The 125,873-nt window shown below is 38.4% G+C and overlaps 3 protein-coding genes across 4 annotated transcripts; 2 read left to right on the forward strand and 1 right to left on the reverse strand.

The window, feature by feature from the left end:
- The first annotated feature begins 13,642 nt into the window (after window positions 1–13,642).
- Window positions 13,643–22,391, forward strand: GORASP1 (golgi reassembly stacking protein 1). Its single transcript, XM_050970662.1, has 9 exons — window positions 13,643–13,815; window positions 15,694–15,774; window positions 16,787–16,990; window positions 17,662–17,748; window positions 18,073–18,203; window positions 18,755–18,896; window positions 19,388–19,532; window positions 19,827–19,982; window positions 20,252–22,391. Exons 1-9 carry the CDS (start codon window positions 13,753–13,755, stop codon window positions 20,533–20,535), a joined length of 1,293 nt encoding a protein of 430 aa, XP_050826619.1. The 5' UTR covers window positions 13,643–13,752; the 3' UTR covers window positions 20,536–22,391.
- A 3,119-nt stretch (window positions 22,392–25,510) lies between these two features.
- On the reverse strand, window positions 25,511–51,308 carry WDR48 (WD repeat domain 48). Of its 2 annotated transcripts, none has more exons than XM_009085786.4 (19): window positions 51,188–51,308; window positions 43,127–43,267; window positions 42,723–42,801; window positions 42,360–42,442; window positions 42,115–42,244; window positions 40,240–40,328; window positions 39,257–39,358; window positions 38,708–38,932; window positions 37,267–37,341; window positions 36,861–36,963; window positions 36,493–36,590; window positions 34,787–34,894; window positions 34,330–34,426; window positions 33,729–33,824; window positions 31,582–31,687; window positions 30,104–30,191; window positions 29,471–29,547; window positions 28,537–28,729; window positions 25,511–27,529 (listed from the first exon to the last, which is right to left on the reverse strand). In XM_009085786.4, exons 1-19 carry the CDS (start codon window positions 51,233–51,235, stop codon window positions 27,434–27,436), a joined length of 2,034 nt encoding a protein of 677 aa, XP_009084034.1. In that variant the 5' UTR covers window positions 51,236–51,308; the 3' UTR covers window positions 25,511–27,433. The 2 variants fall into 2 exon arrangements, with proteins under 2 accessions (XP_009084034.1, XP_018764708.1); XM_018909163.3 differs by having other exon boundaries at window positions 33,729–33,848.
- A 16,556-nt stretch (window positions 51,309–67,864) lies between these two features.
- On the forward strand, window positions 67,865–100,403 carry LOC103813057 (sodium channel protein type 5 subunit alpha-like). Its single transcript, XM_030239074.2, has 25 exons — window positions 67,865–68,137; window positions 69,536–69,654; window positions 70,163–70,252; window positions 71,329–71,457; window positions 73,491–73,582; window positions 74,408–74,648; window positions 75,890–76,034; window positions 77,236–77,430; window positions 78,507–78,698; window positions 82,263–82,365; window positions 82,745–82,974; window positions 83,097–83,249; window positions 83,560–83,913; window positions 84,660–85,112; window positions 86,886–87,000; window positions 87,696–87,850; window positions 90,555–90,735; window positions 92,155–92,183; window positions 92,362–92,448; window positions 92,597–92,851; window positions 93,765–93,818; window positions 94,712–94,853; window positions 96,798–96,898; window positions 97,687–97,951; window positions 99,259–100,403. The coding sequence occupies exons 1-25, from the start codon at window positions 67,865–67,867 to the stop codon at window positions 100,401–100,403; spliced, it is 5,298 nt and encodes a 1,765-aa protein (XP_030094934.1).
- The last annotated feature ends 25,470 nt before the right edge of the window (window positions 100,404–125,873 follow it).

A 125,873-nucleotide genomic window follows, 5' to 3' on the forward strand; every position in this document is an offset into this window, starting at 1 on the left:
CTGCTCTGGGGTGCCCTGAGCCCCAGGGCAGCACTGACTCTGACCCTCATTCATGGAGAAAGTTTCCCAGACTTCAAGATAGACTGGAATCCACAAAAGTGTGAAATAGATTATAGAGAGCAGTGCAGGTGTGTCACTGGGTGAGAAATTGAGGGTTTGGGGTTTTTAGGATGTTGTGGATGGAAGCAAGATGGAGGGCACAGGGTGTCATCCTGGGTTTCTTCTTCCTTCTTCTCCATGGGTTTGGGTGGCATTTTGTAATTGGGCAGAAAAGTCTGCACTGGGGGCTCTGTGGGATCAGTTATTGGGTTAAAAGGGAAATAATCCAGGTGTCAGTTCTTCATTGGATAGTTTAGTCTTAAAAGACCTTGGAACAAGAGATTGTGGCCATTTTGTGCCTTCTGATGAAAAGCTGCTGAACTCATGGCTGTGAGGCTGTTTTACTGATGAGAAATAATAAACACTTGAGTCCCAACATGAACTACTGTCCCAAGTGCCTTCAGTCCAGACCCAGAGAAACCAACAACTGGAACCACCACACTGCACCAGAGCCCAAGGCTTGGCACTTCCTTCTGCTGCCTCTGGTGAAACTGTTTGCACAGTTCCTGGTGTGGTTTTGCCCCATGTCAGCCACCACAGTCACAGACAATACTTGGTCACATTTTAGAGCATAATATGGGCCAGGAATGATTCCAGTGGGCAACTGGATTGCCCACACTCTTGTTTAGAGATAAAAGAGTTTAACCACATGGACATGAGATGTGTGTTGCCAGCTGGGCTCAGGAATAAATAATGGGTGCCACCCATTTGGTTACTAATAGACTCAGAGTGATTTATTCATCAGCTGAAACCCAGTTCAGATGCCTCTTTGTAAGCCCGATGCTGATGCAAATTGTTGCAATTAATCTTTTCACCCTCAAGTGTGTGATGAGCAATATCACATTAAAAATAAATCTGGATGCTGCAAAGCAGTTGAGCAACAGAGTTCTCTACTCATGGTCATGGTTCTGACCCATGGTAAACAACATAATTCAACCTGACTGAGACCAGAAGATAGTAAACCAATATCCTAATGAGGATTTTCAATGGCAAACTTTAATAACAGTGTTTGAATGACTGTGTTCAAGTTCCTCAAACCCTGAGTGGTTTCCCAGCCTCCTCTCTTCTTAAATAGTAGCAAACAGCTATTAGGAACTCTGCCCTTGAAATATTTTTTAGGTGGGTTTTGGTATTTTAGGGTAAGATGTTCACCTGCAGCAGTGGCAGGTCCTGACTGAAATCTCCTTCCTGCACTGAGAAATCCAAGGAAAAGGATTGCAGAACTAAGCTGTGCAACTCCAGGGTAGGATGCTGAACACATTTGGGTTTGGGGTGACAGAGCTGACAGCTTTGCACTGAACACGTGCTGATGCACAAAGGTGGGAATGGAAAGGAAAGAGAAAATGGCTTTGACACCTGGAACACAAACTCAAAATGCCTGTTTTGGTGTTAAAGGCCATGCCAAGGTCCTCAAGCACAGAGCACAGGGTACTGTCAGTACTGCCAGCTGCTGAAAGGTTTGTACTGTTCTTGAAGAGCTCACAGTGACTGAAGCAAAGAGAACATTGTGAATTTAAAGAGCCGAGGACACAGTGTTCTCTCCCTGGAGAGTAACATGATAACTCCTTGGAAGTGGTGAACCAAATTAATTCTCTTCAAAGGGTCAGAACTTGCTTCAAGCACTGAAAAAGGACTGGACAAATCAGTTCTGTACTTGACACCTAAATGAAAATGCACAGGAAAACTTCAGGATAGCAGCCAACCTCCCTTATGGACAGCCCTGCACGTACAGATGTTGGATTTGATAGAGACAAAGCTTGGGAATGGAGCCTTATCCCAAACAATGGAAGGAGTGGTTAACTTCACCAGAACTGAAAAATTACTTCCAGAAGTTATAAACAATCTGTCAGAGAAGTTGTGGTCCTGTTCCACATGAAGAGCCAAAGCCCCAGAGGATCTGGACAAATCTGAAGCACACTGTTCATAGCTCTCTGTCCTTTCCAGCTTTCCCAAATTATCCCAGAGCTTGATTAGATTGTTCATGTGCCTATTTGGAAAAAACAGAGGCTGACCAATCTTCTCAACATGAAGTTTCCACATTTATCTATATAAAGCACCATTAAATAGAAAAGTTGTTTTACAAAAAAAAAAAAAAAAGAGAATTTGGAAATATTTGCAGTAAGCATAGGTCTGCACATAAATTTATAAACAATAACTGCATGGTTTTCTTTCAGATAGATGTTTAACTTTTTATACTATATTGCTGAATGTACAGGTTTTCTCACACATATGCCATCCTTCACATGCATTTATAGCTTCACAGTTCTTACAGTTTTACAGATCATGTGCTTGACAGTTCTGATGCACAGATTAATGGAAAATCAACTCTTAAAAAAGAGACAAATCAGGCACTGAGCATATAAACCCTGCCAAGGAAGAAGTCAGCCTGGGAGGAAAATTAGTTTGTTTACTTTTCCCCAAGTACCACAACTCTTCCATCGAATCATGACAGCTTAAGTACCTTGTTTCTGATTATATGCTCAGACAAGGAGTGCTTCTGCAATTAATGAAGTACTTCTGTCAGGCACTAAATAAATTTAAACTCTGTCAATGGCATGTGTTGCTGGAAAGCTGCCAATCCAAATCTCTCCTTGGGACACAGATGCCTGCATTTCTCCAAACTTCTCCCTGAAATCTCTAAGCTGATGCTCCCACTCTCACCCTGAAATCACAGCACACCCCTGAGCTCTGCTAAGTGCACAAAGCCCCCTTTGTTTTTTATGAAAAACTCATTAAAAAAAGAGATTTTATGGGTCGTGCCAGGTGTTAACTGAGCTGTTTAACACCATCCACAAAGAGACACCTGCATGGCTGTGATGGTGACAAACAAATTCCAGCTCTGTGTTAAAAAAGAACAGCGTTTCCTTTAATGACTGGGAGGAGCAATCCCTTGGAGCAGCTGGGGAGGATAATTCATTTATCAGAGGACATTAGGGCACTGGCTCGTGGCTCTCCATTTCCAGGTACTGCCAAAGCTCACAAGTGATGATCAGCTGTGCTGGGGGTGATGTTACAGGCACGGCTGAGCTGCTCCAACAGCTTGTTGCTGCAAAAAGAAGTGACTTGTTATCACTCCACTCCTGGCAAGAAATCCCTCACTTGCCTTGAGCTCTGGAACCTTTCCTCTCATGGGGTGAAAGGATTTGATTCACTAAGCCAGGGAAAATGGATTCCTATTTTTGCTGGTTGTTTTTGAAAGCTGAATCAGGTGCAGAATTAGAGGCAGGTGGGACCCTGTGGTGAGAATTAAGGCTGGAGGAGGAGCAGGACCTCCCCATTACAGCACAGCAACTGCTTGAGGGGCTTTTTAGTGGCACATCAATGTTTACAGAAGTAAAAAAGATGTCCATCTAAATAATGAACATTTTGCTGTGTTTTTCATCCAGTGCTGCCAGTCCCATGCAGGATAAAAGATCTGTGCCATCCACTCTCACACAAATCCCAGCCTGTAGGGAGCTACCCTGGGCAAACATGAGGAAATCACTAAAGATGGGAACAGATTCCAGTGACAATCTGGGTTACAAACTGAGCCTTAGAGCCATCACACAAACTGCACAGAGGTGTTGCTCTGAAAATCCCAAATCCACTAACATTCCCTCACGTGCCTTACCAGCAGTAGAGTCCTTTGAAGTAGTTATAGCCAGATTCCCAAATTTATTTTTTTTTCTTTAACATTCCAAAGAATTAAAAAAAAAAAAAAAAAAAAAAAAACAATCGTTTCTAGTTTCATTAAGGTTGCTACTTCTCAGAAAATTTAATATTTCCAGGGCTGAAGGGTTACCTAAAAATTATAAGGCGTTAAAGTACATTTTATCACTACCTTACGGTATATCAGATCTGGAAAAACTTAAATATTGACTTAAATAATTCAGACTTAATTTTGTTTTGTTTTGTGTCTGTAACAAATCAGATAGAGCAATACTGCTTTTCTCTTGGGAAAAGAGTAAGGTTTTTAATAGAAATAATGGCAGAGCCACAGAGCCAAGAGGAATTCAGATGGGGCTGACATCTCCAGCTTCTAGAAGTGGAAAGCTCTTCCAAAACTGTCAAATCTATTAATTCTCCATGTCACACTACAGAAATGCCTGTGAAATCCTGGATTTTACCCAGAAGGGGAAAATTTTCTAGGTAAAATTAAGAAAATGGAGTTTTCATATTTTCATAAGTTGTTTTTTTAAAACTTGGATTGGAAATCTGACTAAAATCACAATCTCCAAGCTTATTTAATGATATATATTTATGATTTTATACAACATTCTGGTAAAGGTTTCTTGCCTGTTCATATTTCTGTTTCTTAAATGTGAGATCTCTCCTCATCTAGAATACAAAAACTTGTGAAAATAAAAGGAAATCAACAAATAAAAAGCTCTACCCATTGATTGGCATTAAACAATATTCCAAATTTGCTTATTTTAAATACTAACATAATAGATAGTAAAAGAATTAATATTACCATCCCAAAAAGTGTATAGGACATTTGCCCTTTTCAGGAAGAATTCCAAACCCATCCTTAGGTGTCACACTGTAATGGATGGATGGAGCAGTGCCACCACTTTGGTGACAATGACCTGCCAAACTCAAACATTTCTTCTCTCTTTAGATGTGTGTATTGAGTGAATATTTTTTCTTTCTTGCAGAGACAGTTGTTAGGGGATACAGATCTCTCGTTTTCATAATTTAATTTCTTTACTCCTTTTCTATGACTTCCTCTGGAAAAAAATTAGTGATGCCAACCTATTTCATGGAGCAATTTCCTTCTTGGTGCTTTTATGTAAAAACAGTGTGCTGGTGTGTAGACTGGAGAAACAGTTATTGAACCTTGACAATCAATCACCCAAATTAAAAATAAGCCAACTTCCTTATTGTCTGAGAAAATAAGAAGTAATTAAAAATGAAGTATTTAGATAACAATTGTAATAAGTATCAAGAGCCTCTTATTTTCTCTCTTCTGAGTTCTATCATAAAAGACAGAAACAGAGCAGATCAATTTTTTTCCAAAGCAATTTCAATCTAGTTTTATAATTAAATCAAAGATAGATTTCCCCATTAGCACAACTATTGCAGTATCTGAATAATTATGAATAATCAGCCAAGGGTATTTTTTACTGATTTTCCTTGTGCATCATTAATTATCTGAAGTGACAGGCCTAACATAATTTCTATCATGAATAAACAAGTAGAGGAAACACAGAGGAAGTCAAGTACAAATAACAAGGAGATGGCCTCTCTTTGAAAATCAGAGCAATCCTGCAAAATGTTAATGGCTGTTCTATTTAAATGAAGCTGCAAGACATTAAAGCTTGTGATATGTTGCATATCATTAATTCTCAGTAAAAGTGTAGATGGAATTCATACTTAATTCAATGCAATTTTCTGCCAGTTAATGGCCCTGAGAATCAAACATTCACAAATGTAAATGGGAGTTTTTCCATACCAATACTTTATGGGCTTTAAGAACTGGCTTTTACTGTGAGTAGAAAGCTATACCTGAGCAATTTTCCCTTTTCTTGAGTGTGACCTGATTTTTATATTTGTAATATGATGCTCTCTTCTGATGATTTATTGTATTACATGTGAAGTTTAAAATATTTTTCAGTTTGATACATTTTATTTAATGGATAAATAAGCACAAATATTGCTAATGTGGCTGGATTTCCTTTTAAATTCCTTTTTTTTTTGTGTTCCTTTTTGGCTGTTATTCCATTTCAATGCCAGAAATACCAGTTAAAAATGCCCCTATGATAATTCCATGGTTTTGAAAAAAATGAATCAATATTTCCTTTTTTATATTTTTGAGTCTGTGACACCAAAAGAACAATTTGTCTCACCTTATATAGTGAGACACTGATTGAGATGTTTAAAAATACTTTCTTTACTATCTCTTGGAGCAGGGATTGATGCATCCTTATAGCTTTCAGCAGTTTGGACACAGTCCTGGTGCTGATGGTGCTGGACATCAATCAGTGCTGCCAAATTCTGCTGGGAAGAAATTGGTCCTGGCTGCTTTGAAGGGTCAGGGTTCTGTGTCCTCTGCTGTGTTTCAAAACCTGCAGCAATGATGAAAAGTCCAAGAAAATTAAGAAACAACCACAACAATTCCTGAAAGTTTTTCAGAGCAGTTTCATTTGTGTCTGTGTGAAGGAGAGGGCACTTTGAAATCTCCTTTTCCTGGTCCAAACCAGAGCATTCAATTCAACAATTGGCTGGAAACTCCACCATCACTCCCAAAGCTCTGAAGTGACTTATCCCAAAATCCCAGTAATCCCAGTGCGCTGATGGCTGCATTGCTGACTGCTGCCAACCCAGGAGATGCTGAGCAGCTCCTGCATCCATCCTAAATGCTGGAACATTTCCAAGGGCTCTGTTTGCACAGGAAATATCTTTGCCTACCAACTCAAGCAGCTCTGATAGCACCAGAACAGTGGCACAGTGAAGGAGACAAAAGAATAAGCTGGGGAGTCTCTGCAAGGCTTTGCCATAAGAAAAATCAGATGTTAAACTCACATAATGCTCTATACAACTGTAATGAATAGAGCTGCACTGCGTTTGGAAGCACCACAACTTCCTTTACCATCAACATCTTATTTCTATGAAATGGAAATTCTCTTTTGTGAATACAAGAGGGAGCTTGAAATACACTGGAACAACAAAATCCACAAAACTGGACATGGCTGAACTCTTGCCGCTGCCTGGCAACTCTTAAATGTAGAATTATCTTTCTTCATGCTTCTCCAAGGTTAAAAGATTCAATGCTTTACAAGTTCTGAAGAGGTGGTATTGTTAACGAGGTGATATTGTTAACAAGGTGATGATAATTTAAATTCTTTATGTATGATGCATATATGAAAATGCTGTCTAATCACTGTTAGAATTCCCATTTATGAGCATCCTGTGCATGCCTTCCAAGAGGTATAAATAAATCTGACTGAGGATTGTGACAGATTTATTAATATTTACCAGTGAAGTGGATAATTCCATCAGATACATAATTGTTCAAGACAAAATTCACTTGTTCACATAATGAAGGTCCTGCAAATCATCTGCACAAGTGGAAGATGAAATGAATCTCCATAAGAAAATGCAGTTTAAACAGGTTTGAGCTATGAGGTGCTCTTCCTTTTAATTTTGCATAATGACTTTCTGTAAACATTATTGTTCTTTGTAATGTTGAGTTCTTACTCCCAATTATTTTGACCACAATATTGTTTAGGGTCAACTTATTTCATAATCCTAAAATTTATTATAGGTCTATTACTGCATAAATATTTTGCATTGATAATGAAGGAAGAACTAATATTCTATTAATACTTTTCATAATTCTTACCTAATGAAACTCATACACAGAATTTTCTCTGTATTGCAAGCTTACTTCTGAATCTTACCGATTTTAGACACTCAATATTTGAAAACAATAATCCTTTGAGATTTTGAATGTTATTCCTTTATAATTTCTATTGAGTTCTACAGTGAAACAGTTCTGAAAGAAGCCAAAATCTTTTTACTACACAATCCTTCTGCCACTTTGAAAAATTACTTGTACAACGGGCTTGAGAAATCTTTAATAACAGCTGCAGTCAAGAATGGCCTGTTTCTCTCCACTGACTGAAAAAAGAAACCTACAACTAGCTCAGCTGCAGTTTTTTATCCTGTATCTACAGATCTAAATGTAGAGCAGTCAGCACACATTTCACATTCACATAGGAACCTTTAGAAAAGTCTGATATTGCAGGCAAGCTGTAAGTGCTAAGCACACAAAGAGCTTTGAAAAATAAGCATTTAAAGTGTACCGTTCTCTGCAGGATCTGCCAGCTCTATGTGACATTGTTTTAGTTCCACTGCCATGAATGATAAATGACATTTCTTTCAAAATTCAATATCTGCAGAAGTAAAGACCTGATGTAGATATCATTGTGTGGAAATGCTACAGCACTGCAGTATTTGTAGTGGGTTAAAGCCCTGTAACAGCCATAATTTATTTCTGATTTCCTACCAGTTGTTATGGTTTTAACCTTGCATTACCAATTACCTGGTTTTTATCATGGACTGATTTTATTATAAGAGGAAAATCTTCTGTGGGCAAACTGTTTTGGAGAATGCTTAAAATATTAATCTTGGCTATTTGTTACCAATAATACAATCCTATTTTCACTGTCTAAAACACAATTAACAGAATAAAATTTTAAAAAAAATTTAAAAAGTTTTTACTGAGAAATTTAGCAAAAATTGTCAGCAACCAGTTAAGGATTTACCAGTTTTTATGACATGGATGTGCCACCTTTGTTCAGTGTCATGCTCCTGTTTTCAGAAACTTTTTAAGGTGCTAAAACTTGAGCTTTTAAATGCAGACTGTTTCCTGTACAAGAAAACCAATGAGGAAAGAAAAACAAACAAACAAACAAAAACCCACAGGGAGAAGAGGCTGAAAAAATCTTAAAGTCCTTGTACCTTTTTGTCACTCGGTCAGGATTTGCCTCTTAGTGGAACACTCAGTAAAACCTGTTCAGAAAGCTCTTTAATTCCAGCTTCCTTGCCTGTGGCACATAATTAAATCAAAGTAATTCCAAAGTTGCAACCAAATGTAAGTAGACACAATGAAACAGTGCTACCCCCAACCACAATTTCATTTTCTCCCTGTAGAAACAAATAAACTTTCTTCCCTGTCTGAAAAAGTTTTGGAATAGCATAGAAATATTCACTAAAAACACCAAAAACCAATTAATTATCCCAGATTTTAAAGTAAACAAGAAATGTAATCTAGATAATGATAAACTAAGGTACAGTATACATTAGTTTTTGCATATTTATACTTATTCATATTTGACTAAAAGTCCAATGATCTCATTTTACTTTTTAAATAGTGAGCCCTTCTGCCTTGCTATGGGTGAAACACCATTGATTCACTCCCTCTCAAGATCCAGGAGACATTTTCAGCCTTCTGTCAAGTCCTTCATCATTTTTATCCATTAGCTATAAAAACATTCTTGCATAATATAATGAATTAGTCCCCACATTCTTCCTGTTTCTTTGCTTTTCCAGCTCTAAACCATCCTCAAAATCTAAAAAGTAAAATATTGAAATTCTAAAGACTGAACCAAAAATGTGCTAAATGTGTACAATTTTGAAAAGTGATGTAACTGCAACAAGACTCAAACAAAGAAAATCCTCCTAATGCTTGAAACACACATGGAGGGCTTCTCAGATTGTGGTGCTGAAAGGAAAATTGTTCATCATTTACCAGACTGGAAAGTAAAGCAGCAAGTTTTCTCCTTTAAAAAGTATATTTTTAAAAAATTAAATATTTTTGCAAAAAAAGTCACACTGAATATACAACATATATATTCATTTACATATTATATATATAATTCTCTACTGGCAGATCTTTGTTTTCCTAAAATTTATTACCTCTAATGGAATAAATAACTTTCTTCTCTAGTGTCTGAAACACTCTTGTGCAGATGTTCCAGAAACATCCATGCAACCATTTAAAATAAATCCTTAGTGCAGCACAGAATCATCCTCGAGGGAGCCACATGAAAATAAAACTTGATTTCTCTCTGTGAGAAGACACAATGTGTCACTACAAATCCTGCTATGCAATGCTGCTCTTTAATAATTTATTGGAGTCTGGCTATTGCCCTGGCTAAGCTGACAAATTTAATATGGAAGTGCTGCTCAAGTGTTGAATAAACATGAGCTAAAGTATTTTTCCAGACAAACAAAACTGCTGCAAAAGAGTGGCACGGGGCAGATTAGGTTTTTCCAGTAATTTAGTGAGAGCAGCACTATTTTTGGTCCTAGTTTCTTTAGTAAATTAGATAAAATACTACTTAAAACATGCCTACATGTACCAAATCACCCCTAGATTTCTTTGGTCCTACACCTCCTCATTTAACCTGCATAGGTGGAAGAAACACTGGGCTAACGGATCATCAAATTTCAGACTGCTGGAACTTGTGACAAGCAAAATGTAAAAGCAGAAGTTAAAAAAAAAAAAAAAAAAAAACCAAACCAGACCACCTTGTCCATATTTTTACACCTTTTGTAATCTCAGTGTGTGTATCTCTTTCCAGGCTTTTAGATTAGGAGGAAAACAAGTGTTTGGGTCTTTTGATAACACTTTGAATGATCTTTCAGTGATCATTCACTCCCATAATCTATCTTCTAGCAACTCATGGATATAAAAATAACTCAAAGCATTGCTGCTTAGTTTCCTTAAAAAATCCTTTGATAAAGCTTTGATGAGTGTTTTTGAAAGCCAAGCCAGCAGCGTGCTCCTTTCTGTGTATTTCCAGATGTGTGAGAGGGTATTCCTTTATCAGAGCCATGTAGGCTCTTCCTGTGGCATTCATATTCTCTGAAAAGTCCCTTTTCCCTGAATTTTAATCCTGGGAAGCTGAGAAGCCTCAGAGAAAAGTAAAACAATTCTTATCTCATTTGCTTCTCCTGTGCTGTGCTCATGTGGAATGTGTTTGGAGATTGTTCACCCACAGGTGATTGTTCCATTGCATTCTGCTGGGAGTTGTTTTCACTCTTTGGCCAATCAGGGCCAAGCTGTGTCAGGACTCTGAAGAGTCATGAGTTTTCATTATTACCTTTTTAGCATTCGTAAATATCCTTTCCGTATTCTTTAGTATAGTTTAGTATAGTATTCTTTAATATAATACAGTATTATACAGTAACAAATTAGCCTTCTGAGAACATGGAGTCAGATTCATCATTCCTGCCTTCATCTGGGCAATCCCTGAAAATACAATATCTTCCCAAGAATATAATACTCAGGTACCCAGTAAAAATATTATTATTGGAGTTTCTCTTACTTTATTAAGGCTTGCAGGCCTCTCCTTCAGAACTCTGCTAGATTTCCTTGTGTCTTAGGTTAGAAATGGCTATGTGTATTCTGTTCCTATCTGATGGGGCAGTTATCTCCTGTTCATGGGGCAGTTTTTCTTTATCTCTCCCACAGCCCATCCTCCCTCCAGGAGGTCTCTGCTGTCCATGGCCACTGAGTATCCCTGCAGGGCTCATCAAATTCCACCATCCCATGGGGAGATGCTGCGCCCAGGGGAGGAGCCAAGCATTCCTACCTGGATCCAATCTGCCCTGGGAACAGCCCAGCAGCCTTTGCCCACTGCATTCCCAGAGGAGCAGCTTTCTGCTGCCCTGCATTCCCAGAGGGAGAGCAGGCCCATCTCCAGCAGCCCTGGAGCTGCAGAGGAAAACTCCCCCCTTGTGCAGGATCCCTGCTCCAGCAGAGCCACAGCTGGCACTGCAGGAGGGCTGAGCCCCCCTGGGATGGGACTGTGCCACCACCCTGAGCCCCCTGGGATGGGACTGTGCCACCACCCTGAGCCCCCCTGGGATGGGACTGTGCCACCACCCTGACACACAGGGGGACAGGTCATGGTCTGACTCTGGCAATTTGGTGTTTTGTATTACTGAATTGATTTTTTTCTTCTTCCCTAATAAAGAACTGTTATTCCTATTCCCATATCTTTGTTTGCTAGCCCCTTAATTCCAAAATTATAATAATTGAGAGGGAGGGGGTTTACATTTTCCATTTCAGGGGAGGCTCCTGCCTTCCTTAGCAGACACCTGTCTGTTCAAACCAAGACACCTTGTTAAAAATTTGGATGCTTAGAACTTCCCAGCCTCCTGCAGCCAAAGTGCTTGAAGCAAGCAGTACAAAACCTCTGCTTGTGGTATGCCAGCTCATTCCCCTGCTCCTCCAGAAAGATGGGGTAAGTACCACCTATTCCTGAAAATTCCTGCTTATTTTCTCTCTTCATGGGCTCTTTTAACTCCACCTTATCACAAGACAATGCAAAGAAAGGTTGGGGATGGGAACCTCCTCACTGCCTTCTGTGATAAACACAAATGCAAACAATTCCTCTAGATTTCCTTTCTTTTTTATTTATTTTCTTTTTTTAATTTTTGTTTTTATTTTGTTGTGGTCTTTTATTTCCTAAGTACTAATTTAATACTGGAATCAGACTCTCTCCTCTGGCATCTACTTTTGGTAAGTCTGACAAAATGTTTTCCATTTCTATTGTTTGTAAAAATACAATTACACGGCCAATACTGCAGCTCCTCACTGGCTCACCTGTTACAAAAGACACTGAAAAAAAGCAGTTTAATACAACATACAGCTATGAGATAAGGTTCCCAAATATACACAGCAAAAAAATCAGATAAATCTTTGGCATATTTTTTTTTTTCTGAATACTTTTATTTCCCATCTGCTCAATGAATGTGATGCACAGATCTGCAGTCACAGCTTAGAGACAACTCCAGGGAAAAGTTACTTAAAAAGGCTCTTGAGAATATCCTGTGCTTTCTTTGGATAAATATGAACCAAAGTGTGTGGATTTTCAAGCAGAAATAGCTCCTGAAGTGACATGGAATGTAAGAATTTCATATGGAACTAAAGGCACAGAATTGAAAAAGCAGCTTTTTTTTTCCCCCCTTTTTTATTTTCTATTTTTATGCATCACACTTCGAAACACAGAGTTTATGTGGATGGATCCTTTGAAAAATGAGATCTTGGAGGTGACAGCAGTACTACCAAGGAGTTTTAATGGAATCAGTACTTTTATACTGAAATGAAAATGTTCATGAAGGAAATACAACTAACATTTTAACGAGATTAATGAATTAACACTTCCAATTAATTCTGCTACTTTGAAAATTTTCAGAATTTTCCATTCAGGTGTTAAAGGCCGATTTAGAAGGATCCATCCTAAGTGGAACACAGTGGAGCAGACATGAAATTTCAGGAGGTCATAAATACCACCTAAAAAACCTCTTAAATAGAAATACCTACCTTTAGAAATACCACAAACTACCACTTGTAAAACAGCAACATTGGACTATTGATTTAATAGTATTAATTAATGCTAGAAGCTCAGCTGGTAGAATCACTGTTCTTGAGCACAATTCTCCACCGACAGAGAGGAACAGAAACACAATATTGGTAAAAAATTAGCAGTAATATCTTTTTGGATTATACTAACAAGGGGATGATTTTTAAAGGCTGTTAGAATGAGAGCAGTTGTGGGCGAGTTTGGGTTTTTTTTTTCACAGTCTTAAGCTGAGCCAGGGGAGGTTTAGGTTGGACATCAGAAGGAATTTCTTCACAGAGAGGTTTGAGGAGAGATTGGAAGGGGCTGCCCAGGGAGGTGGTGGAGCCACTGTGCCTGGAGGTACTTGAGGGAAGATTAAAGTGCCATGGGCTGTTCCCACGGGGATGTTCGTTCATAGGCTGGATTTGGTGATCTCAGACTTTTTTCCCAACCTAAGAAATTCCGTAATTCAGCGATTTTGTGATTCTGGGACTCCGCCATTGACCCCAACCCTCAGGCCTGGCCCCGGCCCTCAGCACAGATCCCGCCCCTCAACATTAGCCACGCCCACTCTCCGCCCCCCACAGCAACGCCTCGCTTCTCCGGCCCCCGTCGCTAGGGGGCGTTCCCCACCGGTCACGCGCCAGGGCGCGGAGTCGAGCCGAGCTCCCGCATCGCTCCGCCGTGTGCCGGCGCTGCGCTCGGCGCTCGGCTGCTCGGGCCTGCAGGAGCGGCGTGAGGGCGATGCCGGGGGCCGCGGCCGCCTAGGGCCGGCTCCGCTCGGGTCCGGCGGAGCGGTGCCGGGGCGGCCGCCATGGGGCTGGGCTCCAGCTCCGAAGGCCCTGGCGGCGGCGCCGAGGGCTTCCACGTGCACGGGGTGAGGCGGCCTCGGGGAGACGGAGGGAGGAAGGTTGGGAGGGCCGCGAGGGGCGGCGGGCGCTGGGGCAGCTCCGGCGGGGTCGCGCCGCCGCATCTCGCCCGTGGTGGCCGGGCCGCCCCGGCTCCCAGCTGTTGGCTCCTTCCCGGAGCTGCCACGCCGGCAGGGGCGGGGCGGCCGCGCCGCTCCCGGTACCTGCGGGGGCCCGTCCCGGCGGCTGCAGCGAGCTCGGGGCCGCGACCTGGTGGGACTTGGGCCCCGAGCAGCCTGTGGGAGCCTGTGGGGCTGCTCTCGGGGAACTTGGAGTAGTTCAAGAGTAGAACAACTCTTCTTCCCTCCCTGTTCCCCTCCTTTTCTCCCGGCTCCCCTCCATCTCTCTCAGTTGTTTCTCAGCGCTCTTCTCCTCTCCCTGTTCTTCTCTCCCTATTCCCCTTCTTCCCTCCTTTCTCTGCTCCCTTCTCTGTGGATCCCCACAGCATCAGTCAGGGGGTTAATTCCCCCTCCAGCGGTGTTTTCCCCCGTGGCTGCCTCTCCCAGATGCAAGTTTGTTGTAACTCCTCTCTTAAGCAGATTGTCTGCACGTACAGAGGTGTAAATGCATATCTGGATGTTTAAGGATGAGCAGATAACGGCTGTTTGCATGAGTTTCGTTTCTTTTAGTGGTTATTTTTTCTCCCTGGAATAGGAATGGGAGCGTGGCTGCCACGTGCTGTTTCGACTTCATCTGCATTCTGTTTCTCAGCATCAGTATAAAGCTGCCTGTTTGCTTTTGATGCAGTTCAGGGCTGTGATGAAAGTTAATACTTCGACTCCAGCTGTGGTTACAGTGCTCAGTCTTGACTGTTTAAAAATAAAACATGATTTTTATTCTTATTTTTGCTTTAGAAGCTTTTACTGAAGTAACTATGCTATTAAATATATCTTTTTTAACTTTTATGGACAGTTCTGCCAGTGAAAGCCCCAATACTAATACAACTTTATATATTAAAAAAAGTAAATACAGATATATAGCATTTTGGTAACATCATAGCAAATATAAGATGTAACTTTCCTAGCAATGAACTTCTCAGTTAGGATGATGCCCGGGGTTTAATTTTAAATTGGGAGGTGGCCATCAGGAGTCAAATATATCTCAGGCTGAAGGCTGCTGAGGTAACAAAAAATGAAGTCAAGAGCAAACTATTAGTAGGTTTGCAGTGATTCCTTAACAGCATCTTGCTTTGTCAGTGCACCTTAAAGTGGGTGGGATTTAATGTAATTGCAGACTTTTGGAGGGGTTTTTCCTGGTATGAATGTGTTTTATGAGTACTCTCTCTAGTGATGGCATCCCTTCTATGACAGCTTTGGTTCTAATGAAACTGAGATGTCCCAACTCTTATTTCTTAGGAATCTTTTGTAAGTGATGGCAGTTTCTTGACCAGAACTTGTGGGCAGATGTGTGCTTGTGTCAATATTCCTGTTCCAGTGGGCTGGAAATGGGGGAATGCAGCTGTCCCTTGTGTTCATGGAAAAATGGCTCTGATGCAAGCGGAGACTCTCACTGTGCTCAGTCTGTTAGAACCACAGGAGACAATCCTGCAGCAGCACGTTGAAAACCAGACCTTTCTGCAAAGCATTCAGTATTTAATAATTCCAGGCTGTGAACTCTGAACCACAACATGGAGTTCAAAACCTGCTTTTTACAGCTTGATTTGGATATCTGTTCATAGTTATATAAAAGTAAGAGCCCAGTTATGGGCTGCTGCTTGAGGGTGGTCATTTGGTGCCTTATCTCTGGCTCAGCTCAAAAGTAAATATTGAATCAAGTGTAAAGATTAACACTTTCCCTTATGTAACTGGAGGTCAGTGTAGAATAACAATAAAATCTGTCTTCTGCAGGTTCAGGAGAACTCCCCAGCCCAACAAGGAGGACTGGAACCTTTCTTTGATTTCATCATTGCCATAGGACACACGAGGCTTGTAAGTCTCAGATGATTTCAGTGGTTTTGTTTTCCTCCCTGCATGAACTGTGGGCCCTGTAGTGATGATGAAAGGTAAAAGCCAGAACTGTCACAAGCAGAGAAACTTTTCACATTGGACATTAAAAGTAAAGTAAAACTTGCAGGTGTTCATAGTCTCTTTGGCTAGACCCAAGTTTGAAGGAAAGGTTCTGTTTATGCCTTTACTCACCTTAACTTCTTAGCAGGTTAACACAATGTTTTTGTTATTGCTCATTTGTACATATTTTCTACCACAAGGTGAATACTGAACTGGTGAGTCAATAGTCAAAGCTCAACATTTGTTTAAACAAACTTGTTTCAACGTTTGATAAAACATGGGAAAGAATCAGTGTGTCTACTTACACTTCTGAGACTAAGAACACAGTTCCTGTGTGTTATGAGAGAACAGTTGAGTTTTGGTTTGATGGGGTTTTTTTGGGTTTTGTTAGTTTACTTAAAAGGCTCAGAGCTTTGCCTTGTATGCTCCCCTGTAACCACATTAAGCTGAATTCCTTAAGTTTGTCTTGGCTTTATGAGAGGAGATGTCTTTTTTTGGAAGTGATCATTGTCAGGGCAGATTTTGGGGGAAGATCTTCTAACATGACAGAAATAAAGGTATTATTTCACAGTCAGTGTGCAGTGACTTTGAAGGGCTGTTGAAGAGGATGGGGCTCAGAGACATGAAGTGAAATGTTGCTGCTCATTGTTAGACTACAGTTGGCATCTGGTAACTGCTGGTATTATTTAATAGCAGTTGTGAAGGACAGGAATGCCAGTGATGAAATGGAATAACAGGAAGTACTTATGTAAAGGGATGTGTGTTGACTGTACTGACTGCCTTCTAGTAAAAGAAGATGGAACTGGAAATTGCTGGGATTGTTTGTGAACCACAGAGCCTAAACTCTGATAGTTTTGGCTCTTTGCATTCAGATTCTGCCACAGATGTTACAGCTGTGACTGGAAATAATGTTAATCCTGCATCTGCTTTTCAGAACAAGGAGAACAATATGTTGAAAGACCTGCTGAAGGCAAATGCTGAGAAAGCAGTGAAGCTGGAGGTGTACAACATCAAAACAATGAAAATCCGAGAGGTGGAGGTGATCCCAAGTAACATGTGGGGAGGACAAGGCCTCCTTGGGGCCAGCGTGAGGTTCTGCAGCTTCCAGGGAGCCAATGAGCACGTCTGGCACGTTCTGGTGAGCAGCAGTGCTTGGCTGGCTCCGTATTGTCTGTGTAACCTTGTTTTACAGTGTGATGTTTAGCAGTAATGCACAGTACAGTGATGCAGCCACACAGAGGAAGGGAACACATTCTTGAAGGTTTGTCTGAGCTATTTGAGTAGGGACAAGGAGTGGGTGGCTGTCAGGATTCCCAGTGACAAAAATAACTCAATCCCAAGCAGACCAAACAATATAGGTGGGAAAGGGTTTTTTCCTTTTAAGTTGAAGAATCAATGGCAAAAGTAAAAAGATTCTGGCCTGATTGGTATCTCTGTGTTGGCTAAACTTCACTGAAGTAACATTAATGTTACAAAAAGCACCACAAATTTATTTTAAAATTAAGAGGAAGAGCTGAAATAGTAAAACTGAATAGGAAAGAATGTTTATGTTTCTGGTTGTTTAAGTAAATGCAATTTCTCAGCATCTTCAGAGGATGTAATTTTAAATTGGTAAGATTTTCTTACTCATCATGTTCTACATCTTTCTTACTCAGCATGTTTTACAGGATGTCACAGGTAGATGTAGACTATTTGAGAACTTTTTTACCCCATTAACAAATTGTTCTTTCCCTCCTTGCTCTGGAGTTCTTTTTGATCTTGCTAGTTTATCCTGCTGATGTGCAGATGACTCATGTCATTTTTTCACAGGACGTGGAGCCTTCGTCCCCTGCAGCTCTGGCTGGTCTCCAGCCTTACACTGACTATGTTGTTGGATCTGATCAGATTCTGCAGGAGGTAGGGGGCACGTTCCTTCCAGCAGGCAGTCATTGTCTTTGTCTTTGTGCCTGCCAAGTGTTCATTGTTTTGTATAATTCTCATCAAACACATGGGGGTGGCATTGAGGGATTTTGGAAGGTTGATGTTTATGATAGAACCTTTATTGTTAAAGGCAAATAGTCTGACAATAAAAAGAATTTGCCACTAAAGATCAAACTACATTGGTGACTTTTCTATTTCTGAGTGTTTAGTATCTCACACTGAGTAAATAACTATGTAAAATGTTGACTTGCACATACGGGTTTATTAACTACTACTTTTTATCTTTTTTTTTTTTCCTAGTCAGAGGATTTCTTTTCCCTGATTGAATCCCACGAGGGGAAGCCTCTGAAGCTGATGGTTTATAACACTGAGGCAGATTCCATCCGAGAGGTAGTTGTGACTCCCAATGGAGCTTGGGGTGGAGAAGGAAGGTACTGATCTCTCTTGATGACAGTTTTTACACTTGCTGTAAATGAGCTCCTATTAGGAGTTATTATTACAATAACTATCAGTTATTGCTGTTTCCAAGTTAAGCCTTGTTTCCTCACACTTGTCACCCAAAACTGTTAATCTTTACGTTAAAAAAAAACAGCTTAGAACTAGGAACTGGGTACATTCAGGATCTAATCCTGCTCAAGTTGAATCAAATGGGAGAACTCCTGTCTTCAGTTCCCCATTAGCAGATTCATTATCTGCATTCTCATAGTCAAAACATTCAGCTAAAGCAAGAACAAAACCCACATCAGGTCAGATTAAATACTTTGTAAAGATATAAAATAATTCACTGAAAGCTAAGCTGTGCATGTCTCAAAGTTGATTGCAGAGTGTTCCTTGAGTACTCTTAAGTGGAAATTCTTGTAGGTAGGTATTTCCTGCTATAGGTAAAAGACATGAACTATTCTTGTTTGAAAAAGTCAAAATTTAAAATACTAGCTTTGTTAAGCTAATATTTTTGTGTCTTGATTTTCTTTCTCCTGTACAGTTTAGGATGTGGTATTGGATATGGCTATTTGCACAGAATTCCGACACAGTCCACAACATCAAAGAAAAAGCCAGAAAGCAAATCACCTTCACCCTCACCAGGAGCTGGAACTCCTCTGCCATCCACTAATGGTTACACAGAGGTAGGAAAAAAAATAAATTCCAATCTCTGCCATGTTCTGTGGAGTTTCAAAATTTTCTGCCGTTTGGGAAGTGGTAATACAGAATGTTTGAGTACAGCATTCAATTTTGTTGAATGAAATGGAGTTGGGTGAAGGGGAGAGCTGACGCTGCTGAGCAGGTGGCAGAGCACCAGTGTCAGCTGATATAAATTCTTGCCAGATATTTTCTCCCTATTTTCAAGTCTTGCATCCTACAGCTGTGCCAGTCAATGAGGATCATGTTAAAACACCATCTTCACTAGGAGAAAAACAGATACACCTCCAGAAACCAAGTTCTGAGAACAGACAGGCTTTAAAAGGCTAAGCTGAAACATGTCCTGAGTGGTGTTTGTTTTTCAGTTTCAGCATCAGAGCTTCTCTCTGAACTGCTGCATGTGGAGACAGGCAGGATGCTTTCATGGAAAAACTTTTGATGTAAAACAATGTTTTTACTTCTTGCTGTCTTATTCCAGACTCCATTGTTGGCACCTACCTCTCAGAATGACAGCTCTGAAGCAGTAATGAACTTGGATCATTCCACAGAGCAGGAAATGAGTGGTTACTCACCAGAAAGCTCCCTTTCTCCTCCTCCCCCTCTCCAGAGAGTTATGGATCCAGGTATGTTTTCTTGGGTGCTTTTTTTCACCAACTCTTTAGAGTACATCTAAATAAATTTATGAGGTCTTAAACAAGCTAGAGATTTAAATTCAGAACTGTGAGCACTGGTGGTGGTCTTCCTTGAGGTTTCTGACTTCCCTGGATTTCAGAGCTGTAGAATTTGGGTACCAGGTAAGTTAAATTTATTTGCATTTAGTATGAAGGGGACTTCACTGACTTCAGTCTGGATAGAACATGTAATTTTGAATCTAGAATTTTGTGTTGCATCTAACTAATACTTGCTTTCTCCTTCAGGATTTCTAGATATGTCTGGAATTTCAGTTTCTGAGTTCACAAGCTTAACGGAAGCATCCAACCTGTCCTCATCTGCCTCCTTCAACATGCCAGCAGCAGGGGCTTCTGTAGGCTCTGAAACATTACTGCCAAAGAGTGAAGTCTCTGCTTATTTTGGTAAGTGCAGTCAAGATTTCCTTTGGGTCTTGTTTCTGGAATGGCACCAACTCATGCTCACTTAACATCATCACAGTTTTTGGAAACAGGCAGATTTTAATAAAAATCAGCAAAAATGGGATGGAAAAAGTAGCAGAAATCAGGTTTATAAAAGGAAAAATCTAATGTACTTTTCCTTAAGCTTATAGCATGTGGGCCTCTTTCTTTAAATGACAATGCTGAGGCACTGTCTATTAGCCTGATCTGTTTTGTTTTTTACAATTTCCCAGAAAATGCCTCAGCTTTGGACCCTGAAGGTTTAACCCCGTATCCTGTAGGATCAGGCAAGCAGCCCACTCTGGATGACCTCCTGCCTTCAATTCCATCTTTACCTTCTCTTGATCTTCCTCATGACATTTCTTCAAAAACAACACTAGGAACTGATGCTGATAACCAGGAGTCCAAGGTGCTTGTGAACAGCATGGAGAGCTCATTACCCACTGCTCCAGAGACACCAGAGCATGAAGTAGCAAGTGAGCAGAAAGGAGAAGCAGCTGCACAAGATCCTGAGTGAAATGGACCCTGCTGCTGTTTACAGACTGCTGAATGCTGCACTGCTACAGCATGGATTATTTTTCTGATCTTGAAAGAATTACAGTTACTCTATTTTGTTAGTGTAGACAATACTAGAAAAGAAATCACATGAAGTACCTATCCTGTTGTCTTTCCAATCACTGTTTAATGGATTGATCTATGTTCAGAATTCGAATGCTGTCCGAAATCACCCAATCAATAGAGAAATTGATGCAGAAACAAGTTGGACACTGGCAGAATGTCAAGTTCATGAATTCACATTTGCCTACAAGTGCTCCTGAATGTATTTACAAAGGCACTGTGTCTGAACAGTGACATTTAGTGATGATTTTTATCAGAATGTTTGATGGCATTAAAAAAAATTTATAGTTTTGATTTGTTAGAAAGCTTTTCTAATGGTACAGTATGGTTAGACTGTTCTTGTGACTTGCAGGGCATTTCTTAACACTAAGATACTTTCACTTACTACTCTAGTACTCTTACTAGACTCTTTTTCTTGGTTTAATTCTCTTCTCTGCAACAGTCATTTGTGTACCTTCTTTATCCCTACTTGGGCAGGAAAGAAATCCAGTGGGCTTTGAAATTGCAGCCTCAAATGGGACAAAGCCACGGTGGTGGGTCCTGTCATTCACTTCTGCTGGAGTGGACCAGGTGCTGGCCGTGCAGTTAAATAAACAGTGAGGGGGGAGGGAATGATGGTGGTTACTTGAAATAAATTGAAGATGATTTTAAAGTAGGGGTGATGAATCTTTTTAGTGAAGATTGAATGTCTTGGCTCCTGTAGTGACCAAGAAATAGCTTTCCTTTGTGCTTTTCTATTTACTCATTATTATTTTTATACAAAGTGTTTTAAGTTTAAAACAGGGCTGTTGTACAGCACCAGCAATTGGTTTTTGTAGCCTTTTTTTGTTTGCATTTGTCTCCAAATCGCTTCTGAATGTAACAGCAAGCATGACATAAACAAGGCAAGACATGGATAGTTTTATAATCCTCAGGATTTATCATGGAATTTCAAAGCTGCTGATAGGCAATAATAGAGCTACTGCAGTGAAAACCTTTGTAAATGAAGAGAATGGGGTACAAGGCTGGTGTGTGTTTAGGCTATAAACTAATGTACACTTATTTAGCACAATATTGCCTGACTTCCTTGGCCCTGCCCTGTCTCCTGCTCTGTTAAGTAAGTCACAGCTGACTGGGCTGAAATCTGGTACTGATGCAGGGGGGATTCTGGGTCCCACAGCTTTGCCTGTTACAGCCCAGCTTCAGCTAAAGGGTGCAGGCAAAGTCACAGCACACGAGGGCTTCAGATGAGTCCACCTTACAAAAAAAAATCAGTCCTTGATCTGTTGTTAGTCTGAAATACTGCAAGCACAGTAGTTCTGAACAGGATTGTCCAAGTATCTGTTGCTTTAAAGAATGTATTAAGCTCTAACTAAAGGCAGTAGAATTGACAGTGGATTCTAGTCTGCTAAAGGGTCTGTTAATTGTGGGCCAGTTTTATTTCCTATGTTGCTAAAATAAATTTCCTATTTTGTTCCCCCAGCTGACTGTTACAAGGGTGAACAGCCAAACACTAACAATTAATTTAACTTTAACTATTCCTAGGTTTGTTTGATCTTGGAGCCTGATGCCTGAGGACACCTAGGTGGTATTTTATTAATGTTGTTTATTTAGGACTGTTTCTAGTCCTTGACTTTTCTCAAAAATGGCCATAAGATGGTAATAGCTTATTTAAGTGACTCTGTACCATAAACACCTTTTAGAAATCTAAGAGCAGGGAATGTCAAAACTCATGCTAGATTTCAAATGTCACCATAATAAATGGGTTAAACTTAATTCAGTCTCTGTCCAGCCTCTGTGTGTTATGTTAACTGGCTCTGGAAAGGGGGTTGGAAAAGCAGGGAATTAAACCTTGAGCCAGAGAATGTTGTGTTCTCCAAACCTGAAACCTGATCATTCAAATGCTAAATGAGGTGAAGAGTTGGACCTCCTCATCAAATTTCTTTTCTCTTGGATATTCCCTCACAGCTGCAGCCCAGAAAATGGAGAGTACTCCTGTTTGTGGGTGCAAAGTAAGAAAAATGACTGGAATTTTAATTTCAAAATAAAAGAGAATGGGAGAAGCACCTGAGGGTGGCTGGATTCAGAGCCAATACCAAACAGCCACTGAGCCTGCTGCTGTCCCAAAGATCTGTTTCCAGGTAAGCAGGAGCTGGATGTGACCTTTCTCCCACTCTGTAAACTTTGAGAGCTCTCTAAACCTGACAGCAGCAGGTCTTCAGCAGACACAAGAAGGATTATCTGGGCAGCATCAGGAGAAGGGTAGAACAAAGGTAGGAGGAGAAGGAGGTCACCTCAGATGTTACAGCAGCAGGGTGGTTTGTATGGCCAGACACAACAGGATGAGCTGCCAGACCTGAGCTGCTCCCTAAAATTACCAGCTGAGCCTGAGGACACAGGCCTGGCAGACATTAAACCCACAGAGGCTCCCAGCAGCTCAAGCATTAAAGTGAGGATTAGGCAAAGCCCATCTCCCCTGAGCCCTGCTCCTGCCAATGCCACAGCACCCAGGCTGATGGGGCTGAGCCAGCAGGAGCCCTCTGAGCCACTGGACCTCCTCCCACCCAGGTACTCAAACCTCTCCTCAGCAAAGGCCACAGAAAGCTGGCCAAGCCCTGCCCCAGCTGAGGCTAACTTGACCATGGGAACTTCGCATACAGCATAACCCTGTACTAGGAATGATTGGAAACCCCCAAGATCATGATGAGGAAATAGAGATAAACATGCAAATCCATATTAACAGCAATATGGATGCTGAACTTGGAACGAGTGAATGTGGGATGTATTTATTGTCTTTAAGTTGAACACCTACTAGTAGAACTATTATAACACCAAATTCAGGCATTGATGATTTAATTTTCCCTCTTAAACTTTCACAGCAGGCCTGACAATCTACTGAACCTCCTGCTGGACTGCTCCAGGCTCTGTGCAGAGGCTGCTCAGCCACACCTGGCTGAACTTCCCCGAGCTGTAACTCAGAAATGCTGCAGGAAAATGGATGTCTGCAATGCTGAGCAGAGATCACACCACTCACACATACTGGTGGGCTCATGTATTCACATGCATTCTCCATCTTTCCCCAAAACGGGGCAAGGATTTTCACCTCCAAGCAGTAACACAAGAAAAGGCTCTTAAGAGAAAGCAGCTACAGGTTACTCATTGCATGTTCCATTTCCTGGGCACTGCCCACACAACTTCCTTCTTGGCTTTTGCCTTAAGCAAACACTAACTGGCATTACTTCTGCTGCAGCAGAATTTCAACTGTTTGCCTAAAGTTACATTTCTAAGCTACAATATGTAATTATTACATATGTAACATGTAATTAATATGCAGAGTCCCCCCAAAAAGACATTTAGAATAGTGCCACAATATCCTCAGAGAGAGATCAGACATGTCCCACCCAGGCTCTAGACAGCACCTCTGCTCTGCATGGTGTTTGCACAGCTCTGTGCAGAAAAACTCCACTGTACAGGAGTACAGGGAGCTCTTTCAACCAACCACTTTCCTGTTAAGTGTGTGTGTACTCCCATCAGCTCTGTTATCCAGCTGGGAAATGACTCTGTTGAGGAGCCAGCACCATATCCACAGTGTAAGATCATGTGCTTAAAGATTCATTCTAAATATTAAGTTCAATAAATTTCTAGGGATAAAGTTTGAATCAAACGGGACCTCTGAAAGGAAAAATCATACCTTGATGTACTGTCTCTATAACAATAACTGCCCTGCCAGTCCCTGGCTGCCCCTCTCCTGGGGAATGCATGGACAATCCAACTAATAAATCCCAAGACCAAGAGGCAGAACTACACTAAGGTCCCTTCCAACCCAAACCATTTATGATTCTGTAATAAAGCTCATCCAATTCCAACGCCCTGACATGGGCAGGGACACCTTCCACTAGAACAGGATGCTCAGAGATCATGGATGCTCAGAGCCCCATCCAGCTTGGCCTAGAACACTTCCAGGGAAGGGGAGTCCACAACCTTTCTGCCTAGAGCTTATTTTGAATATTCTTTCAGTGTTTCTTAAAGTTACTGGTAAATCCTTCAAGTGTTCTTCTCATCCTAAAATGATACACTTCAGCTACAAGCTCTGAGCCAAGTTCTCCTGTTCTCAGCCCCACCCCATCTAAATGCTTTTCTGGGAGACAGGCTGCACTACTAAACACTAGATTTACAACTCCTTCCCATTATGAACTTGGAAATTAAGTAACTTCTGCAAATCTGCAGCCTTCTCTATGATTCTGTCAATCCTAAACTCTCTGCTCACAATGTTCCCAGGGGCTGTGACTCTCATATAATGCTCTCCTCCTTCTGCCTTCAGGACTCTTACAGACAGCACAACTCCAGAAAAGGTGACAGAATTTAAAAGGTAGTAGCACAAAAAACCCTTCTCACTGTACACATCATGTAAGTCTGAGCTGGGAATCTGGGAGCACATTTGGGCACTGTATTAAACTACTGTGTGCTCTGAGAGAGCAGCTCAGCTGACAATTTCCACAGCAAAAGCTCTGAGCATTCTGCCCTGGCATTTTCAACATCAGGAAATGCAGTTTGGTTTCCCATGTGTCTCTTACAACCTTTCCACGCCCAGACAGCTCAGCAGCAACTGGCACAGGTCACTTGTCAGCACAAAATATTTTCATAGCACAAAAGCAGCACTGCCCATGTGACATTCTCCCCTCAACAGGACTCAGAGCTCACATCTGAAGGTCTGCTCACCTCAGAAATTCTTACATCCAACCACAATTACAAGATTATCTTAGCAGAATCCTGTGAAGGCATTGCCATTTCTTCAGCCATTGCATTATTTGAGTCTTCAAAGCACTCTGAAGCCCTTTGTTAAATTCAAGCTCCAAAATTGAACAATTTATCTAGTACACAAAACAACTTGAAAATATTTTAACTAAAGCCTTTTATTCTATACAACTGTGAAACATCATTTACCCTTCTGGCATTGCAGACTCTTCCATTAATCTTTCCTGTTACTGTGTTTTGGGATGGTTAGAAAGAAAAAACAGAAGGAAAGTTACAACCTTGGGCTGATTTCAAACAAAAAATTACTGTGAGCAACTCCAATGTATACAATAGGACAGGAAGACAAGCAGGAAACAAAACATAACCCAAACAGTGCCTATTGGAACAGACAAAGACCCTTGCTAGTAATAAATACAAGTCAGGACAGATTACCAATAAAAGTTACAGTTCTGTTTAACCATTTAATTCACAAACAGCACTAAAAATGTGCAGGTAAAGCACAATTGTGTTGAACTAAGCATACACAGAAATGGGGATAGAAAACTGAACCTGATTCTCAAAAGATGGGAAAAGACATGCTAGCTTACTTCTGAACCATGGTTTTGTCTAAGCAATGAACTTGTTTTGCTGGGTTTAAAGTGCAGAAGGGAATGACTATTTTGACTATATTTTGACTATTTTTTCAAATAAAACATGATGAAAAATACTTTACTTTTTGTCTGACCAATACAATCCCAGTAATATAATTTATTGGGACTTTCCTTAGGCCTCAACCTAAATCTTGATCACAAGATACAGGAAGGGCTAGAGCATGTGTCTCCTGAAGAAACTCCAATAATATACTGCCCCTTGAAGGCACTTGTGCTTCTGCTTCAGACAAGAGTAATTTTTAAACCATTTCTCTACGAGGATTTGTAATTTGCTCAATTCTGGCTACAAATGGTTTTCTGGGATATCCCCACATTTTCCTCACAAAAAGCTGAAAGGCCCTTACCCTCCCTCCCCCCAATAAGTTAAATTTCTATAAAAGATTACCATGAGCCTATGACAGTCACAGATTTTTAGAAATAGCAGTGAAAACAAGATCTGCATAAATCTCTAACAAAAGAACAATTGCATATAAAACCTCAGAAAAGAAGAATCATTATTTTTATCTCATGAATATGAAATCTGCTGAGAAGTTTTTAAAGTTTAACATTAAACATATGAAGTTATAATCAGAATGGTTTGAAGTTTTAACAAAATGTCACATACTTTTAGAGCACAGTTACCAAAAATTAGACTCATGTGTCTTTAGAACACCTAGGACGGTGCAGGAAGAAGTTATATATATTTAGAAAAAAAAAACCTCTAAGTTGCTGCAAAGCACGTTCACTCTATTATGATGCACAGCATCACTGGACTCACATTGCTCTGATAATTTTCTAGTGTTCTTATCTTGCATGTCAACAGCTTTCTAAAGCAATTAAAACAATTCTCATATTAACCCTTGGTTTGCAATTAAATGGGCCCATTCATTCAAGTATGCAATACCTATTTTCTGGTGTTTTCTTTTCCAAATTTCTTTTAGTGGTAGAAATGCTGAAGTAACCTTTGAGAAATCATTGCTGGAACTTTATGAATGGAATGTACTAAAAATACCTCGTGTGCAGTTCTTCATTACATTGTGAACAGTGACTAATACGGCCAAACCTGTTTGATACCGAGCACGAGCAGATGAGGGGATTATGTTCTGGAAAAAAACCAAAAGCAAAAAGGAAGAAGCAAAAGTCTGCACTGGGTTATCATCCACTCTCTGTACACCTCACACAACACAAACCACTCAGGGACCTCCCATCTCATTGACTGAGACTAGGACAGACTTTAGTTTAAGTCATATAGATTTTTTTTTTTCCTCTATATTACAGGTCTATTAGTCACTTCAATTAAATGTTTACTTCCCATCCATACTGAGGCATTAGAAGTCTCATCTACCTTAGGGGTTCAGGGCTGCTCTAGAACTACTCTTGGAACCAGCACAGCAAGGTCAAGTCAGAAATGACTGCTCTGGGTCCGCGCTGCCCTCACGTCGATTTCTGGCGGTAGTGAAGCGTCAGGTCCCCACCACTCTTCCAGATGAAGTGCTTGACAGTTCGAAGGTCCATGTTGGGGTCCAAAACCTACACAGCAAAAAGGCAGCTTTTACTTCACAACTCTGCTAGGCTGGCAGAAATTAAAAAAAACCAAGCAAACAAAACTGAAAACTGATATCAAGATGAACCATGCTGTCACCATCGTATTTTCTGAAAAATCCCTTCACCAGGATTTCTTCTCCTGGGAAGCTGAGAAGCCTCAGAGAAAAATGAAAACAATTATCTGATCTGCTTGTCCTCTGTTTTGCTGCTTTGGAATGTGGTTTGGACATTGTTTAGCAACTGGTCATTGTTTGATTGGTTTCATGTGAATTGTTTTTACTTAATGACCAATCACAGTCAGATGTGTTGGGACTCTGGAGAGAGCCATGGGTTTTTCATTAGTATCTTGTTAAGCCTTCTGTAAGTATCCTTTCTGTATTCTTTAGTATAGTTTTAGTATAGCATTCTTTAATATATTATTATATCATAAAATAATAAATTACCCCTCTAAGAACATGGAGTCAGATTCACCATTCCTTCCTGCCACAGGGCAGCCCAGAAATTACCACACACCATGCAAAAACTCAGATTTTTTTAGTTAGCAACTGAGCCCGATGCATTACTGAAAGATTTTAGAAGAGTAACCTGTAACTTCAGATTACAACCACATCATCAGTGCCTAATCTCCATTACACTTATTAGGCAATTTATGGTTTTGGACCAATTTTGAAAACTGCCAAAAGAGCAGAACTCAAAACATCCAAGAAATGTTAAAAATACAACTCTGTGGAACTGTATTAAGGCCATTTGTTGACTACAACTAAGTAACCCTGTAGGGCCCCATGTCAGACCAAATTAAACAGGTTTATTATGAAAATTCCTTCATCTGCTTATCTGCAACTGTCAGAAACTAGTGTCAGCACTAACTTAACATGAAAACATTTACTTAGTTTTTAAGGTAACAGATAATCTATAGCATACTTCAAGCTCAGAACTCAAAAATTCACAATCAATTCACTGCTAGAGCCTGGTTTTGATCACAGGGAACTTACCTGGTCCTGGCACAGAAGTTCAATCTTCTCTTCTGCTAGCACAGCAATGTCCTCCTCCTTTTCTTGTTCTCCTGCTTTTTCATTGTTGGAGGAGCTCGTTGTCTGAGACTCATTGTCCAGGTTGATGATTTTCTCATACACATGTTCCATCACCTTTCTCACCTGAAGCATGTCACTGGCTGACAGCCGGTCTCTACAGGAGTTAGAGAACTTTGTCAGGAAAAAACTTGAGAAACAAAATGCATTTCTTACCTTCACAACACCTTCCTTAGCTGTAGCAAACTATGCAACTAGACAGAGGTCATCTTTATATTGTCTAGTAGTAAATTATCAGGATCATCCAGAATGCCATGATCATAACAGCAATTTAGCCAGAGTCACACAGCAAAAAACTCAAAAGCAGTTGAGATATTCAAAAGACCAGATAAAAATTTACATTGATTTCCAACCAACCCAGCTCCCAGTTACAGCTCATGTGACTGGCAAATTAGTTTGCATTCCCTACTTGTCCCTTTTCCTTTCAAAATGCAATTATTCATCTCTATTGGGAACAGGAAACAAAGCTGTGGTTCTGAAGAGAGTAATAATCTATAAATTCATCTGTTTTCTGATTAAATACCACAAAACACAAAGTCCCATTTCAGTAGGTAGTTCTTAGACATTTCTTAGCATAAATATGTACAACTGCCTGTGGAACCTAAATCCACAGTTCTTTTAAATGTTCTGATATAACTTAGTGCTTTAGAGCAATGCTGCTAAATGACTAAGAACTTCTACAAATCCATCAAGCACAAAACAATTCTCTGGAAAAATCAGTGAATTGGTTTGGTGGTTTTTTTGCTGTTTGGTTTGTTTTTTTTTTTTCCTTGAGCTTGAAGTTTTTTTTTCTGCAATTTGGATATTCAATGTTGATAGTCATATTTGCATTACTTACTTTTTTAGAGTTTTTGCCCCTGATGATGAATGAGGCTGGAGGTAGAAGGGAATCTTATTGAACTTGGGCATATTTTTCTAGAAGGAAACAAGTTTCAGAAGTGTTAATTTAGGATGAACCATTATCAGCTCCTATTTGCAGCAGCTGCTATGTGAAGCATATTCAGCTCCTAATTATCAAAGCTCATGAGAGATTCCTAATCAACATCCCCACCACAGCTAACTTCCAAATTACTCATACTCCTGAGACACTTCAATTTAGATGATGCACAGATCTTCTAGCTTTTGAATATAAATTATCATTTATTTCAAAGGCAATTAGATAGTATCAAAAGACAGCAGCAATATGAAGTGTACTCTCTATTCCTGAGTCACTAGGAAAGGATACCAATTATGCACAGAACTTTGAATTCTTTATCTGAGTTTGTCAAAAAAAATTGAACAAAAATTACTTTAACGAGACACATCAAAAAATGATGCATCTCAAAGGGTCTTGATTACAGACCTTGAGACCACTTATTTTAAATACAAACAAAGCAAAAATGCAAAATATCATTTCAGATACTGCAAAGTTAATTGTAGTACATATTTTAAAAAAACTAAAAGAAGCCAAACTTATACACCCAATACTTACATCCACAGTGATGTCAATTACCCATTGTGGCACTGTTTCATTAAGAAGCATGGATTCAGTTTCACCACCTGAATCCCGACATAGCAACCTGAGACACAAAGAAATAACCTTTATTGTAACAACAATTATTGCCACTGCATTAAAAAGCTTTCAGGAGAGGTTCTGCCCTTTTAATGGGCAGAGAGCCTGAACTCTGTTAGGATCATGAACTTACTGGGGAAGAGATTATTTTCTGTAAAGAGCAGAAGGAGCTGTAGGAAGACAGATCCCAGAAACAGAGAGTAGGATCTCAGGAGACAACAGCTTTGACACAGAAAATATATAAAAGCACTTTGCTCTGGATTGTGTTATGTTTGTGTGTTGAAGTACAAAACTGTCAGGAGAAGGGGAGAGGCACCTGGCACAAAGCAATTCTTTCCTCTTGAGAAAAATGAGCTTTGCAATTAAAGCATCTGCTAAGCCCTCACTTGAAGGAAAGAATAAAACCAATTTTAGGAAATGTACATATGCAACGATGCAAAAAAGCCACGTTTCATTTTATAAATTGCAATGAGGTGTTTTGTTAGAGTCCTGCAAGCCACCTTTTAGGTCCCATAAACATGGCTTGCTCCCTCTAATGGGGTCTTTCCAGTGCACTCTTGAGGAGCAGGAGCAGCTACATAAGAGGGAAGACCCACCAGAACAGAATGCAGGCAAATATTAAGCCCCAGGTACAACATAAATCCATTGATACTGTAGGAAAAAAAGTCAGTTTTCCAAGCTGAAAATGGTTTCCCTGTTTCACTGACCAAAAGTTACATCATTTTGGGGCCTGTTCAGCTTGGAAAATTGACACAAACAAAACTAACACATCAAACATGCCCAATACCTTAAATTTAAAATGCACTATGTCAGTAAATAACAAAGAACTCAGTGTTTGCAAGCTCAGAACTTATTTTGCAGCACTGTTAAACTGTCTCTGATGTATCACACATCACAGTTGGGTTTTTCAATGTAGAACAAGAAGAAATAGAAGGGTAACCAGTACACATGTTGCAATACAGAAGCTGTGTTCCTGCCTGCCAGAGATTCTACTGGATTTATCAACTAACTTTGGGAGCAGAAGCCAATTCTCTAGTGAGCAGCAGCTCCTGAATAATTCATCCTCAGAGATCAGCACAACACAAGAATCTAAAGTAGCACAATTTCATTCTAAAACACAGTTTAATTTATCAGTTTGCAGAAAGAGGGCACCCAAAAATATCACACACAACTAAGGACTGAACACAACTATTACTGCTTTAAAACCCCACACCTTGCTGATGCTCAAACTCACATTCTCAGTTAAACAATGCCAAATCATCATCAACAGCTGCTTATTTTGCCTGTCAAGGGCATGTCTTAAATAACAGAGCCAAAGAACATTTCTGATAACATTCCTGCTTGCACTAAGAAAGGGATTGCTCAGCTATTGGACTTGTGTTTGTAAGTTTTTATACCTGAACAAAGTGCGTCCTCCAGCCTCACCAAAAATAACTGGTGTATGTGGTGGCACTTGGAAGTATCCATTTCCCTTCTGGACTCTGTTCTCCTGCTCCCCATTCACTGTTAGAAAAAAACCACATAAAAAAGAAGTGAGACTGCACTGGGCCTTAAAACTGGGCACACATTCCACTTACAGCAGATACATTTTGTAAATTAATAAGATCATGAGCCTCATGAAAACCAAGACAATCCCCATTTCCAAGATACAGCAAGTATATTAAAAAAACACTAGAGAGTAACAAGATCAATACAGGTTTGTGGCAGGCCTATTTCAAAAGCCTGTGAAGAAAGGAAAGAGTCCAGGAGTCAAAACCCAATAATGAGATTTTTTCCTCATTTCTTTTGTCAAACTGAACAATAGTAAAATTAGGAATCAACTAAAGAGACTCTGCTAAGACAAGACTGTTTTTCCCTCTAGTGTGACAGAACAGAACTCTGAAGGGCTGTTTGCACTGCTCTTCTACCTGGATTTGCCAAATGTCAAAACAATGTACTAGGAAAGCTCAGATTGACAGTGCCTTGAACTTCCTGTGTTATAAATTCAATTTATTATAGCTAATTACAGCAGTATGGTTCTTCAAAGACTGAAAAACTTGATTCCATATCAGGTGGATAGCACAAGATTAAAGAAAAATCAGCATTACTTATACACCTCTTGAACAGTGCAGCTTCTAATCAGTAGGTATCTTGAAACAATGTAGCAGAATTTGGATGCCTGACTGGCACTTGGGAAAAATCATCTCCATTACATTGTAGCACCTCATTACTGTATTTGAAGAGATGTTCAAGCAACATGAAGAAATTTAAATTGCACAGACTGATGAGATGAATGATTCCCCAGCTTTCTAACCAGAAACATTTGTAGGCAAAGAAAGGTCAGAAACTGTAACAAGCAAAGAAAGAAATAAAGAAAATCTGTATTGGAAGGGGTAAACATGATACTGAAGTTACAGCAAGTGAAAAATCCTATAGTTTGAAAGATATTTTCATAACACTTCTCCGAACAATTGAGAGGAACAGCACTGCACATCATTTGTGTTTATTTAAATTTGTACCTCTACATAAATGCCAGTGTCCAACAGGTACTCTTCACCTTCTCAAGTCACTGCTCATTTTCTAATTTTTTTTCTTTTGGAAGGGCAATGAAAATATTCTGTTGTGAGTACTTCAAATATTTCACTAATCCACAACTCTACACAGGAATAAGCAGTGTAGCATCAATGATCCAGCACCACAGAAGCCTGAGTGTGACACTTCTCAAACCTTGTCTGGCTCTAAGCTGCAAACTGCCAATACACAACAGTCTGAGAATCAGCAGCTGGATCCAGAAGAGTCTGCCAAGAGCTCTAAACCTCCTTGGAGGCCAGTTTTGAAAGAAGAAAGCAACTAATTCTTGGCAGAGTCTTGTCACAAAGCAGAGATATGCTGAATGTGCAGTTTTCTTAATTGCATCATCTATCTATAGAAAGTAATTTCCTAATCACCAAAAATGAGACTTCAGTTAACTCTGACCTGGGTTGAATTGAGTTCCAACTCAGGAGGTAGAGTCTCTTATTTTGTCAAATTCAGCCTCTACCTTGCATTTCACATGGCTTTTATCTAAGGCCTGGTTAGACTTGGCATTGTCTTAAACACCACTTTAAGGAGTTTTCTATGGAGCTACTTCATGTATTATTACACTGAATATATTTTTCCCAATCAAGCTTTTATTTTGTTCACAATACCTAGAAGAGAAGTGGAATTATGTCAAGAGAATACTTGCTAATGTTGGATAACTGAATAATTGCTATTTACTGTCATTATCTAGCATTTCTTTCCCAAGTCAAGCCTCAGTTTGCCAGTAATTATTTTTCATCATGTTTCTGTAACTTCAGAATCATTTATTCACCTACTATTTTTATAGAGAGACCTAAGATTTTTGTTGATACTTTCAGAAGTACAACACACTTTCTAGTGTAAAGCAAATTTAGAAGTGCTAGAAAACATGAAGTCTATAAAGCACAGAGAGATAGGTGTAAGACAACAAATGTATCTGCTTAAGACACATATAAACAAACAATGCATGGACAAGTAATAAAAAAGGAAAATACTAAATACTAACCATGGTTTATCTCATTTTCTTCTTCATCCATTGGATTGATATGTGTTCTAGGCCAATACTCCAGAAGTGCTTGCAGCAGAAGCCCTCCAAGGTTTACTGGTAACACACAGTGAGGCAGAACTTCAATCACACAAAAAAACATGGGCAATATAATATCGTCCATTTGATCCACAGCTGAAAATTCCCCATGAGTTTGAGCAGGTCTGTTCCCAAAGCAAACTATTTATGAGCACAGAAATCTGCTTGTCACAATCTGGGAGCTGGATGTTACAATCTTTTATGAGGAGCTGATTTTAGAACCCCTGCTGTTGGACCACTCATGTGTTTAACATTCTCTATATTATGTTATAATTACTTTTTCCCTTTTGCATCTTACAAGTTTAAAACAAACTTAAATGTAAAGCCTGAACATGACTGTTTCAGAAAAAAAAGGAAATACTTTCTTTGGAGAACATGCTACAGAATTTAATATTAAGAAAGTAAGACTCAAAATCCAGCCAGATACTGACATAGGTAGCACAGGAATACTTCAAAACATATACACTGGAATTTATTCTGATTTCTTTGTTAAAATAAACCACTAGTATTAGTTAAAACTTACATTTTGGATCAGAACCATCGGGACTGCTAAATCCAGCATCCTTTGCTGAAACCCAGGCTGCAAAGCAGTCACTTTCATCCAAAGTAATTGTCAACATCTGTTGGTAAAAGACCACGAGGAATGTAATAATTGTTTGGGATTAACTAAGTCTATAAATTTTTAACTTTGCTCCTACAAACCAAAGAATTTCTGAAAGCATGACAGCCAACTTTGTTGACCAAACTGTATTAATTCAAAATTAGAACTGGTGGACTATACCACAAATTAATTAAAACAAATCTGTTATTCCAATTATTAAGAAGTAAGATTTGCTGTTTTACTTGAAAATAAATTTAATCCATCAGATAAGCAATGAATGTTCTTCTAAAGTTAACAAACTAAAACCTTTTTGAACAAACAATATATGAAAAAAGTGAAATATGACATTAAAACAACAGATGTAGAAGCTGTATCTCACCCCGGTTTTCAAGTCCACTGAGAACCAGTTTGGCACATAAACCATTTTAAATCTCTTCTTAATTTCTTCTTCAAAATCTACTTTCCCAAGGTCTTCAACTTTACATGCCTGCTCACCAAAGGAAATGTACAAGTATTGAGTCATACCAACACCAAAACTTTTCCTTGATTTTCATACACACTTGGAATGATTGTGACTTAGGATCTCTCCCTGAACAGTCCAAAAACATCCAAGTTAAAGGTTAAATCTCTTAAAAAAGTCAAACAGATTTATATTGTAAGTAATTTTTATTCTTCATTTATTATCTCTGAGGTAGTGGAATCAAGGAGTAGAGAGGTCTGGAAATATTACTTCAGATTACTAGAAAATATTTTCCCTGCACTGAGTAGACTGCTGTCTTCTAATTCTCCCTGTTATTTTTCTCCCCATCAGTGCCAATATTTCAGTACTCCATCAAACACCAGTATTTCCAGCACATCAAGCAACAAATTCAGCTCAGCTACTGCAATGGGAACAGCAGTGAGTGAATTTCTGTGCAGATGCTTTATTTCTGTTTTTTTCATACTTTTACTTTAAACTCCTTAAAGTAATTCTACTAAAATCCAAATTATTATAATTCACTTGCAGAGTCATTCTGAAATACTTGCTTTAGGCAAACACCAAGGACTGCAACAACCTTGGAATTTATTCCCTCAAAATCCAAGAAAAATTACAGGAAGCAAAGACTGAATGAAGGGTGCAGCTTCAGGCAGGAAAACCTCCCTCTCTTCTTCCAGCATCCTCAATAAAGTCTCAGCTTTTGAGTGCAGGAGCAACACTGACCTGGCAAATCATCTCACCTCTATAGTGAATATGTATTTAAACATTTGTCAACTGACACTTTTTACAGCCTTACTAAGAAAAAAATACCTGAATAAAAGTAAAAATTAACATTAGCATTTGGCTTTGGTCCTGAGATCTAACACTGCACACTTAAATACATACTGAAATAAAGAAAACTTTTCCAAAGAGAATCTAGATAATTTTTAGCATAAATCTATATACTCCAACTTAATTTCTTTTTTTGCTTCAGTCAACAACTCAGTAAGCTGGCTGAACGTGCTTTACCTCATTACTGATCTTGGCTGCTGCACTGCATAGCTCAAGAAAAAAATATTTAGAATTTAAACAGGATTCTGCCAGAAAAGAAATTGCTGACCATCTCACTCTCACTGATGTGGGATTTGAGTCCTTTCTCTCTGCACTTTTTCCCCTCCACTCTGAGCAATCATTGGGTAAAGCAACATCAAGAAATGTCACACCAAGCCTCCCCAGGCAACACCAGGCAGGAGCCAGGCTTCCTTCTGCTCATTTTCCTGCCCTCCTGACTTACCAGCAAACACAAGCCCTCTTTGAAACAAAACCCCATCAAAACACACCTTACTATTTCCTGGAAAAAATTCAAGAGTCTGAACTTCAGGAGAATGCAGATGTCAGTATTGGATTGAATTCCGGTGAATGCAGATATCAACCTCACCTCAGGGAAAGCTACAAAAAGCTCAGAAATGCCCCTTCCTTTTTCAAAAGGTAAACCTTGCATGATATCCTGAGACAAAGATTATTTACTTTCTGCAACAGAAGTCTCAAACACTAAAAATGTATATATAAAAAAGCAGCCCAAAATAATTAATCATCCAACAGTAGAAAACCTGAAATTACATCCTTACCTTCAAGACATCCCAGTATGCCACATTATTATTTGTGTCTTTGGTTAATATGTGCCTCTTGTCATTAAGAATGTGGCACTGAATAATACTAGCACCCCCTGGCAAACAAATAAGAATTAAGGTTACTATTGCAATTTAATTTAATGTGATAAAAATGACATGACATGACATGTGCTGTTTTTTGCTTTCACTTTTTTGTGTAAACCTTGGTTACCACCACTGTAACCAACAGTGGACAGACAATAACCACATTGTTCTGGTTGAAATTATAGTATCAAGTTTTTAAAAAACTGAGTCCATCTTAAAGCTGTATCACTTGTGCTAAAGATAACAGATTTTACAAGGTCCTCTGCAAAACTGCTGTTTACCTTTTATAACTTGGTCAGGCTGTGTACACAGGGGTGGTATGGGATTGGTACAATCATTATCATAATCTCCTGATGCTCTAAAATTATGGATTCCCTTCAAAGTCTAAAGAAAGAAAGAAAATAATGAAATATTCATAATTATCTATAAGCTCTGTTTTATCTGTGAGTAACAACTGCCAGTTCATGCTGCTATTTAGATGTTAACTACCCACTTCCAAGGAATATAATTTATTTCTAGAAGTATCATGAACACAGAGCAAAGAAAGTAATTCAAAGCTTCGTACCTTTTGAGCAATTTCAATGTTAGTATTTTATGATTTATTCTAAAGAAAACTTACACATCACAGTACATCCACATCCCATGACTACTCCACTGCATTCACAGAGTGTAAAATGTATCACTTACCCATTTATTCACAGAGGATTTAGTTGTTGCTACCCAAAGTGCTGGAGGAGGATCAGCTGACCTATCCAGTTCCATCTAAATAATGAAACAAACTTTCAGTCATGCTTAACTTAGTTTCCCTTTGATAATTTGTATTGTCTTGTATAGACAGTCCTATAATTGACAATGTCAGAAACAGCACTACTTTCAGTTTACTGTAGAAATATAAAGTTTAAATGAAAAGTAGATAAAACAAAACTTCTGAAAACCCAGAGCAATTATTACAAATATTCAACAAATAAATTCTAGACTTGGGCAATAATAGCTGCAATCTGTATTAACACAGTAGTTAGAGTTACTTCCAGCATGATGCAATCTTGCCTGATGGACAGTTTCACAAGAACAGTATTTTCTCAATTACTTTGTGTTCGGACACTTCATATGGTTAAAATGAGAATGTAAGAAGTTCTATACTAAAGAAAAATCAGAATTTTACACATTTGGCTCGGACATTACATTTCTCAGATCACTGTAGCCAAGATTAGAGGCCCCTTCTGACCTTTGTACAGCTGACCAGCACTTTCCTTTTCCATTTTGAACTGAAATCTCACATTCTGACTTTTCCAGAACTAAATTAACATATCAAGGATTTTATATTAACACACTAAGCTAGAGTTCACTCCCAAGGAAAGCCAGGCTGCTCATATCTATTAGCATATGTTTCAATTGCACACTCCTTATTCACCTGCAGGTTCCAAAGTCATGTCTAACTAAAGTTAGAGACAGCAAAAAAATTTAAAAACAGCCTCTTTGAAAGATTCAGACTTGTGCATGCAAATATCATGCTTAGGTGTTCAAAAAAACCCACAAACAACTTTACTCCTGGTTCCCATGAGTATGTAACAGATTCTAAAACAGTCCTGTGCACATATGCTGCTGCTAAGAAAAATCCACTTTTGTATAAAACCTTGGCAGTGCCAGCTCAGTTTCTTAAAACTGTACTAGAGCCTGATAAACCCAACTTCTCATGTGTGAAACATATTCAATTTCAGTAATATTCAATTTTGCCCATTTTCAGTAGCTGCCAGGCATCCATCTTCTTTAGGTAATTAAACTTCAGATGCAATTTAGGAGACAGAGTCAATCTGCTGAAGATGTGGTATAGTAAACACTTGTTAGCCAATGTGAATCCTTCAATCAATTTATACCTCAAGCCACTGTTTCATGAGAAAACATGCAATTATCCTCTTATACTGTGGGAGTAACAGAACACTGGCACAAGTTGTGAATTCTCCATTTCTGGAGATACTCAACCCCATCTTGATGGGGGCTGAAAACTGGTTGAAAATTGGCTGAAAACCCATCCAGTGCTCTTGGGCAGGGCAGAGAACTGGACCAGATGATCTTCAGCCATCACTCCAAACTCAGACTTTCTAAGATTCTCTGAATTAAACTCAATTACCTTAAGAACTGGCGCCTTTTCTTCACAGATCAGCACCCTGATATCAGGATTTCTTAGATCTGTACAATAAATCTTCCTGTCTCTTCCTCCTGAATAAACATGAGTGAAGGCTTCATTGACCTGCAGAGCCCAAACACCCTCATCATGGACTCGGTACGTGGCTATGCACCTCTGCTGCCCGAGGGACCACAGGCGGATTGTCCCGTCAGAGCTGCCTGAAAGACACTGAGCAAGACCAGCACACTTCAGTCAAACAGTTCAGTATTTCAATAGATTTACTCCTCATAAAAAGATTTGATCATTCATATTGTTATATTTCTCCTCTAAAATGGTGCTAAATAGGTACCAGCTCTAGTCAGGATTTCCAGTATTTTATGTAAACCCACTGCACACCTAGATGAATATGTAATTAAAACAACTTTCATCCATCAGTCTCCCCCCTAAACCACAAAACATCTGTAATCTAGGACATTAAATAATTACACTGAAATGGACTAATGACATTTCTGCTCTCTGTAAAATGCCTTTGTCTCAGGTTAAAGCACGTACCTGGGTGCCATCTCTGTTCAACAACAAAGCTTTGACATTGTCTGTGTGCCCTTTGAGTTTCATTAGTTTTGCACAAGTCCTTGGATCCCACACCCTTAGAACCTATGGAAACAGACATTGGATAAATGACATTAACATCATTCTTGCCAGAGTGCTACCTCTGCAGAAATTAAGCCTTTCCAAATGAATCAATCCTTATTCCAAACATGTGGACATCCATCACTGAAAATATGTTAGAACAAGACAGACATAACTATATCTCATGCAGCTCTAATAATCAGATGTGATCTTCTCCTGATTTAAGTTTAATTTGTTCTGGCTTCTTCTGTCAAAGAAATTAAAGAATGGAAGTGACTGTAAATGGGACAGTGTGATGTGGGCATAAAATGTGCTCCTGAGAATTCTCTCAGATGCTTCACTGGTGAATCCTATTTTCAGTTTTATATTGTCTTGGAAATAAAATTCTCTCAAGGTTACATTAGGTAAAAAAAAAAAACAACCAAAAAACAAAAAACAACTCAGACTTAAGCCTGTTTTACCTTCCTTAAGAAAGAGCAAGGGCTGTCTCTTGGGAACACTTGAGCTTCATTAGCTCACTTCATTTCCCACCTCCTGCAGGGATCTTGCAAATTGCTGGCACCTTCTCTTCTACCTGCAGCAACTGCTTCAGTTTTGATAATCATCTGAGTCATGTGTCCTCAAAATCAGAGCTCTTGTGGGGAAATGTAATGATCTCTGACAAAGAGGGTTACACAAGAGGATCTGATTGACTCCCCTATGTATTAAAGCTCTATGGATACATCACATCTTCAGACTGAGGCAGGATTTGTATCCTACAAAGGCACTCCCACTTAAAAGAAGTGTCTGCCCTCACTATTGAAAACACAAAAGCTGCTACAGACATGACTTAGAAAATGAATAAAACTGTTTCTTTATACTGAAATTGAACTGAAGTGAAATGAATCCCACCAAATTTTGCTTACCTTTTCAGTGGACCCTGATACAATAACTGTTCCCATTTGATTCATTGCAAGGCTGTAGATTGAGTCTTTGTTCCCACTCAGGGAAGAAGCTATTTCAAAATAAAATCCACATTTTCAATTTTAATGCTGTTATTTGAAACACACACTTATTCACTCAAACCTGTTATTTTAATACTCCTTGACTCATGAAAATAGTGCCACTCTGCCCCATATATAGAGTTGCTTTAAGAAAGACCATAGTCAGCATAGTGCTGGGAAAACCCCATTCCAATTCTTCATCTACTGCTGCATAAAAACAAAGTGACCCCTCAAATTTATGGTCATTGCAATTTTGGTGACCTTTTGGCACCACAGTTCTGTGCCAGAGCCATCAAGCCACTCTTGCTCAACTATGTCATTGGAATATGACACTTCATTGTCATCTTGTAACGCAGCATTTGGATTTCAGTACAGGGGTTTTTTTTCCAAGCCAAGTAACAGTAAAATTCTACATTTTGTATTAAAGGCTCTTCTAGTTCAGCAGAAATGCAGAGAAGTTACACTGCAGCACTGAAATGTGTTATTTGAGCACGGATGCTACCTCTGCACTTATGAAAACCATATGGCAGCTCCTTAGAATCACACCCACCATCAGAGCTGAGGAATTCTATACCAACCAGTCTAACCATCTTTTGGAGATTAAAGTACCCTCAACTCAGAAAAGCACAGACACAGCAAAAGAAAATCATCTATTTAGAGAGTACAATTAGGCATTTCAACAAGAATCAAATCCATACCATCAGTATGCCAAGAAAGCTGAGAATAGCAACAAACAGCATGGCCAGTAAAAATGTGAAACTTCACATAGTGATTTATTTCTATGATGGAGCTAAGTTTCCAACACAGAATCTGTAACCTAATATCATAATTTAATATCACATTTTGTCACAGTGGAGAAACCTCTGTCAAGGGGGTTTAAGCTGGAAATCATGAAGAGGTTCTTCCCCCAGAGGAAGGTGGAACACTGAACAGGCTCCTCAGGGCATTGTCACAGCCCCAAGGCTGCCAGAGCCCCAGGAGCATTTGGACAACAGCCTCAGGCACAGGGTGACATTTTTGGGATTCTCTCATGCAGGGCCAGGAACTGGACTCAGTGATCCTTGAGGGTCCCTTACAATTCAGGATATACCATAACCCTGTGTTCTATATATATTCTATATTCTGTAATGCATTTCTGGGAGAGAGAAGCAGGACAGGTGACTTCCTAAAAGATGAGGGTGACATTGAGAATTAACCCTGATGAGTAGAACCTACAGTTTCTCCTTGCCTTCCAATCCCCAGTGAGTTAGATCTCACCAGTCTGTTATCCTTATATGTAATCAGTGCTTTGTGTTACTCTGTGTGCTTTTCAGTCTAGCTTATCTAGTAATTCTTCTTCTGACAGATTTGACAAATGTATCAAGTCCCACTTTAGGAGCTGTACTTCCTGTTTTTTCAGCATCTATACAAACAAAAAACCAACACCAAATCACAAAACACCAAAAATGTAGGAACAAACAAGCTAACAGAACATTTCTATAAAAGGGTGGTTGAGAGGTTAAAATCTTCTCAAGCTAGAGTTCTATCAAGTTTCAGAGAAACCAGCATGTCACAGTTCAGGAGAAACAGTTCAAAGAGACTTGTCCTCTATTCTAAATTCCATGACTGTTGGCTGCTCTAGATTTCCAGCTATTATATAACACAACAAATGGACTGAATGCATACAAACCACCCTTCAAATTTCTTGCCCATTTTTTATGTACAGACAGAAAAAGGCATTCATAGTTTTAAACTGACCTCACAGATTACAGTACTCAATAAAATGCATTGCATTTGCATCCCTCCCCAGATACCTACTTGTGACAGTATTATTTGAGGCAGTCAGTGCTGTGAGAGTATTTACATCCCAGAGGAATATCTGTCTGTCCAGCCCAGCAGATGCTACCAGCTCCTTATCTTTTGCATATGCTAAGGCTTTCACATAGTCCTACAATAAAATAAATGTAACAATATGAATCAATGTTATCCTTTTGAAGTCTACATCTTAATAAATGTAACAATGGCACTGATCACACACAGTATTTACAGATAATGTTTTTCACCTTATGCGTCCTTAGTGTTGACATGCAAAATCCCTTATGTGCATTCCACACTTTAACAGTAGTATCTGAAGAAGCAGATATCACTAAATTGGAAAGAATAAAGACTAAATTTTAATGGCTTATATATTACTTTAGGGCATATTTGTACTACTCTAATTTGTTTTCCGAAAGAGATTAAAACAATAATTTATATGACAGTTCAATTTTCATTAAAACAGCTGCTTACACTATTTACCAAAATTAAAATATACATCACAAATTAATTTTACATGCTAAGAAAAGATGCAAAATAATTAAAACAGCAGATAATTTACTTGTATACAATTTCTGAACAGCGCAGTTCCAAAACTTTTAAGTACTTACATGTTTTGCCATTGCAGCAGAGCACAATGTCATTTACCCAATCTGTGTGATGTTCCATAGATGCTATATAAGGGTCTTGCTGCAAATTAAGAAAAAATAAGCTCATCACCAATGGAGAAGATTGTGACTATCACATCCTGTTGTGATACCTTCTTCAACCTGCACATGGATCCAAAAGTTTCCTAGTGCAGAGTTGTTTGAAATCACTCTCCCAGAATCCTTTTTTGTGAGAACTACATGGTTATGTAAGATACCACAGTAAGAGAAACATCAAATGGATTCTGTGATCACAATAATTGGCAGCTGTTAAAAATAATTGGCAGGTACAGCCCTGTAGGCAGCTTACCAGCAGGATCACTTGGAAAAAAAGTAGGTTTAGAGCCAGGGAGGCTGTTCTGACTGACCTTGTGCTGATTGACACTCCATATCCTTATGATGGAGTCCCGCCCTGCTGTGAAGAGTCTGTTTAATGCTGGGTCTAGCTGAAGTGCATTTACCCCATTCCGGTTGTACTTCTCCACTTCATCTCTAATCACATAGGAAACCTAAAACACATTTGCACAAATCCAATTATGGTATTAAGATATTGGCATAGCCATAAAATCTGAACATCTAATGTCATCTTTGCAAGGTTCTTGAGTAGAAAACACAAAGAGTTTTACAAGCATTGTCTGTCAATTTGAGAGTTACCAGCAACACCAAAGTCATTTGCTCCCAAAAATGGGGACGAGTCAGAAGATTCAGCTGGAGCCCAGCAGATTATTTTAATCATTGCAACTTAAGCTCAGTTAGACCCAGAGAATCCTCAGTTCAATTCCCTGCTGTGTGTGCATATTCTGGGTGATCTTACACAACACACTGAGTCTCTGTGTCACTTCTCAAGTGGGTTCCACAGTCGCCATAGCTGCAATGCCAGTATTTCCCAGCCTCACAAAGGAAAGGATACGGTCACCATGGCTTATGAAGCACTGAAAGACTGCAAATACAAATTCAATAGGTGTCACTACTAATTTTAAACCAATATTTTAAGAACTACCTACCTGCCAACATAAGAAACTCAAACTCTCAGGGCTCTTTCAGATAAATGATTCCATTAGTTTCTTTCCTTCCATGTTTGACAGTACTGTTTGTAAAGGTTATTTAATGGATTTTTTCAGAAAAACTAAAAGGAAATTTCAGGAGACCCTGAAAGGTCACAGCAGTCTCCATTATTAGTGTTCAGTAAATACAATTCTAAGACACTTCACTTTCTTCAGACCCACTGCAATCACTTTCCTGATCCCCGGGTTTACACACTACTCTGAGGAAAGCCTCACACTGAGGGAAATGAAGGAGAAGATGCCAGTTATGCATCCTGCCAGATTCTACAAAATATAATCAGAACAAGGTAAAATTTCATGCTTGGTGTAATCAAACCTGCTCAAAACAGGAAACTTCTGGATACACAAACACCAGTGTTTTGAAAATGCTTACAAGGAGTAGTCCTGGGCTAGAGATCTGAAATCAATTTTTCACTTCAGTGAAAAAATTGCGTTAAAGTAGTATAAAGAAAATGTTTTCCAGATCAGATCAAAATAAATCCAACAAATTAAGATGTTCAGTGGTCCTCATCACAGAAGTCTCTTACAGCAGCTCAGATTCTGTACCATGAGAGCTGACAGGTCCATGTGGGAAACGCCTCCATCAAACTATTCCATCCTCAGGCAGCACAGCCAGAGAGCATTGATGCTTCCAAAAAACACATGTCCAGTGCTATTCTCTGGTTGAGAAACAGCTGCTGCTGCTTCTACAGACCAGCTACAGCAGCTCTACAGACCAACACTGAAGGACCAAAATTAAGAGCCTCCTGAATCCTTCTGCCTCAACACTCTCCATTATCATTCCACAAGTCCTTCACGACACTTAATAATGTGATGTACAACACACATAACTGTATATGTACAACACACATAACTGTATTATTATACCCCCAGTGCTCTTAAAGACCTTCTGTCAGCCACTCTCAGCCATTTTAGTACCACAGCTCTTCCTCCGAGTTTTAGACTGTGTCCTCATTTCCCATAATTTCAGCTTCTCTCACCCATTCCAGACTCATCCATAGCATTCTCACTATCCATGCTCAAGTTTCCACCTACACACAGCTCCAGAGATGCTGCTGCAAGGAGACACCATCAACCACACAGAAGTGTTCTGTTAAAGCACTTCATGCACTTGAGGTATTATTTCTTTGTGAGATGCAGGGAGCAAGATCTATGTGCCACTCCTAACCTGGGCTTAATCATATCATGGCTCTATTGCTGAAAGACCCACACAGATTATGTCTACAGAAGTTATGGTTTAACATGATTCCAACACAAGGCAAAGGGATGCCTCAAATTCATGTTGCTGTCAAACTCTTTCAATAAAACAAATGAAAACACTCAGTTAAAAATGCTACCTGTGAGCAGCAAGACACAAACCTAGAGGTCAGTAGATCAAATTTAATTTATTAGATAGTACAATATTTTCCTGACACAGTATCAGGCTCAAGATCAGCAGGGCACTTCATCTCTTGTTTTCCCAAATGCTACCAGGATATTTGAGAAAGCCTCAATTTTTGGATTTGTTCCTCCTCTGTCACTCACCTCCCATATTTGTTATATTTTCAGGTATAATTTAAGAGCTCTTCATTCCACTCATAAGGTAGATTGTCAAACTATGTTAGTCACCTAAGCATGATAACGCTGATGCTTTTTGCACATGATATTACTTCTTTTTAGTTTAAAGGAAGAAAAACAAAGCCATAAATATTTATAAGTACAAAAAAATCCCCAAATGATGGCTTAATTTAGTAAACAAGGTACTTTTCATATATGATTAAAACTTTCAGGACTTTGGAAATTGAGTCATATTTCTACATTAATCTTGATGAAATTAAAATCAGCTCAACCAAATGCTGTTTTTCCCTCACAAAAAGACATGATCAGAGGAGACTGACAACCATTTTTCATTATCAACAGCACTGAAATAGTCAAAAGTTAATTTGCCCTCTATTGCCTTTGAATTAATATGTGGAAGTCACTAAACATCTCTTGGCAAGTATTGTTTTTACTTTAAAAGAATCAAGATAGGGGTTATATTGTTTCAGTGCTATTGTTCCCTGGTAGATTTGAACTGGAACTCAGCAGAAATTGAGCAGGAAACCCAATATCATCCTTCTTTCTCCCTGTGACAAACTTGAAAAAATAACTCTGCTGTAACAACTGAATTAAACAAGATTAAAATCTTGTGTTCCTTTTATTGCTGTAAATACAAGAGATCTTTGATGCAAAAATTATAGCAAAACAAAATTTCCCATCGGCGACTGCTACTGCGCACAGAATTCAACCAGTTATTTTTGTCTCTCCTCAGAATTTTACAAAGTGTTATTTATTGTCCACAGAAGGAATAGTATATTTGTCCTGACAAACTGTCAAAAATTGAAGGACTAACAGTAAAAAGAAATCCCTGTTTTATTAGGTAATGGTAACTTCCTCCACATCATGGGGAGAAACCGTAACAGATATTTTTCAATCATAAAAGTAATTCTAATCCAAATTAAACATGTACTCCTTAATTTTTTTTTAAATTTCTAATACTACAAGGACAAACAAAGAAAATTGAGAGAAAATTATTCTGTGGTCAGCAACCTGATGGGACACAACAGCAACATTTCAAATGAACACTGCAATTTGAGCAGCTGGCTAAGGACAAGGCAAACCATCTGTCCTGAAAACAGTATGAGCTGAAAAGGACTACAGCAAAAAATGGACCCTCCAAGTCATTTTGGAGATGATAATGATATCCAAGTAACTGTCAGCTGTTTACACTGAAAATACTTAATAAATTTATTTGCTCATCCAAAATAATGAATATTGACTGGTCTACTCCTGGTAACCAGGCATTCAGGCTGAAATAAACATCTTGTGTATTAACAAAACTAGAACAAGACACACAGCACATGTGGCTGAACTGAAAAAAACCCCACGAGACATTTGTTGCACACCACATGGAATCATTTGGAAAGGGAGGTATCACACCAGAAGCATCCAGGCCTGTACTTAAATGCATTAACTCCATACTAATATAGAGGGAAAAATTAAGGGTTCCACAAATCTGTTGAAAAGCTGTTGAAATGCATGGGGAACTTCAAATGCATCAATAAAAGCAACAGCAAGTTGACTAAAAGAGCTGGAACTTGTGTAAGAGTGGTGGACATGCAGCCAAGTCCACAAAACCAAAACACAAACACAAAAACAAAGTATATTTTCAAGCCTGTGTGCACACAAACATATCTAAACAATATAAATGCAGTGAAGTTCTGGTTGAGGAGAAACTGCTGTGACAAAATTCACCTCTGCTCCTGAAGCAGATCTCACACAGATCTTATCACTGAAGATAAAGCACTGGGTTCTGCCTGGAAAGGGGTGTGGAGACCCTCAGAGATGTGGGCTCTGAGACCTCAGTGGCATTTGCTCCTTGGAGCAGGCACATCCCTGCTGTGCCCATTCCAGCAGAGCACAGAGCCAGGAGCAAACCACAGACACAAAACATGGGATATAGATCAGCATGGCTTTACTGCCACATTGGCTGGGAGGAGCAGGGCTTGTGCCATGTGAGATATTTTACTAACTACCAAAGCTTTGTCATCAACAGCTGCAGCTTTTATAAGCTCCCAGAATGAGTAAGAATCTTCCACAGCAGCAGTGCACAAACATCCACTCATTATAAAGAGTTTATGGGATTCAGAAGCCTAAATGGATCTGGGGTAATCATTTTAATGACTACCTAAGAGCACCAGACATAAAGCTACTGCCCACAGATACATTTTGGCACACAAAGCCAAATGAATTTCTTGCAGGACTTACACTTATCCCTGCAGGAAACACTGGTATCAGCTGATGTGTGTTCACTTACCCTTGTTACATTACTTGCATTATAACAGACTATCTTCACAGATGGGTAAAATCTGCTTTTAAAACATACCACCAAATTACATGGAGGAAATAGTAACCAGCTGAGCTCTGAGGATACTCATTCCTTGTTTCTAAGTGAGCAATTAAAAAAAATATTTATCAAAATCATGGGAGGGTTCTAGGAGATCTGAATTGCATCAAGAATGAGATCAGCAGTAAAGGACTAAGGGAAAAAAATTTCAGCATTGCTTTACTATCTTGGTGTAGCATATGTATCCCAAAACCATGGATTTTAATTAAGGAGACTATTTGAATTTTTCTGTAGGCTCCATAATAAATGTAATGGAAGGCATTAAGAAGCTCATTTTATCCTTTTAAAATGGAATCAACATACTGGCTATGTGTTTGATTAAGCATTATATATGAAATACATTTGTAATTACAATTCTTACATTTATTATATATAAAATAAAAAAAACCAGATATATCACATTTAGTAAGCTGCAGTATTAGTGCACAAATATGGCAAGATCAGTTCAAAACGATCACAATGGTTAGGGTTGGAAGGGACCTTAAAGACCATCTCATTCCAACCACTGCCACAGGTAGAGACACCCTCCACTAGACCAAGTTACTCAAACCCACATCCAGCCTGGCCTTGGACACTCCCAGGGATGGAGAATGAGATTTTCTTATTCTGTACAAGACTTAAAGCTAAAAAGTGCTTAAAAGTCATGCAATCATATTATAAGGATGCTGATCCTTATATGGCAAAATTCTCATGTGTTTTCAGCAGGTTTTGAGTGTGGGGGTAAATTTATTCTGGCTAGGGAGCAACTTTGGGAGAGCAGTTACAATGCAACCACTACAGGGCAGCTCCTTCAAGGCACCTGCTGGGAAAGCTTCACCTTGACTTGACTGCCAGGACAACACCTGAAAGCTGCAGCACATGGCCAACAGCAGCATCTGACACAGGCCTGCATCCTTCCCTCCTTCCCAAATCAGGGTCTGACACACCTCTGCATCCTCACTGCCTTCCCAAATCAGGGTCTGACACACCTCTGCATCCTCACTGCCTTCCCAAATCAGGGTCTGACACACCCCTGCACCCTCACTGCCTTCTCAAATCAGGGTCTGACACACCCCTGCACCCTCACTGCCTTCCCAAATCACTCAGCCTTACTCCTGCAGCCTTCAGAAAGGCAGGGCTAAGCTCCACAAGCACTTGCCACTGGACACTTCAAATGCTTGACTCCCATTTAAAGAGTTTAACTTCTTTTTTTTTTTTCCTATTAATGGAATTTATTTTGAGGCCTAAAACATCCACTCAGATTAAACCATTGAATACTAAAATGATATGCAGAAGCATCCTAAGCTGTCTATTTTGGATGGCTTTGCTTACCAGTAGAACAGGTGCATCCAAGCTAATAATAGTTCTGATTTCCATAAACTTCAATCAGCTCTCCTACCATGTAAGGAATCAAGTTCCTTCATGCCTGAGAGGTATCTTTTATAAAAGCCTCTTTTTCCATCCTCATAGGTTTGGAACAAGTTTCTCCAACTCTGTCTCTCTCTCAGAAGATCTCTGTAGAAGCACCCTAAACATTCAGCCATTGGGAATTAAAATATATCATGAGTGTTTTTATTTTTCCATTTGCAGATGATGGATAAAACAGCCATTTAAAACTACTTTACTTGAACAAAGTCCTGTCACAAACCAAGCAGGTGAAATAATAAGAGCCAAGAAAAAAACCAGCTTCTAGTTAAGCTTTATAAATGTTTGTCATGGAATGGCTTGGGCTGAAAGGGACATTATAGATGCTCTCATTCCACCCACTGCAATAGGCAGGGACACCTTTCATTATGCCAGGTTGCTCCAAGCCCTGTCCAAGCTGGTCTTGAACACTTCTGGGGCTGGGAAGCTTCTCTGGGAAACACAACCAATCTGGATGTAAACTCACAGTGCACTGCTGAGACACAGATCAGTGTCATGTACATCAAGTGTCATTAGTACATGAGGTGAAAAAATAGCACACAGCACAATGAGAACAGACAAAACATCATAAACCAGCACAAAACCACCTGTAAAAACTAACATTTGAGCTAAGCAATGCTTGGAGAACAAAAAGTAGTAGTGACAAAAGGAAACAGTGAGCTCTTTGATGCATGCTGCTGTCAGGGAAATACTACTTCATAAATAGGAGTGCATCAAACAAATATCAAGGTATAATAAAATCCCCCTGCTTAGGGGTATAACCTGCAAAAACTTGTTCACAGCACAGGCATTCTTTATATTTTAAATCATATCCATTTTTTTCTGTCAAGGCAAGGGAATTCTTTATATAGAATTGAAAGAGTGCTTCCCTTAACCACAGAAAACACTAAATGCTCTACAAGATGCCCATTTCCTCTGTGTGATAAAAGAAACAGCAAAAATCAAACCCACCTCTTTTTTAAAGCTCCTAATGCTATTTCAGGCCTAATCAATATTTCTTTTGATCACACTGGATAGGTACAGCTGAAACTGGCACTTGCCACTATGCAGCTTTGCACATTGATAAAGCATTAAATCTTTTCCATAGTGAAAGCTGTAAAAACATCTAAAGGGCAGGCAGTATCACAAACAAGAAGAAAAGCATTAAGAACCATAAAATAAATCCATTTTAATGACTTTAACCATAAAAGTCTTGACTTTTTATACATACTTTGGTAATTCCAGTCTCCACCAAGGTTACAACAATCCAGTTGTAGCTACACTTGGGCCTAAACCACAAGGTTTAATTCTTCCTCAAGTGTGCTGAGAAAGTCCACACCCACCTGACTGCCTCTGCCACGGGTTTCCTACAACAAATGCTGCCTGGAGCTAGCAAGGAATATTTCTGAAACTTGAGAAGAAAAAACCCTGCTCATTGCTCACATGTGCAAAAGGACAGAGTGCTTTACAGAAACTAAGCAGAAATTTGATGCAAAGCAGACCACAGAACCATGGAATGGTTTGGCTTGGAAGGGACCTCGAAGATTATCCAGTTCCAACCCCCTGCCCTGGGCAGGGGCAGCTTTCTCTAGGCCAGGTTGCTCAGAGCCCCGTCCAATCCGGCCTTGAAAAATTCTAGGGATGGAGCATCCACAGCTTCCCTAGGAAAACTATTTCAGTGTCTCACAGTAAATAATTGCTTCCCAGTATCTAACCTAAACCCACTCCGGCACCGGACACAGCCGAGACAGGAACCTGCAGCTCTGCCGCTGCTGGCAATTCCCGTTCCACCAAAGCAGGACTGAGGGCACCGTTCTCTCGTTCTCAGCTTACCCCCCGCGCTGCCTCAGGCGGCCACTCGCCCCCACGGCCGGAGGAGCCGGGGAAGAGACCCCGGGGGCGTGCGGCGCTGCCTCCCCTCAGCGCAGCGCGGCTGTGAGAGATGAGGCGACTGCGCTGCCAGAGAAACCCCCAAGAGCTGACACCCTGCAGCTGCTGGCGTGGCCCGCAAGGCTCCGGGCTCCCTTTGAGCCGTGCCGGCCCTGCCGCGCCCTCACCTGCACTTTCCGCCGCCCCGCCGTGTTCTGCCGGTGATGCGCCGCCATCTTGCATGTTGACACTGTGGCGTCATGTCCGACCGGAAGTGCCGGCCCCTCACTCGGCCCGCGCGAGGCTTTTATACGCGAGCGGCAGGAGTGGGCGTGGCCAAAGGGGGCGCGGCCAATGGGGGCGTGTCCGTCGTTCCCGCCCTCACGCCATGCCCGCCATGTTGCCGCTTCATGAGGCGCCGCCTCAGCCCGGCCCCAGGGCGGGTTCGATTTGTCTTTTTCCCCGTTCTGCTGATCTTGCTTCGTCGCTGTTTGCTTCCTGGTGCTGCTGAGGTGTGCTCGTCCTGCTTTGCTTGGTTTCGAGTGGTGGCAAAAGGCCTATGTTGAAATAAGAAGGGCCCACTTGAATAAACTAAATCAGCGGTTTCAGCTGTCGGTAATTGTGAAAAACGCCAAACACTTGTTTTTTTTAAATTTCAAAAGTTTAATGATAATAAAATGGTTATGAAAACAGCAATATAAATAGACTAATAATAATTTGGACAGTTTGGATTATGACAATATGAGACAATAGAAACAAAGAGTTACAGGTGTCCGGGTTCCTTTTTCTGGGCAACATAAGCCCAAAAAAGGACCCACTTTAACAGAGGATTAACCCTTAAAATCAACAGCCTGTTGCATATTCATACACTTCATACATGATGCATAAAGTCTATTCAAACACAGGAGTCTGTGTCAGTGTCACTTCTTCCTCTTAATCCTAAACTGCGTCTTCAGAGCTGAGCAAGGCAGGAAGAAGTTCATTTCTTCTGATAATGGAGCAATAAATTCTCTTTTTCTGAAAGATGTAGGTGTCCTGTGGCTGCTATCTCGGTGGGAGTCCTTTCTTTATAAAAAAAGTATCCTACATAGATTGGTTTCTATTTTAACATTTTGTTACAACCTAAAACTACATTTAACACACTACTTAAGAGAATTAATACAGCATAACTTTCTAACGTAACACATATAATATTCATCTTAATATTTGCGAAAAGTCAATAATAAAATATGCAATTTTCACAGTAATAATCAGACAGTCTTTTAGCAGTAGTTTTGTACTTCATTAATAATAGCCAGAGGTACCTCTGTGTGGGATATTTTTATAGATTAAGAAGTAGGGATGTTGGTTAGAGCACAGTGCTGATAACTCACCATGGGTTTGATCCCCATATGGGGCACTCTCTTAAAAGTTGTACTCAATCATCCTTGTGGGTCTCTTCCAACTCAGAATATTTTGTATCTCCTTCTGTATCTTCTGGGTGAGGAGCTGTATGAAGTTCCTTCCTTCCTTCACTATATGAAGTTGTGTGCAAGGCTCTATTCTCAGCACAGCATTTGTTAGACCAGCTACTTCTTTGTGGTAGATCAGTGAAGGTGCTAATAGTTAATCAGTGAAACAAGAATACTGTGTGAGATGAAATGTAAGGGTTTAGGGATAAAATGATGCATTCAGGTATTCCCATTCAATGCTGGCTGCAAGGCTAAGTAGAAGATAAGGATATTTTTCACTTCTGCTGATTTCAACTCTGCTTGTTTTGATACAGATCACTTTTTCTAGCAGTGCAGAATGCAGTGTCCTGATTGCAGTTGCAGGTAGAGTGTGTGGTTTGTGAAATGAGATCTGCTTTGGCCAAAATCCTTCCTTCACTGCAGTGTTTCACAGAATCAAGGAGTTGGATTGGAAAAGACCTTAAAGCTCATCCAGTGCCATCCCAGGTTGCTCCAAGCCCCATCCAGCCTGACCTTGGACAATTCCAGGGATCCAGGGGCAGCCACAGCTTCTCTGGGCACCCCATGCCAGGGCCTCACCATCCTCCCAGTGAAGAATTTATTCCTAATCACTGAACTAGAATCCAGTATTTACTGGTTAGATTAAGCAAATTTAAGACAAAGTTAATGTTGCAGTAGTAATTTCTCTCCTCTAATCCAGCAGCAAGAGTTGCAGTTGCAGACACAACTTCCAGAGAACCACTGCAAACACTGGGCTCATTGTACATTGTTACGTGAATGTATTTTTGTGGCTTTTACAGCAGATTTTGGACATGATGGAGTCTAAAACTGTGGGTTGTTTTACTCGAATGCCTCACTTATGCAGATGTAGAATATGATATCTCAGGAGATTTTAGTCACACAAAACATTTAAATAGTATTTTAGATCACCAAGTTTCACATCCCATAAAGCACAGCCTAAGTACAGTATTTTCAAACAGTTGCATCTGAGTCATGCCATAAATTATATATAGCCTATGACTCTTTTGGTTTCAAGCTATGTAGAATCTACCATGTCCTCTGGGTATTTTTTCTGTGTTGATCTAATCTTAAAATGCATGTCTTTATATCTTGAATTTGTGTAGCTCTTATCCCAAGCAGAGAACCTATTACAGCTTTTCCTGGAGGATTAGAGAGGCCTTTTTTTTGTGCAAAATATTTTCTACTTGTAGTTGTATAATTATATCTTTTAAAAATGGCTTTGGGAGTGATGTCTTAAAACCAATTAGTTCATTTATCCCAAAACAGAATGAATTCCACTGATGTAATTCCTGGAGATATCTGTTTAGTCCCTAGTTGCAACAGATGGTGATTCCAATACCTTCATCTGTAATATATTCTATTCCTTCACTATTCTCACAGCCAGAAAAGGGTTTTCTTGTGCTTCATCTGAATTTCCTGAGCTGCAGTCTCAGCCTGTTACTGTTTGGATCACTCCTTGTGGACATGAAGATGAGTTTGTTCCACATTCCTTCTTAACTATTTGTCATGCTGTCATGTTTCCTTCCATTTTCTCTCCACTGGACAAAATCATACTTCTCAGGCTACAAATCATTCTTACAGTGTAGTTCTAAAATCTTTTAACATTTTAATTCTGTGACTGTCAAGCTTTATGAGAGAGAATGCAGCAGCACACAGAGGAGGCTGGGAAATTCCACAGCATTCTAGAAGTCACTGTTATTAAGGAAATATAATCTCTATACTCTTACTTACATTACTTGCTCTTCATTACCATGTTTATTCACTCAATGCTTGCATTCTGGGCATTTCCATTTTTCCTTCTCTCCCTGTCTCAACATCCTGGCTTCACTCCTGAGACCTGTTTGGCTCTCTACCACTTCCTTTTTGACTCAGCAGCAGTTTGCTCACTGCAGTGTTCTCAGAAATTCACAACCTAGCCTAAGAAGATCAGATTTTCATGGAAATTGAAAAATAATCCCTAGACTCATATAAAAATCATATTCTTTCTCTTCCAAAACCTAAAGCAAACAGCTAATGTTAAAGACCAGCTCATCTTACCACTTTCCTACCAGGAAATGACACAAACATGATGAAAGGCTGGAAGGTTTCCTGCATAACAAAGAAATCATTACCTACCATGTTTTTAATGTAATATTGCCTTTAGTTCAGGTTTGGTGAACATACAGAAACCAGAAAATTATCACTATATTATGATACTCATATTTTTAGCTGCTCTCAGTAAATGTGATCTTTGTAGGAGCAGGCAATCTCCAGAGATCTCTTCTGACCACAATGGTTCTGTGGTACAAAAGCATCACTGTACATTTTTTTCACCTTAAATCTAATGGCCTGACAAGCTGAACAAACACTGCATTATATACACAAATAGCAGCCACAATATACTTAAAGTTCCTTGATGCACAAAAAAAAAAAAAAGAAAACAAATGGAGGAAACCCCATTTTCAATTGCATAGAAATGTAAAAAGCAAACTTCTCTGTTTATAAACAAAATCAATTTCAAATCAAATGTACAAAAATGCTGACTGCTCTTAAAGACACAGTATTATCTTTATTGAATGAATAATCCATTGGTGATTATGGATAATGAAGTTATGGCTGGAGTTTATGAATGAAATTAGTACTTCATTTTATCAAAGAATAACACAAAATTGACATCAGAATTTCACTACCTCCAAGACATGACAAGGAATCACTTAAGTTGTGAATGAAAATGACTGTGTTATGAGAAGTAATCTGCTTCTTAATGGACTAATGTATAGTGAAATGTAGTCAGGCACTTTGCTCTGTATTTACTTACAGGGAAAACTTCACTTTGCCTCATTCTTTTCCATCCCAGAATCCAATAACTGTCCATATTTTGTGCTTGACAGCATCTGAAACACTCAGCAATTACCGTTAGCCTGAAGCCAGCACATGTCTAAACTGAAAAAAACAAGCCTTCATTTTATATTAAAAAAAACAAAAAACAATAAACACATTTCAAATTTGTCTTAAGAGATACCTTAAATCAATCTTCCCACTGCTGTAACAAAAATGCTTCCCAGTGTGAATAACAATCAGGTTCATGACACCTGAATGTACCTAAGTCAATGGGACCTGATGGCATACATCCCAAAGCCTGAGGGATTTGTCTGAGGTAGTTGCCAAGCCTCTCCCTAAGTATTTGAAGAGTCCTGGCAGTCAGGTGAAGTCCCAGGTAACTGGGGAAAGGGAAACATTTTCGCCCATCTTTGAAGAGGGGGGAAAGGAGGCTGCTGGAACTCCCACCCTGTCAGCCTTCCCTCTGTGCCTGGGGAGATCACAGAACAGATCCTTCTGGAAGCTGCAGTGAGGCACACAGAGGACAGGGAGGTGACTCAGGACAGCCAGCACGGCTTCACCAAGGGCAAGTCCTGCCTGACCACCCCAGTGGCTTGCTGTGATGGAGTGACCAGATTAGTGCACAAGGGAAGGGCTCTGGATGCCATTTCTGTAAAGCTGTTGAGATGGTCCCCACAACGTCCTTCTCTCTGTTATGCCTCAGGTTTAGCTTTTATATTTTTCAGATTCTGTGCTGCTTTAGTGTGTGGGTCTGGGCTTCATATTAGGGCATGGTGAGCTCTCTGCACAGAGTAGGGAGACAAAACAATTCCTTCTCTAGCTGGGGACCAAGGACAAATGATCCAAATCTCAGGCCCAAGAGCATAAACACCATGAGCTGAAGAGAGAAAAATAAGAAGCATGGGACTTCGTGGGCTAAAACTGGAATGGGACAATGAACTGCAAGGTGCAAATGTAGCAGAACTTATAAAAGTGAGAGACCCCATGAGCGATCATCCACTTTGGGACCATTTTGGTTCATCTTGGGTGCAACCCTGGCTGGGCTCTTGTGCTGCCCCAGGTGGATCCATTGAAGCTTTTAATAAATCCCTGCTTTATTCTTTAGCTCTGTCCAGCCTCTGTTCTAGCTCAGCCTTCACAAGGCATCATCTGTATTAGAGAGAAGGATGCAGTGGGTGGAGTGTCTGGTGAATAAGGAATTGTGGTTTCACCCCAGCCAACAGCCAGAGCCCCTCAGAGCCACTCATTCACTCCCCCACCAGTGGGATCAGGGAGAGAATCAGAAGGGTAAAAGCTGGAAAACTCATGGGTTGAGTTAAAGACAGTCTGATAGAGAAAGCAAAAGCCATGCACACAAGCAAGGAAAACCAAAGCATTAATTCCCTTCTTCCCATGGTTGGGCAGGTGTTCAGCCATCTCCAAGAGAGAGGGGCCCCATCACGTGGAACAGTGACTTGGGAAGACAAATGCCAACACTTTGGATGTTCCCCCCTTCCTCCTCCTTCCCTCCACTTTTTCCCATGTGAGCATAATGTCACATGGGCTGGGGTATCCCTTATCACTGGCTGGGGGCTATGTACAAATCACGGGCAGGACAGGACTGCCAGGAACGTGCCTTGAGCTGTTTTATTTTCCAGCATCAGTCTCATTACATGGTTATGACAATGGGAAGATGCCAGCAGCTCACATCCCAGGCAGCAGACAAAGAACTTAATGTTACAACTTACTTTAAAAGTTTTTTGACCAGTCATGCAAAGCAAAAGCACATTGACAGTAGTTCCATCCAATCACTATAAACACAGGTACCTTTGGTTAAACAATACTTGCTTGTTTCAAATACAATACCTGCTTGTAAGCCTTAAAACACAATGCACTGAGCTCCATTATTACGCTTAAAACTTCCTAATATTTCACTAGATAGGCCGTTCTACAGCTTAGGGAGTTACTCTAGCCAAGTGTTAATACACAGACCATTGTTCTATTTGTCCTTGCTTTTCTACTTCTTACATATTTTTTTCTGCTGACCAATCTCATGGCTACTGCTTAGCTTGAATTACAGTTCCGCTGTCTTTGAGGCCTGCCTTTTGCAGCTTTCCCAAAGCCCTCTGATTTATAAGGATTCCCACATCCCTTTGGTCAATTTGGGTCACCTGTCCTGGCTGTGTCTCCTCCCAACCTCCCATGCACCCCCAGCCTCTTTGGCCAGTGAGGCAGTAGGAAAAGCAGGCTCTGTGTAAGCCTTGCACAGCAATAACAAAAACATCTCCATATTATTGTTTTTATGAGTTGCATTCTTGACATGTTGAAGTTTAATCATACAGGGAGGTACAGTAAGAAATAGGTGTGAAACCAAATATCTCAACTTTTACTGGCCTTTTGGTGTTTCTCATTTCATGGTTGTGTTTGGAGGCTCATGCCATGGAAGGGGAGACTTCATAAACTGTTAATGAGACTGCATCAGAAATGCTGGAAATCTTTCAGAGGTTGTAACAGCAGTATTTTGCTCTTAGCATCTGACTCTGGAGAAATGTAAAATGCTTCAAAAATACTAATACTGTTTTTCAGAACACTAAGAAGAAAAGATGGAATAACTCGAACTTCAGGCACTGAGATCATTTTCAGACTTCTTCAGTGTACATTAGGTCATTAGGCAGAAAGCTATTTTGTGTAACAATGCCTTTAATGTGTGCTTACCATAAAAGCTATTTCCTGTTATTCTGTAAAGTCAATTAGCTATTTACCAAATACCAAATTTCATGTCTGTCAATTGCTTATTTCATTGTGCAGCATGAAAAAAGGGAAATGGCAATCATGCAAATTATTGTCTCGATAAATACAGCATGTCCTTTACACTCTTAGATTCTTTTCTAAGAAAGATTGAGTTGCACATTTTGGTTATCTCACAGATAATTCAGATAATTTGCCAAAGCCCTTCCTTTTTTCTGGACTTGTGCTTTTGGAGATTTTGTATATTACTTTCTCTGTGTATTGTTTTGGTTTTACTGTGTTTGTAATATTTAGTTCTTCTGTGTTCAAGTCAAACAAAGCAGATGTATTTCTGTATTTTCCCACCCCCTTTTTTGTTATTTTTCCTGATGTCCCCTATTACTTTTGTTCTTTTTCCAGGGTTATGATGTTTTATAAGACATTCCAGGAATCTCCTCTACATCTTGAAATTAGTCAACCTCGAAATTAGGGGAATCCTGAAGCTTCTGGCCAGCAGCTGAATTAGTTCAACCCACAAAGGATACATTTGAGTTTTCATTGTAAAAAATGTGTGTGCATTCCTTAGAGATCACTCTTAATGTGATTTCCAGAGGTTATAGTGCTTCCCAAATTGTGGGCACTGCACTCCCTGTATGCCAGTTTCAGATAGGAAAAAGGATTGCAAATTCTCTAAAGCTGCAGCCAGAGTAAACAGAAATCTCTGCAGATAATTTTCATTGCAAGGGTCTCCAATGCAAATCCTTGAATTACCAAGGAGTATTTAAACATAAATTTATAAGAAATATAATTTGTGAGCTGTTAACATCAGAGTTAGCAACTGTTACACTTGATGCCTAAAGAGGCTACCTAGAACAGAGCTAGACAGAGTTAAAGGAATAAAGTAAGGATTCATTAAAAAGGCCTTCAAAGGATACAACTTGGGCAGTACAAGAGATGGGCTGTGGCTCTACCTAGGATGGACCCAAGATGGATTCTGAGTCACGAGTTTTCACACTTTTATAAGTTTTGGTCCATTTCCATAGTGGGGCTGATTGTCCAATTCCAGCTCCAGGTTATGCAGTCCCATCCTCCTCGATTTGCTGTTGTTTTTACTTTTTGGGCCTGAAGTTGTAAAGTGTCCTTGGTTCTGGGGCTGGAAAAGGATTGTTTTGTGTGAATGAGCTTTGAGGAGAACTTACTAACACTTCATATGAAGTTCAGAGTTATTTACCAGTGCAGTAGAGAATCTGGAAAATATGAAAGCTAAAACTTAAGGCATCACACTGCTCAAGATCTGTGTTATCACAAATTATTGCCCCATGAAAATCAGCTGTGAATTCCTTGTTTACATAAAGCAAGGTGGGGATGCAAAATCAAAGGTTACTGACACTATCAGACACAGATGATTTTAATTATTTGAGAAGGCCACAGGTGCTCACAAGCTGTTTTGGTAGAAAATGATCCATCCTGTTAAATACTGGTGCCATTTTATTGCTCTACATTTGACTAGTTTTAACTTCATCCTAAAGAGCCCTCCAGTGTTAAGGTTCTCACTCACCTGCAAGTCTTTATCATTTTCTGTTGAGGAATTCTGTCTGTCACAAAATCTGTCATTTGTTCAGGTTTACCACATTTAAACAGTTCCTCCTCATTAATGGAACTTTCTGATTTTTACCTCTAAAGTCACTTGGAAAACTTTTTTGTTTGCATATTGTAAGGAGACAAAAGTAACATCTGATTTTTGTTAATAAAAGCTTTTTGCTATGATTATGATTTGTGTTTATTTTCATTATGCCCAAAAGAGACAACCTCTGTTCCTGTGGTGGATCTATCTTTAGCAAAACTCAAAATCTGCCTGTGCTCCCTCTGATATGATTTCCATTCCCTGCTCTCCAGAGTCTGAGATTTTGCTTTCAGGAGACTATTTTGGTGTCTGTGTTCACACCTCTTTGCTTTTATGTGCACAGCTGAATTTTCTGTGTTTTGTGGGGTTTTCTGTGTGAAGAGTGATTTGCATTTGCTGATTCTAATGGAGATCATTGGCATCGTTAAGTTTGTCTCAGACTCACTTGTGGTTAGGGCTGGCTAATGGACAGTAAACCATAACCATAAACTGTAATTAACAGTTGTGATTGTCCTCAGTGAGAATCTTGACCTAAATTAAAACACTCAAAATTATACTTTATATCAAATTCAATAGCATTTTTTGTCAACGGATTACATGATCTAGTTATGGATTGTATGATTTTGTTTTGCAAAAGCCATTTCTTCAAAATATAAAATAACTTTCTCAGGCTCAAGTAATTTTCCTTCCAACTGTCATGGTCTAAGTTACTGGATGTTTTTAACTTGTAAGTAAAGGAATGTTGATTTCTCCATTAAATTTTTGGTAAATGTATTTATTTTGTCTCTGTAATACACTTCTTTACTCAAACCTTCTGTGCTTGTATGAATCATACAAAGAGACTGTTGGAGAGGTCAGTGCACAGATTCAGAATTAGATTTACAGATACATCAACTGATGGCAATGATTTGTTTGTTTGAAATTCTTGTTCTATTCCCTCTTGTATCTATCTGGGATCTTGTGTCCAGCTTGTGATTTTAGCCAGTTTGAGACAGAGTATCTTAATAATACAGATGTATCTTGGAGGATAACTTAGTGAGAAAGAGATTTTTGATTATCTTAATTTCAGGTGTCCCACAGCAGGGGTTCCATGGTCAGCAAGTTATTGAGAGAAAATCTCAAACACACAGAAGGATGGAGGTGGCTAGGTGGAACCTCAGGATGACAGGGTCATGCAGTGTGCATGAGCTGTCAGATACCTTGAAATCTTTCATGACTGCATTTTCTGATCCATAATTTAAAGCAGCAAGTAATGTTTAGAGTTATGGCACGGTTACAAGATACATTTAATTATGCAAAAATCTGGTTTATTCAGCTCTTGACATCTGTACACTCTTAGTCATTAGGCTAATGGTGGTGTGCTAATGCTACCAACAAGAAATATTTGTCTTGTGCTCTGGCAATAAAAAGGAAAAAGAAAAGTGCTGTTAATGGAGGAAACAGATCCACGTCAAAAGCATGGTGAATAAATTAACAGTAATTTCTGTAATGAATTTAATTTTAGTAACTTATATAACAAACATTATCTTTTTGTTGTTAAATGTCAGCTTTTTTATTTCATCAATATTCCTCCTCCTATTTCCATAGGAATAATGAATGAAAAGGGGAAGAAGAGAGTATGATTACTCTGAGGCTGGTTTTCTGCCCTCTCCCTGCTGTAAGAAACTGTCTTCCTAATGGGAGAAAGGAAATTTTCCACTGTAGCACAAGAGAAGTAACTTGTCTAAGTGTTTTGTGGTTAGCTGCAAGTCCTAAGCTGCTGAAGATAAAAAATCTTGTTCTCTGAGCTCTTGCTTTTTGGATTTTAAACATTACAGTGTCCAGAAGGAGTGCAATTCTTTTTGCTGTGTTGAGGTCTGTGTTGATCCCCTGTGCCCCATTTTTCACAGGGCCAGATGGATGGAGAAGATACAGCAGAATAAATACATGCAGGTAGGGATCTTTATTGCATCTAGTGGTACAGCATTGTAAATGTAATGCCTTTATAGAGTGATGCTTGAGTGATCTTGAAAATTCTGCTCTCTTAATTGAACTTGTCTTGAGAACATAATCTTGCTTTCTAGAAAAATAACTTACACTGGTACTTAAAATTTCCTGTTGCTGCTTGCACCACAGAGCACTTAGAATTTTATTTCTTTTAAAACCATCTGCAGTTGTACCTATCCAGGAAAATGTTTAATCACTGTTTGTTGTTTTGTGTGCATTAGTGCTGTCTGGCTTTTAAGGACAGTGTAGTTCCTCCAGTAAAATTCTTCCAGCAAAACCCAGAGTAGCTCATCATCAGGAAAGATGATAGGAAAGATTTATATTCTACTTAATAAAGAAGAAAAGAAATTTCAGACACTAATGGGTCCTGCTGATGTAATTAAGAGCAATAACTGTGCTTAGCATTAGGGCTTACCATGAATGTGGGTGTGTGTTACTGTCCAGTACCTGTTGCTAGCAGGCTTTATACATCACTTATGAAAAAATAAGTAATTTCAGATATGAGGATAAATGCTGTGATTTTCATTTTGCTCAAACAAGGTTTGTATGTTTTATTGGAGGTTATGACATGATATTGAATGTATTTTGGGCTCTGGTATTGAGTATAACAGATAGCATATTTGAATTTCAGATTTTGTCTGTATAAGATATAATGAACATATATCAGAGACTGGGAATAATAGAAAGTGGAAATTAATGAATGAAAAATAGTAATATATACTCTAATGTCTGAACAAAAGCTTTTAATGAAAGACAAATTTTGTCTCAATATTTAATGCATGACTGCATGGTTAAAAGCTTAGAATGAAATGTGAGATAGGAAACCTTTTGCTTTCTTACCATTTTACACATATCTTTCCAACTGAAAAAAAATCCATCTTTGCTTTTAATAAATGTAAGTTTGATTTTAGCAGAAAGAAAATAATTAATATTTACCTGATTATGATTCAAAGGTATCACCCAAGCACTTTTCCCTTTCTTACAGTGTTGTCAGTGAGAGCCCAAAATTTCATTTACTGTTTTTAGAAATGCAACCAAGCTCCTCCCTCCATCCCTCCCACAGGCATCCCACTACAAAGAAAACTTTCTGCATGGGAGCTGGCTCAGGAGAAATGATGTTGTTGGGATTGGAAAGGTGAAGGTGAGAAAAACCAAGGCTTTTTGTCTCCTTGGAGATAACAGCCAGCCAACATTACCTTCAGAAATCTGTGTCAAGGCTTGTCTAGATTGAAGGGGACATTGTAAGTATTTTGTTTTTGCTAAATATTTGTATACTAGAGAAAACTCAATTGCTGAATATATTAATTTAATTCTATGTCTATTTGATCAAAATATTTGGGGATATATGTATACAAGTGTGTGTGTCTGTATATAAATAAAATACGTGCAGACACGTTTCCAAATATTAGATGTGGTTTTATTTTAGGTACAGAGAGCATCTATGTAAGAAAATCTGTCATTAATGTAAAACTACTGCATTGCTGTAAACATGTAGCTCTTCCTATAATTTACATGTGTCAGTGAAACATTTTGCTGAACATTGATATATTTGTCTTATTAATTGCTATTAATTATTGTCATATTAATTATTATAATATTAGGTACTGACTGCTCTGTTTTGTTATATCACCTCATGCAGAGTATTCTCAAATTTGCTTTAGTATTATCTAATCTTATTTACACTGAACCTGACATACTAAAATTTCTTTACCTACACAAGTGTGGAATGATTTTCTCACAAAAATACTGGTGAGTGATTTTTTTTCAGGATGTTTAAGTAATGAAGTTTCTAGCCCATCACATAGATTTCTGAATTTGGAAGTAATGAGTGAGTATATTATAATATATTTATTATATAATATTATATTATACTATATTATATTATACTTTTAATATTGATATTGTCAATAACTTTGTCTATTGCACGTGTTAAAAAAATCACACCAAACAACCCCAAAAAAGCCCAAAAAACAAAAAAACCGAACCCCCCAAAAAATGCCCTGAAAATTTGTACTGGTAGGAAAACAAACCCCCAAAAAACTGTTTAGTAGATATTTATCCAACCCTTCCAAACACAAACTTTTCCTTGAGATGGAGTGATGAGTGAGAAGTGGCAAATGGGGGACAAAGTTCTGGGTGGAAGAAATGACCTTGTATTTTAGAAACAGCAATGGTCCTCTAAAATGCCCAAGTTGGATTTTACCAAGGACTAAAATCTGTTAGATCTGTCCATCATCAGTGGCAGTTAAACAGAAGAAAATGGTGATCAGAAACAGAATTTTTTTTCCGCTTATTGAAACTGAGTAGGTGATGGCAGAAGGTACAGAAGGGTGTAGATTTGGCAAGGTACAGAACAGAAAACAGGGAATTCCTGTCCTGCTTCATAAGGTGCTGCTGTGAGCTGCTTTCTCTTGTATTTTTTTCTTATTCCAGGTGAAGGGGTGAACGCATCTTTATTCTTTATTCCTGTGTGAAAGACTCTACTAAATGCACACTAAAACCAAACTACAGTTGGTTCACCCTTTTTATTTTTTTTCCAGATCCAGGTGGTCACAGGAAATATTCAGTTGGTGGCCCTTGACAAGGGAGTTGATATGAGTAATTTGGCACTCAGAATTGGTTACAATCTATGCTAAAACTAGATTGAAACACAAATAAGGACATTTCTATATTTACATTCCTACAAGTTTTCATTTTTTGAGAAACATCTCATAAATGCCCCTTACTGACTTTCATAGTATTTTACTGACTAGTTTTATCAGTTTCAATTCTACTTTTGGGGATTGTTGATATCTTCTGGTCAATAGTTTGATGGCTACATTTAAAAGGAACTCTTTCAGAACTCTTTTCAGCTTTTAAGGAGTTGAAAAGAGTTCTGAAATTTATACAAATGGGTCCAAATCAAGGAGTTGTATATAAGGCTTGAATTTGTATTTTGCTTTTCAATCCAAAAGTCCAAATTGTTAGTTATCATCTCTACTGATTAGTCAGTACCCCAGCAAGCATTTTGTAATTCATGTCTCTGAAACATTGTGGTAATAGGCTCATTTTTTGGCATTGCTTTGCTATTCTAGAAAAACCCTTTATCTTAAGAAATTTTAGTAGCAAATTGCACTTTAGTATTGCCCAGTGTCTGTTTCACTTAATGACTCTTTGTTCATCCCTTTCTAGTACCTTGCAGGTCATTTGTTCAGTAAATTTCATCAGTACAGGAATCTGGAATTCCTTGGGTTTTGACATAAAAATATTCTTGTGTCATTTTTGCAGCATCCTTAAGCCAGGAAGAGTAACCACAAAAAATGCTTTGTACACTGAATGCAATTCCTCTCAAGATCAGAAAACGAAGTCATTTCCACTTCAATTAAAAAGGAAAATGTGTTAATGCATCCCTGATCCTGTAGAAAGTGGTACTTTAGTAACTGAAGGTACCAGTGCATTTGTATCTGTTACTGATGGACTGGTCTCTGCTACAGGACCAGAGATATCAAAACCTGTTGTAGGATTTAAATTTTAATTTAATTTAAATGCAAATTTCTTTCATTTGCTATACTGGAAATTAACAGATCTGTAGTCTTGCATCTGCCTCAGCAGCACATTGACATAGTACATACTGACCTACAATTTCTTTGCACTGACTTGTAGTCACACACCCAAGTTTCTTCTCTCAGTTTCTAGAATAAATCTGGTGCTTATGCTACTACTAAGAAAACTTATTCTGTATCTTCCCTCCCAGTTACTGGGAAAGCTTTTGTGACTCACACAAAAATTGAAATTATTTCTCAGAGTAACACTTTACCGCAGTGCCTTGCCTTAAAAATTCAACTAATTCTGCAGAATATGGTGAGGTGGCTGAGTTTAGCTGAGCTTTAGGAATTCCAAGTAGTCACTCTGTCTTTTTAATATAATTTTAGTCCTTTGTATTAGAAGTATTTTTCAGTCATATCTTCTTAGTTTCCTTTTTCCTAACCAAGTCACAATCTATAAATACTTGGCAGTTGATCAAAGGCCAGGAAGTCTGTTCTTCCATGTGGGCACAGTGCATTTCTGGTACAGGTCTGCTGAAGAAATCCTCTCATGAATGTCCATGAAAGTTTGTCCAATTATGACTTCTGGTCACAATTGCTGAAGGGAATGTGTTGTATCTTTTGCTCTTGATCAATACTTGTTTCTCATTCTTTTTTTTATATATTTTTTTTAATTCAGCTATGAAATCCTTAATACAAAAACAATATTTGCATTTGCTGAAACTATTTTCTTTGCTTAATTTATTTCACTGACATAGTTCCCTAAAAGCTGAGTTTCTCTATTGTCCTTAAAACTGCTTTGAAGATAAAATTGATCTTAGAGTTATTTCAAATTCAAAAAAAAAAAAAAAAAGAACATCTTGATTTTCAATTTATCTTTTGAGCTTTCTATTGGAAATGGGTCTGTGTGGTTTGGCAAAGTAACAGTTATTTGGTTATATGCTTCCATTTTGTTACCATGGTAAATTCTGATCTCTGAGTTGCGGTTCCTGATCAGATCTGAACATGCTTGGAAAGTCCCAGAGGAGAAAAAAAAAAGCCCTCCCAAGTCCCATAAACCCCAGCAAAATCATTACACAATCATTCTTGCTTGCATATTCTTTTAAAATAAATATATCTGCATCTAAAGAAGAGAGCTGTAATTGCAAGAGAGTATTGATTCTCTAACATGGCCCACATGTGAGCTCACAAGGAGTAGCAGCACAGCTGGACCTCAGCAATCAAAGATGCAGAGTGTTTTAAAGGCTTGGCAGTGACCAAAATTGTTTATTAAATGGAAGTAATTGGTTTTGACGTGAGTCACAAAGGGCAAATCATTCTGTAATGGGTCAAAATTTTCTTCATCTTCTGTGGTTGAGAACTGGTGTCATGTAAATTGCTGTCATCTACAGTTGTGTGGTAAATTTGGGCATTAATGACTGAATACTTGCAGTATTTGCCTTGTCACCTCAGTGCTTCTCATTGGCACCCTTCCCCTTTGTCAGGGATTTAAACCTCAAGCAGAATAATTGAAAATGCAGCTGGACAGAGCCTTGAGCTGATTTTGGTGTTGGCTTTGCTCTGTGGAGGGGATGGATCTGATGAGCCTTGGAGATGGGACATGTAGAACTAAATTCTGTTTTTAGGAAGTACAGAGGAGTAGCAGCTGAGGTGCAAGGCTGCTGATACTTTCATGTACAGTGAGAAACAATTAGATGATTGTCAGAGTTGTGGTAGAGGTATGATGTTGATGGTTCCAAGCTGGAAAGGCAAAGGAAAAAAGATATCTCTTCTGTAACCTGAATCACACAGAGTGGATCCAGATTAAGTAGTTGGTCTTTATTGGGTCTGGTTTTCATTACTCATTTTTCTAAATCCAAGTACTTCTAGTTGGTTTTGCCTTATATCATGGATGCCTCAAACACAGCAGGACCAGCTGGTCAGAAGAGGTGATTGATCTGCTGTGTCCATTGTTGGTGTGGCCTCATCTGGAGCACTGCGGGCAGTTCTGGGCCCTGCCATTTAGGAAGGATGGGAACATCCTTGAGTGTGTTCAGTGTTGGTGTGGCTCATCTGGAGCACTGTGGGCAGTTCTGGGCCCTGCAATTTAAGAAGGATGAGAAGGTCCTTGAGTGTGTCCGGAGGAGGGCACCAAAGCTGGTGGAGGGGCTGGAAGGAATGACCTGCCAGGAGCTGCTGAGGGTTTTGGGCTTGTTGCTTTGGGGAAAAGGAGGCTGAGGGGTGACCTCATGGCTGTCATCTACAGCTTCTTGAGTAGGGAAAGTGGAGAATTAGGTGCTGAGCTCTTCTCCCTGGGATCCAGTGATAGGACATGTGGGAATGGTCCAAAGCCACACTGCAGGGGGTTTACATGGGACATGAGGAAGCATGTCTTTGCCAAAAGGGTGGGCAAACACTGGGACAGGCTTCCTAGGTGGATGGTTGAAACCCAAGGCTTGTCACTGTTTAAGTGGCACTTGGGCAGTGCTCAAGGCCTTACAATGGTCAGCCCTGAACTGGTCAAGAAGTTGGGCTGGATGGTCATTGTAGATTCTTTTCAATTGAAATAGTCTATTCATATTCTATTCTATTTTATTGTATTTTATTCTATTTTGGCATGGAGTTTCAGAGAAGTAAAAAATAATTTACCTAATAGATATTAAAGCAGTGTGTTATTTCTGGTGTTCTATAACTGTCAAGAGCTTTCTTTCTTAAGTTTCCTCTAGTACTGGAAACAAACAGTCAGAAGGAAAAATGGATCCCTTCTTTTGGCCATCAGAAGCTAACAGGTTTCGACGATTCACCCCCGAGTCCTTGGCAGCAATTGAGGAAAGGATTGCCAACAAAAAAAAGGAGCAAGTCAAAGTTAAAGAGAAGACTAAGGAACAAGGAGTTGAAGAAGATAAAATTACTCCTCAGCTTGACCTTAAAATCTGCAAAACGTTGCCATCTCTGTATGGGGACATTCCTGCAGAGCTGGTTGGGGAACCCCTGGAGGATTTTGATCCATACTACAGTGATCACAAGGTTAAAACTTCCCAAAGCTTTTTTTTTATTTTTGCCCCCTGAGCTCTTAAGGGATAGTAAAAGATCTATTCAGGAGGTGCTGTGGTTTGATTGTTCTGTAGACAGAGCTGAGAACATTACTGACAAGTTTTGGGGGGGAGTTGTAAGATATGCTCTTCATTATGGAATGAAGAGGTATTTTAGGTTCCAGTCAAGAATCAAAATTATTAAGGAAAACATGGTATGTGTTTTGTGCACTTTATTAGTAAATATATTCTGGGATTAGTGATGCTTTTTCTTCCAGAGTAGTTTCTCTGATGCCTGTGGGGATGAGCTCCCTGTTGTTTAAACAGTGCCTGCCCAACAGTCAGTCACACTGGAATTGCAGATGCTTTCACTGAATTACCAATACTATACAAATTAAGGGAGGAATATTTGAGATATTTCCATTACTTTGTGTAGCAAACCTATGTATTTTCATTGTCTTAAATTAATTTTCTGTAACTTTATGTCTCACTGGCGTTGTTTATTGTTCCATATTTATATTTACATACTCCATGCTATTCTAAAGTGGTTGGTGATGCTGACTATAACAGTGTTTAAAGTAGATAGTCTAGGAATCCCTTCTAAATTAAATACTTAAATTAAATTATTACTACTGTCAAGGAAGACTTGATCTGAAGAGCAGAAGGTTTCATCCAGTCCTTGTTGCTGTTTCAATGTGTGCCAGTGAGGTATTGGAATTTAATAATTTTATCAGAGAACATGCTTTAGACTTTGATCTTCCAGATACTTTTTTCTTGAAGTAATCAAAGAGATACTATTGATGAAGAAGAACTAAGGTTGATTGAGTTGAAGAAATTTATATTAAAGTTAGGAAACTGTGTTTTTCATTCAAGAGATTTCATTTTTACTATATGGCAAATGTGTTGAGCTGCACAGACCTTAAGGTAGCTTAGAAGGAATTTACAGTGTTATGTGACAATATAGAGATATTTCAAAATTAAAAATTTGCTTTGACTGTCCAGGATTTTGGCAGTGCTACACAATCTGCATCTTGTAAATAATCTCTTGTAGCCTGTAACACTGTCTAAGAGTAAGGTATTAAGACCATTGTTACAGTCCCAGAGTAGTAATTTAATTACTTTGACCAAACGAATATGATTACTTGCTCTTCATATTCATTCCCATTATGGCTTCTTCCTTTCAGGCAATAATGAACTTTGACAGAGCTGCTTTTCTCCAAAATGTGAATAATCAACGTCACAGCTCCAAGTAAGAATAAAGGAAAGCTGTGCTCCTAACTTCAGTTAGATATAGCTCTAGATGCAGACTTGAAAAACTGAACATGTAATTTTTGCACAAATTTTTAATTCATTCAAATGTTTCATGTACTATGAACCCTTTTTTTTTTAATAGACTTTTATGGTGGTAAATAAAAGGAGGACTATTTTCCGGTTTTCTGCCACACCTGCCTTGTTTATATTTGGTCCTTTTAATCCAGTCAGAAAAAAGGCAATTAAAATTCTGATCCATTCATATCCTTTCATTGGTTTCCATGATTTGAACATGAAAATATTCTGTGCCATTTTCTGTCATTCTGTTCCTCTGTTTCTGCTTTTTCTGCTTTTATTTGGAATTATTAATTAGTGGAAATTGGTCTTTTTAGGTGAACATGTCTGAACATGTGAAACAGGTTATGTCCCACTAGTGTCCTAACTTCCAAAACCATCTCTACATGCAGATAATTCATTTTTATATTTAAATCATGAATTTTACCCAGCTGAGAAGATTTGATCTTGGTGGGATGGTCCTATGCAAGGGCAGGAGTTGGATTTTGGTGATCCTTGTGGGTCTCCTCCAACTCAGGATAATTTGTGATTCTGTTATAAGTTTCTTTGGAAAACACATGATAAATTCTGAGCATATTCAAATGAAAAGTTATTTTTTGAATGCTTGTGTGGTGATTGTGTGTGGAAATCAGCAACTTGCATAAACTTCATTTCGTATAATAGAGTGGTTTTTTCACCTTGACTTACTATTCACAGTTTTTCTTGGCATTATTACATGTACTGTGTTACTCAATTGTATGGCTATGACTATCCCTCACCTTACCTTAGAAGCCTCCTGGATTGAGTAAGTACCTCCGTGGCCATGTGCTCACTATTGTTCCAAGGATACTAACATGCTGGACTGAAAAATTTAAATAATGTGATGGTCTAATTCTGGGGCTTGAAAATTCTTGACTAGATCTCTGAGTCACCTCTGATAGAGGAAAGCTGAGGACTGTTAATTTATCACCCAGTCTTTTGTGGAGATTCAGTGCCTTTTCTTTGAGGCTCTCACCATATGCCCTTTTTTCTGTCTTGCCTAATTTTGCCATCTGGTGTAACATAGAGGTTGGCCCATTTTTCCTTTTGAGGATTAAATCTTTCTGAGAAACTCTGCACTTGAATTTTAACTTAATATCTCTGATTCTACAGCAATAACCTGAATGCCTGTTGTAGTTGCCTCATGTAAAAGGCTATAAAAGAATAAATATTCATTCTGTTCTTTCCTCTGTGTCCTGGTGACTCTCCTAAGTCAGTTGTTCCCACTAGGAAGCAACGTATTTGTAATGTCTTGCTTCCTTTGGTACTTGTACACTGTACCCAGTGTAACTTGAGTTCATATTCCAGAATTAAATCTGGAAAATGTGCCTGGAGCCTCAGAAGTTCTGTAATTTTAATTCCTTTTATTTTGGGGTAAGCATGGTGAAAGTCTAATTTTCTGTAGGATTTCTTTCAGTTATAGTGTATTTTGTCAGAATAAATATATAAAATGTGCAAACTTAACAGGCTGAAGTAAATCTTTGTTTTTATTTTTCTGCCAGAATAGTGAGGCTTTGAAATTTTCCAGCCTGCTTTAGAACATAAACACAGTCTTGAAAATATTTCCTAAGGAAATGTTAGCTATCTTTCATCCAAAATTAGCATCATATGCTTATGTGAATGTTTGTAGATTTAAATGGAAAATTTAATAAAATTCAGGAGGACATCTTGTCCCCACAATGCTTCTGAAAGTAATGCAACCTGTCCTATTTTGCTTCACATTTTTTATCTTTATCTCCATGCAGGGACTAAATCAGAGAAAACATAGAAATGTGCCTGAATGTGTATGAGTCTCATTGATATTTTTATTTCTGTAACTCTAATATACACTTCCCTCCTCAGACATGTTTTCACTGCTGTCTATACTACTGAAATATTGATTAAAGTAGTAGCAAGAGGATTTGTTTGGAATGAATTTACTTTTCTTCGAGATCCATGGAACTGCTTGGATTTTTCTATTATTATTGTAATGTAAGTAAAACTCAGTTTTTCTTTTACACTCAGGGGATAAAAACACAGAGAAAATAAGGTTTGGTGTTGCTGAAATTCCTTACAGTTGTTGGCATCCTCCCTGCTAATCTGTGCTTGAATCACGTTTTGCATGTCTGCAATGAGAAAAACAGACTTTAAAGTAAGACCTAAATTAAAAGCTCATTTTAGAACTGTGTGATTGTTCTCAATTTAGTCTATATTTGAATTTTGTCAAGAGGTAATTGCATAAACAGTCCAAACCAAGCCAGCTCCTTTTTGTTGTCTTAGCTGTACTCTGGATCAGATGAAACTCATTTGAGAGGGATCCGAAATGGGTCACAAGGTGTTGAATGACTTGGTGGTAAATAACAGATGAAATTCCAGTGTCAAATGATGCTCAGGGAAGAACACACCTTGTTTTACATACAAATTCATGGGCTCTGGAATAACCTCCACTTGTTGGGAAGATGATGCTGGAGTTTCAAACAGACAGCTTGTAAAAGCACCACTCCAGCAGGCAGTCATGGTCAGAGAAGGAGGCAGAAAATCATCAGGGGTAAGAATTAAAAAAGCAGAACACACACTATTTCTCTGTGTAGCCTGTATTTTAATTCAGGACTTTGTGTAGTTTTGCTCCTCACATGTCAAAAGATGTCAGAATTAAAAAAGCTGCAGTGAATATGTATATCTGCAATTCCACATACCAAAAAACAACATAGAGAAAAACTCACATGAAAAGACAATTGCAGAGCAGGAACCTGGTTGAAGTGTACAGCACAGAGACAAAAAGAGGATAATTAGTATTTTTCTTCCTACAATGAGAGCTAAAGGCACCAAATGAAGTTGTCAGGTGGCAGAATAAAAAAGAAGGGAGTAGTTTGTAACACTACAGGTAGGTTTTTCCTCATTTGTAAATTATAGGTTATAAGTACAATAGTGTCATCACACACATCTATATGTATATGAACAATACTCTTATGGGTAAGAACTGCTAAGGAGCTTGCATATTGCTGATCATCAGCATCTATCACTAGATAGTTACTGATGGTTACAGCTATCACAAGACAGTCCAAGAGTTGCATGAAAAATTTAATTTATGGTCCTTTTTCCCTACCTGCACCCCTAATTAATTAGTGTTCAACTTTACAATATAGTACCTCCACCTGTTTTTTTCCATGTCTTTTAGGACAGCAAAGAAAACTATTTAGAAATGTGCTCAACTGCTAACTCAAGTGTAATTATTGCTTAGGGTATTTGATAATTATTCAATTTTATGGACTAGGCAAAGCCAATGTGCTCTGCTCTGCTGCTGACAAAGTCATGCTTTGAGGGGGAGGTTGCCTTTTCAACCATTGTTTCTTGGACTTTGCTATTGAGACTTTATTTCTTAAGGAATTCTGTTACCAGTTATGGGCTTGTCATGAGATGAGTCAGAATTCATGTCCTTTCTGACATGAAAGAAGTCTTAGAAAATTTGGGGTAACCTGTTAAAGTCTGTACAGACTATGTAATGCTTTAAAATACTGATTTGATGAAATTTTCTAATTGTTTAAATGTTAAAATTGAAACAAGTTGCAATACTCAAGTTCTCACTGACTGTTTAAGGTTAGAAAGACTCATGTGGTACAGAATAAACAAATTATAAATCTACTGATGTCAACTTCCTTCTCCTGAAGCGTGTATTTTGTTTTGTGATTGCAGCAACATGTACTTTCATGAGAGAAGTCCCAGTGTAAGAGTTTGGTTATGACATTGGCAGTTTTATATTTATTTGACATTTTGAAGGATTAAACTCTTCCAAAGTTAAAGCATCCAAATCCTCCTAAGTAGGAGCTTACTGTATTTCTTTTCACAGGCACTGCTCCAAAGCCCCTTTACTTTAATCCATGCCTAGAAATGGACTTAGATTCCTAATTTTAGGCATGTATCTTAGGATATATTTTCTGCAGTGAATTCATTACTGCCTGCTCCATAAGGAAATGCTTGAAATGCTCCATCTTTGTCATTCAGTTGAGTGTGGGTTAATTTTACAGGTACATTACTGCATTTCATAGTGTTGGCAATGTTTCAGTTCTTCGAACTTTCAGAGTACTGAGGACTTTGAAAGCTATTTCAGTAATACCAGGTAAGGAACAACACATCTTACTGATTTTCTCTCTGCTTCACCAGCATATAAATTCTAATTTCACTCCTATTCTTGCCTTCCAGTTCTCTGGTCACTTTTTTGTGACCCCAAGGTGTGACAGTTTTGCACCCTCAGCAGCACCCTAACATGATTTTATAAACCATCTTTCCTTCAAATGGTTATGACAAAGGCAAATTTATATTCTGCATTTTTTTGTTCCATCACTGATGTACATTTTTATTTAGCCCAGTGCCTTTGTCTCTTTAATTTGTCTTCCTGGAGCAGCCCACTATATGTAATATGTTTTCTTAACATAATAAATCTGAACCACCATGGTTTCATGTTCTACCTCATTAGCTAAACCTTGTCTGGTTTATTTCCCAGAATGCTCATTTCACAATCTGACAGACTTTTATTTGTTTCCTTACTGACCACAGCCACTGTCTGGATTGTGTGTAATACTTTCAACAGTATGTTGCACATGTGATCCAGATATTCAATATTTTGTAAGTTGTGTCCTTAATTAGGGTACCAAAGAATGATTCCAGAGTCCAACTGCAAAAATTGGCCTGAAAATCTATAAATTACAATATATCTCATGGTCAGGATATATATGAAGTTTATAATTTACATGTAATTGCAAATATATTTTGATTTTTGATGAAATTATAGCATTAATGAAGCACTGAAGGTGTTTAATTTTAGTGCAAAAGCCAACATCAATACTTTGTCTTTAACAAACCTGCAGCTGTCATGACTTGTCATATAGGAACATCATTATATTCCTTTTCTCACTTTCTATGTTATTGCATCTTATTTTCCTAGGTCTGAAAGTCATTGTAAATTCACTTGTTGAGTCTGTTAAGAAGCTCTTGGATGTGCTGATCCTGACTGTATTTTGCTTGAGTATATTTGCACTAATAGGCCTTCAGCTCTTTATGGGCAATTTAAAATCCAAATGTGTCCTCGATAAAGATCGGTTCAATGACACATTCTGTAAGGATCCCAAGATATATGTACCAAATGATGAAGGTAAATATTCTTCTTTTCTCCCTTTACATAATCTGTGTATCTTCCTATGTATGTATTGATTTTTCACAGACATGTTAATATATAATTGAATGTATTTCTGCCAAGAAGGTTTGTCCTTCCATTTGCACAGGTAGTAGTATTAAGTCTCTAGGACATCTGAATATGAGATTAGGGAATATTGGATTTGGAGAAAGATCAGCAGTCTGTGGGAAAGAAGAGACTGAGTTTTGTATAAGCATTTTCTTCTTTATCTGTGCATTGCACAGGGATATTAATTTTAGGGTTACTGCACAGAGAATGATTTTTTCCATCTCTTACTCTGTAATTAATGGATTTTGTCTACTTCTCTATTTTTACCAAAGATCAAATAAAATCTTACATTCTTAGTTGTGCAGCAAATTGTTACTATTTATTTTAAATTGCCAGAGAGACAGATCTGCTGTCAGTCCTGTATGCCCTCTGTTGGGAAACATCTTTCACAGAGGTTTGATCCATCAGAGTATTTATAAAGTGTAGTAGTGTTTGGTTTACTGTCAGAAAGCTGTAGAAACTGAAAACTTCTAATTTTATGATTCTGTGATTGTTTTTTTTTTTTTTTTTTATTAGAGCAATGCTTCAGATTGAAAGACTCTTCTGAAATATTGCTGTGTGAGTACAAGGAAGGTCTCAAGTAAGTGAACAAAGCAGTTTTAGTACTTTCTTCATTTTTTCCTCCAGATGAACTATGGTTTTATTTTTGGTCCAAAGAAATGGTGATGATTTTTCAGGAGGAAGAAATGGATCAATGGATGTGTTATTAAATTAAAAACCACATATTTCACACCAGAAAAGGAATGAAGTACAAGAATGCAGCCAATTTTATATGTATTTTGTTGCCAATTACTGGGACTATAATGATAAAGTAGAATGATATAAATGAGAAGGGGAACAGATCACTAAAGACTTTTTAGATATTAATAAATTCTCCTCTTCTCATCTTGGGGAATTATTTAAAAGTAAAGGTATTTCTATTTTTCCCCACTCTGTATTTGTTTGGACAATTCCCACATCAGTGAGAGTTTTTGTCTAGTCCCAAACTAAGGTTTCTTTACTAGACAAATGGTTTTCTGGGATGGTCAGATATGAATCAGCCCTTCTGGCAGGAATATTTTGGGGAGTAATGAAACCTCTTTTCAGACAAACTGAACAAAGCTTTATTTGTTGCTGTGTATTGGATGCTTTCAGATTCAATTGAATCTCCACATAAATGTTGTTTAACATTTCTTTTCTGGTTAGAAGTAATTGTCCAGAAAACTACACCTGTGAGAAGCTTGGGAAGAATCCTGATTTTGGTTATACAAGTTTTGACCACTTTGGCTGGGCTTTCCTCTCTGTGTTCCGCCTGATGACCCAGGACTTCTGGGAGCGCCTCTACAGACAAGTGGGTGCTTTTTTACTTGCTGGAATGACTTTGGATGTGCAATTCAGAGCTTTATGTCCACTTGAAAAGTCTGTATTGGTTTTAACATTTCTGGCACCAATTTTCTTTTAAAATGAATGTAAGTATTAAGGAAGTAGAGTCAAGTGACGGAGCTCTAGCACCTTCTGCAAGGGATGTTGGGTGGGAGCAACCCTGCTGTCAATGCTCATAGTTTTGTTGGAGAACATGCTCAGGTCAGTGGTTAAGAGCTAAATAAGACTTAAATATTTGTATATAACCACTCAAGGACTGAGATATGGAGCAGATCCAGCCAGGGAGCTCCCTGCTACTGCAGGGAATGTGAGGATTTGTCACATTCTCTGTTTGTCTTCCTTTTAAGTGCTGACTCCTCATCAAATCCTTTGGCTCAACACACACACACTTTCATTTTTGACAACATGGTACTAAAAAAATTGGGGAATTTATGTTTTGATTCCAAGAGTTGAATGTAACTTCTCAATTCTGTGTTTTTTTGAAAAAAATATGTAAAAATACCGGTAGAGAACTTCCTGGATCCCTTACATCTATACAGTGCCTTTGCCTGACAGGAACAATATTCTCTGCCTTATTCTGTACCTTTCATATTGCACCATTTTAACTCTTTTTTCCATCAGTCTTTATTAACTGTGACTTTTTAAAATGGATGCAACATCTTTTGCCATTAGAAGATCATGTTACTTTTAGTTTTTAATGTCTCAGAGCTTAATTTTGAACCATCTCCTCTGCTACCATTAAAAAATAATATAAGATAATCAGTCTAAATGTTGCCTCTGATTCTGTAATTAAAACATCTTTCATGATTGTATAGATAATCCTAACTTTCATCTTTATTACTGAGTTTCATTAATTTCTTCCACAGTCACCTGTTTATGTCTTTGCAGATGAATTTTACTTCTCATAGCTAAAACTCTGATGATCATTTTCCTGATTTGCTGGAAGAGATTAGATTTCATTTTAATTTGTTAATTCTTTTCTGCAGTACATGACATTTTTATGTATAACTTAGACCAGCAGCAGATCCTAATGTTTTCCATTGAAAACACTGCAGTACATTAACCTTTTGTATTGCATAGAAAAATAAATTGTTTAAAGTTATTTTGAAATTGCTTAGTAAATATGAGTTTGTTTGGAATTTATTACCACCTTTACCTTTTCCTCACAGACCATCCGTACCTCTGGAGTGTCCTGCATCTTTTTTTTTATGGCAGTCATCTTCTTCTGCTCATTTTATCTCTTCAATCTGATCTTGGCTGTGGTAACTATGGCGTATGAAGAGGAAAACAGAGCAACTCGTGCTGAAACAGAGGCAAAGGAAAAAATGCTTCAGGATGCCAGACAAATTATAGAGAAGGAACAGGTTTGTAAATGATCATATATGATCTGTAGTTCCTTTTGTTTTCTTCTGTTTGTGAAATAAGGAAATAATGTTTTGAATTAAACATGGGCTTCTTAAAATACTTTCTGACACTGCATTTCTCTTTATGTCTTTACAAATGCATATATGCATGTATATATATGTTTAAATACATAAATGTTCCTGATACAAAAACCCATCATCAATCCAAGTTAAAACATACTGAGTTTTAGTATTTGCAGACCTGACATTGTACAGGAATGGCTTTCTGGCAAGAAAGTAATTTTTATGATATTGCATGAATGCTGCACTCCATAGTTTGCCCTGTTCTTGTACAGTACCGTTATTGCTGTGCCCAATAATTCCTTTCTCTGAGTATCCCTTCCTGATATTACTGCAGGAAGGAAGCATGAGTGGATACATTTTATCTTCTACCTTAAATAAAAGATATCCCTGATCTTCTGCTAGCAGTCAGTAATGTCAGACTTGTAAGAAGACAAACAAATATGCTCTAGGAACTATCAAATTTCATCATTAAAGTGTTAGGCATCACCATTTTACCAAGTTCCTCCTCTACAGTTGTTGACAGGTTTGTAATGTTTCTGTGCTTGACATTCCACCTTGCCAGGCTTTGCTTAGGCTTTTCTTCCTTCTGTTTTTCTTTTTGCTTGTTTCTATTTTTCTTTCAGCAGGATTAGGATTTAGGAAAATTTAACATTTTGGGATTTAGTTTGAGCCTTTAGTCTTTTGCTGTCTAGGACTCAAGGTCCTTTTCATATCAAGAAAAGGAAAGTGAAAGGATAAGCCATCATACTTTGTAAATCAGATACAAAATACAATATTTAAAGTGACAAGGGCAGACTTAATTAGAGTAGCTCACAGGTAACCCTGATTTGTCTTTCAGAATTGTGAATAGCATTTTGTACTCCTGTCTTTTGATGGCAGTTTAACATTTGAAACCTAGGAATTGTCAATGCAAATAATTCAGATCTCATAATAATTACCTGTATATGATCCTAGTCCATGCATTGGTATTTGCCTTGAATTAACAGACAGATGTTTTGCTTTTCCTCTTCCAGATGTTGGCTGTGGAAGAAAGCAGTAAGGCCTTGCATGCTGCATCTGAAATGTCAGTTGCTGACTTGAAAAATTCAGAAGGAAAAGAGAGTAATAAACAAACACCTACTTCAAGGCAAAACTTAATTCCAGATGACCAGGAAAATGAGGAGCAAATATTTCGTTCACAGCCTGATCGCTGCCACAAGAAGCTTGTAAGTGTTTGAAACAAAATACATTCATTAGATTTGCATGTGATATGACAATTGAAGACAGATTTTGGGAGCAGAGGGAGCCAGCATTACCTGCACCTGAAAGGAAAGTTGGAAGTGTCTGTGACCTGTGCTCTGAGAGCTGTGGCAAGATCTGTCAACATCTCTGTTTGTGCTGCAGAAATAAATGCATAAAATTCTTAAATTTAGGAGTTTCCCTAAAGAATTAACTATTTTTTTCAATTTTATTTTAAAAATTATTATTCTTTTCTACAGACAGCTAATTCTCTGATCTAAGTATTTAGGATAGGGTTTAGTTCACTATGAAGATTTCTGATCTTAGAGGTGTGATTCACTTGTTGACTTTAAGCATCTGGTGCCAGTGTAGATGCTCTTGCATATGATGGATGTTCTAGATATCTTTAATATCTGTGACACATCTTCCAGCACTTTGTGGGTATCTCATAAACCTTACAGCACCTCAAATGTTGCTAAATTCCTACATTTAGGCAACTAGATTGTATCCAGGGTTTGAATTTTTGGGTTTTTTAAGGTTTCTACGTGTATTTTAGATTCTAAACTCCCAGAGTCAAGTGGAGATTTAATTTTTCAGGTCACAAATTGATACTTAGTGACATTAGAGCTTTCTAGTGTCTTACTTGGCTTTCACATCCTCTGTGGAAGGGCACAGATGTTATGTGCCATGTCTGCTACTGTGGATGTCTCAACTACCAAATGTCTCAGTAGACCATCTCAAATGGCTTCAGAAACATTTATTTATGTGAATCAAACTTATTAGAAACATATGTGTCCTAAATACTGGGATTTTAAATGCATTTCACAGATGGATAAATTAAGCATGGATATCTAAAACATTAGGCTGAATCCCACACATATTGTTTCATATCTTATTTACAGCAGTGATTCCTGGCTCCTCTCCTCACCACTCAATTTTAAGTCCATTAAGAAACTTCTATTAAGACTCATTATTCTGTCTTTGCTTAAATTTGGAGATTTTTTCCACAGTTCCTTTGCCACTGACAATATACTGTATCTTTTAGAAGACCATCCCAACTTGATTCTTTCTCTGGCTCTTTGTCAACACCTTCATTTTCATACCTATATTAAGATATTTTAATCTTGAGCCGAATCTTTCAAAATAATTTTCAGGCAATTATCCATATTACTTAATTGTTTTCAACAATATCTAAAAAGAAAACTTCTCATGCCCTTATACTGGTTTCATCCCATGACAGATTCTCTTTGGCTTCTGAGGGAACATCAGAATTGCTCCTCCCATCTCACTGAAAATGAAAATTTTCCCATAGCAAAGCTAAGAGAAACAATGTTCCAACTTTCATCTGTTCGAAAAGTATCCTTGAAGGGGAGTCTTTCTCAGACATATAATCCTAGCTAAAATTGATTGAATTCTCTTTCTGACAGTCATCATGGTCAGAATTTCTTCTAAATTCCATAATCCCAGCTATAATAAATTCTATATTTGAGCTGAAGGAATCCAAATCACCCACTTGGCAGCCACCTGTCATCTCCTTTAGTAAAGCATTTTCTTCTTGTAGTGTCAATAATGTTTTCCCTGCTGTGTTAAGAATATAATTCAATTTTGTGACCTAGTTTGGTTCTGCTGCACTTAAAGGAAATGCTGTGTCACAGCCCATGGTAATGTTTTATTGTACCTATTCTGAAAAATGTCTTTTCATAATAGATGTCATATCTTCTGTAAGTGTAAAAATCATTTTTTATGGGTGTTTATTCCTATTTAACTTTATTTTTCCCAGTCTGTGACTGTACTGCAGGAGATGTGAGACAGGAGATAAATTTGGATTATTTGCTAGGCCTTACTTCTGCAAGGCTACAAAGTCTGCACAGATGGATGCCAAATGTAATCTGGATTTTTATATCTCAGAAATAACATCTTTAGACCTTTCCAAGGTCCCTTCCTCTCTCGGTGTCCAGGGAATGACAAAGTTCTGAAGATCTCTAGGAAAACTTAAGGCATGATCCAAGAACTGTGAGCTTATCCAATGCTGACTTTTACCTTTAGTCAAATAACAATAATCTGCAACAAAATGGAAGTTTATTCCATGTTATGACAACTGCTGGTAGTACAAGCTCTGCTGTTTGAGGACTCCTCAAACAATATCCTCTCTACTTTCATCACAAAAAGAGGCTTAAGGTGCTAAGTCAAAGAAAAAAGCACGTTGGGTAGAAGTGTTTTGGAAGGACAGAATGAGTTTATAAACATTATTTCTCTAGGGCACATCCCTATTTTAAATCCCAACTTGTCACAGGACTTCTCATGCCCAGTTATTTCCTTCAGCTAAAGATCAATGAGCAGCAGTCACCAGTTCAGTGTGGTGAATGTCCTTGTCCTTTCCACAAACACAGCTCTGAGGTTCCTTAACAGCTGTGAATTTCAACAAGAAGACTGTGAACTTTAGTCAGGCTGGCACACAAATTATTCTGGGTTTCTGGTTTCTGAGACACCAAATCTTAGAGAAAAGAATGAAGGGTGACTTGCACTGGCCATGATTACAAGAGTCTTTGGAGCCTTTTGTATTCAGAAAAAAAAAAAAAAAAACAGAGGGGAAAATGAACATTTTAGCATGGTACAAGAAATTAATTTTATAGGTTTGTTCTCTGACAGCTCTATCAGCTAAGTTTTGCTTAGATTTTCATTAAAATATCAGAGTGACCAAAAGAAATAATTGTTATTAAACTTTTAAGGATAAGGATATCAGTTTCTTTCCCTGAATAACAGTTTTACAGAATAAGTTGATAAATATCATATAATAAGAGTTTGAGGTAATATTATGATATATTTTTATTCATTTATCCTTCCCAAAAAAGAAAATTATGCAAATCCAGTTGTGCTGAGAGGGAATACAAAAATACAGTGCATTGTGATGTGGTCAGTCTGTCCACTCCCAGGCTGTCAGGTTCCTTGTCATCTGGTAGTTCTAATGAAAACAAAAGTAGTCCCATTCCTGGTTTTAGGCAGTTCAATATAAGTTAGATCTTGACAGGTAAATAGGGCTAAACCCCCCAATAATTTGTATTAACTATGTGACTATTTTTCATATTAATACATGATTATTTAATAATAATCAGTAGTTCATGATAAGTAGTTTATTCAAACTGATGGTTTAAATAGTTTATTCAAACTGATGGTCAGTGTTCTTTTTGTCTGCTCTTTTTATCAGTCATTGGAAAGATAGATTGAGTCTTTTCACTTGCCCCCATTAATGTTTCTATCATTCTTTTACAATGGAATTATAACTGCTAATTAAATATCTTCTGAAAGAAAAAAATTCTTGAAATATTGTACTGACATGTTCTTTGTCTTCAAACACCTGATATTTTTGTTTGTTTGTTTGTTTTATGTTCTTTCAGCCAGTAAAAGCTTTGCCATAATGTATACTTGAAAAGGCATATTTATCTCATGCTGGATATAATTTTTGTATTGCAAGTATTGTAATATTTGTATTGTAATTATTATATCCTAATGTTCCCCTGTTCTATTACCTTCTGCTGTCTTTCTAACCAAAGAGGCAGATCCTGCTGGACTATGAGGTCTCAATGGATGCTATCAATGACCCTGTCCGAAGGCAGAGGTTAATGAGTGCAGCCACAATTCTTACAGATAATTCAAGTAAGCCATTCTTTCCTCTTTTTCCTGTGGTGATGGTGTAACTTGACCTGAGAGATCAAACTGTCACAAGCACCATCATTTTCAAAGCCACTAGGGGAAATTATGCTGCCAAATGTAAATTTCAGTAAAATAAATATTCTCATATCTCCTGTAACTCACAATTACCAAGGGTAAATTTTGCCTGACCTTTATTAGTCTGTGATTAGTTTGTGCAGAATGAGGTAAACAATTTTTTCAATGATGCCATTCTGCTCATGTGAGATCGACTTTTCAATCTTTTCAATTAATTATTGTCTTTTTTTTCATTCTACATGAAGATAATATTAGTGATATTCTACAAAGGATTATTCATATGTCACTTTCTCTCTTTGTCTGATAGAGTCAAAACTGAACTGTCCTACATTTTGGAAAAATTTTCCTCAAAACTATCTAATTTGGAATTGTTGTCCATTCTGGAGAGCAGTCAAAGAGAGGATGAAATTGGTAATTTTGAATCCATTTGTTGATCTCTTAATCATGGTTTGCATTATCTTGAATACCTTGTTCCTCGCTATGGAGTACCCCACCATGGATAAAGAATACCAAAAAATGATTTCTCTCAGTGACCAGGTAAGTTAAGTCTATGCTAGGTTAAAAATTGAGTTATAACCCTGTATTCATACTGGGACACTCCCATAAGGAGACAGACTTGTTCAGTGACATTTTCTGAATTTTGTTTTTTGTCTTTCCAGATCTTCACCCTGATTTTTACTGTAGAAATGATCTTGAAAATCATTGCTCTAGATCCTTACTACTATTTCCAGGAAAAGTGGAATGTTTTTGATAGCTTGGTTGTTTTGATTGGCCTAGCAAGCTTTGGAACAAATCTGTCACCTTTCAGGCTGGTAATTATTTATTAAAATAAAAAATCATTACTTTTTTTAAAGTACATGTGTTGTACAGTGAAATATCCTCATATTATTTTAATGATGAATTTGTTAAATCTGTTTTCTTTTTTGGTAAGTAGTAAGGCAATATGAGCTTTTTAATTGGAGTGATTTTCATTGCATCAAAACAATTAAAAGGCTTTATTTGGGGAAAAAATAGTGTTACTACTGCAGTAAAGACATCATGGTAAATGTGGGGTCTGGCTTTCTTGTGTGCTGTGCTGTCTGGGCTGTTTTAACTTCTTTTTCCCCTGTGTTTTATTTACAGCTCAGGATCTTCAAATTGGCAAAGTCTTGGCCAGCCTTAAACACTCTCATGAAAATAATTCTACACTCATTTGGTGCCCTGAGTAACCTCACTCTGGTTTTGGCAATCACTATATTTATTTTTGCTGTAGTAGGAATGCAGATTTTGAGCAGTGATTATAGTGGAAATGCCTGTAGCATCAGCTCCAGTGGCAAATTACGCTGGCATATGATAGATTTTAGTCATTCAATCCTCATTATATTCCGAATATTATGTGGAGAATGGATTGAAACTATGTGGGAATGCATGGAAGTGGCTGGAAAAAGGAAATGTCTCACCATTTTCTTGCTTGTCCTGGTACTAGGAAACCTGGTGGTGAGTTTCAAGTCAGTTTTCAGTCCCTACTGAATGCATCCAGTTACTTTTTTCTTTGGAGGAAAACTTTACTGTTTGAAAAGTATTCACTTTATTCTCTTTTCTGAGTATCACTTGACATATGGTTTTGTTCTGTCTCCATTTTTCCCTTTTCCCCTTTCTTTCTCGTTCTCACACAAGACATAGAAGCAAAATAAAATTATTCCTTCTAGCCAGAGTATAGAAGTGCATCATAATTTGGTGTCAGACGTCTTCATCTTTGTGTTGATGGGATCAAATCACCAGACTGAGTTCTTTTGATGAGGTCTGAGTTCATTGAGTGCTTTTAATGCTTAACACATCGCCCCTATGTTATCAAAAGTTTACAGAACCCAGATTTTTGGGGTTTTACTAGATTTAATGTATATTTACTGGTAGACAAAATCTTTTTCATCTGCTTGGTCTGTTGGTCTATACCAGATCCTTTTTGATGGTGATGTAATTAAAATTCATCTTTGCATGCTTTTTTTCTACAACTGCCTCCTCATATACTATGGACATCTAAGCATGTGAAGATATATTTGATATACCCAAACTCTCACTTCCCTCCTTTTTTCTGATGCCAGTCCTTCCAGAAGGAGCCATATCATGTTATTACAATATTTTAGAGTAATAGTAAATAATTTCATTATTTATTAATGGTTAATGAAAGCAAGTCTGACATGTCTCTTCTGTTAGCAATTGTCTCCAACTTACTGTATTTTAAGGTGCTCAACCTGTTCATTGCTTTGCTGCTGAGTTCATTCAACATTGATGGTCCAGAGGGACAAGAGGAGCCTGGAGAAGGGACTAAATACCAGATTGCCATTGCACAGATTCACAAGAGCCTGAAGGCTGTGAAAGACAGAATTTGGGATCACTGCTGCAAAAGAATGAGGGGAAGCCTCAGAAAAGCAGACAAAAAGAAGACTTTGGCAGAAGTTTCTGGGAAGGGCATAGAGGTTACTAATTATGCCATGACAGATGTCAGAAAATACATAGACAACGGCTCCTTTGATATAGAGTGTGGCCATGTGGAAGAGAGTTCCTCTAAAGCAAGGAAATATGAAGAAATTTTGACCAGCCCCAGTACCTGTGTTCCCATTACAACAGCAGAGGCTTACCCCAAGGAGGGTGATGGTGGGCACATTTTGCACACAGCTGTAGAATACAGGAAACAGGTAAGGAATACTGATATTTGAAAAATTATTGTGACTTGCATCTGTAAATACAGTCTCAAAGACACAACAGTAAATATTACCCTTTCTGTCACTTCTGCTGTTTTACTTTCTTCTTCTAGTACAAGGGCTACCAAATATTCTTTGTTATTCAGTGATATGTTGAATATTCACTTTTTCATCATTCTCCTCAATGACAGCCAAAATTCTGCTTCTGACTCTTTTGTGTCCATTTATTTCTGTCAACTGATAAACCAAGTTTGATCAAGACATTCTTTCTTTTTGTCTCCTTTGCCTTACACCTGGATTTTTTTGAAGGCAGGCCTCTTGGGTTGATTATATGTTGCTTCTCAATTGCATGGAATCCAAAGGGAATGTAAACAAAAGCTATACTTAAAAACAAATTCTTAGTATTGTTTGGGGTTTTTTTAATTACCTGCTCACCTCCATGGTACTTTTGACTCCCCTTTATATCTCTTGATTTTGTTGTGTTGGGCAGGATAAAGCTCAAGTCTTTCTGCATGTGAGTGAGACATTTTTACTTCCATGACAGCTGTGCAGAGGCATTTAGGAATATTGGAGACATTTCAGGTGTCTGTCACATCCACACAGGATTGTCAAATATGGAACAGAAGATTTAGGAACTCTTTTCACAGAATCAAAGAATTGTAAGGGTTGGAGAGATCTTTTTTTTAGTGGATTTGGCCATATTAGGAAGCATTATCAGTGAAGTCTCTTTGGACAAATTCTCAAAGAAGCAAAACTCACTGATCACCTTAGAATCATCTGTGGCTGTTTCAAATGTCTTGCCCCTAAACATTTGATGTCAGAAATTCATTCCCTGCTGCAGTGGAATCTGGTATTTCTTGGAATTTGTAGTGTCAGAAGGATTGAGGACTGATTCTGATCACTTAGATCTTCTGCCTATAACTGAAAGCATAAATCTTTCACAAGCATTTTAGGAAAGCTATTTAATTATTTAAAATTATTTAAAGAAAAGCTTGCTAGTGAAAGATTCTCTTGTCATGGCAGAGGGGTTGAACCCACATGATCTTTAAGGCCCCTTCCAAACCAAACACCTAAATCATTCTTTGATTATATGAGTCTAAAGTTCATGAATGTTTTGCATTCTGTGAAACAACTTTGCCTTTCAAGAATGACTGTCAGGAAAATTATAAAAGGAAAATCAACTGATTTGCATCATTTCATGCAGGGAGACAAATTAAGACACAGAGAACAGTGGCGGAATTCAAACACCTTCAATCAGAGCTCTGGGACTTCTGAAACTGCAAATGCTTTCTCAGTAACACACCCAAAGAATGATCAAAAAGAGGTAATTATAAATTTTATCATTTTGTATTAATATGTTGGGCCTTCTCCTCTTCAAGCCTTTTGAGACATGATTTGTATCTCTAAAAATATATTGGCCTGAAGAAAACAGAGTTTTCTCTAAAACTGTAGCATAATATAATATTTTCTAAACATTTCCCTTCTTTCAAGTCTACTGTAGCTAAGTAAAAGAAACCAAGAAACTTGTTAAAATAAAGTGATGGAAACAAAAAGTAGGGATTGGCTATTTCTGTCCTATTATTTATAATTTACTTTGGCAGTTCAGCAACAGAAAGATAATTTATACACTGCAAATTTCTTTTGGGTAGTGAGAGGAGATGGTAATTTTCATTTATTTTTGGTTTGTTAACTTTATTAATGAAAAGCAAATAAATTCTTTTCTTAAATTCCTAAATTCCTTAACTCTTAAATTCTTCTCCTTTGCAGAAATATCATTCTGTTCGTAGCTTTTCTGAAGCCAGCACTGTGGATCCAGTGGTTCTTCTGGAGATGTTTTCCCAGACTAAAAACTCCCAGCTGCCTAAGGACTGCTTTGTAGAGAGTAGGAACCCTTTATTTTTTAATTTGTTGGTATTGCACTAATGCCAAATGAAGCAGTGTTCAAAAATATCCATTTGGAGCATATCCAGATTAGCAGGAACTGTTTGTCTGTTCATCCCAGTGTGGATATCTGCCTTTGATCACCTGAACCTCTCCTTAGATTCTGTTAGTTCAATCCTGCTGCCTTTACAGATTAATGAAGAGTGTTTCTGCCACAGGGCAGAGAATAGAGTCCAGATGCAATGTCTCTGCAGTGCAATCAAGTGAAATAATTAGTAAAAATAATAATTTACTGACCTGCTAGTAAGGTAATATCTCTTTTCAAAATAGAAAGGGAAAAATGCAGAAAATAAGCACATTTTTAGATAGAAGTAAAGGCTTCTTTTGTGCCCACAAACCTTTCTGCAGAAAGACACAAAAAGAGGTTATTCCATCTTTTATAAGTTATAGTTATCTTTTATAAGTTATAAAAGTCTGTAATTCCATGTATTTGTTGCTTTATTAAAAGAGATTATTTCGGCATAAAAATTTTTACTTTTCTTTAGCTTCAGATCATTTCAATAACAGCATCACCTCATAGATAAAAGAGCATTCTTCCTATAATATGTTAAAGTCCTTTTTTAAATGTTTTATACTTTTTAAATCCATATCTCAACATTTTCCATTGAACCAATATGCTGTTCTCTCTCTTTATAGGTTGTGTTGAGTGTTTCCCATGTTGTGTAGTGGATACCACCAAGTTTCCAGGCAGAACTTGGTGGAACTTTAGAAAAACCTGCTACAGAATCGTGAACCATAGTGGATTTGAATATTTTATGGTTTTTATGATTGTATTGAGCAGTGCAGCATTGGTAAATTTAATTTAATTTCTCCACTTTGGAATTAATTGTTGTCAGTAAAAGAATGGTATTGAATTGATTTCTCCTACTCTGACATTCCTTTCCCCAGGGAGAGACAAGAGTGTAATAAATATAACCTTTAGAAGTTATAATGCTTTCCTCCACTTGGATAAGATATTTAAATAGATGGAATCAAATATATGGAATCATAGTTCTTCATTGAACATAGTTCTTCACACTTTTGTGTTAATTACAAAGCTAAACCAGAGTCTGATATTATCTGGGATAGCTTGAAAAAAATAATAGCACTTCTAAATTTGTAAAGCAGACTAACTACTCAGAAAAAATGTAGATTGAAAATCACCCAAACATTATGATCAGAAGCCAAAAGTGAAGGTAGATGTAAATTGGTAGGTGAGGTAATGTTTCATTGTTACTCTGATCATATCCATTTCTACTGAAGAATAAGGGAAGAATTATTTTATTTGAAAGTATATTCACTGTCTACTGAGAGTAACTTGTTAAATAAAATATTATATAATGCAGAAGGAACATAACCAAATAGTCTGAAGGTGATCTATGTGGCAGATGTCAGAATTTCCAATTAAAGTCAGTTCTGTGTACATTACATTCAGGTAATGTTCCCTGAACTGTAGATTTAAACTGTCTGCTTTAAAATTCTCCTGACAAAACCTCCAGGGGAACTCCCTGGTGTCTTGGTTTGAACAGACAGATGTTTAGTATGGAAGGCAGGAGCCTCCCTTGAAATATAAAATGTAAAACCCCTCCCTCTGAATTATTATAATTTTGAAATTAAGGAGCTCTCAGACAAAGATATGGGAATAGGAACAAGAGTTCTTTACTAGGAAAATTAAAATAGAAATGCAGTAATAGAAAACACCACTGTCAGAGTCAGAATATGCCCCCTGTGTGTCAGGGTGGTGGCACAGTCCCATCCCAGGGGGGCTCAGGGTGGTGGCACAGTCCCATCCCAGGATGGCTCAGGGTGGTGGCACAGTCCCATCCCAGGGGGCTCAGGGTGGTGGCACAGTCCCATCCCAGGATGGCTCAGGGTGGTGGCACAGTCCCATCCCAGGGGGCTCAGGGTGGTGGCACAGTCCCATCCCAGGGGGGCTCAGGGTGGTGGCACAGTCCCATCCCAGGGGGGCTCAGGGTGGTGGCACAGTCCCATCCCAGGGGGCTCAGGGTGGTGGCACAGTCCCATCCCAGGGGGGCTCAGCCCTCCTGCAGTGCCAGCTGTGGCTCTGCTGGAGCAGGGATCCTGCACAAGGGGGGAGTTTTCCTCTGCAGCTCCAGGGCTGCTGGAGATGGGCCTGCTCTCCCTCTGGGAATGCAGGGCAGCAGAAAGCTGCTCCTCTGGGAATGCAGGGGGCAAAGGCTGCTGGGCTGTTCCCAGGGCAGATTGGATCCAGGTAGGAATGCTTGGCTCCTCCCCTGGGTGGAGCATCTCCCCATGGGATGGTGGGATTTGATGAGCCCTGCAGGGACACTCAGTGGCCATGGACAGCAGAGATCTCCTGGAGGGAGGATGGGCTGTGGGAGAGATAAAGAAAAACTGCCCCATGAACAGCAGAGAACTGCCCCACCTGGTTCTGACAGATGGTGATAGAATGCACACCCCAGCCACATCTTCTAACCTAAGACACCTGGAATTCCAGTGAGGGCTCCTCTGTGTTCATGGGAAACGAAACTGAAGTAAGGAAAGAAACTGAGTTATTTTTAATGTCCCGTTGAACAAAAAGTTAGTGGGTACCCGGGTGCAAAATAACAAAACAATAACAATTTCTTGTCATCAAAGATGAATTGCAGTCTTGAGAACTTTCCCATTTCTAAGATACACTTGTCCGCTTTCAGAAAGGGACGTGTCAATTTTTTGCTTGTTTTTAAAGTTTACTGATATGAAATTTTCTGAATGAGTATGAATGAGCACCAGACCACGACATGTCCATGGCTTGTAGTGAAATTAAATGAGATAGTGATCGTGGGAGAACGCTCAGAAAAGCAGGGGTGATGTGGATGAAAGGAAAATTACAGACATTGCCAAAGGCTTGGTGAGGAAATAGTACAAGGTGTTAAAAGCAATTGCAAATAGATTGGAAACATAAAAAAATCAAAAATAAATTAGCAAGGCAGCAAATACTTTAAACATGAGCAAACATTGATGTGAATGACAGCAATCAGTGAAAAGTTTTCCTATAACCTCAAGGTCAAGGTTTAGGTGAAAACAAGTGCAACTTCAGGATTGAGCAGTTCCAGATGAGGTGTTTTTCCATGTCTGTATTACAACTCTGCAGGATGACTCAATGTGACTCATGTGGAAGGTCAGAGTCTGATAGACCCTGGTTAATTATTCAATTCAGGATTTTTTGTGAAGAATTTTAGATCAACCCCTTCAAAATTATCAACTACCTTGGGAAGTCAAATGTTTTTAGCCACAACTGACCCTTGTTAGACATTTTTTGTATGTGTTGAACATAAAAACTTGAAAGTATGAAATTTTTCAATCAGTGTGAAAATGAGATTGTACTTATTTTAAAATTTACCTTTTTACTTTTAAGTATAAAAATAAGTGGTGGTTGTCCACAATTTAATACAAAATGGTTATAATAAGCCAAACTATTTATTCTTGTGCAATTCAAAAATAATCTTCCATAAAACTATTGACCTGTTTTAAAACTGAATTCTGAAATTCCAGGCATTTGAAGATGTTTATCTGCAGAAGAGGGAAAAAGTGAAAATCATTCTAGATTATGCTGATATCATATTTACCTACACCTTTTTTACGGAGATGCTTCTGAAGTGGGTAGCTTTTGGTCTGCACAGTTATTTCACAAATTCTTGGTGTTTGCTTGACTTCATCATTGTGTGTGTAAGTACTATGCTCAGCTTGTCATACATTTTAATTTTTTATATTTTCTATATAGAGAACTACCTGTGAATTGTGATTAAGAATTAATACAAGTCTTAAAGACAGTTTTCAAAAGCTAAAAATACTTCAATCGAAATGAGGGTTTAGAACTTTAAAGGGAAATTGTCAGCAATAAGCAAGAAGTTGCTGAAGAAAATTTTATTAGGTATCACCATCATTGAGGACCATGCTGGTTCTAAAAACTTTTTCAGTTTTAGAGAGAGTTTAATTAGGGAATCAGAAATATAATTAAATAAATTGATTAATACAGTAGAAAATGTGAAGCTACTGACAGTTCTGGACTAGATGATCTTAAAGGTTCCTTCCAACCCAAACCAAATACTTGATTTTGGCATTTAGAAAGAGAAAAAAAGAAAGAGTTCCTTCCTTAAAGGAGAAGAAATTTAAATGGCAAAGACAGTAGAAAAGCATGGTTGGAAAAATAATTTACCAGGGAATTAAAGATAGGGAAGTATCTTTTGCTTTGGACAGCCCTAAAGAGAAATGCTGGAATCACCAAGAGTGAGATAAGTACAGTGTTTAATACATATACATTTGCTCTGAATGAAAATGTAGAAAATGTTAAATATTATAATCTTGCTGTATAAAAATGCAGCAAGATTATAATATTTAACATTTAATATAATATTATAATATTATAATATTTAACATTTCTTGTCAACATCACACTGGCTCTATTCTGAAGTTAAATATTTTAAAATAAGGATGTCTAAACAGCTGACTTGTGACATCAGAGTAGCTTCTGATAGGCTCAGGATAGTCAGCATTAAAAGTTATGAAGTACGAGGGAATTTCAACAGAAAAATCTAATATTATGACTATTTGTAAGTTACAGTTACAGTTTTCTAATGTAAATAGCAGTCCAAAACAGAGCATAAGCATGGAAATATCCAATGGCTGAACACTGAGGCAGCAAATTCAAATAAGAAGGAAGAGACAAATCATGAACAGTGAAAAAACCTAACTGTTGAATTTATTTTTAATGTCTTCATTTCTCTCTTAGAAATATCTAAAATGAACTAGATACATTTAAAAAAAAAAAAAAGATTGTTTCCACATCCCCATCCTCAGTTATGATAATAAATCCTGTATACACTTTTGAGAATATCTATGTAAAAAATGGGAGTATTTTATCTGAATAAACCTTTCTGGTCTCGTAGTGTATGGAAGTATCATAGCTACTAATTTGATTGTTATACTAGTATTAAACAAAATTATATGAACTGTATTAAAAAAATCAAATTAGAATAATTCCTTTTTTTTCAAGTGTTAGAAAAGAATGAGGTAAAATTATATATATATATATATAGAATAGAATAGAATAGACTAATATATTATATCATGTTATATTATATTAATTATATTGTTATATATATTTATATTAACTTTAAATGTGTATTTTCTTCATTTGACTTAGTGGTGAAATATACTGTAACTTTCATCTTAGGACTGTCTACTAATATAGATAAAATAAAATTTTGTATGCCATTTAATGATGCCAGTTCCAATTCAATGAACACAGCTGTCCTTTGTTTCCTGGGGACGAAATTCTGTTTCTGAAGATTCCTCACCGTGTTCCTCTGGGACCAGCCTGAAATCTCTCAGGACTTTCAGAGCACTGCGGCCTCTACGAGCTTTGTCAAGATTTGAAGGGATAAAGGTAAAGATATGGGGGGGGGGGGGGGGGAGTGGGTCTGGGTTTTTATATGGATTAGAGTTTTCAATAGATATTGAAGAAGTAAAAATCTTTCTGGGCAAAGTGATCTCTTGAATTGGATTAATGAATTATTTTCCTTTATTTCATTCAGGTTGTTGTGAATGCACTCTTTGGAGCCATCCCCTCCATCTTCAACGTTCTGCTCGTCTGCATTGTCTTTTGGCTCCTCTTTAATGTTCTAGGAGTCAAATGGCTTGGAAGCAGATTTTGGAAATGCACACACAAACAAGAAAGCACTGATCACATTCTTGGCAGAAACGATTGTCTTTCCTTCAATGGGACATGGACAAATAATGTTGTAAATTTTGACAATGTTGGCATGGGTTACTTGGCTCTTCTCCAAGTGGTAAGTTCTATAAAAATATGTTAGTTTTTGTTTTTTTCAAGGGATGGTTTAAGCAGCCAACCAAGGCACATCACTATGGTTCTGTTTAACTCGCTGAAACTGGGGATTTTTTAGCTCCCATTAATATTTTCCTCATCTATGAGCTGCTCACCTCCTCCTAAAGAACACTTGGTCACATGCAGCCTTTTGTTAAAATCAAGAACTCTTTCACAGTTTTTCAATTTTGTTTTAAATTTCACTTCTGTTTTAATTTTGATTAACAAAGTAAGCCTGAAATAGTCTGCCTGTTACTGTATTTAAAGTTATTCTTGTTTTCTCTAATTCAGAGTGGATAAGAAAGAAAACTGATGGACCAATTTATTTTAAATTCTGTGTCTACTTTTGTTGTTAAAATCCCGAAGTGTTGGGGTGTTAATTCACTGAGCTCCCTAATACCCAACAAAGGAGAGAAAGGCATTGTTAAAAGGTTTCCATTATCCCTGTATCTTTTCTAGATTAAGTTCTTTGCTCTGGATCCTCCAAAATGTTCTATGATTGATAAAAATTGCAGGATGGAACCATCTGCTATTTTGTTAGAAACCATTATTGCAGGATGGAACCATCTGATGTTTTGCTTTTTTCCTTTTGAAGTTATATTTGCTAGTTAAGTTGAGACTTTTTACAAAAATTTCAGTTTAACAAGAGTTAGCATTAAAGCATTTGACACATGAACCATGACTTTTCTTTTGGTTTTTTTTCAGGATATTTTTTTCTCTATAATAAATTCCAGTAAATCATACTTCCAAACATATCTTAGAATTGATGCGTATTTTTTACAGCTTACTTCTTATTTTTTCCACAACTATTAACACATTTATATTAGCAATAGCTATTTTTTTTTCTTACTTGTAACAAACAATGCATTTTCTTTCAGGCAACTTTTAAAGGCTGGATGGATATTATGTATGCAGCAGTGGATTCACGTGAGGTGTGTCACTGAAATGAAATTTTAGTTCTTTTCCCTTTCCTTTTTCCCTTTTCTATCCATACAGTCAGTTTTTCAGCTATGTTTGCAACATCAGGTCAAAAAAGCAAGTGGATGAGTTTATCCAGCTACACAGTGGAACAATAACCCTTGGAGTACCAAATAGCTGAAACTTAGATAGAAGAAACTGTAGAGTGACACCACACAAAAAGAGGGCAAGATAATGTACAATTTTGTACAAATCTGATTTGGAAACAGAATATGGCTGTGCCTCTGAAGGAAATTCTCTTCCTTTCTAAACATGTGCAGTAGAACTGAAACAGCCTGCAGCTTTATCAGTTGAGGTTTTCTTCCCTATGTTTGACACCCTCACTATTTCTTCCCCATTTGTATGTCCCATTTCTCACTCTTATTCTAGCACAGTGAAATTTAACTTTTATATATTTAGTTGACTTTGTATTTTTTCTTGCTCATTCCATCACTGTACTTTTGACTGTAGTTAAATAGCTGCTAAATAATAATATTGTTCTTTGTATGGCTGGTTTAAATTGCTTGCCTGGGATAGCATCCCAAAGGAGGGAATTCACCATTAGGTTTAATCTGAGCTGTTTTTCTAATTAGGGCATTCACAGGATCCCTTCTAATTGGAGCTGTTCATTTATTACTAAAAAAAATTGCTAGAGCAGGATTTGGCTTTGTTTTTCATTATCTTTACAAACAGCAACAAGATAGAGCAAGACAGTTCTACTTGTACCTCTAGATAAAGATATAAATGTGCAGAAATAATTTATCCTTCATGACAATAAAAAAATCTGCTATAATAAATTGGAAATGCTAAAGCTGAGGTTATCTCATTTTTACCAATATTATTTTTCTGATTTATTTTTTTTTAACAGATTGATCAACAGCCACAGTTTGAAGCACGCTTACGCATGTATTCATTCTTTGTGGTTTTCATTATTTTTGGATCTTTCTTCATGCTGAACCTTTTCATTGGGGTGGTTATCAGCAATTTTAACCAGCAAAGGAAAAAGATAAGTACTACATGGTCTAACCCATGGTCTCCTGTAATCCTAATTTAAGTGAATGCTTGCTTGACATCTAGAGGTCTAATGATTTGAAATAAATGTTTGACTAGATAAATTTAAAATAATAACATTTCAAACCAAGTTTTGAAAACAGGAATCCCCTCTTCCTCAAGGGTTTTACCTGTGAATTCTATTTTCCTGCCAAGTCCTGGATTTGTTCTGAGTAGAGGACGAGGAGGAAGGAGTGAGTAGCTTTAGAAATTAGATGTCAAAAATGTTACCTAGACTCTGCTGCAGGAGAGGGGAATTCTTTTCTTCTGCTTTGAGGATTTGCTTTGGGGAACAGAAAAACCCTTTTTGCTGAGAGTGAACACCTCACAAATGTGAGCAGGGAAATCAGTCATGGAAGAAGCAGTCATGGAACGAATAACCTCTGCTTTCCTGGTAAAGAACCTTGAAAAGGTCCAATCAATCAGAACTTCTTCTAAAACTAGCTACACTTTAAAAATTCATTCATCTACAAAATAAACTGACAGATTAATTTAGTGAGGTTTTAAAAAGTTCTGCATTAGGATCCATGTCATGTCCCTAGGAGGAGGCTGTGTAGAAATTTAAAGGCAGCTTAAAGCCCATGAAGCAATGACTGCCTCCACTTTTGTCCTCCTAGTTGTTATATTCCCTGTTCTTGTGATTCAGTAAGAGCTGGAAGGCAAAATCTTAGAATGGAAAATGCAGCAAAGAAAAGCAATAATCATCTCTGCCTGGAATATTTCACCTTCCTTGTGCCAAGCTTGTTTCTCAATTGAGTCACTTAAGAGTTTTAAGTATCCAGAATATCAAGGGAAATTGTGTCAATTATTCCACCTGGAAATCTTTCAACAAATAAGCATCTTGCTCATTGAAAAAATACCAGAAAAGCAGATCCCAACAGGAGGTTTACTATTTCAAGGTTCCTATTGGAAGGCAGAATTTGTACTGGAATAATTTATTGTTTAAATAGCCTGACTTATAAACCAAGTGTCAAAGCATTACTGCCTTTGGTAGAGACAGATGGAAATAAAACCCACAAGAAATTCTTCTGTTCTCTGAATTTGGACAGAGAAAAGATGTTTAGAGATTGAGTAACAGCAGTCCAACTTCACTGTAAGAATTTTCCTTTTATAACAAAGTCCCAGTTACAATAATCCCACTAGAGAAAAAGGTTAAGTAGTTGATATGCTTGAACATTTGCTAGAAGTTTACGTGGATGTAACCCCCCTTTTTTTTTCTTAGTACATGCTGTAATTGATTTTTTTTTTCATTTTCCTCCTTCATTTCTTTTTTGCTTCTTTGGGCTTTTCACAAAGAGTCCATGTAGAGAAGTTAAGCAGAATTTTCAGATGTTTTTCTGGAGTGATTCCAATTGCAGGTGCCCTGCTGAACATTCTTATGTTTGTTGTACAAACTGCTGATCACTTAGTGCTTTTATGATGAGTGATTTCTGATTACTGGGTTCCAAGTGATTGCTCAGTAATACAGGTGGTATGGATGCTAATACGAAATTCATTGCCAGGAACTTCCCATAGAACTTGGTGACAAAACTCTTATTCATCATCCTCTATTTACTTGCTAGTCCAGCAATCTACTTCTGCTTCTGCCTCTCCCAAAAATATAAAATATTCTAATTCTTGATGAATCTTATGTAATTTTAAAAATAGGAAATAGATCTGCAAAACTTTGAAAAGGCTCTCACACTTGAGGGAACTGACTTGAGACCACTGCCTGGACTTGACTTTCATGATCAACCCAGATCAGATCAAAGATCAAGGGGAAAAGGAGAAATGGTGAAGACACATTTGGTTTCTGTGCTCTCTTAGGTCCCACTCATGACAAGTGTAAATTACTGTCTTTAATATAAATTTGTTGGTATTTATTTGACTTCATCTGAACAACAATATTTTTTCTCTTTACTTAGGTGGGAAAGATCTATTTTTGACTGAGGAACAGAAAAAGTACTATAATGCTCTAAAAAAACTTGGATCCAAGAAACCCCAAAAACCCATCCCAAGACCATCGGTGAGGTCACCTTAAGAAGAATATGACAGAGGATATAAAGAGGATGATATTTAAACTCAGTAGCCAGGAATTGGGAAATAAACCTTGCATTAGAGCCCCTCATCTTCCTCAGTCAATATAGTATTTAGATTTTACTCTCTTTTATTTAAAAATTCCATCCAACAAAGTCAACATTGAGGGTATTAATTAAGGAAATTTACAACCTATTTATCACCTACTCAAATGTACAAACTTTTAAAACTACTTCATATTAAGTATTTGATATTCATAACATGATCTTGGTTATTTAATTTGCATGATGTTGCTTCTGCAGCTAGATTGGATTATTGCAGGTTAGAATGAATAGAGAGCAGTACATGCCCCATGGCTCTTATTTGCTTTTAAACAACCTTATGCTTTATTTCTTACATTTTCTTAAATTGAATTCCAGGCCTGTCTTTGCACAGTAACTAGTCAGAGTTTTTCCTGCTTATGACATTTTAATTAGAATTGCTTATCCTAAAATATCTGCTTCAATAAGTATTTCTATTAAAAGAGCAATCACAATGTACTCTGAATGTTTTCCTGCTATATATTTTTTCAAAGCCAATGTGCTTGCACGTTGCCTGAAAATACTGAAAATATGGTGAGTTTTCTTTGAGGGTCTAAAGAAATCACCAAAAAATGCTTCTAGTAGCTTATTGTTAATTTATGCTATCTTAAATTCCTTTTCTAAGCACAAATTACTGATTGATATTTGAATGCAGGCTGGGTCTCAGAACTGGCATAAGTAGTTCTTCTCTCCACAGAATGCATTCCTAGGATTGCTGTTTGACATCGTAAATCACAAAGCTTTTGACATCACCATTGTGATTTTCATCTGTCTCAATATGATTGTTATGATGGCAGAAAACAACGACCAAGACACCAAGGATGTCCTTAATAAAATCAACTATTTTTTTGTGGCTGTATTCACTGCAGAATGTGTCTTAAAAATACTGGCCTTAAGGCACTACTTCTTTGCGAGTGGCTGGAACGTGTTTGATTTCAGTGTTGTGATCCTTTCAATAGTGAGTAAGTATCAATCACTAGGTCACGTAAAGTGTCTTACCAATATTAAGCCAAATTCTAGTTTGGAGTAACCACCTACATATCATTTGTTTGATAAACAAATTCCATATCCATTGTACTGTTTCAAACTATCTGCTGATTCCTTCTAAAAGGATGCATTTTTGTTTTCCCTTATATTTTTGCAGAGTACTAAAAGGTAAACGGAGTTTTGAAATTTTTTAAGTATGATTTTTATTAAGGCATTAACAGCATATTAATTTAGTAATATCTTTTTAGAGTTATTGTACCTAAACTGTTGTCTAATGTTTTATGCTTTCAATTTACATGTTGTCATGTTAGCTGTTTTTTTCACAGGAAAAGAAAATTCAGGTTAAAAATACATTTGCATAAAAAATGGGGATTAATTTAATTATCCAGGACCTCCTTAAGAAGGAAGAGCCCATTTGCAGATTTGAAAAGCTCAGGAAAATTTTGTTCCTCAACACCATACTAAACCTGGGCCACTATTTGTGACTGAAAAAAATTATTAAAATTGGCTTGTGTTTTTTTGGCTCTTTAAATAAGACCAGATGCTGATCATTGACTCTGCAAAGGGTCATATACAGCTCTAGTTTTTTTTTTGCAGTTCGTCTGTTCTTCCTACTCTGGCTCAGGTCATATCATATAATAAAGTATGGGAAAGAAAAACTGCTCTGAGTTCTCTGCTTCTTGCCTAAGCATGGTAGCCTTTTGCCATCCTGTACAACCCAGAAAAATTATGACTTCTTAACTCTTCTCTTTGTAATCATTTGCATTGCTCCTGTGTCATAGAATGAGGTGTTATGGGGGATACACACTGAGACAATTTTCCTTTATTTTCTTCTTGCTCTTCTCTGATATCATTTGAGTGTCAAGCATTAGTCAAAGTCTCACATTTAAGCTTTGGCCTAAAGAAGGAGCAGCACTCAAAGAGTGAGTCAGAGACAGCCCCAGAGCTTCCAGCACAAGACCTGAATGGATTTTAAAGGAGTTTTTAGGTACTTGAGCAATGAATGCATAAATTCACTCCCCAGATTAGAGAAACTTGCAAGAGCGCAGCTTCCAAACTATGCAGAAATCTTGATGCCTCTTTTATACTGAAAGCTATTACAATTTTTCTTTTTTTACCTAAGCTTTTATCTGAGCTGTTTCAGAATTGATGATGTTTATATTGAGAGCAGCATAATGTGATCAGTGTTACTGCTGACACCTAAAGCACAGAATATAACAAAACAGACATTAATTTGACTGACTTGACCTGACAACATTTTATTTTCCTTTTCCTTTCAAAGGTCTTGGAGTTTCTGAAGTGTTTCGATCTTTTTTCTCCCCTACGGTTTTGAGAACTCTTCGTTTGGCGCGGGTCGGCCGAATCCTGAGAATAGTTCGCAAAGCCAAAGGGATTCGAACTCTTCTTTTTGCACTGCTGATGTCTCTTCCTGCCCTGGTCAACATTGGCCTTTTGCTTTTCCTGATTATGTTCATTTATGCCATCGTGGGCATGGCAAACTTTGCCTGTCTCCCCGAGGAGGATGGGATTGATGACATCTTCAACTTCAAAACATTTTGTGGTAGCATTCTCTGCCTTTTCCAAATTACCACATCGGCTGGCTGGGATGGTCTTCTGGCCCCTGTGCTGAAGGAATCTGATAAATGTGCTCTCCAATTAAATGTTACAGGGACAGAGAAAAATAATTGTGTAAATAAGGGCTTTGGTATTTTATATTTTGTAAGCTATGTCATTATATCGTTCCTCATTGTTGTAAATATGTACATAGCTGTCATTTTAGAGAACTTCAGTGTTGCCACTGAGGAGAGCACGGATCCTCTTTGTGAGGATGACTTCGATATGTTTTATGAGACATGGGCAAAGTTTGACCCTCTGGCGACACAGTATATAGATTATTCTGCCCTCTCAGACTTTGCAGATGCTCTGGCAGACCCCTTGCGCATCCCAAAGCCCAACAAAATCCAGCTCATAGCCATGGACATCCCTATAGTTAGTGGAGATAAGATCCACTGCTTGGATATCTTGCTGGCTTTCACTAAAAGGGTCTTGGGAGAAGCTGGAGACCTGGAGAGTCTTGAATTAAACATGGAAGAAAAGATTGCGGCTGGCAATCCAGCTAAAAGTTGTTACAGCCCAATTTCTTCTACCCTTAAAAGAAAACAAGAGGAAGTGTCAGCTCTTGTTATTCAAAAGGCCTTCAGGAGGTATTTGAAACAACGTTCTCTTGAAAATATGTCCTTATACCATTGCAAACATAACAGTGCTGTCTTTGGACGAGAAATACAGGACAAGCAGAGTCTCCTTGAATCACTGCTTAATGAAAATCATGGTAGGAAGGCAGATAAATTACGTCCTGCTTCTTCCATATCCCTCCCTTTATTTTATGATGGCTTTGCTGAGACAGACAGCAATAAGCTTGACACATGAAGTCACCCCTGGCTGCAGCATTTCCAATTAAACCAATGTCACATATTTTCAGATGGAGACCATGTTTTTATCCCAAAAATACTCTACATTTAGAATAAAACTGGCAGTATTGTAATTGTTCAGATTTGCAAATGCTCCTTAAAGCACTTATGATTTGAACAACTATGTCATAAATATTAGAGGAAAATCTCAATCCATGGAATTTTTTTCCTCAGCTAATGGAGTTGGTGAGTTAATTTTTTCAGCTGTCATTTTTCTATTAGTTCATGTGCTTACAGAAGAAGTCTGTAAAAGATCAGTTGTAAGCACTTATTTATAAACACACAAGGATATAGAATAAGGTATATGTCTTTAGGGAGAACCAATTTTTCCAAAAAGGATTTATTGTAGCAAAATTAAGTAATAACTTCACTTCTGTGAAAGAGCTCACTCAAGACACTTAAGTATAATCAGCCTCTAATTTTGTTTTTTTTTTGGGACCATCCTCCTCCTAATGTCTTTGAATGGATTTGTTTATGTCTAAGAATTTTTGAGGTGCCTTTGCACAAACACCTAAAGGAATTTAACAGATCGTCCTCAGTTCCCTGTGCCCGAAAATTGTACATAATTTTTCTTTGTATCTTTCAGTGTATGAAAATTGTTGTAATCATAATTAAAATCAAAGAATGTTGTGAAGGAGATAATGTTTCCAGAAAGGAATAATTGTACATAAAATTCCATCATTGTACTTTATCCCTAGGAAGCACTACTTAGTAATCTGAAAAGATTACTAAGTAGTGCTTAGTAATCTTTTCATGGTGTATCTTGTGAGGTAGCATTTATTAAATTTAAAGAAAGCATTTATTTCATTGATTCTGAGAAAAACATATGAACAATGTGTAATAATATTTTACTGATTTTTTTTTATTTTGCAGTTTGGAATATGACTGGTTTAAATTCTTCAATAAAGACTTCAGATGCTTAACATGTTTTTGTCTATTTTCTAAGAAGTATCTTCAATTTCATTTGTTACAAGACAACCTATTATTGAGGGGGTAGAACAACAGTAATAGAATTTTCCCAAAGTGGCTATCTATTAGCACAAGAAAACTGAAAATATTTTGCTATTCACAGGGAGTCAGAAAAGATTTAGCATTTTCAGGCCAAGAATGTAAAGAACAATAAGGTAATGAATTTTGACTGTCATTTACCTTTTTAAATACTATTAAAATAGGACAGATTTAGTCAAAACTAAGCTATTTTTGGGACAAATAAAGGCACAGACAAGCTAAGAGTTAAAGAGCTCAGATACGGTATAGTCTGAACTAGATTTATTATGGACAAACATTTGAACAGCTTCCCCGGGGAAGTGGTGGAGTCCCTGTCCCTGGAAGAGTTCAAAAAATGAGTGGATATGGCACTTGGTGCTGCGGCTTGGTGGGCATGGAGGTGTGATAGTAGGGAAAAAAATGTTTCTAAAATCATGGAATGTTCAGGGGAGTTAGGAAGGAAGGATAGGCCTGATAGGCCCTGGGAAAATGTTAGGCTGCACCTGTATAATCATTTAATGACTATGATAACTGATATGATTGTTAGATGTGATGATTGTTTGGTATTTGGATATAATTATTGTTCAATTGTAAGAAGAATCATGAGAAAAGATGTTGGGGGGGTTTAAATGGAAATTACAAAATCCATGCTTCGATGAAATCAATGTATACAATTGAACAATGTAAGTTTAATAATGAATATGTAGTTATATAATGATAAGGGTATAAAAACATGTTCATCCTGAACCATGTTGGAGTCAGATTTGGGTCTGTACCCCTGTCTTCAATAAAAGCACCTGCATAAAATCATTTTTTGATTATGTGTTCCTGAATGCTAACAGGTGGACTTGAAAATCTTGGGGGTCTTTTCCAACCTTAATGATTCTATGATTGCTTTCAGAACCAGCTTCTGTTCATAAAAAAAGATCTGCAGAGCTCTCAGGAGAGCTCGGGGGCAGTGGGATGCAGAGACACAAGGTGGGTCTGTCTCCTGTCCAGCCTGGATTGTTTCATGCACAGTGGTGCTGCTCAGGTGAAACTATAAATTTTATTCAGTGTGAGCTGGAGTGAGCTCTGGAATGAGCTAAAGCTTTTCTTCAACGATCAGGCTCCATTAGATGGCAGCATTTACTGTAGTTTAGGATGTGGCCAGTCTTCAGTGAAACAGGTGAAACTCACACACTACAGCACAGAAGTACCAAATTAATTCTAAATTGTTTAGAGGAAAAGTATCACAAGTCTCTTTTTTCCTGTCCTGGGCTTTCAAGTTAGCCACAGGTCTCTCAGTAAGCACTTGTTTGCTGACTGTTCTGGTGTCTGATAGACCTCAAGGGTTGTGAAAAAAAATAAAATTGTTCTCCTGTGCTTGGACTTTCCAGAGGGGTAGTTCAAGCATTTCTCTATGGTACTGTAGAAGGAAATGTTTCTTAGAGAAGAGTAAGAATGCTTTGTTCTTGCATATTGGAAAAAAAGGGGAAGATTGGAAAAGCCATGGAAGAGAATTTTAAACATTAATCACTCTGATCTTTGCAATTAAAAAATATTTGTTTGAATGCAACACCAGGTTCTCTGTCCATACCTAGAAATACTTCAAAGATGAACACTTCATTTCTCTTGCAGAAATTTTGGACAAAATCACACCTGGCCTGAACACATCCTTAGTAATTATGTCACCTCAGCAACATACAAAACCACCTGAATTCACCATGGGGGTGATTTAAAAGTCTGCCTGATTCTTTAGTATTGCTCAAGCATTAAAATTGCTTTAGGAGAATGGTGATATCCAACTGCTGCAGCTTCTTCCTGCTGGATTTGTCCAAAAGCCAGTTCAGCTCCTGAAGCAATTTCTTTAATAAGTCTGTAAATGGTCATGAGTTAAAGGAGTGAACAGGTGGGAGCTTTTGACAATTCTCTTAATATGGAACTGTGAATTCCTCCAGGTAAAACTGCCTGGGTTTCTGTGGACTCTGTGAGAGATTCAGGAATGCTTGCAACACAGAGGAAGAATATTCCTTTCTCTTTGTGAAGTTTGATACTTAAATCAGAGAACAGCAGAAACAAAGGAATGTTGGATATTGGATCCCTCTAGTGAGGAAATACTGTGAATGTTGAGCTGAGGGTCAGCAGTACAGTACAAACCAGCATTGCCTCCTTAGTGCTGGTGCAGATCTGTTTTACATGTCCATGTGTCACTGTTCCTGTGTGGAAATAGAATGAAACAGACCCCTAGGAAATAAAGAGGTTTTTTTCCACTTTTGTGGTAGCACTGTGTCCCTTGGTGCAGTTTCTCCAAAGGTTTTGTGGAAATTGTCCTTTTGCTCACCTTGCAATGTTTGCACTATCCACTATTTCTTCAAGATTCAAAAGAAACCCCAGATGTAAAAAAATAAGTTATTTGAAAAGAAATAACCTCTAGTGCAAGGTTCCCTGCCCATGACAGGGAGGTGGGAACTGGATGATCTTTGAAGTTCCTTTCAGCCCAAATCATTCTGTGATTCTATGAAAGATACCAGAAAGAGAATCTCATCATTTCATCTTATTCCTGAACCTACCAGAGGTTGCTGTGCTTGACAAGTGTGTCATCTGCAATGTCACTGTCCGAAGCCATCTGTGAGCTAAACATTCTCTCTCAACATGAGAAATCCTCACAAGGTAGGTGGTGCATGAAGACATCCTGAAGTATGCTCTTATAATTAATGTTTAGAGTGGATATTCCCATAAGAAGAGCACACCAAACAACCTGAGCAGCTTCAGGCAGAGGTCAGGGTCATGGCTAGAAGTGGTGGGGAAGATCTGTTGCGTTGGAACCAAGTAGAACAAATTAGCCAATATATATGGGAAAAGTTTCAAATATGCAGGAACTGTATTTAAATACTTTTATTAGCTACCACCAGCTAAAAGCAAGCCTGACAGCAGCCAGGTGCTTTTCAAACTTAAATATTATGGCTAAATGTGACGCTGTGTGTTTTTACAATCAGTTATTCCTTTGTAACTCAATAATGGTTTGGTCCTCGGTTCCCCCCATGTACTTCCCTCACAATGGTTTCTCCCTATTTCCTCCCTTTTGGAACTGCCCCCCTCCCCTGCCTGTCATGGTAACCACCCCCCTTATCTCGAGAATTGTGTGTCACTCATTCTTTAATTTGATGTATGATTTGCCCCTGGGGTTTTTCCCCTCCCCTGTGTGATCCTCAGTGGCTTAGCTGTAACCCACGCTCCTCCCTGGGTCCTCGTTATTGGTAAGCTTTGTGTCTCCTCCCATCACACCCACTCCCTTTATCAGCGTGTTTCCCCCCCCCACCCCCCACACCCCCCGAGACCATGTTTTTGTCGCCCGTCCCTGACGCGTCCGCGGAAGATTAAAAGATCCTTGGTATTTATACGGGCTTCCCTCCTTCCTTTACCTCGGTACCTCGTAGCCAAAGTTCCCGCCTGTGCCACCCACGCCGCAGACGGTAACCACTGCCCAGGGTTCCAGAGGGAATCCGGCAGTGGCACTTGGTGTGGCATCTTCGGCCGGCCCGGGGGCACCCAGCCGGGCACCGCACAGCCCCGTGGCCGCGGGAGAGAGGGTACAGCTAAAGAGACACTTTATCAACAATCTGGGGGTCTATCAGTTGATACTATTTGGACATGCACTTCCATTCTCTAGTCTAGGGCAAATTACCAAGAGATTTCTCACCTGCTCATCTCTAGAAACTAAATTATGAGTCCTCTGTGACATCTACAACATCATGTCAGATTTCTTTCTGCGAGTTTCTTCAGTACCCTCATCCATTAAATATATTTAAGTATATTTGGATGAAGGCACTGAGCAGTGTCAGAGCTGAATGTGGTGGCACAAGTTGTGAGTCTTTGCTCTGCCAGTTCCAGGGAAAATGTGTGAAGGCATCAACTTAGTAAGTGGTTTTATTGATCTTCAGAGACTTTTGAAAGAGCAATAGAGATGTTTTGGCAACTCCTCAGGAAAAAAGTAGCTGTTTGAGCAAATCTGTTGCAGTTATCTGCATTGTGCTTCCACGGAGTTAAGGTAAGACAGGCCAAGCTGATTTTAATGATAGTCCTTACCTTAATGCAGAGCTGTTCTAGTTCTGGGCAGACTGAGAGCAATTGAAGTTTCCTCTCCAGTTTCCAGGGAAGTTGGGTTTGTGCAGGAACATTCTAAAGTTCCTATCCATAGGTTAGATTTCAGACAGCAGCCACCTTACCTTGCTGCCCAAACATGGGGTAGAATTTGTCCTTAGGGACAATTTAAAGTGGTCACCAGGAAGGGCAGATCTTTTCTAAGTTTTCTTTTATATATTCATACTTTTCTTGAAATGAAGAGGGTAGAACTGGAGGTAGTGTTTCAGTAATGCTACCAGTCTCAGCAGTCTCTGCAGAATTTATCAGCAAATATTTCATAACCTTACTCCAGTTATCTATTCTTTGTGCTTGTGGCTGAAGTAGTAACACAGACATGAGGCAAATAAAAAGCCATCCTTGTGTTCTTCACTTGGTATATTTTTGCTGCTGCTACCAGTGAAGCCTGTAACTGCTGCAGCCAGAAATCTGTGTTTGCATGAGAAGACAGATTCTCCAACATCTGTGCACAGGAATTCTCCAAAATATTTCCAGCTGTTCCTTCCCTCAATCCCATCCTGAACAAAGAGAACAGAAAATTTCTCCCCCCTAATGAGATAAGCGTAAGCTTCAATAAAAACAGCAAGAGGATTCCACCACAGCATCTTTAGGGAATAACATTTCCTTCCTAGATGTACATGGTGCCCATCACTGATTTATCAGGCTCTGACATCCCATTCAATAAAACACTTGTGCTTATGTCCATTATGTCCATTGCACTTATCTTCAGCTTCCTCCTCTGAATTGTTTTGTCTGCCAGCTCTGCACAAGACAAATGCCATGGCTGCCAAAACATCAAATAGGAGGGGTAGTAGTTAATGTCCCTTACTTTCATAAATGGGGGACTCACCCCTTAACAAACAGCCAATAATACAGACCCCCAAAAATCCAGATAGGAAAGAGAGAATTAATGCACGAAATTGGGTAAAATCAGTGCAAGCTGCACTTTCTAATACACCTGGAAATCCACCAACCAGAGGGCAATGGAGCTCACACAGGTATTGTGATTGAAACCTTATGTTGCTGTATTTAGCTAAGTGTAACCTTATGTTGTATTGTGATTTTGCCATAAATGAGTGTTTCAGGCAGCTCAAAGAATCACTGGCAAAAGCAGGTTCAATATGAAAGTGAAAGTGTGATGAAGTTCATTAGCAAGATTCTCTCTACTACTCATTAGGTGGTTAAAGCAGAGAAAAATCAGGCTAAAACCCAAAATGAATCAGTCTAAAACGACCTGTGTGAAGGCTGGGGGTAGAAAAGAGTAAAGCTGGGAAGCACAAGGATAAAAGGAATAAGGGAAATCCTCCTATTGAGTCATAAGGTTCACAGTGGCTCATCCTGCCAAATTCAGCCCAGGACTTGACCAACAGTTTAGGCCCAAAGGTTTCAACAATATTTGAGTTTAGCAGGGTTTAATTGATAACCTAATTTCAACAATTTAACAAAAGATTCTATAGAATTTGCTCTAAGCACAACAGTAACTCACTGATGGGCCTACTCAGGACTCTAATGAATCCAAGAGAGCACCATTCCTGGTACATTCCAATCAGGAATATGATGTACCAGGAATGTACATATTCACACTCATACACACAAACCTAAAGGAGTTTGTGCAAGGAGAAAATTCCCACTCTGGTTCAGTGAAGTGCTCAGAGTAGATGGCTTTGCATCTTCTCAGAGGATGAAATGTTGAGCCTTGAGGAGTGGCAGTGTCAGCCCAGGCTCCATCATAGGCTTTCAGCAGTGATCCTCTCAGCACAGCAAACCTGGAGAGTCCAGAAGCTCCAGAGGGAGATTCTGCTCACAGCCCTCAGTGACCAGGAGAGCTCAAAGGGTCTCCCTTTGGATGCTGCTTATGTCACCATCATATTTTCTGAAAAATCCCTTCACCAGGATTTCTCTCCTGGGAAGTTGAGAAGCCTCAGAGAAAAATGAAAAACAACATTATCTCATTTGCTTCTCCTGTGTTTTGCTGCCTTGGAATGTGGTTGGAGATTGTTTATCCAACATGGGAATTGTTTTGACTTAATGACCAATCACAGTCAGCTGTGTCAGGACTCTGAAGAGAGTCACAAGTTTATCATTAGTATCTTGTTAAGCCTTCTGTCAGTATCCTTTATTCTTTAGTATAGTTTAGTACAGTAACATAAAAAATTAGCCTTCTAAGAACATGGAGTCAGATTCATCATTTCCTTCCTGACACGGGGGACCCTGAAAATACCACACTGCCTATAGGGTTGCAAGAGTTTTGCCTTCAGTCATAATGACTTTCTGTTCTGGACAAAATTTGGGTTAGTAACTTTCTGAAAGTTCAATAGCAAACATGTTGCTCTACTTGGGTTGTTATGCAGGCAAGATAAATAAGTTTCCAAGGCTGTTGGTTAAAAAGCAGGAGCTTCATTACACAGCCCAAGTTCCTGGGAGCCCAACAGTGTTCCAGGAGCTCTTCATCAAGGCTGAGCCCTAACAAGCATTTCTGAGATCTCAGTGCAGCCTGAGGGAGTGGGAGGGGAACAGATTTCAGCATATTATGTATCATTCAGCTGAATCAAAATCCCATGTAAAATCAAATATATTGAAATAAATCAATTTGACATTAAACATCTCATGCTCCATGCTTGGAACAGCTGAAAGAATCTGTTTGGATTATTGGACTCTGAAAACCAGGCATGGCTGTTCTTCTTTCTGAAATTATCCAGGGTCAAGAGTACAAATGAGCAAACATTTAGAGAAAAGCTTTTCTATTTGTTAACGACAGGGCAATGGTAAAAGCAAAAATTATTATTTTAGAACCTATTTCCTCAACTTAATGCTTATAGAAACAGTGAACAACAACCATCTTCATTTAAGATTTTAAATTTTGCATGTTTACCCATGTACATAGAAACAGGTATTTTAATTGCAGTGCAATTAACTCCATAATATTTAATAGCACGCCATGAATAATATATAAGAAGTAAATTGAAATCTGTCTTCATATTTCCAGGTTTGGTGATGAGAATTAATGGATTTGAATGCCACACTCAGCTGTAGTGAAGGGAAAACAATGGGCTGGGTTGGCAGAGGCTCTCATTTCCAGGTGCCACCTCATTGCCCCACTCATCTCATGCCAGTGCTCAGTGCCCAGTGGGCCATTCCTCACTGGAAAATGCACATTTTCAAACCTGGCTTTGTGGCCACAGTGCTCATCTCTCATGGGTTAAAGCAGAGGATCTCTGTAAATGGTAAGTGAGCAGTAAAGGCCATTTTCTCACAAAACTTTCTGGTTTTCTGAAGGTGATTTAGGAAACCTGCTTCTCTGCATAACCAAATGTTATTCCATCCTGCTTGCAAGGCTTTTGTCTAATTCCATCTTTCTATGGTGTGGAAGAGCACAGAGGAATTTACTGAGTTTTTAAGGCTGGTGGCCTTTTCCTGGTGGCAGTTCTGCTAAATTCAAAGTTTGATTTTCAAGTCTTTTGCCCCAGTAGAGATGAAAGGCTTTGCCTGGCTTCAGACTCCAGGCAGCAAAGCAAATCCCAGGAATCTTGTAAAGTCTGCCCTTCCCAAACTCTTAGGAATCACATAATTATATATAATATACCCCAAAAAATAAATAAAGAGAGTCCTAAAGTTGCCCAGTGCTATAAGTGAAAGGTGGGAGCATGCTTGCATGTTCCCATAAATCCCAACAATTTTGAGATTTTTTGGATGTGATCAAACCCAGCTATTAAAGACCGTACCTTTAGCTTTTGCTTGAATTTTAAACCAAAGACTATTGATTGCCCAAACATCTCAAAAATAAAGTTTTTATGTACTAACATTGCTGTAAGGATTCATAGAGACCCTTTTTATATGTGTGTGTGTGTGTGAAAGCCACCAGACTTTGCTACCTTAAAAAGTAATCCCTGATGCACCAGCTCTGGTATTGTGAACTGATGATTTTTTTTGGAAAGGAAAAGATCCTTTAGGTCAAAAGTCAACCTCATACCCAGAAAAAAAGAAACTGAATTTGGTTTCAGCAGAACTGAGTAAGCTCAGTTACTGAGTGGGATGTTGTATGAAGCTTGTAGATAAATACAGGCATTTCCTTCCCGTTCCCTTTCCTTCTCCCTCTCACCTTTTTCCATCTTTTCCCCTTTTTCCAACGTTAATTTCTTTATATTTCATATGTTGCAAGAAATTGCGTGGTGGAAACCTGATGGACAAGATATGAGAATTAAACCAGCCTCTACAAATCTTTTGTTGAATGTGTTTCATGTCTAGCACCCAGTAAATGCTTGCATTCTTGTAAGTACATAAGAATAAAAATATTCATAACATAAAAGTGTGCTCACAACTACACAGCCTTTGACTTATTTGGGAGAAAACTGCCCAGTTTTGGCATTTATAGGTGTAAATAGGCTCATGTGTCCATAGTATGTTACACCAGGTATTGACAACAGGAGCCTTGAACTTTCTCTTCTGTAGGACAGTGAAGTTCAAATCTTGCAAGAAATATTAGGATGTCTTACACAGCTGAGACACTGATGTTATTTCAGATCATTGCTTCCTCCTGCTTTTATATTATTTTGACACAAAAACACTTGTGGCAGGTGATTTGAACATTACATATCTCATAGTAGGAGAAAATCCCTTTGACCCTCAAGCTGTGTGTTCCTGTTGCCACAGACTCAAAGCTCCAGTTTGAGCTTGAAAAGGTGAGAGTGAGATGAGTGATGAAACAAATTCTAGACATTTTTTTCCCGTTCTGTTTGCTGAATTTGATAGACTTTTAAAGCCTGGCTTCTGAGAGGCAATTTCAGACACTTCTCTTAGCATCATCCAATTATGCATTGGCTGCAGCTCACTGCATCTATCAAAGTGTCACAGATGCTTTCATGTAGGCAATATATTGCTTTTTCAGACCCAAGAGAGGGGAAAAATCAGGCACCCCAGCATCTTCTCCTTAAGTAGGTGTTGAGCAAATTAGCCCCATTACAATCCAGTCTGCATTAGTCCATTAAAGAGCTGGAGGAAGATTCCTCTGTGTAAATGACTGGATGGTTTCACTGTATATTTGTATTAGTCATTTCCTGCTGTTCTTTAAAGAAAGTTCTTGATCACTGATCTTTAAAAGGTCTTAATGTCCACAGAAGCATAACTTCAAAAAAAAAAAAAGAAAAAAAATAAAGACAGGAAACCTTCTCATATATTTTAAAAGGTAATTAATTATTTTTTAATATCATAAACTTTGTGGCTCAAAGGACATAACAATTTGCAGATACCCAGAGAATTATCCTTTGATTAGGGTGGATTCTTGTACACAAAACTTTTCTCCTTTCCCAAACCATTTGTTCTGCTGCTCCCAGATTTAATGGTAGATTTAGAGGATTTACACATCCCACCTGCTGAATTCAAACAGCAGCACTGGCTGGGGCTCTTCAGCTGTTTTGGGACACTGGATTGGAAAGATTTGTGCTAATAGACTGATACCTTGGCCATGAATTTGGCCTCTTTTCACACTCCTGTTACGCAAGCTGTTTGAAGACAGACTGAAAATGTACAAAAATTGGAAAAAGAAAACTTAAAAACTACATCCACTCACTTCTGTTGTGAGAACAGACTACAAGAGCCATCAAGGTCACAATTGGACAGGAAACCACAAAACCAGAGGTGGAGATGCTGAAAAAAAGACCTCACAGAAACATGCCATAGGTGCAGAATTACAGGATAAACATTACGAAGGAAAAATTGAAAATTCCTGCAGAAAACTGTTGAAAGGAGCAGGCAGAAAGAAACTCCTCTGTTCCAGGTAAGGTGGAAAGAATCAAGGGTGGGGTTCCCAGTGCATCACCTGGCACAACCTCCAACATTGGTCTGTTGGGGGTTGTGCAGTTTAGATCTTCCTTTATAATTGTTTTGTGTTGTAAAAGAGGACACCTCATTTTCTAGACAGTGCCTGATACTCAGGAGTTTTTTCAGATCTTCCTGTCTGATAAATAATACAGTCTCTAAAAAACCACACTCTGCCAAGCAGATGCTTTAGTCAATCATCTTATTATGTATTAAATAGCTCATCCACTGTACTCTGTGTTTGGATCCTTAAAATCTGCCTCTTCTAAAGGCTGCGGATTATTCTGACCCATCTGGACCTTAATTCCAGGGTGTGACATCTTCAAGTACCTAAAGCTGTCTCTGGTTTACCTCAGATAATGAAATTTTTGTGTTTTGCTTCTTCATAAAAATAAAAATTAAAAAATAATATCTATGTATATGGGATATAAAATAAAAGGTTTTTCAACATGTAAATATCCAGTGTCTGGGACAGTGAGGGAAACTTCTAGATACACCTAATGCTCCTTGATGAAGAAATATTAGGAATATTAATATTACAACTTTATTTCCTTCACTGCTCTAATTTTCTTAGTATTATTCTGATAGGCCACTGAGGAGAGAAGAGCAATCCATATTTTTCCATCTGAGTGGGTGATAAGCAAATTTTCCTTATGGAAACGTGCATTGGACCATTTAGCAAGCTGGAGATTACTGTGTGTAACAGAATGATTTTAATACATACTTACAGAGAAAGCAATTTGCTGTTACTGTGTAATAACAATTATCCAAACAAAAGAGTCTGAATTTTACATCATCATTATTTTTTTTAAAATATAATTTCATCCTCTGACAAAAGGAAATGAGATTCCTTTATCCTAGGTCTTTTATTTTGACAAAAATGCCAATTAGCTACTTTATACCATTTAAGACTTCACTGTTATGTGGGTCAGAAAATGGGTTCAGCTATTCTTTTAAAGCAAAGTAGCAATGTAATGTATGATAAAAGCTATTCTAATCTCAGTGCAGTAAACAGCCTTCATAAATCACTGGGAGCTCTCTGCAGCATCATTCCCTCAGTTTCACACTGGGCCACAAATCCCACATATGTTAATGCTCATCCCATAAACAGCAATTTATGGGGATTTCCCCTCTTGGCTAGGAGGTCTCAGTTTCTCTTGTGTTATAAAAAAAATCTCAAAACACTGAAAGGCTTCAACGTGCGCAGGTGAACATAACTCCTGAGCTGACAGGCAGCATTTGGGAGGTGAGTTTTCATACCATGACTTCATTAACCAAATAAAATCAACAATACATCTCAAAAAAAAAGGGAAATTTATTATATAAACCTCATCCTTGTGAGGGAAAAAACCATAAGGTTCTTTATCTTATCTGTGTAAAACTGTGTCAGTTAAGCAATTCTAAATTTGCCATAATTTTTATACTGAAATATTACTTGCATCAAAGTTGCAAAATAATTCATTCCAGTCTGTGCTGGTTGGCACTAGAAATTCCAATGCTTTCAATTCAAAAGCTATGATTTATTATTTTATTTAGAGGGATGCTCAGAATGTGGAAGATTCCTTTTGATTAAAGACTATGTAATTCTACATTGCATATCCCAAATAGCCAACAGTGAAGGAAAGGCACCACAACACTGATATTTTTCCTTTTCCAGATGGAGAATTGAGATCTGTTTTTACAAACTAGACATTAACACTTCCTATTTAGTTTTCATCTCCTTTCTCCCACACCATGCAGTTGAAATGGTTCTGATTGATGAATCCTTATGCCATGAAAAATGAGGATCAGTTACCAAACAAAACCCCACACTGTCTCCTTAAAAGAAGGAGAGCATGAAATGCAAAAAGATTTTACAGCTGAGATTTCCAAATAATATCCAACTTCTCAGAAGCCAGAAATTAATCTTTACCAAATCTGGTAATGTTGTGAGAGTTTAGAAATATATTAAATATATTTCACTCATGAAACTTATCCTCTTTCTCCCAATTAAAGCTGCCATTGTATTCACCATTGTGCATCTGTTACTATAGTGATGAAATCTATGTAGAAACCTGAAGAGATACTGATTGTTGCATTTCATATATAATTTTTCACAATCTACCTCCCATTTCTTTCTTCCTAAATGGTCATAAAATAGCACCATTTATCAGAACAGATGGGTGTGTACACACATATCAATTACAGCATCATCAGGAATCACACAGAAATAAGTTGGTAGTTATTTTTAAAAGAACTAAGAAATGAAATTATTTTGTATTGGTTTTAAGTAACCATTCCCTACCTCAAAGTTATTGCTAAGCTGTGGAGGGTAAAACTGAAGCATAATTTGATTCTCACTTGAAGCTGACCAGCTTTATTTTAGATTAAAATGCTTTATACTTAATGAGTATTCTTCTTTTCTAATAGCAAGCACACATCAAATGAATGTTTCACTTGTCTCTAAGTCTTAATTTTCCTTAAGTCCAAATATCCATTAGTATCAGATATTTGCCCTCTTCTATTAAGCCATTTCTGTATCATTTGTGACTGCAGATATCTCTCAGCTCTTTAAATACCTCTCCATATTTCCCTTCTAAACACCTTAATTTTTAATGGACTGTTTCCATATTTATTCTTCACAAGTGGGGAATGCATTTTGGTTTTCTTCTTCATTTAGCAAGGTTTAGATTTTGTGATGGCAGCATTCACATTTCTACTTTTTAAAGTTTCTTTTAGCTTGAGGTTTATTTCCCTCCAGCTGCTTTCTAGAGTTGAATTTGCTGGGGGTAGAGATTCTTCACTTTTCCTATTAATGGGGTAGAGGGGACTCAAACAGCTTTGCCCTGAGTCCAGTGGGAAAAAATAAGGATTTAATTTTGGACAGGAAAGGAAAAATCAATGCCAAAGGCTCCTCACCCTTCCCTGTCCAGCAGGGATTGTCTTTTTTCTCCCCACCATGAAGAGGAGATGGGACACATCTAAATTCCAGTTTATTCCCAAGGCAGATTTCATCAGCACAGCCAGGAGAGCCCAGAATTCTGCTTCTCTCACCTTCAACTAATTTGTTTTCAGCTCCTGCAATTCAACAACTCTGCATTTTTCATGCATTTGCTGCCTTTTGCAGGGAGCTGTGACCCAAAGCTACTTTGCCTCCCAGAGAACACAAAACACCTGCTTCTCCAAGCAGCCACTGCGACAAACCAGGCTGGCTGCCAGGGAGGATTTAGTGACCTCCTCACCATGAGCCATCAGTGGGCTTGGATAGCTCAGTGCACACAAGGATGTACCTGGAAAGGAACCTGTAAAAGAAAGTTCAGTTCAGAAACACCCTGGGATGTTTTTAATTCCTGAGAGCTGATCTTATCTCTCATTCAGTCTGGGCCATCTCCAGGTTAGTACAAGGACCTGGGGGAGCCAGAGATAAACATGAGATGCCTTCCTGCTTTATTCACCCATGGTGACAATAATTATTTATTGCCTCTAGACAGTGCAGCTTCTATTTCCCCCTCAAGTACAGGAGATTTACTCATAGGGAGGAGTGTGATATTTTTGGGGTCCTGAGATGGAGGAGGAATTGAGAATCTGAGTCCATGTACTTAGAAGGGTAATTTATTATGTACTTATATTATAACTAAGAGTACTATACTAAAGCTATACTAAAGAATAGAGAAAGGATACAGACAGAAAGTTTAACAAGATACTAATGAAAAACCTGTGTCTCTCCAGAGTCCTGACACAGCCTGACCGTGATTGGTCATTAATTTAAAACAATTCACATGTTGGATAAACAATCTCCAACCACATTCCAAAGCAGCAAAACACAGGAGAAGCAAATGAGATAATGTTGTTTTTCATTTTTCTCTGAGGCTTCTCAACTTCCCAGGAGAAAAAATCCTGGTGGAGGATATTTCCAGAAAATGTGGCAGTGACAGAGGAGGCCAAGTCCAGCTGCTGCTTCAGGTCTGCTATTCATCTCTAACTTTGGATAAAATGTAAGGAACTTTGGTTAAATCTCTAAATTTATGTTAAATGTAATTTGAAATTAGCACTGGAGATGGATAGGAAAGCTGTCTATGTCACTGGTGCTAGAGACCCTTTATGGTGTCATTCTTAAGAGTATTTAGGAGCTCAAGTCACGTTGATTGCAATGCCATTCTCACTGAAAATCCTATTTGGCATCTATGTATTTCTTTGGGGGGCATAAATATATTTTAAGATCTACCCTTATTATTTGTCTGCTCATTTCCTATGAATGGAAGGTGCAGATATTTGTACAAAGGAGGTGAACTTTACCCACCTTCACTGATACCTAAGCTTCAAACAGCTCACACTTCATTAAATTAATGTCAGATGGTTTAAAAGCTATATTGAAGCTATGACAGACAGATAGCTTGGAGGAAACAAGAGATGATATTAATTTAATCTCTTCTGTACCTGATATGCCACTTTGAAGTGGGATAGTGGTGACAATTCTGAAGTCAGAAGGATTAATAAATCTTTTATCTCATTAACCTGCCACAAAATTTCCTAATTTCATTTGTGGATAGTCTTCCTCACCATCTCACATGTGCATCTTCCAATGAACTCAAACTTTCTGTGCAGTGCCCTGCCCAAAGCCTCCAAGACAGAGTTTAACTTCCTACAGCAACACTCATTAAATTTAGAGCCTAATGAAGCAAGGCTCTGGACAAAAGACAGTAATTTTCCACCAGCACATCAAAGGCAGAGGTCTGGTGTTCCACCATGAGTTCTTTCCCCCATTCCTCACAGCCCAGTGTGTTTTGAAAGAAGGTAACTTTAAAGATTCAGCAACAAACCAAAATTCAACAGGAAAAACCGGAATTTTTCTCAGGATGTTGCAGGAGTACATCTTACCTTTAAAGTTTCTCTTTTATCTCAACCTCTACTTCAAAGCTGCCAAGGATTAAATAAAACAGGAATAGCAAATTATTTTACTGATCCTGAGATATTTGTTGTAGGGAAGGATCCAGCACCATGATCTTCTTTTTCAGAACTGTGCTGACATTTTTAATGCATTCTCTTGCTGGAGAGGCCCCATCCCAAATTCCACCCAGAGGTCAGTTGACTTCCCTGGGATTCATCTCATTTTAAGTAGTGCTGACATCCTGAAAGTGAAGTAGTATCTTTAGTGACTGTATCATTCTTAGCTTCTCTCTTTAGTGTCTAATAATTAGTCTATTGTATTTGCAAGGATCCCCATGGCAGGGAGGAATGATGAATCTGACTCCATGTTCTCAGAAGGCTAATTTATTATTTTATGCTATTATATTAAAGAATATTATACTGAACTATACTAAAGGATACAGAAAGGATACTTACAGAATGCTAAAAAGATAATAATGAAAACTTTTGACTCTCTCCAGAGCCCCAACACAGCTTGGCCCTGATTGGCCAAAGAGTGAAAACAACTCCCAGCAGAATGCAATGGAACAATCACCTGTGGGTGAACAATCTCCAAACACATTCCACATGAGCACAACACAGGAGAAGCAAATGAGATAAGAATTTTTTTCCTTTTTTTTTGTTGGAGGCTTTTCAGCTTGCCAGGAGAAAAATCCTGAGTGAAGGGATTTTGTCAGGGAATGTGAATGCCACATTAATCCTTTTCTTGTGCAGCCAATGCTTAATGCAGAGACAACGTTTTTCTGTCTTAAAAGTTCATCAGCCAGGGTAATACAGAAGTACTGATCCTTTGGACGAGACTTACCATAAGATCACACTCTCTGTCCCTAAGCAAACCACATGGAGAAAGGAGAGAAACCCTGATTCCCCTGCAGGAGAGGGAGGATGCTCTAAAATTGCTGGAGTTCCTCCTTTGGGAGGTGGGCTCTTGCTTTCCCTCCCTGTTTTTGAAGGATAAGAATACTTAGTTTTATGGGCAGAAGTTTACTATGCTATTAACTTCAGGGCCAGGGAATGAACCCTATCCCATTTTTCTGGGAGAGCAGAAAAAGCTGTAAAGACTAAGGTCTCTCCCATGCTACCCAACAGGGGCTTCAGCCATGGAGGAGTTGCAGGTCTCAGGAGTGAGTGAATTTTCCCAGGCTTTTGACCTACTTCTTGGTACTATCACCATATGTATAAAATTACTATGAATCTCAGAATCCTCGAATGGTTTGGGTTGGAAGGGACCTTAGAGATCACTCGATTCCAAGCCCCTGCCATGAGCAGGAACAGCTTCCACAATCTCAGGCTGCTCTGAGCCACATCCAGCTGGCCTGGAACACTTCCACAGATGTGGCAGCCACAGCTTCTCTGCATAATCTGTTCCAGTTCCTTCTCACCCTCACAGTAAAGAATTTCATCCTAATATCTCACCTAATCCTGCCCCTTCTCAGTGTGAAGCCATTTCCCCTTGTCCCGTCTCCCCTTGCCCTTGTCCCAAGTCCCTCTCCAGCTCCCTTTAGGCATTGGGAGAGGCTCTAAATCTCCCTGGAGTCTTCTCTTCTCCAGGCTGAGCAACCCCAGAACAACCATGTATACCCCGAACAACCCATATACATGAATCTTACATATACACTGACATTTTGTTTATATATGTAAATGTTCATGAACACACATGTAAATTTACACACACACACAGAGAAAGGTAACAGCCACCAGTTTTCCAGTCTTCCACTCAGCTTCAGTCTCAGTATTTTAGTTCACGTTATGTGGAAACCCAGGGCACTGGGAATATTTCTCTGTCTGCTCTGGGGTGCCCTGACCCCCAGGGAAGCACTGACTTTGACCCTCACTCATGGAGAAAGTTTCCCAGGCTTCAAGATAGACTGGAATCCACAAAAGTGTGAAATAGATTATAGAGAGCAGTGCAGGTGTGTCACTGGGTGAGAAATTGAGGGTTTGGGATTTTTAGTGTGTTGTGGATGGAAGCAAGATGGAAGGCACAGGGTGTCATCCTGGGTTTCTTCTTCATGCTTCTTCTTCCTTCTTCTCCGTGGGTTTGGGTGGCATTTTGTAATTGGGCAGAAAAGTCTGCACTGGGGGCTCTGGGATCAGTTATTGGGTTAAAAGGGAAAATAATCCAGGTGTCAGTTCTTAATTGGACAGTTTAGTCTTAAAAGCCCTTGGAACAAGATATTGTTGGCCATTTTGTGTCTTCTAATGAAAAGCTGCTGAACTCCCAGCTGTGAGACTGTTTTACTGATGAGAAATAATAAACACCTGAGTCTGAACATGAACTGCTGTCTCAAGTGCCTTCAATCCAGATCCAGAGAAACTGACATCTGGTACCCCCACAACTTTCTAGACCCACCCTTGTATTTTTTGCACTGTACCAAAGCAGAGGATTGAAACTGAGATAATCAAAGAAAACATAAAGGGCAACACCTTTACAGACAATCTGTTAGAGCACAGACATCCCCCTCTGTGAGGTTGACAAACACATTTTCCTCCGTGTTTCCCACCCACTTTGCCCAGCCTCACTCCCAGTTTTCTGCGAAAGGCTCTCAGAAACCCAGGGATGAAACAGGATCACTGAGGAATGCTCAGCTTGGAAGCCTCCCCAACTGAGCTCCTGCCTTTCCCAGGAGACCCTGTGTAATCACTTCAGCTCCTTCCATGGCTCTCACAGACACCTCCCTCAACACCCCCATGTACAAATAGCACAGTTCCTGGAGGAACAGCATCTCCAGAGTGCTGAGGGAGCGCTGCACGGGGGCACAGGGATGGGAAAGGCACTGGGGAGGTTTTTCCAACTGTTTCTGGGGTGACAGCTGGGCTGACATAATGCTCCTCTTGCACAGAAAGAAGTGACTCCTTGAACCTTCACTTAGAGGGATGGAAAATAATGTAAGTCCTGTGGTTTACTGCACTTTCTCTTCTTAGGAAATAAAAAAAAAAAAGGTGGTTTGTGGTAGACTCTTCTATAGAATTCAGTCACCTTTTATTTGCCTAAAAATCATTAAAGAACCTGAGCAGCAAATTTTTCTTGCTGAGTAGCATGAAAAGAAGTGGAATTGGGAAGGAGTAAATATTTATTTATTCCTTTGAACAGGAGTTTCCCAAGTGTTTTTGACTTATTTTGCTGAAATAAGTTAACTAGGGTCAAAAACAGAATCTTAGAAAAGTGATTAGGTGTATAAGAAAGATTTTTTCTGAGTATGAAAATTGCAGATTTTATATATATATAATTATCTAAAACCTTCAGATTTTCTAGTTATAATATTTATTTAAAAGTAAAGAAAGAAAAATTTCAATAACCTTACATTTTATAACATTACTCTCTCTTACATAGGTTTATGTTTAGTAATATGATTCTGATACAAACATTTGTTTTTTTGAGACTTAAGAATGAGAGACTTATTTTAAGACCTTTTGAGACCTATTTTAAATAGATTTGTGTGTGTGTGTGTGTGAATAAGGCAGAATTGCATATATTTTATTTGTGGAATATGCTGTACTGTGCCTGGAGAATGCTTTTATCATGATAAACTCTGGGGCAAAATAAACTAATAAGTGAGACCTGGGAAAACTAGATGCTCTGGAGGTTCCTCCTATGGTACAGGTGCTGCTCCTTTTTCATGTCTCAAAGGTTTTAATTTTTTTGCTGTGTTTGTTACATTTTGGGTTTCTTTGCAATTGTTTGACTTGATCTGAGATTATTTTCCATATCCACAAAGAAAAAGTTTTTTGAAATTCAAGTTTTCAAAATTTGAAAAGGGCAAATATTGAATTTAATAAAGGAAAGTGAGGAACCTAATGACATTATGCATGTCCTTAATAAGTGACACTATTAAATGACATACCTAATGCAAATGGTTTCTTCAGAAGTAACTTCTGATTAGATACATTTTAATATATTTAGAAAACTGTCAAACAAAAGACGGTGTAATTTTAATATTTCATTAAATTATGGAACTACTAAACCTTTGGCAATCTAAGTTAAAATTGAGACTGGGGATTCAAAATAATTTTTTTTCTAAACTTATAGTTAAAAGCATTTTTCATTGTGTTTTAGTGACAGATGACGGGTTTTCTTTCATGGACCAGCTAAATTTTGTAATGGTCTTGGGAGAAACATTTCTCTTGAATTTTGTCCTAAGATTTTTCCTCCTTATATTTAGCTGCTGAGAGACCTTTTTGTATCAAAATGTACACAATTAAAGGAATCTTCAGAATGAAAAGATGGCAAGTCTTTGATACTTTTGGTGCATTTACTACTTTCTGTTAATGGTAACAGTCCAAAATCCAAACCATGACTATCTGCAGCTTTTGTTTGTTGTAATCAAGTCATGTTAATATAAGTTTATAGAAATATTACTCATATTAACCACTTTTGAAACACTGTTTACATGTGAAAGATGAAAAATCTGACACATTGTCAGCCTGACCTGTAAAAGCCTAAATCTCAAATGCAAAAAAACTTAAGCCAATAACTGCAATTCTTACATGGATGTCCTTAAACTCTTGGATATTGGAGGCAACGAGAGCACAGCTCTCATTCCTTAGTGGTGAAGGCAACTCAGATTCCCCCTGTTTGCTTCAAAGCTTGAGTATGCATAAAATCTGCAGATGGGTCAGTACAGCACTGTCGAAAATGTATGGTTAAAAATCACAGCTTGCCCCCGATCCTGGCAGCCCAGTGTAACCTGCAGCACATTCTCCTTCCTTCCACTGTCCTTCTTGGGCAGGACCCTTTTAAGCTGGGTGAAATGAATGAATTTCCCTTTCTCCTTCTCCTTTTCCTCCTCCTCTTCCCCACTTCAGAGTGATGAAGGTGAGTGATTCACATTGTCTGGTCACACTTCTTAAATCTGTCCCCAGACCTGCTGATATTTCTTGGTGTGGCACTTCTAAATCATGACATATTCCATTTCTTATTCAAGTTAGGAGAGGAGTGGGTCCTGTCCTGTTTCTTCTCTTTGTTTTGTAAAACCTCACACCTGAGGTTTATTCCCCTGTCATCTGACCAGCACCTGACCAGTTTCCTTGGTAACAGCAGAGGAAAGAGAGTATCTCAATTAATCCAAATAAGAGATTGTCTCAATTCTTTGTGCAGTTGCCACCATATAAAGCCACAGTGTGGAGGATCAGTGGGTTCAGATATTATCATAATTTAACCACAAATACACGCAATTTTAGAAGTTAACTTTCCTGTAAGACAGCTCCAACCCCTGTTCTGAGGGGTCTTCTCCACTCCTGGGCTCCTCAGAGGTTGGGGAGATAATTCCAAATCCTGTTGTTGGCTCATGGACTTTCCAACCAATCTTTCCTTATTTTCTGGTGACACTCACTCTCCTTAGGGACAGGGATGGGCAGGGAATGCCTGGATGATGAAGACTCAGTGCAAACCACATTGCCCCATTTGCTGTTGGCTTTTACAATCTTGTTCTGGCCACTTTTGGAGGCTTTTGTGCTTCTTGATGACCAGCAGGTGGTTTCCACGCTTTGGCTGTTTCCTTGGGGACACCAAAGCTACCAGTCAGAGTTCATGAGCTGATGGTAATGGCCAGGTGATTCCACCTAACTCATCCTAACTCCAGCAGCAATGGGTTCATCCATGGTCATGAACAGCTTTTCAGCTCTTCTCTCTCAGGTTCACTCCCGTGCTGCCACAGAGTTCCTGTGCTTGCAACTGGCCATTTGACAACTTGTCAATTGACTGCTCAAGCACTTACAGAAAGTGATCTCTGCACAGATTTAAATTATTTATGATGGCAAAGTAGCTGAAAATTAGTGCCCCCTTACCAGGCAAAAGAAAATGTGACTTAACGCTTCACTAATTGCTAAGAAGGCTTGTGCTGGAAGTAATCATTAATGAGACAATTCAGTATTAGGCAATCATGGAATTTTTATGTGTTTACAGTCTGCTGGTGACTAATGATGTTTGCCCAGTCCCACCACTGAGTGTAGAACCACCAATCTTTGGAAGTTGAGCAGGTGTCCATTAATAGAGGCAGTGAGAAGAGTAGGTGTAATGGATGCAAAGGGTTGAATTTATCTTGTCTCACTTGAGCCATCTCAGGTCATCAGTTGTAGTCAACTGGTATTTCTTTCCTGAAGTAAATGTGAAAAGGGGTCCCAGCAGGCAGCGTGGGAGTTTGTGGAGGTGTAGCTGTGTAACTCCAAGATGTTTACACTGAGGGGAAATGAATCCCACCCAGAGAGGCTTTCTGGATGAATGCTGATGGGCTTTATCAGCTGAATTCTTTTGTCAATCTCCATGCTGTTTGCTACCTTCATTCTCCAGCCCAGAACAGTAAATTGTAAATCCCAGTTTAAAGAGTAGGGATTTCTCTCTCATTAGTAAGAAAAATCTGTTGCAATTTTTTTTTTGTATTCTCCTGTGTCTGTGTTAATCTCTGTATTTACTCATCATTAGCAGCTCTGAATTCACAGTTTTGCTGATTTCAAGGAGTGTGTAGGGTCTGCCTCCCTTGGCAATCTCAGTGGAGCTGCACAGGATGGTGGAAACCAGATCTGGGAGAAGTTCCTTGCAGGCTGCAATGGAGCAGTGACTAAATGGGCTGAAGAAGGGGTAATGTGTGCTCTCCTTATAGAGAGGCATTTGGGGGTGCTTTTTACTTTTCAAATAAGAGACAGACTGAGAGAGTTGAGTTGTTCAGCCTGGAGAAGGCTCCAGGGAGACCTCAGAGCCCCTTCCAGTGCCTAAAGGGGCTCCAAGAGAGCTGGGGAGGTACTAGGGACAAGAGAATGGAGTGACAGGGCAATGGATTTAAACTGATTTAAACTGGATATTAGGGAAAAATTCTTTCCCATGAGGGTGGTGAGGCCCTGGCACAGGGTGCCCAGAGAAGCTGTGGCTGCCCCATCTCTGGGAGTGTCCAAGGCCAGGCTGGACAGGGCTTGGAGCATCCTGGGATAATAGAAGGTGTCCCTGCCATGGCAGGAGGTGGGAATTGGATGATCTGAAGGATCCCTTCCAACCCAACCCATTCAATTATTCTGTGAATGCCAGATTTTCTTTCTATTTTGTTGTGACAGTTTTGTATAGTGAGAAGGCAAGAGGCATAAATTAAAGCAATAAAATTAAAAGGGGGATCCAAATGGGCTGAGACAGTCAAGTATTGGAACAGGTCACTCAAAGAGGTTGTGCCAGCTCTGTTCCTGGAGATTTGTCTGGGTAAAGCCCTGACCTCACGATTTACCCATTTTGAGGAACCACCTAAGTTCCCTTTCAACCCAAATTATTCTTTGATTAAAAAGTTACATGTGTTGAGATACAAGTGTTATTTTAATGTGTATCTTAAGGGCCATTAGAATATGTAAGTTTGGTTTGATTAAATCATCTGCCTCAAAACCCAGAAATGTTTTTGGGGAAAGAGTAGAACAGTTCTACAGAAGCTTTGATCTGCAATTACTTACACTTTTTAAATTTAATTCTAGAAAAATTTGACCTCTCCTCTGGAAATTCAGGTGTAGAAAGATGCAACACAGCCCAAGTGAAGCATTTGTAACAATCTGCCAAGTTAAAAAAACAACCAAACAAAAAGAAATAGGGTAATCCTGGCCACTCTGCTCATACTAATTACTTTGGTCATGCTGAACACAGGAATAATCAACATTTTCCACCTCTTTTTATAACAGATGACAAAGCCATAAAAGCAAATAATTGTGAACAATTTTATTCATTAGCTGGGATTGAACTGGGGTGATTGTTATCACAATTAAAAGAGAGAAAATATCTTTGAAAATAATCTTGTTTCCCAATCTATTCACAAAGAATATTCCTAAAGAGGAAAATAAATTTGGAATAAGGCATCCTTACTTTGGAAATATATCCAGCTACACATTTTGGTATTTGAGAAATAATTCATAGAAAGTATGTTTGACAGCTGATAAAAATATTATAAATGCTTTTTTGTTTGTTTCTTTATGGCTTTTAATTTAAATAATTATTCATTGAACATGGTGATTTCATTATCAGTGTTTGGTCTTCAGGAATGCCAAGGATAAGAAAAATTTTGATTTTCCAGAGATACTAAATGTCACACTGTTTTGTAGGTATTTCAAGTCTTGAGAAAAGGCCAAAACGGTACTTTGTTTATTCTGTGATATGAAGGGGAAAATGGTTTTGAATTGACATTTTTTTCGACTTTAGGTCAAATTGCTCCATTGATACCTGCTCACATAAAAACTAAATACATCTCAACTGTCTTTTGTGTGCCACCCTCCCTGAGACTATGAGTAACAGAAATTGTTTTGAGGATATTTTTAAGGATGCTTGAATGAATCAGGGACATTTTGTCCCCAATTACTCAATTTCTAACAACTGTTAGATTTTATTCAGCATTAGGCTGATTTGTTCAGCATTGCCCATGGATGAAAGTGCAGTTTTAGCCTTTTGCTCCATGGCTTGCAGCTGTTCTCATGGAAATTTTGCTGCTGACATGTGAGACAACAAGCTCAAGGCTTGATTTCCTTCCCCTAATGTTTGAAAAATTAATTTTTCCATAATTGTTTGAAGCAATTTATAAAACCACCAGGAAAGATCTCCCTGCCTGCTCTCCAGCTCTGACAAAGGACTCCAGGCTCTAGGTGCCCTCCTGCTTCCTTCTAATTCCCCATCCTTGGCTTTAGCCAACAACCTCTTGTTTTCCTAGAATCTCCTCTGCCCTGGAATAGTCTTGAGGGGAAATGGTGTGAGAATCCAAGTTTATTTTCTGGAAGGTTACAAGATGGTTCCTTGGAAGGGAAGACATAAAACCACAATGAAATCTGCAAATTGAAAACAAACACAGAATTTTAATGGTGAACTTTTGAGATCAGGTAAACTTTCATGGAAGTGGAGGGATGGGTATGTTTGGAAAATTTGGCACAAAGCCTAATAAAGTAATTACTGTATTCCCTCCGTGCATTGCACAGAAATTGCATCTTTTCATGCATCGTTTACAGCTCCCATTACTGATACCACAACATCTGAGTTACTCTGAACATCAACAAAACAAACCCCACTTTGTCCAGATGAAGGCTTGAAATCTTGGGAGTGGATGTTGTAGTTTTTATTTTTACTGTAATACTACAGACAGCTTCCAGACTGTTAACCTGATATTGAAAAGTATGGAATAATGAGTATTCTTGCCTGACTGTCCTATTTCTCTTCCAGAAATGATGTTAATTTGTGCTGGGAGCAAGGGTTACTTCTCATATTCATAATTTTGTGTGCTGCTTTAATGGGAGAGGCAGGCAGACTGCAAAAATGGAGCAATTTCACTGCAGTTAGTTTGTCACTGGCCTCCAGCTGTTCTCAGAGCAATGGTTTCCTACAGCTCAGCAATGTGAGGTCAACTGAAATCATGCTGTATCTGGGGAGAAATGAAAAGGCATTGCATGACAGGGGAAGACACGGGCAGTCAGCACATACAGAAAATTGTTTACAAAGTAAAACAAAGCCTGTTGGTTCAGGCTGTGTTTTCCTGGGATGTTCCACATAGTGTCTGGAAAGGAAAGGTGAAAGAACAGGTTGTCTGGCAGGAGGACTTAAATTTCAAGATTAAGCTCTCACTGCTATTGTGGAGTGAAATTTGAAGCACACTTGAAG

This window comes from Serinus canaria, chromosome 2 (assembly GCF_022539315.1).
Source record: "Serinus canaria isolate serCan28SL12 chromosome 2, serCan2020, whole genome shotgun sequence".
Taxonomy (NCBI): Eukaryota; Metazoa; Chordata; class Aves; order Passeriformes; family Fringillidae; genus Serinus; species Serinus canaria.

What these genes read in the sequence shown, in the direction of transcription:
- GORASP1 (XM_050970662.1), top strand. Translation starts at nt 13,753, where the DNA reads ATGGGGCTGGGCTCCAGCTCCGAAGGCCCTGGCGGCGGCGCCGAGGGC. An exon ending in AGGGCTTCCACGTGCACGGG is followed by an intron (nt 13,816 to 15,693) that starts GTGAGGCGGCCT and finishes TGTCTTCTGCAG; the next exon opens with GTTCAGGAGAACTCCCCAGC. An exon ending in CTGATCAGATTCTGCAGGAG is followed by an intron (nt 17,749 to 18,072) that starts GTAGGGGGCACG and finishes TTTTTTTCCTAG; the next exon opens with TCAGAGGATTTCTTTTCCCT.
- WDR48 (XM_018909163.3), bottom strand. Translation starts at nt 51,235, where the DNA reads ATGGCGGCGCATCACCGGCAGAACACGGCGGGGCGGCGGAAAGTGCAG. An exon ending in CTGCTGCAATGGCAAAACAT is followed by an intron (nt 42,443 to 42,722) that starts GTAAGTACTTAA and finishes TTTCCAATTTAG; the next exon opens with TGATATCTGCTTCTTCAGAT. An exon ending in CTCAAATAATACTGTCACAA is followed by an intron (nt 40,329 to 42,114) that starts GTAGGTATCTGG and finishes ATTTTGAAATAG; the next exon opens with CTTCTTCCCTGAGTGGGAAC.
- LOC103813057 (XM_030239074.2), top strand. Translation starts at nt 67,865, where the DNA reads ATGGATCCCTTCTTTTGGCCATCAGAAGCTAACAGGTTTCGACGATTC. An exon ending in TAAGGACTGCTTTGTAGAGA is followed by an intron (nt 87,001 to 87,695) that starts GTAGGAACCCTT and finishes CTCTCTTTATAG; the next exon opens with GTTGTGTTGAGTGTTTCCCA. An exon ending in CAGCAGTGGATTCACGTGAG is followed by an intron (nt 93,819 to 94,711) that starts GTGTGTCACTGA and finishes TTTTTTTAACAG; the next exon opens with ATTGATCAACAGCCACAGTT.